This window comes from Columba livia, chromosome 1, assembly GCF_036013475.1.
Source record: "Columba livia isolate bColLiv1 breed racing homer chromosome 1, bColLiv1.pat.W.v2, whole genome shotgun sequence".
Lineage (NCBI taxonomy): Eukaryota > Metazoa > Chordata > Aves > Columbiformes > Columbidae > Columba > Columba livia.
The window spans coordinates 66,313,618-66,457,796 of NC_088602.1; the positions used below are offsets into that span (position 1 = coordinate 66,313,618).

At 42.3% G+C, this 144,179-nt stretch overlaps 2 protein-coding genes and 1 long non-coding RNA gene across 8 annotated transcripts; 2 read left to right on the forward strand and 1 right to left on the reverse strand.

Annotated features, from left to right (window-relative positions):
* Window positions 1-13,544: 13,544 nt before the first annotated feature.
* Window positions 13,545-82,134, forward strand: UXS1 (UDP-glucuronate decarboxylase 1). 2 transcript variants are annotated; one of them, XM_005505838.4, is made up of 15 exons: window positions 13,545-13,792; window positions 27,313-27,340; window positions 30,124-30,172; window positions 32,241-32,284; window positions 36,194-36,254; window positions 42,352-42,532; window positions 54,798-54,902; window positions 56,163-56,222; window positions 58,603-58,724; window positions 72,104-72,223; window positions 73,623-73,666; window positions 74,875-74,935; window positions 76,348-76,405; window positions 79,127-79,230; window positions 81,304-82,134. In XM_005505838.4, exons 1-15 carry the CDS (start codon window positions 13,699-13,701, stop codon window positions 81,433-81,435), a joined length of 1,263 nt encoding a protein of 420 aa, XP_005505895.2. In that variant the 5' UTR covers window positions 13,545-13,698; the 3' UTR covers window positions 81,436-82,134. The 2 variants fall into 2 exon arrangements, with proteins under 2 accessions (XP_005505895.2, XP_064916216.1); XM_065060144.1 differs by lacking the exons at window positions 13,545-13,792; window positions 27,313-27,340; window positions 30,124-30,172; window positions 32,241-32,284 and having other exon boundaries at window positions 36,201-36,254; window positions 42,450-42,532.
* Window positions 82,135-87,739: 5,605 nt separating this feature from the next.
* On the reverse strand, window positions 87,740-135,293 carry ECRG4 (ECRG4 augurin precursor). 5 transcript variants are annotated; one of them, XM_065060193.1, is made up of 6 exons: window positions 135,122-135,175; window positions 134,746-134,833; window positions 93,642-93,758; window positions 92,852-92,899; window positions 90,404-90,561; window positions 87,740-88,149 (listed from the first exon to the last, which is right to left on the reverse strand). In XM_065060193.1, the coding sequence occupies exons 1-6, from the start codon at window positions 135,158-135,160 to the stop codon at window positions 87,988-87,990; spliced, it is 612 nt and encodes a 203-aa protein (XP_064916265.1). In that variant the 5' UTR covers window positions 135,161-135,175; the 3' UTR covers window positions 87,740-87,987. The 5 variants fall into 5 exon arrangements, with proteins under 5 accessions (XP_064916265.1, XP_064916258.1, XP_064916286.1 ...); XM_065060186.1 differs by lacking the exon at window positions 134,746-134,833 and having other exon boundaries at window positions 135,122-135,293; XM_065060214.1 differs by lacking the exons at window positions 134,746-134,833; window positions 135,122-135,175 and adding an exon at window positions 114,600-114,618.
* LOC135579308 (uncharacterized) lies at window positions 114,817-128,065 on the forward strand. The gene is made up of 3 exons (XR_010472018.1): window positions 114,817-115,271; window positions 115,540-115,687; window positions 126,280-128,065. It is a non-coding gene; the product is annotated as an uncharacterized LOC135579308 (long non-coding RNA).
* Window positions 135,294-144,179: the final 8,886 nt, after the last annotated feature.

Sequence of the window (144,179 nt, forward strand, 5' to 3'; positions counted from 1 at the left end):
TCATGGAGTCAAGCCAGCAAGTCAGGATCAGGATCAAGTGTCCATGGCTGGGGATGGGCATGACTGTGGCACAACTGCAAGATAGCTCAGGTGGGGACAGGGGCAAGAGGCTCAACTCAAAAGCAACTTTGAAAGGAAGGAGTGTGGATCCCAAGGCATCTTACAGCTCTTTCTTCACAAGAGCTCTTCTCACTGAGCTGACCTTGACTGCAGGCAGCTAAGCTCTTGTCCCTAAGCCCAGGAAGGCAAACTCCCAGGAGAGGAGGAGGGATGTGGGGATGTGCTGATTCCCTCTGTACTTCCAACATCAGCACTCAGCATGATGATGGTGGTGATGAGCTTTTGCAAGAAATGAGAAAGGCCCTGGAATTATATATTATAACCCCCACGGGGGCTAATCCTTAGATGTCTCACCCCAACGTTGAAGCTATACCCCCGTGCCTTGAGTTCTTTACGTAATATATGAGGAGAATCAGCTAACTCAGGGTAAAATCCATTTGAACAATGAACTATACAGTGTCTTCTGTGGTCCTGGCATTGGGTAAGTCATGTTTCCAGTAGATTCAGGACTTTCAAGGGGTCCTCCTACATCATACTAACTGTTTTGGTATAATGCTGTAGGGTGGATGAAGATTCCACTCACATTTTTCAATTTATTAGATGCCACTTGATCCTGCAACACGAACAGTTATATCTAAAGTGGGGTCACAACTAATATAACAGCTTTGATACATAACATGCAGATACAGCTTTTGGAAAATAGGATACAACTTGCATTCTGCAAATGAATTTTTCAGTGGGAAGTGCAGAAGACAAGGGCTTTTCAGAATTCGTGTTTGGTCGTGGGATTACTGTCTGGAATTCGTGTTTTAATGTTTAAACAACCAGAAAAAAATTTCACAAAAGATATGCAGCTTCCCTTAAAACAGCCAAACAAATTCTACTTCAGCGTTCATCGACCCTTTGTTATCAACGCCCAATCCGTAGTTTAGTTTGGGACCTACACCGGCTCATCTGATCATTAAACACGTGGCTTAACACTGTGATTATAACAAATCACTCTTATAGGTTCACTCTTTTGAAATTTATTTTCCTTAGTTTCCTTGCTTTTAACTTGTACCTCAAGAAATTCGCCTGATTATTTCTATCAGGCTCTTTACTTGGCAGTGACCCACATTCATAAAAAACATGTTTTGTATGTGCAGCTCCCATCAAATTCACAGGGAGTAGTACAAAGATTGTTAAAAAGTGTATTCTGGAAGAGGGGCAACATATTAAATATCGGTGTGTCTGACTGAATAGCAGCCCCTTAGCCTCTGTCTTCCCTCTCCCTGGGTTTGCTTGATCCTGCAGGACTGGAAGGAGACAATGCTAACATAAATTAAAAAATATTTCTCTATCCAAACCAAACATTGAGAAGGTAGATTATAAATAAAACCTTTCTTAATTTTATCAGATTGAAGTCAAAATATATAAACTACATGATCACTTCTGTTGATGAAGGAGATTTTACATAACATTTCTCCAGGTCTTCTCTGGAAAACTGGATAGCCAGATGCTAATTACCCTATTTCCATTTCTAAGTTATTGCCAAAGAAGGCTCACCTATTGCAATCTAGCAGAGATCAACACCTCATCAGGCACAAGAGGCAATTAAACTACTGAAGTCTAAAAAAATGTAGACATGAACACTTTTGCAGTGACTTGTATTCAAGGTTCTAAAGGCTATACTTACGTTCTTGAAATTGTCTGATCTGTAAACTGGGAAGATCCTCTCCTGCATGATGTTAATGGAAGTCCTGTATACATCAAAAGGATGAAAAAATTCCCCTAACACCCTCACTTCTAGTGATTGATTACAAATAATACACCTGAGAAGGTTCAAGGCAAAGTATTTCAATAGGTAAATCAACAATTTGAGTTGTAGAGCAAGTGTATGCCCTGGCTTTACTGCAGGGATGTATAAATTCTGCACTGGTTACTTCACTATATTCAGAGCTCTACCTTTCCACACTGTCCAGAGGCATAAAAAGGAAATGCATCTGAAGAAGAGAGTGTCAATGTGTTTGGGGGAAAATGAGCTTCTGAAAAGACAAAGAGTGAAAAAATAAAAATCATCTCAAGCATACCCAAGGACAGGCTCAGTAATGAAAGTAGCATTTTGCAGACAAAGTCATTGAAAATACAAATTAGAGAGTATAGATAGCCATTACACCAGAAGACCTCCTAGCACTTTCTCCCTCTCCTTTCAGCCTGAATTTTTTCTATTTGATTAATGAATACGAATGGCCTTCTGAGTTTCCAAGACAAGTGGATCAACAGATGGGAAGGAAACATTCGCAAGAGCAGAGAGCCATTTCACCCAATTGTACAGAAAGCCTGACCAGACCCCTACCTCTAGCCAGACGTTGTATCCACGTCTGCAATGCATGTCCTCATACAAGCTCCAGCTGGAAAGCCCCATTCAAGACCACAACACGTGCTTTTTTGCAGCTCCTTTCTCTCAGTGATCTAGTCACATCTACACACAGCGTGGAACATGCTGGGCTATGATGCCTACACTAAAAAAACATTCAACATCCCAGACCCATACAGGGCCCTTCTCCCCTCACTTGTTTGCACACATGTACTGGTTATGTCTGGGGCTGAGTCAGTTTTCTTCATAGTAGCTTGTATGGTGCTGTGTTTCAGATTTGTGACCAAAACAGTGTTGATAACACAAGGATGTTTTAGTTATTGCTGAGCAGGGCATGCACAGCATCTAGGGCTTTTCTATTTCTCACGCTGCCCCACCAGTGAGTAGGCTGGGGGTCCACAAGAAGCTCAGAGGGGACACAGATGGGACAGTTGACCCGAACTGATGAAAGGAATGCTCCAAACCATATGGCATTATGCTCAGCAATAAAAGCTGCAGGAAGAAGGAGAAAGGGAGTATAATTGGAGTGATGGCATTTGTCTTCCCAAGTAACTGTTATGTGTGTTGGAGGCCAGCTTTGCTAGAGATGGTTGAATAACTCCCTGCTGATGGGAAGCAGTGAATGAGTTCCTTATTTCTATTTGCTTATGTGCAACTTTTGTTTTATCTATTAAAGTGTCTTTATCTCAACCTATTAGTTTTCTCATTCTTACCTTTCTGATTCTCTTCCCTGTCCCACAGGAGGGAGTGTGAGAGAATGGCCGCATGGGGCTGATCTGCCTGACAGGGTTAATATACAACAATACACCAGCTCTACATTGCTCTCTTACATAAACAGCCTTCCTTTTTACTCAGTTCACCCAACATCAGCTTAGTTGTATGTGAGGAAGATGAAAATTTAGGCCAAGTGTCCAAATCTCCTGACTACTGCCATTCCCTACTACGTGACCGCGGTGTACCCAGACCTGAACTTTGCAGTCTGCAGCTGGAGCTATGAATGTTTGAACCCATAGGAGACATCAAGACTGGCAGTGGGACATACTAGATGGCATGTGAAAGACAGGAAATACAAAGATTTTTGTGCTGTTGTATCAGCTGTTGCACTCTAAAGGTGCTTTTATGTGTGGCCTGAGATCAAAACAGGAATTTTGTATTAGCATGTCCTTCAGCTCCCAGTGAATGACATTGGTCCTAGAGATAGCATCTTAACTAATTGCAAGATGCAATATAGATAGCAACTACTGCTAAAAAGAGAGGTTTATTTGTCCCTGGTAATAAACTGTGACCACCTCCCAGAGTGCATGGCCATGTTGAAGGGCATCAGAGGTCCTTAATAGCTGGGATTTTAATGCAGTTCTTGTTCAAGCATAGCTATTTCTGTTCAGCGACCACACAGAGTACCTCAGCCTTTCCTAAAGCTAGACGAATACGAAGGTTGCTCCCTATAAGAGTATTACAGATTTTATAGCCTCAGAAGATTAATTTAGGTGCTATAAACCATAAGCCTATATGGCTGTAAACGTTGAAATAAATAATAAAGCTAGTCAGGAATGTGTTGTTGCAAGTTCTGTAGAAGTGCACACTAATCTCTAGCGAAAGCTTGCTGATGTAGTCTTTCAGTATGGTCATTTTCTTTAAAAAAAAAAAAAAACAACAAACACATAAAAACACTTAGTCAAGCAAACAAACAAAACCAGAAAACAATGCCTTTCAAACACTTTTTTTTGAAACGTCCATTGACATGTGAGAAAACCATACAAAAGACAGAGAATGGCCTGACAGATGGAGTACAGAACTGTTTTCACTTGCACTCCCTCTCCAGTTGGCTGGATTTGGCAGATGAAGGCTGCATGAAATGCATAAGTAATCAGTCTCTACAGCCAAGTTCATTTTGGGTGAGAGTGGGTGGGCTGAGCCAAGGCAAACTGCTCAAGTGCCATTCACATGGAAGACACCCTTCCTTCTCTCCTCATACAGCCAACCTCTTCTTTTTGTTAATACCATAGAGTACTGGATGAGGGGAGAAAAAGGGATCAGAAATCTACTTTATCTACTTTTTTGTCATCACCTGGCATTGTTCTCAAACTTCTTGAGAGACACACGGATAATTACAGCTTCTGCTTTAAGATATTTGAGCACAGCTTAGTTTCAACAGACGATTTTGTTTTCCTTTCTCCTTTCCATACTACCTTCCATCTTCTCCTGCAGATTTCTCTGCTCCTGGGGCCCCATTCATTTCTCCCAGGCAGCTGGCACTGAAGGCTTTGCTGTTAAGTTTTACTACAACAATTAGTAACTCCAGGAACAAGAGCTAATTAAGCCTGGTTTCCAAAGAATTTTTGTCTTGTGATATCTAATATATCTAATATATCTAATATATATATATCTCGTATATTGTGAGCTCTGATTGAAATTCCCAAGGTCACAATGTTCATGTGTCTTCCTCCTGCATGGACTCTGCTGCTTAATAACACTTATGAATTTTCCATCAGCCTACCACTAATAAATGTATAGGGGAATTAACATCTCTATGCTATTTCAAATGAAACAAGCAAGTGATTAAAAAATTACTGAAGGACCAGAGAGACAGCAGCGCAGGGAGAGACACAGAGAGATACAGGAATGTACACACACATTTATACAGTTATGTACTCCAGCTAAAAAAATCACAGCCATCCCCAGCACAGACATTAGGACAAAATATCCAGCAACAACTCATCTTACTGATATTGCTTGATTCTTTTCAGGGTACTAGTTTAAGCTACCTTGGCATGAGACTAATTTTTCCATATCATCTATGTGGGCACATTTGCACTATTTGGAAGTGAATCCAGTACAAAAAGGTTGGGAAATGCTCTGTATGTACTGTAGACAAGCTCCTGAGCAATATATATTTGTTGAAATTACCAATAACTTAAATCAACATAGTTATTTTCCTTTTGACGGGCATTAGAGTTGGAGAGCCTGTTCCTACCTAGTCAGCCTATAACATCTGCATAAAAGGTTTCCAAACCTTTCTGATCTACAGCCTTCCTCAGACTTCAGATATAAGTTTCCTGATAATAGGATTACTTTTTTTTTTTTTTTTTCCCAGAACCTTTTGCAGAATGCTTCAAAGCAGTCCACGTATTGAAATGTCAGCATCTAGGAATACTTCCCAGATGTAACTCAGGTGAATGTTCCAGCTTTATCTTCATTGCATTCCTTCCTCAATTCAGCATTCGCTTTGAAGTATTGTTTCTGTAACTGAAAAACTACCAGTTACCAGCAAAAAAACTGGTCGCCTGATCCAGTAAGGTCACACAGTGTTGTCCAGGCTTGGCCTAATCAACTTAGCTTAACTGCCTAGTTTGAAGCCTGTGATAAATGCAAATTTGCTCATTTGTAAAACCTTCCAATAGAAGCATTGGCATAACATGAAAAGATAAATTTCCAATAATTATTTTTGATCTAATAGTGCAAATGCTGTTCACATTAGACCTTCCTTCTCTTTTGTTGGTTGCTTTTAATAAGCACTGCAGCAATAAATTTTCAGTGCCAGTGAGGGGCACAAGGTAAAAGTGTGCACGTAAGAAATGTCATGATTTTTTCTATAAATAAGTTTCATTCTCAAAAGTTCACATTGCTTTTATATGATTTGGAAATCTACAAAGTACGGGTTTTACCAGTAGTGAATTTATACTCTATATAACAAGAATATTCAAGGGTTATTTTGCAAGGTTTGGTTGGTTGGTTGTTGGGCTGCAACACAATTTCCAAACTCATTTAACTGGTATTCATCAGGGGAATTTACAGTTTATGTAAGACCATAATTTAACTTTGGAAGGCAGCAATGAAAGTTTATTTGGTTAAATCTCATTAGCTACTGGGAAACTTATCTGGAAATCCCTAATCCTCCTTACTTCAAAACAGAAATTTGATACTGTAAATTACCTTGACCATAGGCTATAATTCTGAAGTCTGTAATCGCAAAAGAGAGTAAGGTTACATAGAAGGCTGTTCATTAGTGTCTTTACTCACATAAATATTTCTATTGAGATAACTAAAGGCAATTTATACAAAGGCAAGCACTCGCCTGGTTTTGAATCTATTCAGCTGTATCCAGGAAAAGAACAAAAGCTCACAGCTAAGTAAAATATGTGGAAGTGTGCTTTTGTTTGCCTTGTAAACACCAAATCACAGAAAGTCTGAGGTTGGCAGGCACCGCTGGAGGTCATCTGGTCCTAACCTCCTGCTGAAGCTGGGCCACCTTGAGCCGGTTGCCTGGCACCATGTCCACACAGTTTTTGAATATCTCCAAAGCTGGTGACTCCACAGCCTCCCCAGACAACCTGTGCCAGTGCTGTCACTCTCACATTTAAAAAAAAAAAAAAAAAAGTGTTTCCTGATGTTCAGAGGGAACCTCCTGTGTTTTACTTTGTGCCCACTATCTCTGGTCCTCTCACTGGGCACCACTGGAAAGAGCCTGGCTCCATCCTCTTTATACACTTCCTTTAGGTATTTACAAAAATGCATGAGATCCCTCCCGAGCCTTCTCTTCTCCAGGCTGGACAGTCCCAGCTCTTTCTCTTTTTCCTCATAGGACAGATGCTCCCTTAATCATCTTAGCTGCCATTTACCGTACTCCCTCCAGTATGTCCATGTCTCTCTTGTACTGGTGAGCCCAGAATGGAACCCAACACTTACCAGTGCTGAGTTGACAGGAAAGATCATTTTCCTCAGCCTGCTGGCCACACTCCTAATGCAGTCCAAGATACCATCAGCCTTCTTCACCACAGGGGAACATGGCTTGGTTTTGTTCAGCTTGGTGTCCAGGACCTCCAAGCCCTTTCCAGCTGGTTGGCCCCCAGCATGTACTGGTGCCTGGGTTGTTCCTCCCCAGGTGCAGGACTTTGCACTACTCCTTGTTGAATTTAATGGGGCTCCTGTCAGGCCATTCCTCCAGCTTATTGAGAGCTGGATGGCAGTACAATGCTCTGGCATATCAGCCACTCCTTCCACTTTGGTGTCATCTGCAAACTTGCAGAGGGTACACTCCAGCCCATCATTCGGATGAGCCTACTACACGAGGCTCTTCTGTTTTTAGATGCCCTAGATCCCTCTTCATAAGGCCGTGGGCCATCACAGCTATGGACCACATAAATTTAATACTGCTTCTGTGTTAGATTTCCAGAAATGTGTGAGTGTACGTGTTGCCTCTGTCATCCATCTAACTTTTTGACACTGCAGCTAGGGAAATTTGTGGAAGAGGAACAACATCAAAGATCAGTAGGAATTTGTCCACTCTAAATACATTTCAACTGGGCTGTGATACAGACACTCCTCAGTAGTATCTTTCTACAAATTCAACTGTACAAGTTCTCTAACACCTTTAATGACTTTGTTTACTTTCTCCTTTATTGACAGCAGTAGAATAGCTGAAGAGCACTAAGTCTTTTCTGTCTCAGAGGACAAATACACCGATAGATATATCTAGACTGCAGAGCAGATGTGCTCTCCAGCACCTTGCAGTCCTGCTTGTCAAGTTACTCAGCATCAGCCCCTTATTTGCCATTAGGTTGATAATCCTCACATTGGTGTAACAGAGAGACATTACCACTGAAGTGGCTTGTAAACCATCTGCCTGGGTATTTCATGGGGAAAGGAGAAGAAAACCTTTTATGCAGCATACTGCTAAAATGGCTGAAGTCACATCTAGCAAGCATTACTGCAACTAAAGACATAAATGAAAAAAAGCTTTCCTGTTCCTAGTGCTGCAGTGGCCAGCACAGACTTCCAGCATAAGCCCCAAGTGCTTTACTTTTTTCAACAAAGCGCAGTCCTCAGCCACTAATCACATGCATATTACATGCATATGCATCCCTGACCCACCTCAAGATAGGTTTATTCCTTTTCACTTTCTGGGCCAATGATATACAGGGAAACAGAAGCAGATAGCTACAACTTCTTTTTACCATAATACGAAGAAGCCATGGGCTTCTTTGGTACTAATTCCAGCACAATCCAGACTGAATCCGACACAAATTAGATCCGTTCAAAGTCACTACTTTCTGAGTGCTCTAGGGCAGAATGATGCCAGTTGAAACCTCCAAAGGGTTTGGGCAAATTATGAAATGTAAAACAGAAGTGAAAGAATAATTTACTTGCTGACTTAGCCTAATAAACTAGCTTCTTTGATGGATAGTAAAAAAAGTTTGAGGAACAGTGGCTTTAACTGCTCACAAGTTTTTATAATCTGTCATTTACCCACTATCTCTGCTATTTAGACTATAAACTAGCTTCTTTGATGGATGGTAAAAAATGTTTGAGGAACAGTGGTTTTAACTGCTCACAAGTTTTTATAATCTGTCATTTACCCACTATCTCTGCTATTTCATTCTCACACTGTTACCAGAGAATCTTGCCTTCTGCAAGATGGCCTTCTGCACTTCTGGAATAGATATGGCATCTTAATGTCTTTTTCCAACTTTGAAAATGTACAGGGTTGTACTCAGTTATCTCAGAGGAATAATGCATCACAAAAGACAAGTACTTTATATAGGTAATGCTACCAGTCAATTTAGAAATATTGTTTGACTTTTTTTTTTTAATCTAGTCAGCATATCAGTTTCAAGTCTGGAGCCTGAAGCAACTTTTCTGAGTGGCATTGTGTCTTGAGTTTCTACATGCTTGATGTTAAAAGGAGCCTCAGCTTTTACATAATGAAATCTTGACACTGCTCCCATATGATACCTGCTGAAACTGGTTAACAAATTAAATGGACTGCACTGTAGTTTGAAATACAATTATTTCCTTATATATTGCAATTTATTCTTTGCAAATAGCTGCCTATATCATTAAATGATTCACTGAATTTCTGCAAATCCGTATTTAAGTAGTCATTTTCATATTATGCTTTGACACTTACTTGTTTGTTTGTTCACATTCACTGGATAATTTGTCTCTTAATTTGTATGTTTTCAAGGTCTGGGATTGTCTCAATTCTTCATTCATGTAATACGTAGTATAGTCATGACCCAGTCATATTTGAAACTTTTTATTGACATCACCATCCAAATAATATATAATAACTGACTGAAGAACTTAGCAGCTTTCTTTTTCATTTGAGATGTTAATATTAAGAGATTTGACTCTGCTCCCAGAACTGCATGTTCTCTTTTGTCTTATAAAAACACACTCAAACCCTCAAACTTATAACTTTCCCTGAAAAGAAAGGCTGCTAGTTTTCACTTTGTGTGTGTGTGTTCCCTTGCCCACTCTAATGTACTATAGAGTGCACCAAAGAAAAAGATTCACATTCTGATATTAAAAAAAAACAAAACCAAAAAACACAACCCACAACTATTTTCACACACATGAACGGTATTAGTTTTTCAAGATGACCTAGGGCTTTTTATGACTGGATAGTTGTGCTTATGCAGTACAAGAGTGTTACTCAACAGACTCAACTGTAGATTTACTAGAGGAGGATCAAGGGACAAGAACAATTCCTCCCAGGTAAATATCACCAGCTGTAGGATGCAGCTGAACAGCGAGGAAGGGCACACATAGTTATACAACTCTGTGTTCCTTTCTTGGCCACATTCAGCATTAACTAACTTAGACACCAAAGTTACAAGAGATTATATTAGTGTGGTGGTAATGAGGTTTTTTAAAATTATTTCCACATTTTTTCAGTGCTTTGCAACTCATTTCCTTATACATCAGTTCTCTCTGCTCAGGTCTCAGTGCCTGAGGTCTGCTTCAGTCTCACAACTCATATGGTGGAATGTCATCTCTTGCAGAAAAATGACCTGGACAGAAAGACAAGATATTCCCTATGTTTCCGTATAGCAGAAGAGCCTCTCTCATGTGGCATCATGTGGAAACAGTGCACATTATGGCAGTTTTTATTTTTCTTGATTCTGGAACTACAGCTGGGTAATCGCATGGTTCTGATCTGCTATCAGGGAAACATACATCATGGGGGTGCTGTGAGTTCTAACTTCATGCTGGTAATTCGGACAGATGAACCTGCACATTCACATTTTTAATTATTAAAAAGTAATATTTTAAAAGTACATCTCTTAAAACCCACCATTGTTTTACAGGTTGTGGTTTAATAAAAAAAAAAAATCAAAATGCTCTCATACTCTCATAAAGCACTTTGAGAACGGAAGCTGAAAACTGCAGTACAGAGGACAAGGTATATTGCCTGCAAACCAGCTCAGAGAGCATTGCCATTAGCTGAGGTCATGCTCTCAGCCTGGCTAAAATAATGATCTGAAGGCAGATGGATGCCTGTTTCCTGATATGTAGAGCATCCCTAAGAGTCAGCACTCAAAACTGTATCATCCCTCAGTCTTTCTGTTGGCACACTTAGCAGCCACTATGCACAAGAACCTCTGCTATTGGTGCCAGTCCTTGTCACAAGGTTGTGAATGTGACCAGCTGTAGCCTGAATCACAGAATCATAGAATGTCCTGAGTTGGAAGGTACCCACAAGGATTATTGAGTCCCACTCTGCTCTGCACTGGTTTGGCTTCACCTGGAGCACTGAGTGCAGTTCTGGCTGCCACAGTATAAAAAAACATATTAAGCTAATAGACAGTGTCTGGAAGAGGGCTACAAAGTTGGTGAAGGGTTTGGAGGGGAAGCCAATATGAGGAGTGGCTAAAGTCACTTGTTTTGTTCAGCTCGGAGGAGACTAAGAGGAGACCTCATTGTGGTCTACAGCTTCTTCACAAAGGGAGGAGGAGGGGCGCCAAACACTTGTCTTTAGCGACCAATGACAGAACCCAATGGAATGTCAGGAAGGGGAGGTTTAAGTTGGACATTAAGAAAAGTTTCTTCACCCAGAGAGTGGTAGAGCACTGGAACAGGCTACCCAGGGAGGTGTCATGGCCCCAAGCCAGACAGTGTTCAAGAAGAGACTGGGCAATGCCCTCAAGACACACGGTGTGAAATAAATGTCCCTGCTGTTGGCCATCATGTGCCGGGAGAACTTTGTAGAACTTACAAGGTACATGCCTGTACTTATAGTTGAGGTATGAGGAACTTACACTCACCCCCCTGCAGTTAAGTTGGGTGTATTCTGGCTCACCTGGTGAGCAACATGGTCACAGTTGGCCCTGATGTCATCCATAACAAACAGCTGGCCCTGTAGAGAGCACAGTTGTGCATGGGGCTTGAGACTCCTCCACCATGAAGCTCCATAAAGCATCCTGCTCCCTTGCCCTCCTTTTCCCACCTTCACGGATTGCAGTCTGTCTCAACATGTTTCTGCAGCAAAATTAGCCTGAAGAGTGATCGTGGTGCCAAGTGAGATGCCTTACACAGGCAGCTTGATCAAGTCACGGGTTGTGCAGCCTTGCTTAGGGCAGGGCAACTGTTAAGAATGCCTTGCCTGCCCCTAAAGGCTTGTGGAATCGGAATTGTGTATATGGATACCATTATGAAAAATCCTGACTGAAAACAATGGGAGTTTGAGGTGCAGGGAGGGAGTGTGCTCCTGTAATATTCTATAGCTTTCATGTAGCTCTGTTCAGCTATAGCTTTTTGATTGCCAAATTTACTTCAAGTATAAAACTGTTACTATTTGAATGATTACTCTGGAGTTGTATTTGGTACTAGATTATGTTTTAAATGGTGATGTTTTTATTCCATTTTCTCCACATAGCTAAAAGTAGCAGAATAAACAGGCAAGTAAGGCATATCAAATACAAATCAAAGGAAGCAGAAGTCAAGAGGAAAGGAGTGGCCTTAGAATCAAAGCACAGGGTTAGGAGTTAGGAAATTTCAATTGTCAAGCCTTCCTGAATAAAGTCACTTTGCCTCACTTGGCCACAAAAGGATATTCTTAATGACTCTGAACAGCATCTTACTGCACTTATCCTTCCTAGACTCACACATTTGACTGACTTTAGTCCTTGTAATAAGGAGGAGTTGACTCTCATTAACTGTGTGGGTGTCTGTGTGACGGAGGTCCTTACTTCTTCAGTGTAAACAAGCTGTATTTCTCTACTGAACTTAAATAACCAAATCTCATAATTTAATTCAAGAACACTTGTTCTCAAAGTCTGTTGTGGGAGACGAGTGTGAGAAAGAATATCCCTTAGCAACTGTGTGAACGCCATGCTACTCAGAGAGAAGGTTGGGCTGTAGAGGGAGATTTCACATTCAGTGAGTGGATTTTAACGGTAGGAGAACATGTTTTGACACGTGAGGAAGGTGCCTACCATTCCAAGCAAATATGTATCTGCAGTTTGCAGCAGCTGTCAAGGACTTCAGATGGAAGTTGCAGTAGAAATGTAAACCATTTTAAAACAGCTGTGAACTTGTTACCCTGAACAGAGACAGATTCATAAACTATTACTTTGGACAGAAAAAAAAAAATCCTCAAATTTTTTATTTACTATAGCAAAGGGTTGTAGGCAGACATGGAAAGCACATTTGGGATGAGGCAAACACACCATTCAAAATAGCAGACGCTGAAGCACACAGCATGACATGCATTTTGTCTGTGCGTGTGCCCACATCCACCCGTCCATCTCACCAGGTCACCACCTGTGGGGGATTCCCTGACGGAGAGTATGGGAACAGAGTTTGGCCCTGAAGATATTAAGGTGTACCCGTAAGAAAGAAGGGAGTAAAAGAGTAACACTGATGATAGCAAAATTAGCCAATGATATGTTACTATTGCAGCCTGTAACCAATAGCAAAAAGACACTTGAACTGGTAAAGACACTACAAAAAAGTGTTTGTGGCAATAAATGGAGACTGCTATTTGTACTTAAGAACTTGGTCTATGTTGTTTGTCCGTCTCAACTGCGACAACCACCACAATGGGAGATGGCAGGCGGCCACCGATACTGAAGCACCCTGACAGACCAGCCCAGGGGCACGGCGAGGCTGCGGGCGGGCTCTGCGGAGCGCAGGCACCCTCCAGCCACCAGCCCTTCGCTTGTCGCGGACGGAGGACGGACAGACCGACCCCGCAGCAACACCTCCGCGCCTCGCCCCACCACCCGGCCCGGGCGCGGGGAGAGGATCCAGCCGCCAGGGGGCGGGCGCCAGGAGACAGCGGCCCGCGCATGCGCCGCCCTCGGCCGCCCGCTGTCCGGCCTCATCCGCGGCGGGAGAAGGGGAGGGAGGGAGAGCGGGCGCTGCTGCGCCTGCGCGGGCGGTTCCCGGGCAGCCCGGGCGGGGGTAGCTGAGCTGATTCGAGCGGCGGGTGCCCGGTGGCGTGGCCGTGCAGGCGCCTGGCGCTGCGTGCCGCTCCGTGCCGCTCCGTGCCGCTGGGCATGGTGAGCAAGGGGCCGCTGCGCCTGCTGACCGCCATCAACCGGAGGAGGATGAAGCTGCTCATGGGGCTCGCCTTCGTCGCCTATGTCGCCTGTAAGTGAGCGGGGGTGTCTGGCCCGGCCATTCATTGCCCGCTGACCGGGCGCCCCCGGCTCCCGTGCCCTCCGCCGGAGGGGGGAGGACGGGGTGGCGGCTCCTCCCGCGCCCCGTTGTGCTGCCCGTTTGCGAGGCGCCGCAGCACGGCAGCTCCCGCGCCGGCGGGGAAGGGGACTCCCCGCGTCTCTGGGCGGCGGGGCCGAAGGGGTTCCCTCCTTTCCCCGCCTCCCCGAAACTTTCCCAAGTCCAGCGGGCAGCCGGCTAGGCCGTGGCGGAGGGCGCCAGCGGGGCCGCCGGTCGGGCCGTGCCGGGGGCGCCTGTCAGGCGGTTTTCCCCTGCCCGCCGTGAGGGCTGCGCGGTGCGCCCCCCCCGTGCCTCCTCGATGGCCCGTGTTCTCACTGCGGGCGGCTTCCCCTCGGTGCCCCGCGGGAAGGGGCTCTGGGGGGCTCTGCTGGCAGGCGGCCTCCGGGCCGAGCCCCGGGCGTGCGGTGGGGCGTGCGGGCTGCGGAGGCGGCCGGGCCGAGGGGCTGAGGGGGAGCGGTGAGAGCCAGACGTGGCTGAAGGAGTCAAGTATTTCCGCAGCCGCTCCTCAGGACGCTCTCGGTGTTGACCTGGGAGCTGCGTGAGCCGAGCCTGCGGGGAAGTTTTCCAGGGCAGGCCTCGTGTTTGGGTTTTGTAAAATCCCCTGCTGTCCTTTTAGGGGCTAAATAAAGGTTTGTTTGTTTGTTAGCTCAGCACGTAGCTGGAGTCTTAAGAGCCTGAAGAGAGGCACAGAGGTATTTGGGAAAATTGTAGAATAACCACTGACAGGGATGTTTATGACTTCATTTATTTAGGCGTGAGCCAGATAGAGTCTCAGATTTATAACGTTGTGCTGTCAGCTCTCTTGCATTTCTTGTCCAGATTTTTCTGTTGCATTTTCCATATTAATTTTACTTTATACTAGCCTTTTCTGTTATTAGACATAAGTTGATTTTATGTCGACAGTACATCATGAGGATCTTTGATGCCTTGTCAGCCTAGCTAGGGACAAGTGATTCTCATGAGGCTTCAAAACATGTAGAGGTGAGCTAGGTTTGGGGATAAGTGTGCACATCAGATTTAGGATCCTTGCTTTGCATTTGAGAGGATGGAGAGGTACAACTCAAGTAATTTGACAGGAGTGGTGTTTCCTACTCCAGAAACACAACACAGGAATTCCCTTTATTGCCATATGTTACTCTATTTGCAGGACCTCATTTAGATACTGCTGTTATCAGTGAAGTTACGTGTCGTCTCTGACTCCTAGCAGAGTTTGTTTGTCCAAGTGATTTCAGGTTCCATGTGTGCTGAAGCAGGGACAGCTTAATGTCTGTTCTTATTTTGGAAGAGTTTAATGTTTTGCCAGGAGTGATACTTAATTTTGAAAATGAAGTTAATAGGCTGCTATGAAAATACTGGAATTGAGTGGCAATTGACCTGCCCATTGGGACCTGGCTGTTGATTAGATTCTATGGACAGTACTTGGTGTTTGCTGCCTAGCTTTGTGGGTAAAAGTTAGCCTTAAGGAAGGGAAAACCTGCCATATGTTTTTTTCTGCTGCCTGGCCTGAAAGTCACAGAATTCTTCTTAATGTTTGTTTCTGCTTATTCTTTGAGTTTCAGAAAAAAATGGAGGTGGAGAGGGACTGCAGATCAATGTGGCGAAAAGTAGCTTGAAAACGGAATAGCTTGGTGTCTGGTGGGAGTATTTTTTTGCAAATCTAATATGTGCTTTTCAATCTTTTGACTCATGGTAAAAAGTAGTGGACTCATTAGTTATGGCTCTGGTGTCTTCGATATGGTATGATCTGCTAGTGGTCTAATAGATTCTAGAGAGGCTATTTTTTGTGTTCTTTTCTGTGGAAGTGATTATGATCCCATCCCCCTGTCCTAAAAGTGTACTCCTTGCAATATTACTGAATCATCACTGTGCTCTGGTTGCAGCCAGATAATGCCAGGCTAAAATAGCATAGAATCTGAGAAAACTGAGCTGCTGGTGTAGGTGTAATGTGCTGGCACTTCTTACATTACTTCTTTCTCAAGTACTCTCCAAATGACTAAGTGTTTTCAGGCTGTGCACCTCCCTTCCATGGATTTCAGTTCAGTGCTAGTACACGGGGAATCGGATTTGAAGCATGTTATGTTACAGGGAATGAAATATTTGGCACGTACTTTATTTTTTTATGAACTAGGAGATAGGACTTCCTTGATAGTGCCATTTTGTCAGTGTGTGAAACCCTGAGAGAATGTGTAGAGGAGTATCTTTTCTAAAAATGTCTTGTTTCATAAAAGCCTTCTGCCTTTGAATACAAATTTGTTACAAATGTGCCTGAAGAACTTCTCTACAAGAGTTTGCAAACTAAAGGAAGAGCTTATTAGAGGTTGGTTGAATGGTTCTCAGCTATCTCGCTCTCAAGAGTCATTGAGTGACTCTCTTGGTTGTTTTCATAGCACAAGGTGATGGCCAGGCTGGATTAGGTCTCCCTGCTTCACACTTCCCATCAGCATCCACAAGGACGTAACGTTTCCGTGCTGTGCACCAGGTAAAGAAACTGGTCTGGATTCCGTTTTCAGTTTATAACCATTTGGCAGTGTGGGTATGCAGACAGCTGTTTCAGCCCAGGTGAGGAGGAGGCGCACTGAAGCGGACATCTGGGAGTGCTGTTGGCAGTGTTGCCATCACGAGCTTTGCAGGTCTGCAGTTAGTGTTTCACCTAAGGAATCTTGTTGACTTTGGTTAAACTACCACCATGACATGAGGTGCACAGTCAGGCTTATGTTAAAGATACCTGGAACTCTTTTTTCGGACTTCACTGATTTCCATAATGGCACTTGGAGTAAGAAGTATTTTTGCTTTACATCTGGATTGGAATTAAATTAGTATTTGATGTCTCATTTCTGTAAATCTAATTTCTATTAGTTTTGTAAAAATTGTTATTCTCTTGGAAACAAGTGTGTTATGCATAGCTTGTATATGTAAAAATAGAACCTCAAAGGAGTATTTCTATGCAGCAGGCAGTTAAAAGCTGTTGTAACTTAAGCAACTGTTTCTCTGCAAAACTGAAGTGAACAGAGGTTAAGTAACAGGTAAATGTATGTTATCTGTAGGCTTTAGGTGAAAGGGGTGATTTTGTTCCCCATCACTCAAGTGATGAATCTGGAGATAGTGCAGCTAGTGGGCTGTCAAAATATCCCTGTAATCTGGTAGAAAGCCACTCTTTTTTTTTAGTATATATTTTTCAGAATTATCTTAGTTGACTTGCAGTGCTGTGTCCCGTGAACATTGCATGGCCATATTATGCTACATGTAATGGGAAGTCTTGCTCAAATATTTAATTTTCATTACCATTTTAAAGAGACAAAACCTTCTGCTTCATCTTTTCTCTGATTTACTCCCCAGCAAGATACTGCAGCAGTGCTAGTGCTAACCAAAGGAGAGAGGGGGCACGTGGAGATGGACTGAAAGGAATCCTTTCAGTCACGGGCTGCACTTACATCATCTCGAAGCCATTGTTCTTAAGTTGTGGTTTCACATGAGGTGATTATTAACACAAGTGAAATGGATTTAACCTATTTTTGTTGTCTATAATGAGAAATGTAGACAGATCGTAAAACAGCAACCAATTAAATAGATATTGTAAAAAAAAAAAATCACAACATTAGTAATTTATGTGCAGGCTTAGACTTATATTGGTTTTGTTTGTGTGTGTTTGTTTGTTGTTTTTTTTTTTCCTCAAGCCCACCTGTTTGTGGGTTGGTATGTCAGTACATAGACACCTTAAGCTCATTCCCTTTGAAGTTTTAAATGTTTATCCAGCTTTATAAAGGCATACTGCAGTGCTTTAGTGAGGCTATCTTTGTAGAATCAAGACCTTATTTAAGTTGTTGGAATTAACACTCTAAAATCTTGCTGCCGGGATTTAAAGACCAGAGTTTGTCAATCTGCATTGTTTGCTTTAATCTTGGTGCTACTGTAAATAATCTACTGATGTCTTTGTATAATAAGGGAGTTGCGTGTTCTCAATAAAAAAAAAGTAGGAGCTCTATTTCTAGTGAAGTAGAACAATTCTCTTTGCTCAGTCATAGATCAGATAGTTCTCAAGAAGTATGTCAGTAGCCTTGTTTCTTTTCCAAGGGAAAAAAGGATTAATAGCAGGGTGCTGTACTGAGATCTGAGATTAAGACCTCATAACCTTTATAAGATAAATTATAGCACAGCTACTAAAACAACCTAAAACCAAAATGTCAAAATAATGTGGGGGAAGTACATCCTGCAGCGTAGAGGCTTGAGTTCTCCCAGGATTTTGAGTTTCCATGGTTGTTGTCCCTTGTTTTACAAGGTTAGCCATTTGTTTTTGTCAGACTTCTGTCAGCAACGAAGAATGTGCTCTTCTCAGAATATCGAGGTATGAGTAAGGTTTTTGGTTTGAATCTTACCAGTCCCTTCCTTGTTGCTTGTCTTGCCTGTGTTCAAAATGTAACGTATAAACTTTTACTTTCACTTTTCATGATAGAAAAGTAGCTGTGAGTTTGGTCCTGTCTTATTGCTTCAGGCTGACTGTCTGAAAGTTATTCAGCACTGCTGTGGGAGAATACTAGAAGTCTTCCTTCCCTAGCTATTTTACAACTAGACAGCTGGATTGACTGGCCACGGAAGAGTTGGAAATGGTTTGGTATGACACCAGGCTTGCCTGCTTTTTGTGTCAGCGTGTCATGGATTCTCCACCAAAAAAAACAACCAACCAACCAAAAAACAATAACAACCAAAACAACAAATGAAATTTGATTGCTGGCTTTGTCCTGCAGAGCTGCCTTTCATCTGCAGGTTTATGCAAATAAGTTTACTGTCTTCAGCAGCTTCCAGTTCCCTGCTCATCAGGCTTCCAACTAGCCATAGCCATGGAGCTTATGACAATTTGTTCACGCTTCAGTTGAGTTTGTCAAAAGTAGAGACTCCAACTCTGCTTTGCTAGCCATGATGTTTTAAAACAATTCTTTGGCATCCTAGAGAAATTCACCCTTACAGTTCCCAGGTTATCTCCATTTAATATTTGTCTTTAATATTTGTCTTTAATATTTTATCTCCACTTAGTATTTGTCTTACCTGTGGCATGTGCAGGAGGTGGTGCTATAATCATTCTCTTCAAGGACAAATACTCAGAGCTTTCCTCTTCTTGCCCCCATATTTTTTTTTGCAGTGCGGAAATCTTTCCCTGTAATTTATATTGCTTGTTTCTTTTCTGCAAGGTGGGTCGACCAAAGCAGAGTTTAGTTGGAACTGGTAGTTTTCAACTTTTATGGACCGTAGGGAGGGAGAGGTGGGGATTACTGCACCAACTTACCTTTTTAAAAGGTAACTGGGGAAAATGAGTTTGTTTTGGTCGCAGTGCTGACCCTTGGAGCATGCTGTGAGTCTCCTGAAAACAATCTTAGCAGTCAACAAACTTTAAATGAAATACAGAAAATAACCAATTTGAGCCATGACCTCTCATTTCATTACCACCTTAATTTAAGTCATGTTACCTTGAGTGGCTGCTCAGTTTCTGGTGTTTGACATGCATGCTGGTGTGTCATCCTTACCTTGAGAGTGCAGAATATTCTCCACCTCTTTGAATTTCTTCAGAAGTGTCCTGCAGTTCTGCCAGCCATGTCTGGGAAACAAAGGGAAGGTCAAGGGCTAATTTAAAGAAGACAGTACCCTTCCCCCTCTCCCTTTTTTTTTAATTGGAGTTTTTTTGTTGTTTATTTGTTCGGTGTTTTTTGTGTGTGTCATTTTGTTTTGGGTTTGTTTGATTTTTATTTTTTTTTTAAGATATTTTAAAAATCATGGCTGCTGTCTAGATCAGGAAGAGCACGGTTTGTGTAAAACTGCATATGATGTATTGCAGTTTTTGAGAGAATAGTTCTGCTGCTTTCTCTATCCTTCACTTGAAATAGGGAGATGCGTGGCCCTAACAGCAACATGTGCAGTTCTGTTGGTTTCTTTAACCTGCTGTGTTTCTTTAAAGCAAAGGGAGAAAATGCTTTTCTCAACAAATTTTCTGCATTTGAATTAGTAGATCATGTTTATCTTGAGGTAGATATCATTACATAGTTTTTCTCGTAATCTGCTATTGTTTAAGGAAAAACAGGGTTTTTAGTTTTTTATTATTAAGTGAAAAGAGGACAGATACAGGGATGTTAGCAAGTTAGATTGCTTAGCCTTCAGATTGCCAGAGTAATTTTGACCCTATTCAGAATGTAATTATTACATAGTACTCGAGTAAAAGTCCTTCTGTTGTCTCCCATGGGAACTCAAACCTTTTGTAGGCAGTCAATATATTTGCAAACCACTTTGTTGTTTCAGGCTAGTAAATTTAAAGCTAGAAAGTTTTATGATGTCTAGGCCCACTCAAGCATATGTGGTGATGGAAATAGAAGATCCTGTTTGGAACTTCATAATTGTGATGAGTTATATGCATTCCATTTTCTTGTAAACGTTGGATGTTTTTTCTGTTTGTAGTAACTAGTAACTGTACTTATGGCAAAATACAATGGATAGACAAAAGTGGATGAATAGTGGTAAAGAATGTTAAGCTAAAGATGCGAGATAGGAAGGAGTACAAACACTGAACACAGAACTTTAAGAAAGGACTTAACAGAAGAGTTGTTAAGAATATGCCGTCTGGGAAACGAAGAACAGAGTTCAGTCATAAGCTGATGGTGCTAACTGAAATGTCAGAATAAGTATTCATGTTTGGCTTCCCATCAGTATGAAGCTCCATTAACTCTTGTGAAGAAAGAAAATTTGCATGATGTTGTATCTTACAGCTGTAGGAGCATATACGTTTGCCAAAGTTTAGGTGTACTCATTTTTATGAGAAGGTACGAAAATGTTGTCCTGGTGAGTATGTTGCCTTTGTTTGCTAGGTGATGACTAGCTGATGATGACAGCACCTAGAGTGGTGCTGTTATCCAAGATGAAGAGAGAGCATCTTCCCCTTTAGAAAACCTTGTATCCTGGTGTCTGGGGTACTTCCCATGTGGGAAAAGTTATACTTCTTATATGCTGCCTTTGATTGGGGGCAGGAACTTTACTCTTGAACAAGATGTCATTTCAGGAAATAAAACAGGAAGAACTACTTGCCATACAGAAATCTGTATAGACATACCAGAGGAGTAGATTTTTTTTTTTAAATATTTAAATTATTGTACATTCCCCAAAGGCATAATCATAAACTTCACCAAGGAAGGTGATATTCTCCACTAATACTGCAGCATACTCTTGTCAGTATAATAATTTTCTTAAGCAAATTAACAAACTACTGGAATTACAGATAGGACACAATTGAGGGGTTTTTATTGTAGAATATAGGCTATAAAATTCAGTTTGAAATATGTTGGCCAAATCTTAGAATGGTTTGGGTTGGAAGGGACTGCAGTAAAGTCTCCCCAGAGTGTTCTCCAGGCTGAGCAACCCCAATTCTCTCAGCCTGTCCTCACAGCAGAGCTATTCCAGCCCTTTGATCATTTTTGTGGCCTCCTGTGGACCGGGTCCAGCAGGTCCATGTCTTTCCTGTACTGAGGGTCCCAGTGCTGGACACAGAACTCCAGGTGGGGTCTCACCAGGGTGGAGCAGAGGGGCAGAATCACCTCCCTCAGCCCGCTGGCCACGCTCCTTTTGATGCAGCCCAGGATATGGTTGCCTTTCTGGGCTGCAAGTGCACATTGACAGCTCATGTCCAAACTTGCATGCATTTCAACTTGGGGGTACTCCCCCAAGTCCTCCTCTGCAGGGCTGCTCTCAGTTCTTTCATAACCCAGTCTGTACTGATACCGATGATTGCTCCAACCCATGTGTAGGACCTCGCACTTGGCCTTATCGAGCTTCATGAGGTTCATATTTATCCACTCCTTAAGCCTGTTGGGGTCCCGCTGTGTGGCATCTCTTCCCTCAATGCCACACACTGAGCTTGGTATCATCCGCTAACTTGCTGAGGGTGCACTCGATCCCACTATCTAGGTCATTACTAAAGATACTGAACAGTACTGGTCGCAATAGAGACCTCTAAGGGACACCACTTGTCACTGATCACCCTTCAGACATTGAGCCATTGACGGCAACTCTTTGAATGTGGCCACCCAACCAGTTCCTTATCCATTGAGTAGTCCATCTGTCAAACCCACCTCTCTCCAATTTAGCAACAAGAATGTTGTGTGGGAAATGAGTTTCCTTTATATTATTAGATATCTAATTGAGATCTGCAAAATAATTAAATTAGGACTTTAATGCATCTGTAATAATCAACATTTTATGAGCTCTCTTTGACTGCTTTTCATTTTTGTCAAGCTTTCCTCTGGAGACAAAAAGCTTATTTTTACCAGGAGACTGAAGCTGCTGAGTGACAATGGAGAGTCAGATTTAAGAGGAAAACCTCTCATTTTGAATGACATTGTATCTCTGAAATAGGAGGTTTGGCTGAAGCAGTTCATTCTGGACATTCAAAGCTTAAGGTTTTGATCTAGAAATTCAAGTTGCAGTCATTTATCAGTTCATATTGTTTCTGCATGCTGTTTCTGTTGATAGTGAGATCTGTTTGAAACCAACATTATCTCATACTCTTTTTATACTAAGGAGCAGAGGTGGTAGGGAGGGTGATTTAGGGGAGAATGTTTAAGTCCCTTAGACAAAAGTTTGTGTAAAAGTTTCTTTAACTGAGTGTCTTGAAAATGCAAACAAAAGAAAATGGGAAAGAAAAATATTTTAAGAGAAATTACATCCATTTTGGTTGTAGTACAGTTGAATCTCTATGAGCATCACAGTCTCACTTTTAAAAACATCTGTTCAAAAATGTATGTGATGCTGAAACTAATATTGTCACTAATTATTTCAGATTGAGTGTTTATTACCATTGTGCCTTGTGATAATCTATGACTTCATTTTAATGTCATTTGAAGAGAGCCAGAAAAGACAGATCATCCAGGGTAAAGGCACAGGCTTCCTCTGAGGTTCTGTTTTTCCCAGCTTCAGATAGTCATAGGGTTATTTTTCTGGTTCCCCAGCATGTTGTGGATGAGTTACTTAAGGCATGCAAGGTTCTCAGAGTAGTAATCTGTGTTTTATAGAAACCTCCGCAGTAAGTATTATTGCAGAGAGACTCAAAGGATGTTCAGGTGAAAACATACATTCTGTTCCTATATTGTGAGGATCTAGACGAATAACTTGCCTGCTATGATGTGCAGCCAAAGTCTGACTCTGATAGATAGGGAAGTGTCCATTTAATGGTGGGTGCTCAACAACAAATTGCTTGGGATTCCTGTTGTACTTTTTTGTGTGTGACTTAACCGATTTGTTGGTGGTATGTATTTTGTTTTGTTGTTGTTTTACCAAGCCAATCTTGCCTGTAGGAGGTATCCAAAGGATGGCTCTTGGAATGCTGCTTTGCTGGAAGTAGCCCAGTCATCATACTGCTCTGCATGCAGCATAATTTCAGATACAATCTTCTCTAGGAAAACTGAGCAAAACTTTAAATTGCCAGGAATATAAATGTATTCAGTAGGAAGAAAACCATTCTTTACTTGGCTGTGACTGATTTGTTTTAAGGTAGTTTTGAGAAGCCTTGAAAAATCTCTGATTTTACCATGAGGCTGTGCTTGCCAAGTACATGTAGCTTTATCTGTCAAACGCTGGAGGGGGAAGAAACAACAACAAACCAAACAACAAAAAAAGGATTGGTGTTTTCTGAAAACCATGAGTGATTAATGTTTAGTTGCCAAAATGTAAATACCTCCTTAATAACAATACTGTGATTAAGACTTTAAGAAACAAATCTTATTTTTCTGAAAGTACAGCACTTTATCGCTTCATCCAAGGCACGACACTCTTCTCTGGAAGCTGTCATTTTAAAGTGTAATGTCTGTGGGAGTGATTAATGCCCCTGATGTATTTTTAATCTTCATGATATTTGCAATTAATCCTTGCAAAAACCCTACGATAAAAACAATTGTTGTCATTATTTTATGGAAGGGATGCAGAGGGGAGAAAACATCCCAGAGCAGATAGAGTCAAAATAGGACTATATCTTTCTCCTACAGGGCATTAAATCAGGCTTTCATGTGTCTCAGAACAATCTGGATATTCTGATCTCTTCCCTAATGGCAATTTATTATTACTCTAATCATTGAGTGAGGTTTGCAAATAGTTTTTTGAGAGAACAAGCAGAACCTCTACTTCTCTCTTGTAGGTGAGCGTCTTAATTGTTTGGTTACAAGTCATGCCTCTGTCTGTCTAGTCCAATTAATCATGAATTCTTCACTTGCACGGAGTTTCAGGAGATGGTGGGAAAACTCTGTCCATTAATATTATCCAGTTGGATGAATAGGAAGTTCTTCACAGAGTATGTGGCTCGGGGTGGGGAGGATGGTCAGGCTATTAAATCTCTGAGGTTTGAGAATTCACGTAAGGCTATTATCCTAGATAAATACATTTTTACTTTAAAAATCTGGCTTTAGAGTTGGAATTTTTTTAATTGTGAGGTGCTCAGTTATGTTAGTGTTTGGTTAAATTGGCTCCATTAGGAGTCTGATCCTTTTGAAAACTCTGTTTGTGTAGTGCCTGATTCACGACCTTGCTGGTGTGGAAGCTTTTTTAACCGTACAGGTCTGCAGCTTTTGGTGCATGAACTTGGTGGGCCTGTCAAAGGGCTTTATAGTGCCTGTGAGGGTTTTCATCCTGGATTTAGACTTGTAATTCTACATTGTTCTGCTTGTGGATATGGGCCAACTTGCCTTAATATGTTTCTGTCATTCAGAATAACTTTCCTGTCTGAATGTCAAACTGGCCTTGGCATAACCTTTAGGGCAAGGAAGTGGTAAGTCAAGGAAATCCTCCCTAAGCTGTAGTCATACTGCTGGTTCTGCAGGTGTGTCAGCCTGTTATATAAACAATTGTGTGATGTACATTTAGAAAAACAAACAAAAAACCCACAAAAACATTAGTTCCACTGTAGTGCGAAACCTTACCTCTGATTCCTTCAACCTTGATGTAAGCTGTATGTGAACACAGAGATGCCAAAGATCCTCCTTAGAATTGTGCTTTCTGAATTCTTTGTGACGGCAATTTGATCAAGAGAGTTTCTGCGGCACCTCTCTGTGTATGAAAGAGACTTTGGGGTTCTTCAAATCTGTCCATATGGTATTTTCTGTCTGGTTCCTTTTGCAGTTCCATTCTTTTTTGCAGTGTAACAAAATCACTCTTCCTAGAAGTTTGATGGAAGGTTGCTTACTCCTGCAGAACCAGGATATCAATCATGGTGTTTCTGGAAATACACAAATGCCTTTCTGAGCTCCCCTTTCCCTGCTGTGGATATTGAGCACACACAATTAACACGTTTTCTGTTGGAAGCCGGTTTCCTGTGTGCGATGTAGCTGCACTGTCTTCACTGCAGCAAAACTGGCAGAGTGGTATTTGTGGTGCAGCTGGCGACTCATTTTTTCATCAATTCCTCCTTCACCAACTAAGCCAGATGTTTCCTGCCACTGCGTAAACAATATGTTACATTATTTGTATGGGTTTCTGTAGTCCAGAAAAATAACTGATTGTAAGTGTAGCTGAGTAATGTATAACTTGACAATTCTGTACCTGTAGTTGCCAGATTGCCATCATTCACTGGGGAAAAAAAAATGGAGTTTTTCCATTAATGTTATAAAAAATAATTCTAAATCCTAGCCTGAGGGTAAATAACTTTAATTCAGCTTAGACTTCAACACTGTATCCCTTTTTTGCACTGAGAATTTACTTTACCTAATTAACATAAAATCCAGTGGTTTTTAAATTCAGTTGGATTATACTGAATATCTGTTCTGGTATAAACCTTCCTTACCTTTTCCCCAGAAGACGACAGAGTTTTTATGATACCACCATGATATCACAGTGTCCCCCTGCAGTTTGCTTGGTAGTCTGTTGTGGGTTCTTTTGGGTTACTGTTTGAAGTACTCAGCTATACTTGGTAGTTACATACAACTCAGTAGCAGTGCCATCCCCTGAAGGGTGGAACAGCAGCTGCATTACTGCATCCTCGCTCCTGTCCTTGAGGTCCCCTTTCCTGGGTACCTGTCCTTTCTTCTCCTCTCAGGGAGGTGCCTGTGACTGTAGCAGCTTTTTTTGTTTTCATGCTTCTGAGGCACCTTGTTGTCTGCTTAAGATCAATAAGTAATAACCATGAAAATGTATGTGCAAAGCCTGAATCTAGGCAAAGTACTTCATTAGCTGCTTGAGATCCAAAGCACAGGTTACAGAAACTGAGGGCACTTTAGAAGCTTTCTGCATGTATGTTAACACTGCATATAACCTACTCCTCCTTCTGAACATCCAGTGTAATTTGGATCCTTAGGTTGAGCCTTGTCTCTTAAAGAGTAATGGCAGAATGATTTCTGTGGTGATATTCTGGGTATGTTTCCTGTGGTGCTTATTGTTGCAGAGTCCCTTACGTAACTGTTCCCTATTAACCTTGTTTGTCTTGACGATCTGAAGTTGTCAGCTCTGTAGTGTAGCCTGGTTTATGGCTGCTTGTTTTTCTTCACTTTAAACTACATTTTGTGGCCCAGTTGAAAGTTAAAAGGAAAATCAGTGTTCTGATAGTCTTTGTGTAATCACTTAAACGCTTAACAGTTTCAAAAGGTTTTTTTTAATAGAAAATAAATTGAGCAGATGAATCTTTTTGTGAACACAGAGAAACAGCTGATACATGTTTGCTGTGCTATTTTATACTGCAGTTTGTCTTCCTTAAAACTTTTTTCCATATAAACTGTGTAATCAATGAGCCTTGTTTGCTTAGTAAGGCATTTGGTTATATTAGGTACCTTCTGTGTCTGCATAACAATGTATACATATTTAGAGAGAGAACACGTGTCCACAAGCACTTGGCTACCTTTAATGCAGGACTCTTTTGGCTTCTCTTTGGACTGATGCAGCTATCGCCTGCAATGGCCAGTCTTTTTACTCTTGTCAGTCTGCAGTTTCCAATTTGTGTGGTTCAGGTCTACAGGATTCTTTTCTTGCTCTTGCCATTTTTTTCAATATCCTTAATAAACAAGTCCAGAGCTCTGGTTTGTTTAATCTGGGTGCAATAACAAATTATAGTACAGAGAATTCTTGTATGTTTTGTTTATGTGATATCTTGTGGGGCTAATGACAGATAAGCATATCTGCTGATTTAGTCATCAGATAATTCCAGATGTGGAGTGGAATAGTCCAGTCCTTTTTTATTGAATTACTGTATTTTCTGATTTTTTTTATAGTCTCATGTAATTTCATCAGAATTCCTCCCATATTCTTGCACTGTGTTCTAGTCACTTGGTATGTGTGTGTATATATATCACGTATGTAACTTATTTAAATAATTTGTGATGATTAACGTACTTAATATTGTTTTAAATTCCTTCTGATGATAATAGAAAAAAATGACCTCATGTACTATTATATGGCACTGTAATGTTCTCTCTCTTCTTATTTTCCAGCTGTATGGGGAAATTTCGTCAATATGAGGTAATGTATATAATTTTTGTATAGAATATCCTTATCTGAAATAAAATTAACTTACCTTTCCCATCAACATGTATCACTGTATATAAAGTGGGTAGAAAACAGGATAGCAGCTCACTGTGTTGTTTGGATGGTTGCTAAGCAGCTGATAGCATTTTTTACACACAAGATGTTCGGTCTCAGAAAAGGTTGTATGTCTGCTGCAAATCTCGCCCAGGATCTTAGTCACACTTCAGCATCTGCCTTTCTTTACACAAGTTCATATTCTGATTTTGTTTTTTTCAGGCTAGTTGGTTGGCATAGCTGGACACATAGGCTTGGATTCTGTTTCTCTTCAGCACAGATCTGACTGTATCTCACTGGCAATACAGGCTTAAATATTGAAGAGCAGCAGATCCTGGCTTGCCATAATTATGTTTCTGTACCTAAAATAGGAAATGTGGATTTGAGGGATTTTTCCTCCTCCACTGTTAATTGGGAGAGAATCTGATGGTTCAACTACTGAAAAGCAAAGAAATCCTACGTTGTCCTAGAATTTTTGCCCTTAGAAATAGGAAGGCATACTATCCACATGCAAAACATGCAGATTTTCACAGCATTCCTGCTTGCATGTGTGTGTTTGTCCTCTGGGAAAATTCACCAGGAAGACACAACTGAAAAAGAAAGGGAAGAGGATCTGGGGACAGTGTGTTCCTACAACAAAGTCTTTGTGCACAGAAGACAAAATATTTTGCCATGTTCTTCTGTTAGTCAAGGGTTTTGGTACTCTGTTACCATTCTTAGGAGCACAGAGTAAAGAAAGTTTGAGGCATAGTAAGATAAATAATGAATTTTCTGTGGGCTTTGATTCACCCAGGACAGCTTACCCTGGGATCTGTTCCTGCCCCAAGCTGTCCACTTCTCCTGGAGTTTCCCACTCTTGCTACAAAGAGTGTTCAGCTGTCAGGCAAACAGCTGCTGAGCTGCTGCAGCTTCCAGATGGAGATATCATTTAGATGACCATGTTACCATGACCAGCAAACTGTGGCAGCTGTCACATGAGCAGCTGAGCATTTCCAAAGGAAGCACAAGAACCTCAGAGAGCGGTTTGAGGAGGGCAAGCAGGCATGGGATCCAGTGTATTTGTTCCCTGATAAGCCATACTTAAAAATTATGTGATCAGCTGCATCTGACTTATTTGAAGTGCCCATTACAGAGCTATCAAGGGGGAAGACTTTATGAAGGTCTGATGTTTGTCCTCAACCAATAAGGTTGTCGTTGTTAGGAGGAAGAACCCATTAAAAACTAAACTGCAGAATGCCAGTCCTTAAGTTCTAAGATTTGTAAATATACAATTAGAGGAACCTTTTTTGAGGGGATGTTTTAATATTCTGAGAGGTTTTCCAGATTTTCCTTGCTCGTTTAGTAGAGAGGAAAGGCTATGCATTTCACAGATTTTTCACACAGCTTTTTGTAAATTTCCATTATTTGGGAAAACACTTAAGTAATTCATGTGAATTTTTCAATATTGCTTCCTTATAGTTAATTCATACTGTGTTAACTAGAGGGTTTTTATTTGCCACTGTTACAATAAATTACAATTTGTTTTGAAAAAATTGTTCGGGTTGTGTGTCTTCATGTAGGAATTTACTGCACTGTTTACTGCTACAACAAAACAGATCTGGTCAATAAGATTTTTTCCTCAGTAATAGACTAAACTGACTCTTTAGTACAAGTTTTACAGAGGGATATGAAGGGAACCATTGCTCTAACAGTGTGGTATATGTACATCTGCTTAATAAAGGATCTTCTGTTTCCCTAGGTGTAATGACTTCAGGTCCCAAGTAAAGGAGCTCTGTTTTATTTGAAAGAACTCGATTTTATGTTGGCTACCCATGAATCCTCTAGTATGCAAAAACTTACTACTGTAAGATAAATAATTCCCCTTTCAGAAAGTTTAAGTGAAAAAAGAAATTAGGCAAACTTAAGGGAAATCGTTTAGACTAGATGCAGGAGGTGAAATTTAAAAATACATATTCTAAACTTGTAGAAGTGTACTGAAAGAACAAACACAACTAACTGAGATGCTTTACACAATTAGATGCTAAATGAGACCTCTCAGATTTGTGCAACGTCTTGGAGAATATGATGTTTTCACAAGTTACCTTTACATACTTCATTCTTCAGCATATAAGCTTGACTTAATTTCAAACAAGCAGCATTTGTGTGTTGAGTCAGTATTGCCCATCAGATAGTCACTTAAGTTTTGGTATAAGATTTTTTTTCCCTTGATTTTGTAGAAGTTCAAAGTCAAAGCTAGACACATTTGCCCTTCTCTCTTTTTGATTGAAATTACGGTTACAGTTATGGCATTTATGGCATCAAGGGAAAACACTTTTTTTTTTTAGCATGTTTGTAGCGTATAGTGAATGGAGACCCTAAAAAGACATCTTAGGCATTTGTATAGTAAAGCTACACTCAAAACTATTTCTGCTGACCCTACTGTAGTGCAGCGATTAGACACTTTTCTAGGATGAACTTTGTTTTCTCTGTACAATGAGTGTTGTTTTTATCATCATCACTCTTTCCTATGGGCTTGTTTCAGTTTCTGCCAAACTTGGTGACAAGACTAGCTAATTTCAATGGGAATTGGGCCATCTGCTTTCATTTGCTCTGAGTATGTCTTTGAAGTAATACTAACTTGAGATACTTTGAAGATAGTGTTTTAACAGGAGGTGCATGATGCACGTGCAGTGGACCAGCTGTTGCTTAGGTATGAATTATGTTTTTTCTTTTCTTGCCAACAGGTCTCTTCAAGAAAATGGGGATCAGAAGGTGGAAAGTAAAATAGAGGAGGTCAGTTTGCTAATAGTTGCATTCTGTTTTGTTTTGAGGATTCATTTCACTCGTTTCATATTGAAAGGGTGTATCTAGCTCTGTCTCATTACTCTCCATTCCACTAAAACCATTCAAAGCGTTGGATTTCTGTCTGTACATAAGTTTTTGAACTGTTTCTCATTACGGTGGAGTTCCTAACATAGATCTGTGACTCTTTTTTTTTTTTTTTTTTTTCCTCCAAAACTTTCTTGAAAGCAATAGTTCTACTGCCTCATTTCTTGCAGAGACTGTGGTAGACTCCTAGACTTCTCCTGAGCACTGTTTTTTTGTATCTAGATGGGCATAAATTCTTTCCTCTGTCGCTCTTACAAAATGTTAAGTATATATGTTTCATTAGAAACTTGAAACCTTCCCATGATGCTTTGCTTTGTTCTGAACTAATGAACAAAAATAACTGTTTGTGGTTGGGGATAGTGTGCTCTACCAGTGCACAAGTCTTGGCAATTTCTGGAGTAGACATATGGGTATTGAACACACTGGTGGTTCGGAACTTCTGTACCAATATCTCAGTTTATTGTGAAATATTGAGAATGTGTGCAACAGATCTTTCTCCAGGTGCTTTAGGCTTCCAGCCTAGTAACAATAAACCAAATAATTTAATAGATAACTAAAACCATTAAGGTCAATACCCCTTGTGTGGGTGTGTGAGACCATACTGGTCTAGTCTGGTGCACCCAGTGTCTTGTGTTCCAGCAGGTTTATATAGCAATAGTCCCTCTGGACACAGCAAGAAGCCTTCTGAAATTGCTTAAAATAAATTGAAAGATTGTGTTCTTAGTTGATGTCTTTTTCATACCTTTTTATTTTTTTTTCTTTCCCTAAAAATCTTGTAAACATTGAAACAAGCATTCTGAAAATCCCAGTTGTTTAACAATAGTCAAATGCATGAAAATCAGTGGGTAGATAGAATTGCTATAAGGTGTGAAAAGTTGCACATGTTGTTTTTAAAGCTTTAGTTGTACAGGATCTTGAGCCATCAGAATTAAGTAAACCGTTTCAAGAACTAGTTGCTGCTTCATAGAGCTAAATGTTTAATGCATATAAATTACATTGCTGTATTTCTTCTTAACATGAATATGCACCTTATTTCAGTTCATGAAGTTCCTGAATTTTCTAGCTCTAACTAGCAGTATTTGTACAAAACTAATTAATGGTGGTTGGTGATGTATTGCTATATAGTACAAGTTCAAGTGATAATTCTCTGGTAGCTTTCAACTTATGTATGACCCTAGATGGTATATTTTGTGACAAGGATTTTTGTAAACTTAAAAACAAGAGTTCAGGGACGTGCTGAAATTTGGCAGGACTGTTAGAAATTTGTGTCCTGTGATAACCTGAAACGGATGCTGACTGAAATTATTCTCTCCTTCAAAACACTGAAAATGCAAACAGAAGCCATAGTAGGAACACTACATTTTCTAACAAGTTTATTTTTATTAATATTTTTTGAAGCCTAGATATACTCTCAAATCATGATGTAAACCTTATCTTAGATTTTTAAACATGATGTTTCTTTAAATTCATATACCATGTTCTGAGAGAATTACAGCCTGTGCGCTGGAGCCAGTGCCTCTGTTTCTGTGTAGTCTTAAGTATGTGTATCTGCTGTCCATTTAAATAGTTGAGGTCTACTGACTGTCCTATTTTGCTGTTGGTCAATAGAGATTGCTTTTGACAACCTCAGGCAAGCCACCTGTGACTTCACTTTGCCAAACATGAATCATAACATTGGATGTTCTTATTGACAAGGCTGTGGTACTCATAACCTTGTGGTGTTTTGTTTTCAGTGGTAAGCAAGGGGATTTCACACTGTACTAGGTAACTTGATTTTTGGTGAAAAATATTCAAGGACTTTTTGACAGAAAGGATTCTTTAAGAGACAAGTTTATTGGAATTTCTTCAGTGAAGCTCTTAATAGGAGACTGTTTGCCATGATTTTTGCTGTGAAGTAACTTCCTATATGCATGTTTTGTGATGTGAATCTTGTTCTGTTCTTCAAAGTTTAAATGTTATTCCTTTAATTTAGGCTGTTGCGCCTCTAAGGGAGAAAATCAAAGATCTAGAAAAAAGGTACGTCTTTTTCGCTAAATTTCGGAAGCATTTAAAAAGCAGTTTCTGTTTGTATTGATCAATTCTGTCCTTGTAGACTTGAGATAAATGTTTTGTGTATACAGTCAGTGCTTTAGGATTTTTATTGTATCTAAGTGAGGATGAGACCTTGAATGCTGGAAGACATTAATGCTTAAGGTATCCAGGTTGACTAATCCCACTAAAGTAAACTGAGAGGGCTGGATTTCTGTGAAGTTCAAGTCCTGTGGAGGAATTTGCAGTTCTGAGTCCAGCTGGTGAATGGATTACCATGGTTTACTAAATCCAACTGAGATGTGTGCTAAAACATATTAGTTTCAACTTCAAGATACTGAAAATATGTTTTACCTCACATTTCCCACAGTTACCATGATTCAGCTAATGTACAGTGACTTGCTTATAAATCTTAGTCTGTGCATGTGCTTTGGATGAGCCCAAGTGATTCACTCCTCTCAGGATTTATAAGGGAATGCAATATCTTGGATTAAACTGGATGATGCAATTGAGCAAAAGCAGACAAGTTTTTTGATGGCCTGCAGTTATTAAATGTCTGCTGTACTTCCGCAAGCACCTTAAATTATCAACGTTGGTAAAAGAAAAAAAATCTGAGCTTGGTCTACTTATCCCTGGCTGCTTGTGTCCACCCTGCCACAATATTTCCTCTCTCTTGTGCCAGCAGAACCACTTGAGTGCTGATAGCGGGTAAGCTGCGTGGGGAAACCAGGCATTTCAGTCTCCTTGCAACTAACTCCCTCGCTCCCCAGCCTGGTTTCCCCTCTGCCAGATCAGTTCTCCCATCTGAGTGTCCACACGGGCAGATGCTTTTCATCACAAAATAAGGTCTGGAATAGGGGTGGGAACTGGCACCTCTGACAAGGATACTGCTGCTTTTGACAGTGATACTGTTTCACAGTTCACACTGTCGATATCCCAAACAACAGATAAATGAGAATGCTGCATTGCAAAGGGCCATGTCTGGACTTAGCCAAGCAGTGCCAGTGAGCCTGGATGGTTACGTGTGGCATACTGGTGGTTGTGTGCTATTCCTCTGGAGAGAGGGGCAGGATTCTGTTGCTTTTGGCCAGAGGTACACTCGATACCCACAGTGTTTGGTGTTCCAAGTTTTGGCTTGCCAGTGAGCCGTTGCCCCTTCTGCTCCCACGTCTTCTATGCCATTTAAAAAAAAAATTATCAGTTCTGGTTTTTTATAATCAATTTGAAAAATTCAGGGACCTGCCACATGCAATGTGTTTCAGTGACAATACTGGTCTTATTGCTCACCTCTTAATATACACATGAACTTTGTGGATCCAATAAGGTGATGTATTTTCAATATGAAACAAATTGTGGATTGTGCATGTGATACTGCCATCATACCAGTTATAATGGTCAAATTACAGAGTAAGGATTTTATGTTCAGATGAAATGATGCCCTGCCTCTGTTCATGTTACTTATTTAATCTTTATTGATAGCCTAGTATATCTTCAGCTGCAGTTGTTGGTAATTCAGGTATTTCCTTCTGCCATTCACAGAGGACCTTTCTGTAAGCATATCCTGATTGGCTCTTTTTTATAATTGTTATATTTTTCCAAATGAGCAATGAGTTGTTGGTTGGAACTGTTAAGTTAAAACTTCTTCCAGGAGCCATCTAAATGCTCTTTTCTTTTTGAGCAGAGTTTGCAGTGTATTGATGAGTCTTGCTTCAAATGCCTAGCAATGAGAAGAAATAATCAAAGTGGTTTTTTATTTTCACAAAATGTGAGCTAATGGGACCTTACAGCCCATATCAAAATATGGGCTCTTATTGCTGTTGGGTTTTTCAAATAATGTAGCAATTTACCTCTTCTGATTCAACTGCATGTGGATCATCGCAATTAGTAAATTTTGAATTTTGTATCTGTGTAAAATGACAGTAAATTACTACTCACTGTCAGCTACCTGAAGGCTGCTCCTGTTTGCAAAGCTTACTCTCTGGTGTCAAATGGTTTTTTTTTTTACCTCATAAGCTGATAAAACCTGAATGCAAGCCATCGTCATGCTTTTGGGGAAGCAGGAAAGACAAGAATTCCTTAATGCTAGTCTCATGACAAGAGATTGTTTAGCTGAAACTAAAGCTGGAAAGCTTTTATTAATAATTTGCACAGCAAAGTCATTGTGTATTAATCCACACAAACATTAGGTCAAGATAAACTTGCTGTTGTTGCCAAAAGATGAGCATTCAGCTGGATCAGTTCCAGACTCCTGCCCATTGCCTCTAAGCCAACAGTGGTGCAATGGAAGGACCAAAACTGGTTGTGAGGTCCCTTTGGCAGCAGTAGACTCCATGCTGGATTAATGTGACCTTAAAATAGTGGTCTTAAAAATGAAGGAGACTGACCTTTACCTTGCATCAAGTTATTTGGCACTTCTGGTTTTTTTTCTTAACTCTGTGAACCTCTTGCTGTTTTTGGTGGACTTGCCCTTCTCTCACAGGAAGGTTGTTTTACATGTCTGTGTTATACTTACACACTGCTGTTTCCCATTGCTTCAGCTTAAATCAAAGAAATAGGGTTACTGTTAGTGTCTCATGTGGTGATACAAAGCGAGTGTAGGTAGCTTCTTATTTCAGTCATCCTGTGTGCATAACATTGGAAGATTCTGCTGCTCTATTTCCCCTCTTCGGGAAACTGAAAACAGCTTTCACTCAGGGACAGAAAGTTAACACAAGTACAGAAGCATCTGTGCTTTGCCTCTGAATAATTTGTGTTGAGCCAGTACTGCAGGTTAGAAGCAGTGGAGGTGCTTCCAGATCAGAGGTGTAGAGTCAGTTCAATCAGAGTCTGTTTGTGAGTAGATGAAAATGTCTATGTGAACTCTTAGCACACACATACCCTGCGTGCTACATCCAATTGTATGTCTAGTGTGTGGACTTACTGGAGGAGAAGAGCAACCTCAGTTTGATTTCTGTCCAGTGTCACATTCATATTTAGTTAGGAAAAACCTGAGCTTTTAAAATATTGCCAAGACTACAGTGGTGCTTATGGGAATAAATAAAATAAAATTCACACCACCTTTCACACCTTCCTTTGAAGGAGTTTGTTGCTAAACGCAGAATGCATGCCGGTAGGGAGAAAAAGAAGTGATGTAAGTCTATGTCCATTAAATTGTTTGAAGCTCTAAGCATCAGTTTTAAGCTTGAAAGAGCACCTGAGGTTTGTATATCATGTAATTTTATTTTAGGATGTTTTAGTTTAAGTTCCTGTGAAGAAGAAGGTGCAAAAGATATAAGTGAAAGTAGCTTGAAGACCATCAAAACAATAGCATTCTAGCTGAAGAAAATCAAGATTAGCTTTTGTACTGAATAAACTCTCTGGTAAAAAATGTTGACGTATCTTAAGAAGAGTTTCTTCAACATTGATTGTAAACTTTACATTGATTATTGTGAAACTTTAAGGACTTTAAACTTCACATTGAAACTTTAAGGAGAATTGCTTGAAGTCAGTGTGGTAAGTCAAGATAAGTTGCTTTCTTTTCCAGAACTTGTTTGCTTTTTAAAGCTTTAAAACACAAACTTTTTTTTCTTTTGTGATGTCATGTCTGGCACCAGCAGAAGCTCCCAAAAGATAGAAGCCAGGTGATTCATTTGAGAAAGTCAATTAAGCGGAAATTTTAAAAGCACTTTTTGCAGATCAATTTTGCTATTTTTCACAGTGCTTTTACAATGCATAGGCATGTTCTTATGTTGGCCAAAATCCTTCTATAGAAAAAAGGAGTAAACATACCGTTAGTAGAACTTCAAAAATGGGAGGTTGCCAGAGTAGGTTTTCATATTTCAAAGACAGATATGTGAAAGAAGCAGCAAAGCTGAAACTTAACATGTTTTTTCTTCTTTGTTTTGAAATGTTCTGTAGTTTCACCCAGAAATATCCACCAGTGAAATTTTTGTCAGAAAAGGATCGTAAAAGAATCCTGGTAAGTTGGCATTTGCTCGGGGGTTATTTTAGGGAAATAAAAAATGTTCTGTGGATTGTAATCAGTCTTGTAGTATTAACTAAAGACATGAGCAGGAGTCAAATGAATTACCTTGGATGTCGTATGTGTTGCATGGTGGTTAGAGTAGTGCTTCACTTACTCTGATGTTCTCAGATTCATATTGATAGTAGACTTGGGCTCTGGTTTGGAGGTTTGATTTGCTAATTAAGCTACTGTTCCCTGCTTGCAGCATCTCAGGAGTGCATTGCCAAAGGGTCTTTGTGTCTGCTCCCAGGTGGATTAGACTTGCAGAGACTGGGAAATGTTTTAGGCACATCTTGACAGAAAGCTTGTGTGACAGAATTAGACAAAAAGTAGTAATAAGGCTAGAAAAGTAGCTGCTCTGCAGCACTATTCAGAAGGACCAGTGAATGAGGCTGAGAGAATATTCATCTCTCTGCTATCTTGTGTGTTGTTTCTGACATTTTGAAGCATGACAGGTGATTTAGGGTGGAAGAGGAAGGCAGGGTAAGTCAGGACAAGGAGTCATCCAAGGCATTCTTAAATGTCAGCTTTCCAGTTTTGTCTACACTTGAAGTTAGATATGTCCTTATCTTTTTTTTTCTGTTTCTCTCTGTCCTAGGGGGAAAAAAATGTCCATGCATTTTGAAGAGGCAGAGAAACTATAGCTACTTAAGATCTGTAAATACAGAATTTCTGCCTCTGTAGTAGAGAGCAAAGTCTGGGACAAATTCTTGCTAAAGTGCCTAACTTATCTGCTGTTTTGCTTTGCTTCGACTCTTCAAAATTTAGAAGAAAAACATTGAAAAGATGCAATAAAAAAACAAGTTTTGTTTTTACTGCATTATTAGACAGTAGTCTTCACTGCTATTGCAAAACTTTATAAAGAATCTGATGAAATCAGCTTAGTTCTTCAGTGTTATACCATCATTTTTGTGACAGTCTGAAGGAGATAGACCTATAGGCTTTCTGTTCCCTTGTTGAATATGGAAGGTACACTGAGGAAAATATCAGAGAGAGGCTGAATTCTGAAAATTCTTAGATCATGTGCTCATGTGTCCATATGTAAAGTTACCTCATATTTTTTGTGTCAGCAAGAAGAAACTTTCAAAAAAAAAATATTGGTGCAAGCTGTTAATAGGTTATGAAACTCTTAATACTAACTTTGAAACTTTGCTTCTTAAAGATACTGGAAATTTTCATGAAGTCTGTTTCTTCCACAGTGATGTCAAATAGTTGGAATATGGGTGTTTTCTGGTGACCTGGAGGTGAATAGCTGTTTGGTGACTGCATATTTTGCAGAGTTTAAATAAGTGAAGAAAAAGCTGGCCAAAAGAATCAGAGAGTGTTTCAGTTGTTTCTTCTCCCTCGTGGCTGGGAACTAGTTCAGTGGGAACTCAGATGGGCTTCCACAAGCCTCATGAGCAGTTTCATTCTGTTGTAATTGAACATTGCTGCCATAGTCCTTCAGGGAAAATTCTGAATGGCTGGAGTCAGCATATTGAGGACTTGTGTAGATTTAGCATGACACTTAGAAATTTCTTGGCAGTAAACACGAGACTTAGACTTCAGTAAAGCCTTTGACACCATATCCCACAGCATTCTTCTGGAGAAGCTGGCAGCTCATGGCCTGGGTGGGTGTACTCTGCGATGGATAAAGAACTGCCTGGCTGGCTGGGCCCACAGAGTTGTGGTAAATGGAGCCAAATCCAGTTGGTGGCTGGTTGCAAGTGGTGTTCCCCAGGGTTTGGTATTGGGGCCAGTTCTGTTTAATCTCTTCATCAATGATCTGGATGAAGGGGTTGAGTGCACCCTTAGTAAGTTTGCAGATGACACCAAATTGGGTGGGAGTGTTGATCTGCTGGAGGGTAGGAAGGCTCTACAGAGGGATCTGGACCTGCTGGATTATTGGGCTGAGGTCAGTTGTATGAGGTTTAACAAGGCCAAGTGCCGGGTCCTGCACTTGGGTCACAACAACCCCAGGCAGCACTACACGCTCGGGGAAGAGTGGCTGGAAAGCTGTCTGGGGTAAAAGGATCTGGGGGTGTTGATTGACAGCTGGCTGAACATGAGCCAGCAGTGTGCCCAGGTGGCCAAGAAGGCCAACAGCATCCTGGTTTGTAACAGGAATAGTGTGGCAAGCAGGACTAGGGAAGGGATTATGCCATTGTACTCACCACTGGTGAGACCCTACTTTGAATCTTGTGTTCAGTTTTGGGCCCCTTATCATAAAAAGGACATTGAGGTACTAGAGAGAGTGCAGAGAAGGGCAATGAAGCTGGTGAGGGATCTGGAGCATAAGTCGGATGAGGAGCGGCTGAGGGAACTGGGGCTGTTTAGCCTGGAGAAAAGGAGGCTGAGGGGAGACGTTATCACAGAATGTCAGGGATTGGAAGGGACCTTGAAAGATCATCTAGTCCAATCCCCTGCCAGAGAAGAAACACTTAGATGAGGTTACACAGGAAGGCGTCCAGGCGGGTTTTGAATGTCTCCAGAGTAGGAGACTCCACACCCTCCCTGGGCAGCCTGTTCCACTGTTCAGTTACCCTTACTTGCTCTCTGCAACTACATGAGAGGAGGTTGTAGCATGGAGGGGCTTGGTCTCTTCTCCCAAGTAACAAGTGGTAGGACAAGAAGAAATGACCTCAAGTTGCACCAGGGGAGGTTTAGATTGGATATTAGGAAAAAAATCTTCTTGGAAGGGGTTGTCAGGCATTGGAACGGGCTGCCCGGGGAAGTGGTGGAGTCACTGTCCCTGAGGTGTTTAGAAGGTGCTTAGATGCGTTTCTTAGGGATATGGTTTAGTGCTACAGGTAGGTTATGGTTGAACTCGATGATCCTGAAGGTCTCTTCTAACTGAAATGATTCTATGATTCTAAAAATTGGCAAGCCAAGTGAGCTTTGGTAGCTGATTTGCTTCATGTTCTATTGATACTGCTTCTTTTCCTGGAATCCTTTCTAAATAGTGGTTTTTCTCTGAATGCCGTCTGCAGCTGCAACCTGGAGATACCTACAGTGCTGACCTGATCAGACCACAGTTCTAGCAGTTACTTTATATTACACTGTGTCTGTTTGGAGACAGTTGCTAGTAGGGGCGGTATTTCAGCTGAGACAAGATACTCTGGCACTTGCATTCAAAAGAGCTCAAGTCTTCATCCTGTTGGTTGATCTACTTGCTCAGTTCTCTGAAGTGACTTCGCCACAGGCTTTTGTATACAAGAGGAGGAATTCTGTTAATATTATGTATTATAGTGTTAGCATGGGTTCAATCTGTTCTGTGTTTTGGGGGTTTGTTTTTTTCTGAATAGAATATGATAGACTAATTAAACATAAAATAATTATTAAAGGAATTCCATATGGGACATTAGATGTTTTGAGTCTGACTTCAGATAGCAGTGGAGGAAATTACCAGTTATAGTTGTGCCTTATAGTAGATGCTGAAGTTACCAAGCACTACTAAGTAATTAATTATTTTTATTAATGATGCCTTATTAAAGAATGTGTATTTAAGCTTCAGGTGCTCATGCTTCAATTCAGATATGGAAATAATTCACATACAGTATATGATTTTGTAGATTAATATGTCATTGTGATTTGCAGGAAGTCATTTTTAGAAATCAAGTATATCGACCTTGTTTTTGTGAAGGATTACAGGAAGACTGTACAGAGAGCTTCAGTGATAAATCTTCTGTTTTAATGTAGCCTCAAGTAATGATAAAACAATTAATTTACATAGTTGTTTGCTTTTCATGGGGAAATTCAGCTCCTTTTCCAAGTAGTTCTTCATCTAGTACCCGGGGAAGTGATATGTTAATAAAGCTAACATAAGTTTGTTGTAAAACAGAGATTTAAAATAATTGGAAACTTCTTCCTAGACAAAATTGGAAAATTGGTTTGTGCATTTTTTAATTTCTTTAGAAGAGTGCCTGTAAGCAGTGCTTGGTTTGGTTATGTTTTTTTCCAAAAGGGAGATGGGGAAAAAGACACCTTCTCTTAACTGCCCCAAAGGCATATTGCAAATGTCGAGTTTGTCATCTCTGGAATCCTGGAAATAGAAGTAGCTACAGGGCATTTCCTTGGGCCTCAGTTGGAGGAATAGGTTCAGATCATCTACAGAAAATTTTTGTCCTGGTCACCACAAAAAGGCAAAACCCTTGGAACATTTAGCAAGACTGCAGCTCAGTTCAAGTCAGGATAAATTTATGGCAGTAGGTTTTCCATGCAAATTATTCTTCCCTTGGTGAGTGGCAGCACCTGGCAAAGGGCTGTTCTCCCTCAGTTACTACCCTTCTTTCCTTGTTCACAGCATTTTGCCAGAAACCTCCTCTTCTTTCTGTTACGGAGTAGTGAAAGCCCTGAGAATTTTTTTATTTTTTGTTGAAAAAGTATTCTCCTAAATCCTCCTTGTTCTTTAGGTTTGTCAAGGAACTGAATCACATATTGAATTTGCTACAGGGAAGCCTTGACAAACCCAAAAGAATACTAAATAGACCAACTAAATGATTCTTTTATTAACTGGTACTTACAGTGTCTTTGACACACTAATGGCTGTGAATTTTTAAGAAGAAAAACAAGTATGAGAATGCAAGAAGTGGGCAGTAGACATTCAAGTTTTTACAGAAGAAAACAGATGTCATTATATTTTTTTCCTTTTCAGTTTTTGATAGCTCTCTATTTGCCTTTGTGATTTCCCTGTTTTTTTGGTTTTTATGTGTGGTTTGTCTGTTTGGGTTTTTTTTGGATGGTTTGGGGAGGGGGGGGGGGATGGTGTTTGTTCGTTTTTAATATTTCTGCTCATCTGGCTTTTTTCAGTAGTGGATGGAGGGAGAACAGGACAAAAGGCTTTGACTAGTCCAAAGGAACTCAGGCATCTACATTCTTCTCCACACAGCACTTTGCCATTGTAGCACATCATCCATTCATTAGATTTCTGCTTGACAATTTCACCATGTCCTTTTGTTGTTTGGTTAGTTGTCACTGCAGCTGAAGAATGGACATCAACACCTGAATCACTTTCAAACTGTGAATTTGATCATGTACTCACAGAACGTAGCTGATGCCACACGGGGTTTCTGCAAGTCCTTTAATTCTTTGAGTGATGATCTGTCATGTCTTTGTGTGTTCTTGAAAATAGCTTATGAAGTGCAGGGAAAATAGTTGCTTCCTAGATATGTCTGTCTGGATGTGTCACACAACTTGCACTTCTACTGCTTACTGTGTTGACTGCTTCAATACTGAGTTAGTGATTTTTTTGTTTGTTTGTCTACTGTTAAAGACTGAGGTCCAGAAAGGGAAAAAATGAGGAACTTCATTACTTCTACACCTGCAACGGAACAAAAGTTAATATTTTATTTCTGCTTATTTCTTTGCAGTAAGACAGCATAAAGTTCCAAGACAGGCAACTGCTGGATGTTGGAGCTAATGGTATAAGAGGCTGAAAACAGAATGGCAGGATGTGGGCTGTAGACGCATTAAAACACAAAAGGAATAACTTCAGTTTTAGCAGTTATTTCAGATGAGAGGTCTTGAAGACTTGCTTTTATTTAAGAGTACCCTTCCTTCTTTTTCTGAAGAGGGGAAGAATTTGTAGTACTTAGAATACCCAACAAGTCTCTCATTTAAACCAGACAAAAGCTGGATTTGACATTTCTGATACTACAAAACTTACACAAAAACAACCTGGCATTCTGTTGTCTTTTTTTTCTCAGAAATGGGAATCATAGACAATTCTTCTCTTACCTTTTTGGGTCTTTTTAGGCTTTGCTGTCACATAAAAGGGCACAATCCAATTTGAAGGAAAAAAGAAAAATTATCTAATCTGAAAAAGAAATTTTGTTGATGTGAATGGTTAGCTGAACTTCTAGGCTGACAGTGATGAAATATATCAAGCATCTCTCTTTAAATTTTAAATGCTGTAAATATTGCATTAAAAAAAAATGAAGCCTGGAAATGGAGTTGTTTCCCCTGGGGTAAGCAAAGATCTGAAAGCTACTGTTCTTCTGTCTTCATGTTTGTAGCCTTTGTCTGGTGTTTCTGTAAAAAGAAAAAGAAATTTATACCAACTGTCCTAACGCAGATAACTGGAGGAGCAGGGTTTGTGGGTTCTCATCTTACTGACAAACTAATGATGGATGGCCATGAGGTTACAGTTGTGGACAACTTCTTTACGGGCAGGAAAAGAAATGTGGAGCACTGGATTGGTCATGAGAACTTCGAACTGATAAATCACGATGTCGTTGAGCCCCTGTACATTGAAGGTGAGTAGTCTCTTTGTTGGTATATGCACTTTGTTGTGTTTTACCCTTATAAAGATGTATATCTGTAAAGAAATAAAATTTGTGCACTGACTTCTTGATTGGTCTGTCTAATACCTGTATTCTTTGCTTATTATTAGCCTAATTTCTGTGACCAGTGTGGGGTGAGAGCTTCAGAGCATTTTGAGCTCTTCCTTTTGGAGTGTACGGGAGAAAGGAAATCTTAGAAACTTCCTAATGTGACTGATTTTGTGAGAAGGCAAGGTGGCAATGTGTCAGTCTTTCTGTCCCATCCATTGTCCCACATCCCTATGCCTGCTTAGTCTTATACAGACAGAGTCTGTGGTCTAGATATGTAATGAACTGAGAAGTTTAATTCAGGGGTACAGTTACCCTAGGTGGCTTATATCCTGCAACTGTGTACAGTCAGTTGAGAGGAGCATAAGCCCTTCCAGGGGGCAGCTCAGCTCATTTTCTTTAGTTGCCTTGTGTGTCCTCTGTGGATAATATTGTTCCTACTTTAGGTACAAGCATTCCACAGCCTGTAGGATAGGAAAATGGCAGCACTGAATTTCCCCAGTTTAAAAAAAGAAGCCAACAACAACGAAAACTAAGCAAACAAACAAAAACAATTGTGCTTTGAAGAAAGAGAAGTAACTCAACGTCTAAACTATTATAAACCCCAAACTATTATGCCAAATTGTAAGACAGCATTGAAGCAGCTGTATTTGAGAGATATATGCATTTGTAGACTGTTTTGGGAGTATGTAAGCAATATAGCGAATCAATGAAAATGTTACTCAAATTACACTACAGTGCTGGTGGTCTTGGTCCATCCCCTTAAAACTGTGTAGCAATGTAGCCGTATCTGAAGTTGTATTTTTTTAATCCTTGATGAATTCTAATGAGTGGAATTTCACAGGGAAAATCTCTAGCAATCACATCTCTTGTATTGTTACTTACGATGAATTTCTGACAACATGACTGGAACAGTCCTGCAAACACTTGCTCCTCCTCTGCTCAGACGATGCCCTGGTTCAGTTGCTGCCTGTTGTTTTACTTCAAACTTTTCCCTTCACTGACAGGATAATGGGACTAGAATCTTATTAATTGCCTCCAGGTGCTGGTAGCTCATATCTCAGCCAGTTCAGTTTGTCAGCTTTTCTCATCTTTCCCCTGTGTTACCTTCTTTCTGACTGATTATGCCTGAGACCTTCTCGGAGAGTTATTGTTGCTAATACTGTGGAGCAGTTACTAGGGACTAATTAATGGGAATTCTGAGATCCTTCGACTATCTCTCCCATGTTTTATGTAATTAAGTCAGCAGTTTCCCATTTTGTACTGACAACAAATTATGCCATGTTATTTAGTGGGCAGTTTATTGAATGTCTCCTTATCTTCCAACAGCATAAATTAAAGCTGGCATGGCTAAATAATAAAACTAAATTAACTTCAATGTGCTAGTAGAGGAACACGCTAAAATTTCATATCAGTCCAGAGTTTATATTCCAATGTAGGAAAGGGGGGCTGAGGAGGGAAGATGAAGCAATGAGAGATAGTTATAACAGATTAACAAGTTAGGCATATGGATTGATACTTCTTAGTTCCAGTTTCTTCTTTTTACTTTTAAATAGAAATCGGAATGACTATGAAGCCTTGACAAAAGTTTGTATGTAAAGAACTACAGTTTATTTGCTGTCCTGTTTAAACAAGGTCATATAAGGATGTTTGGCACTTAAATTCCAGTGAGAGTGATCTCTGCTTTATTTCTGATCTAGAAAGAACAATGTTTGCGCTTCTGATACAGAAAGTGAGTTTGGGCTTAAGATTTATAGCTTTCACTAAATTTCTTGATGCATTTCTTTTTCTTCCTAGCTTCACAGTGATGCTTTCACACAACCTGCCTTGTTTGAGTCATTATCTTTGATCCATGATGTGAAGTGGCACTCAGCATTCTTGGATTGTGATCTAGATTGGCCAGAGACAGTAATAAATTGCCTAAACACACATTTTATTGATTAGCCCTGAGATAACTGTAGTTAACTGTAGTGCTGAATGACTTTCTTCTCCTCCACTAGAATTTTCTTTGCTTTAGCATTTGGAGATGTCAGTAGAAAACTGACAAGAACATAGCTTTCACTTAGGCTTTTTCAAGCAGAAGAACAAAGGTCCTGAATTTAATGGAAACTACTTCAGAAATCTTGAAAGGCAGAAAATAGTAAAAAAAAAAAAAAATTTAAAACTTTGCATAGTAGTTTTATTAAATGTGAAGTTGTACTTGAGTTCTGTGTTTTTTAAAGTATTTGGAATTTTTAAAGATATTTTCATTTCAGCCTAATGCTTATGTTGAGGTTTAATCCACTATTAAATGGTGGGTTTTGATACAGTATCACAGTATGTTTGGGATGAGAAGGGACCTCAAAAGATCATCTAGTCCAATCCCCCTGCTGGAGCAGGAACGCCTAGGTGAGGTCGCACAGGAACATGTCCAGGCGGGTTTTGAATGTCTCTAGAGAAGGAGACTCCACAACCTCCCTGGGCAGCCTGTTCCAGCTTGATCCCATTACTCCTTGTCCTATCATTGTTTGCCACTGAGAAGAGCCTGGCTCCATCCTCATGGCACTCACCCTTTATATATTTATAAACATTAATGAGGTCACCCCTCAGTCTCCTCCAAACTAAAGAGACCCAGCTCCCTCAGCCTTTCTTCATAAGGGAGGTGCTCCACTCCCTTAATCATCTTGGTTGCCCTACACTGGACCCTCTCCAGCAGTTCCCTGTCCTTCTTGAACTGAGGGGCCCAGAACTGGACACAATATTCCAGATGTGGTCTCACCAGGGTGGTGTAGAGGGGAAGGAGGACCTCTCTCGATTTACTAACCACCCCCCTTGTAATACACCCCAGGATGCCATTGGTCTTCCTGGCCACAAGGGCACAGTGCTGGCTCATGGTCATCCTGTTGTCCACCAGGACCCCCAGGTCCCTTTCCCCTACACTGCTCTCTAATATGTAATTTCCCAACCCATACTGGAACCTGGGGTTGTTCCTGCCCAGATGCAGGACTCTATACTTTCCCTTGTTAAATTTCATTAGGTTATTCCCCGCCCAACTCTCCAGCCTGTCCAGGTCCCGCTGGATGGCAGCACAGCCTTCTGGTGTGTCAGCCACCCCTCCCAGCTTAGTGTCATCAGCAAACTTGCTGATAGTACACTCTATTCCCTCGTCTAAATCGTTAATGAATATATTGAATAATATTGGCCCCAGTACTGACCCCTGAGGCACTCCACTAGATACTGGCCTCCAACTAGACTCCGCACCATTGACTACCACTCTCTGGCTTCTCTCCTTAAGCCAGTTTGCAACCCACCTCACTAGTCTATTGTCTAGACCACACCTCCTCAACTTAGCTGTGAGGATGCTGTGGGAGACTGCGTCAAAGGCTTTACTGAAGTCAAGGTAGACCACATCCACCGCTCTGCCATCATCCATCCACCTTGTTACATTCTCATAAAAGGCTATGAGGTTGGTCAAGCATGACTTACCCTTGGTGAAGCCATGCTGACTGCCCCTAATAACCCTCTTATCCTTGAGATGGCACCAAGGATAAGCTGTTCCATTACTTTCCCAGGGACAGAGGTGAAGCTGACCGGTCTATAATTACCCGGGTCCTCCTTCTTGCCCTTTTTGAAGACTGGAGTGACATTTGCTTTCCTCCAATCCTCGGGCACCTCACCCGTTTCCCAAGACTTGGCAAAGATGATGGAGAGCGGTCCACCAATGACTTCAGCCAGCTCCCTCAGCACCCGCGGATGCATCCCATCTGGACCCATGGATTTATGGATATCCAGACTATTTAATTGTTCCCTAACCCAGTCCTCCTCAATTAAAGCAAGCTCCTCCATTGACCTGGCTTCATCCGGGGTCTCAGGGGTACAGGGCTCCCCAGGACAGCCTCCGGCAGAGTAGACAGAGACAAAGAAGGCATTCAGTAATTCTGCCTTCTCTGTATCCTCTGCCACCAGGGCACCCACCCCGTTCATCAGTGGGCCTACATTGCCTCTGGTATTAGTTTTATCTGCTATGTATTTGAAAAAGTTCTTTTTGCTGTCCTTGACCCCTCTCGCCAGCTGTAATTCTAAGGAGGCCTTGGCTATCCTAGCTGCCTTCCTACATCCTCTAACAGCAGCCTTATATTCTTCCCAAGTGGCCAGCCCCTGCTTCCATGACCTGTAAACTCTCCTCTTCTGCTTGAGCATACCCAACAGATCCCTATTCAACCACGCAGGCCTCCTGGCTCCCTTCCTTGACTTCTTACGTGTGGGGATGCTCTGATCCTGAGCGTGGAAGAAGCAATCTCTGAATGCAATCCAGCTATCCTGGGCCCCTTTTCCTTCAAGCAGTCTTGCCCATGGGATTTCCCCCAGCAATTGCTTGAAAAGGCCAAAGTTAGCCCTGCTAAAGTCCAGGGTTGCAATTCTACTTGCTATTCTGTTCCTGCCACCCAAGATGCTGAACTCCACCATCTCGTGGTCACTGCAACACAGGCAGCCCTCAACCTTTACTGCTTCGACCAGACCCTCCTTGTTAGTGAGGATGAGATCCAGCAGTGCACCTCTCCTAGTCGGCTCCTCCACCATCTGCATGAGGAAGTTATCATCAATGCACTGGAGGAACCTCCTGGACTGTGGCTGGCTGGCTGAATGGTCCTTCCAGCAAACATCAGGGAAGTTAAAATCCCCCACAACAACCAGGGCCTGTGACTGTGAGGCCACTCTCAACTGCCCATAGAAGGCCTCATCAACTTCCTCAGCCTGATCTGGTGGCCTATAACAGACGCCCACAACAGTGTCACCCCTGCCAGCCTGCCCCTTGATCCTGAGCCATACACTCTCAACTCGTTCGTCATCTGCTCCTGGGCAGAATATAAAGAAAAGACTCTCATATTGCTCTTTTCTCTATTTTCAGAAAAAAGTATTGAAATCTACCTTTGCTTATTTTTTGCCTCTCATTCTCTATATTCTTTAAGATTACAAGCTCCTTAAGATGGTTACTTGAGAGCTCTGTGGCTCATGTTCCTGCAAACCATAGTGTTATGTCACACAGATATTAGTTGGAGAACAGATGAGAAGAATGATAGTATTTTACTAAATGCTTTTCTACAGTATCCCAGAATTTCTTAGTCTCCAAGTCATTTCACAGGGAACTTACAGCGCATACAAATAGAGCTTCTAATTTTTTATCTGAGTGCCTTCAATATATTGTTTTTTTTGGTTTGTTTTTTTTTTGTTGTTGTTTGTTTGTTTGTTTGGGGTTTTTTTTGCTTCATTACTTCCATCCCAGATTTTTCTCCCCTTAGTCTTCACTCCCTCTGCCAGATACTTCATACGTTCAACTGGATGGTTTTAAATTGTATGATTAGGGAAGGTCATGGCAAGGCAGAAGATAACACATGCTGCTTAATTTTGTTTGTCCAGAGCCAAGTGCAGTGGTGCCTGGGTCTCCAGTAAAGCTCTCCAAAAATGCTCCAGCATGAGCAATGTGGTAAATCTTTATAAAGTTATGCTCGTTTGCCTTAAGTTACAGGCAACATTTTAAACATCAGGAAAATGAATTTGTATTTGTAGTCCTTTTTAGTTCAGTGCAATAGAAATGTTTCACTTCACTGTGTCAGCCTCTCAGGCCTGACCTACACTAATGGAATTGGCATAGCTGTTCTTTACAAGAGAAGTTCATACTTTTAAGCCGTAGAAACCTGTTTGCACGCTTCTGATCAAAGCTTTTCTGTGTAGAACTTCCTAATTACCAAGTACAGTGATGGATGCAAGTGCTTAGTGGACTTACTGACCCGTTTAGTCCTTCCTGGTACTGTGACACAGGTTGAAGACAGAAATTGAAGGTGCAGGTCTTTGCTTTATAGGAAGGAATGTAATTTCCTGTCATGGGAAAGGTGGTAGATTCTACCCTTACTATTCACTTAAGAAGCGCACAGAACATGTGCGGTGATATGGCTGGAAAATAGAGATGTTATGAAGGAAGGTAGATTTATTGCAATATTTTGTAGAAGTGAGTGGTTATATTGATCATACTTGTTTAGCATTAAGAAAAACACAAGACCAAACATTTATGTCTGGATTTAGGTGTTACAGATTACATGTATACTAAATTATAGTGGGTTTTTTAGCTTTTCATGTAGGAAAGGACACAACTGACGAATGTTAGATGCTGTTGACCTTGCAATATGTTACTAAAACTTTTTTTATGTTGATCATAGATTTCTGTATTTGTCAGTGTGTGCCCAATGGCTTGAATGTTTATGCCAGTGTCTATGTCTGGCCTGTTTTGTAATGGATTTAAGTTTTTGCTCTTTTCCAGCAAAACTGTAATAAGAAGAGTTTTTTTAATGTTTCTTTATTTTACGACTGGTCTACTATCCTGTGCTGGGTAGACTACTCACTGCTGTGTTCACAGTGACTTACAGAGTTCTGGCCCCTGATGTGAGTTACCTACAAAACTTGCAGAATTTTATTATTACCATTTGTTCTTCTTTTAGGGTCCATACCTATCTACAAAAAGCTTTCCGCAACCTTTCTCAAGGTTATTTTCAATTAATTGCACTATGGCTTAATTACAAAGCTAAGCTCATGGCATCTTAGTGGGCATAATAAAATGTTGTAAAACTTTTTTTTCTTTAGGGGTGGAGGTCAATCGCAAGATGCATAATTTTTTTTCCTATCCTCCAGTAGATGCTGTCCCAAGCACCCAAAGAGCTAATCCTCTGAAGAGCTGTAGCTAGGATAGCTTTCCACAGCTCTGGCTTGAGGAGAGTTTAAGTTGCACGCTGTCTTCAGTAACTGCCAGCTTTGTGTTAGGGCACACGTGGTTGTCAGCCAAGCTGGGCAGATGGCTTTGTGTGGCATGTCTGACTGGCCCGCTGAAATTCTGAGACAAAAAAAAAGTATGCGTTTCTTAGACCTGACAGTTGAAAGAGGGAAGGTGGATGGAGAAATAATTGGACTTGTCACAACATCCTTAGTTTGATGGCTCACATGTGACCAGTTTGGGGTAAAAGCTTGCCTTGCCACCCTTTTGAAATGTCCAACATTCTCTCTAAACATTATGAAAAACCAATGATGTTTATACCTGGTCTAAAGCTCAATATTCTAAAGAACCCTTCCTAAGCAAGCGGTGGAAGTCCTGGAGCTGCCTCACTGCATGTCCCTTTGATCAAGAAGATGGCCATCTGACACTTGGCAAATGCCCCATCTTCCATCCTCTGTTAGTTCAGCTCTTGCTGAACCTTTTTATCACAGGGATCTATTTTTCTCTATGCATATGGGAGGAAGTATGCCGTGGCAAACCAGCCTTAGACACGCAAGACCATGTCTGGCAAGGAAAATCTTTTTGTCTCAGCTCCTTCTGTGTTTCATTTGAAGAAGCTGCCAGCTGGGAAACAAAATTATGTAGAAGGACTAGGAGGAGGAGAGTGCTTTATCTTTTTCTTTTTTTTTTTTTCTTTTTTTTTTGACCACTGTCCGTTACATGTAGCTTCTTGTATATAAATTAATAAATTTGAAGATTTTAAGGAACCTTTGGGATTTTCTATTTTGTTTGTGTGTGTTTCTAGCTAACAATTATACAGCCACTTGGATAATCACAGGCCTACCTGTATCCTGATGCAGAGAAAGGAAAGGTAGTTTTTGGCCCTGCTCATCTGAATTGCCACGTGTAATTTAAGGAAGTGTTCCTGTAGTACCTTCTATGTGTCAAAAATCCAGCAGGTATCTAAGAAACAGCAAAAATGAAGTGAATGGAGGTAGGAAGACAGGAAGGTGTTCACTTCTGCTTTGACAGACTAGTACCAAGCAGTAAGTTACTGACTGACCACAGCACTTTTGAACTGATGTTTTCACTCTGCAAAAATATCACCCACAGCTTGATGAAAAATAGATTTTGAAAGGGTTGTGAAGGAATAGATAGAAAGAAACAGCATAAAACTCAGGTCAGAGTTCAGCTCTGCACTGGCTGCAGGCAGCTTTAGCTGTTGCATTGCTCATTTCTGTGAGCTGCTGTGCTTGAATTACCTGCTGCAGCCATCAGCAGCTTCTCTGAACATGATTTCCATCAGCTTCTAGTCTACCCCTTTTCTTTGGTTTTGTGACAGTACCACCCTGTGGGAAGGCATTGCTCACATTCAGAGGCATAAGTTGAGGCAGTCATATATTTCATTCCTATTCATGGCTTCTCTGTAGGAGACAAGTCAAAGTTCAACATGCCAATTAAACTTTAGCTCACACTACTTCCGTGCATTATTGCCCCAACACAAGAAACCCTGCAGAACAATTTGATTACATTTTATTCACTGCTGAAGCTTGCAATGTCAACAGTGACCAAAACAAGAAGAAATTATCCTGTGCCATGCTTTGTCATACAGCTCAATTAACTGTTTTTATGTTGCAGATGGAATCCTAAAAGTTCTGTTTGCATTAGCAATGTGGGCAGGGCTTTGAGCCAAGCCTGAGCTGGGCACTCGCTTCCAGCCCTCGCTGTGTCAGCTTGTCTTTGGATACCAATTGCACTGCTACTTTAGGTTGCCTTCTGTGAAAAGCTCTTTTTTGATGCTGCACTGGAGTTGAGAGTGAATGGAAATAACAATTTCTGTTGATAAGAGAGCAGATAGCAGCACAACCTGCTACATGAAATTGTATTTCTCTGCACTTTTTAATGTGAGAGTAAGTCCTCACCTGTGTGACGCATCTGCCAAAATTTTATCTCTAGCTTTCTGGGCTGTTTTGGCACCTTGTAGGCAGCTGGTCATCTCTGCTCTAGAGATTAGCAGCTGTAGACCAAAGAGAAGCATGGCAACCTATAAGAAGTAGATATATTTTGTGGCATTTGCTTGAGCATGCTGACTGTCAAATATCATTACTCTGTCAAGGTGGTAAAACCGGGGGTGATGGAGTCACACAGGCCTTAGAAGCTGTTCCTGCGTTTATGCCAATAGCTAGTTGTTCTATGTGATGAGGTTTGACTGGCAAGAATTTCTCCTTGTTTTGGTCACTCTCGACAGTGTAAGTGTAAGCAGTGAATAAAATTTCATTATAAATTGTTTTGCACTATTTTTTGCATTGGGCAATAATGCAAAGATGCAGATCGGGGTACACTTTCACATGGCTCCTATGGAAGAGCCAGTGTGCACTCACAGGAGCCATGAGCTTGCCCTATGGATGTGTTTCTAGAGAAACATCACATGGCTATATATGCAAGTGCACTTCACTAAGGATTCAGAAAAATGTTAAATATTTTATCTTGCCAACTTTGCCAGTATTTTAAAAGCTTTATGATCAGAATGCATACTTATCTTAAAAAAAGATGTTGTGTTTTGGTTTTTTTTTTTCATTTTAAGGAGATGCTTGTGTTTTGAAGGCTTTTAACTATTTTAAAAATTTGGGTTGCCTAAAGGATTGTTGAAAATAGGTACTTTCCACATGGGTAAATTAAGCCACTTATATCTGCTGTCACCCTAACCCAGGGGCGTCAGACTCATTTTCCCCAGGGCCACATCAGCCTCGCAGTTGCTTTCAAAGGGCCAAATGTAATTTTAGGACTGTATAAATGTAACTACTCCTACATTTATATTATATACTCCTAAAATCATATTCGGCCCTTTGAAAGCAACTGCGAGGCTGATGTGGCCCCGGGGAAAATGAGTCTGACACCCACGCCCTAACCACTCTGCTTTTTTATATTAGAGAGCAGTCAGGAAGCAAAGGATTCTGTCACTGCTGTGCCAAATGAAGTTTGTGAACCAGAGAAGAAGGGAAGTCTTAACAGGAAACACAATCCTATAACATTTCATTGTTCTCAGCTAGTAAGGAGCAGGTGATAACTTCATACTTGATTGTTTTGTTCTGTTTTGTTTTGTTTTTCCAGGAAAATCTGGGCATGTTTGTGTGGGGGTTTTTTTTGTTTTGTTTTGTTTTTTAATTTAAATCCCTGGTTTTGGCAGAAGAATTAATTTAAAACTGGGAAAAATGTTTATTGTCACAGGTACTGTGAAAGTTGAACTTAACTGAGGGCTAACAATAATCAGTACAATGTCAAAATACCGTTTCATATTGTTCTTATTTGCTGCTGTTTGTTAATTATTAACCACCTGAGAAAATGGTTTAAAGAAACATATGTTTGAGTGTAGCATTTGACCAGTACTGTTCTGTTCTAGGGCAAGACAGCCCTTGTGCCACACGATATTGTCTTCTGGTGGAACAACAGCTGGCCTCTACTTTTCCAAACTCTTTCAAGTTTCAGTGCTGAGTCATCTTAAAAAAATCAAGCTTTCCTTTTGTAACACAGAAGGAATTACTTTCTCTTCTTCCATCCTGCCATTCTAATTCTTACATCACCTTTTGACTACTTTTCTTGGATGACCTTGGTAGGGGATTTTTTCTTTCTTCAGCATCACTGTGTCTCATTTGATCTTATGTTTAAATTTTTTTGGCATTCGCTTATCTGGGTTCTTTTTTTTAAGCAGTTCTGGCTAACTGTGTTTCATGTTATACAGAAGACAGAAAAGCATTTTTATTTTTACAATAGTTGTGTTCTGAAAGGTTTGCAGGTTGAGGTTTGTTGAACATCAGATGCTGCTTGTGAAAATGAGTGTAGTTTTTATTGGTTTGTTTTTATTATAATTTAATAACTTTTCCCCCTCTAACCTTTGAATTATCTTATGCAATGTACTTTGTAACCTTGATATGCTGAAGCTGATCTCAAATTAGGATTTGCCTAAGTTTTCCGTTATTATCAGTGTTAATCAACTAGGCTTGAGATTCTTTTAGGTATCATATTTAAGACTGATTCTGGTGTACTGTACAGTTTACTGATGTGTTTTTTTTTCAGTTATTTAAATTTGCTGGGTTGAGCTGAGCTCTTTGAAGTTCTGAAGTATGGGGAAAGCAACTTTTCCCCCGTGCTTGTTTTCTTCCTATCAAATACCATTTGTGATACCTGTTTGTGTCTTCTGAACTACCTTGGTACAAGTGATTGCCATAGTTGTTCTGGAAATAGACTATTTTATGAAAATGGATAAATAGCTGAAAATAATTGTCTGACTGCTGGATGAATAGACAGCAAACCACAGTTAATTTAGCTTAATATAGAAATAAACTGAAGTAGAAGAAGGTGGAGAAAAAAGCTTTGACTGATGATACATTTGGCCTTTGAACTTAAAATTTTTTACAACCCTTGTTCTATTTTCTTTATCTGTGCTCTCGTGCTAGGAATAATTGTTAAATTAAGAATCATGGGTTTTGATCTAACCTGTGCTCGTGACAGTGGTGTAACTGCTTAATTTTGTTGTAGTCATCTCTGTTTTGCTGTCGTGTTGATCATGTCTTTCCTTTGGGTCTGTTTATACTCCAGTTACAGAAATGCAGCAAATATAATTAGTTAAGACTGGGACTTATGCTACCTAGGCAGTCTGTTGCCAATACCCAAGCTACCTTATTTTAAATTAGGTTAGGCATCAGTGCACCTTCATTGACTGTAAGGTACTGTCTAGTGTGTTGGCTAATTGTATTTCATAATTGGGGGAGGTGGGGTTTGGGGGAGCACTGGGATTTCTATATTGGAGTTGTTTGGGTTTTCTTCTTTAAGCTAAAATGCTGTATTATCCAAAGTACAGCACAGAACAAAGGTAATAGGTAGGAGAAAAAGGACAAAAGTTGCATGCCCTTATCTTGGCATGTATGTATTTAAAATATAAATATGATACTAGTCCTATTAATATTTCGTTGTCAAGTGGCTTACAAATAAAAATACCCAAGATATTACTCCCGGTATTAAAAAATGTTTCTATCATCTTTGCTTAGGGTTCCATTTGAGAAGAATATTCTGAAGCTGGTAGTCACTTAAAAACTTGAGGGTAATAAAATGTTGCATATATTTTTGCAGCTTGTAAACATCTCTGAAATACTCATAACTAACATTTTTACAAGTGGAAAGTGTCAACACCTACACAGACTTCTGTGTCAACAGCGTTGATATATATATTATGCTTTAGTTTTTTTATTGTACTAAAAATTAAGTCTTTCTTGGGGTTACAGCAGGTTTGCATACATATCATCTGTAGGCAGCAATGTGGGAAGTGCTGATTTCCAGTGCTAAGAAATGTAAAAAGAAGCACTTGTTTCTTGACTCTAATGCTTTCTCATTTAATGTATTGCATGGGAAAATAATAATGCTTTCTTTCCCCCCTACTCTGGTTTTCTGTAGTGGACCAGATCTATCATCTGGCATCTCCTGCTTCTCCTCCAAATTACATGTATAATCCTATAAAAACGTTGAAGACAAACACTATTGGGACATTAAACATGCTAGGTAAGTGGAAATCTTTTCTCTTACTTAACTTTGTTAGACATAATGTAACCTGGACAGAGTTATTGGTGGGGTAACAAAGCAGATGAGTTGAACATTTTTAAAAGTTAATTTTTTAAGAAAAATAAGGGGTTTTTTTAAATCTTAGAAGACTTTTGTACTTTTCCTTTAAATATATCTGCAGATGAACTCTGAGGATGTGCAATCTCAGCTATCAAAGCGCAAGAACTTCGTGCCTGTAACTTGGCTATGGAGTAATAACTGTGTGGTAATTATGGAAGTCATAGAAACAATTAAGATCATGGGAGTCTGATAGCAAACTTGTGTCTGTGACCACACTTCCCACCTTGGTGACTGCACCCTCTTGTGCACACCTTGGCTAGCAAATTCCACAAAAACGTGTAATGTTTAGCTTCATGCTAGGTAATTACAAGGCAACATTTGTAGCTTTGTCTGTTGGTTTCGATGCCTGGACTAGGCTTGTGAAAAGGCAGCCTCAAGCCTTCCCTGCTTTTTCCTCTCGTCTTTGATCCATTTGGTATATGCTGCAGCTTGAACTGGGTGTCAGTGCTCATAAGAGTTATTATGAGGCAAAAAAACCCCACTAGGCATTAGCTCAGCTGAGTTTCTCATTTGAGTGGTACTCCAATGAGTAGAATTCAGAGAATTAAGTGATTTAGAAGCTATTGAGGTACCAGGCAGTTGTGTGACATAGATGACAGATTTCTTTGATTAGCCATGCCAACTGGAAGGCAAGAAAGTCATTGAAATAGAGTGCAAAATAGTTTTGAGTGATGAGTAGGATCATCAAGGCTGTTTAAAGGAACTTAATAAAGGGAAAATGATGCATTTATTTTGTCCTACAGCATGTTATTCTGTATGAGTTTATGCAGCTTATCTTTTAAGTTTTGGTGATCATGACATCTTGTTTCAAGATCCAGATTTCATAACTGGAATGGTTTGTGCTTCCTTGGTCTTCATTTACAGTTCAATATATTGAGTTCTTGGATCTCATTTCAGTGTAACTTTCAGTCCCAGAAGCAAACATGTCACACATGTGGGTGCTACTCTGCTGTTTCTCAAGTCTTCTAGCTTGAGAGTGGGAGCTATGGATGTGATTTACAACTAGATTTATCTAGTGAGAGAAATGGAATTCTCTTTAAAAACATGGAAAATGGGATCACTCTAAAGCAGTTAATGTCACTGACAGATTCTTGAACTTCATTTAATTATGTTCTGCTTTCCTTCTTGCCCAAAATTTAGGGTTAGCCAAGCGTGTTGGAGCACGGCTGTTGCTGGCCTCTACATCAGAGGTATATGGAGGTAAGAAAGAAAAAACAGTCTTTAGAACTCTTGAGATCTGTGTAAAAGGTTAATGACAAACCTTATTTTGGATGATTGATAGATTTTCATCACTGTCTTATCTCTGTTTCTTTATCTGATGTACTTCTCACAGCTTAAGATTTGGGCATTAGTACGTGCTCTAAATCTCTAGTCAGAGCGGTGGACGGAGGCTCAGACTTTAACTTTCCTATATTGTAGTTTATGATTCTTCTTCATAAGGCCTTGTGGGGTAATTTTCAGTGTTGAACTCTGATTAAAATCCAGATGCCATAATAAAACCTGTGAAGAAAGATCATTTCAGTAGCAGATCTGCTTCTCTCTTCCTGGTGTTCTTATGAATTGTATTGTTAAAATTTAGCAGTCGCCCCCATGTGTGCAGCACAGTGCAAGAGGCAAAGACACAGCCTCCAAGCTGAGAAAACAGTGATCATGCATGCATGCCATTGCAGTATCACTTAAAACAGAATATTGAGATATGGTGCTATGTATCTCCTTCCTTTTGCTGTTACTAAGAAGTGAAGTAGCAAGGACATGACTGATAGAATGGCTAGCTGGATGAAATTAGAATCTTCACTATCCTCCTTCCTTGGGATATGTGACAGACTGTGTGCCTAGTAGAGAAACTTTCTGCTGTGTGAACTCTTCCCTAATTGATAGTAACACTATTGGTAGGTTCATGGAGATCTGCAGGCACAGTCACTGCTCAACGTTACTAGTTGTGAGAGCCTAGGCTTTAGAAAACAAACAAGCAAACAAAAAATACCTCTGTAGCAAGATACAAAGCTTTGTGAAGGAAACATGAGGAAGGGCAAAGAACATACCTGAAGGAGCACACTTCTGGTGGAATAACTTCAGTCAAGGAGATTCAAAGCACATACACAAGCAAGAGATCCACTAAGATGACCAGGCCACCAGATAAGCAGCTTGAGTATCCCTTGCCTTTGATTATCCATGGTCAGGCTCCACAGATAAAAATGGTAGCCCCAAGGAGTCTACTGTAACTGAACAAACATTCTGAACACTCTTCTGGAACAGGGGACCAACAGGCAAGAAAATAAAGTTCTGGAGCCTCATAGCTCTGCTGCAGTCTGCTTGCTGAAGTGAAAACTTGAAACTCCCTCTATCAGGCTTTATTGTGACAGTAAAAGACAGTGGAGAGCAGCTGTTCATGTCATACTCTGACTAACCAGACAAGGTCATTTTGCTGAGAAATAAAGGACAGAAAGTAAAGTCAGAAAATAGCTGTTTCCTTGGGAGTTCTCAAAGCAGTGTTGTACAGAAAGTTTCCAGGTGCTTCTTAGGGCTTCCTCTGCCAGAAGGGAGACAAACTGAAGTGGCCTTCCAGATCACAGCATCTTCTGGGGCCCTTTTAAGAATACTACAAGCTTCTATAATAATGTAAAACCTCTCTGTATTTACCGTTGCTCTGTGGCTCTCATATGGCAGGAATTCATCTGTAGTCATGTCTGTGAGCAGCATGAAAACTGGAAGGGTTAGTCAGAACTGTCAGAGTTGTTTCAAAAATTAGCCTGTAACAGCTTGAAAGTTTAGTAGTAACTTACGCAAACTTCAAACCTGGTGAGAAGGATGGGGCAGCACAGATAGCAAAGTGGGGAAATGTAACAAAGTGTTTGTGTTGATTCAGGCAAATAAAGTGCACACAGAGCTTCCTAGGAGATATTTGGTTGTTTTTTGTTGGTGGTGATGGTTTGTGGGGGTGTTTTTTGTGGGCTTTTTTGTAATCAAGAACTTCTGTATTGGATCAGACAAAAGGATTGTCTAACCTGATTGTCTGTGTCCAGTTATAGCTAGTAAAAATGGTTAGGATAAAGCAGAAGGAACATAGCAAGTACATTGTGGCACATGACTCTACTCTTCTTTAAGAAATGCAGTACTTCTCCATTTTGTCCATTTTTCTTTCCTTGTTTCTTGTTTTGTAAAACTTGAAGATGCTTTATTTTTTTTTCCAAATACAGTAAAAAGTCCTGCCTTACATAATCGATTTCTTCTGAATTACTTTAGATAATAGTCCTAGTTGTGCCCTTGAGGTAGTCTTGTCTTTGCAGAGAAGACTTGAATTTAACCTTCAGTTCTCACGTATTTATAGGGGAAAGCAGATGATGGCAGCTGTTTGCTTGCACTCAGTTATCTTGCCTCACATCTTCTGTAACTGTCATTTTCATGGTTCCATTGAATACACTTTTAAGGAATGGTGTTGAAACTTAATATTTTCAAGTGTATAGTTCAGAGGGAAGCTGTTAAACTTTGTAACACCAATGATCTACTGAAATATTCATTAAATATAGTCACCTTTTTGACAGAAAAGCATGTAAGGTGTTTTGTTTTGTTTCCCACATAGATCCTGAAGTTCACCCTCAAAATGAGGATTACTGGGGCCATGTGAATCCAATAGGTCCAAGAGCCTGCTATGATGAAGGAAAGCGGGTTGCAGAAACCATGTGCTATGCATACATGAAGCAGGTATTAAACTTGTATCAGATTCAATGGATTTTATGTAATTATGAAGGCCAAATGTATGGCAAAAATGGAATATGTGTATTTAGGGTTAGGAGGGCAAAAGAGATTGTCTTTAGTAGGAGAGTTCATGCTGTAGTTTCAAAATCTGTGTTCTTTAGTGCAAAATTTTTATTGCTTCCATCTGCTGTGTTTTTCAGACCATGAGCAATATTCCTCAAGAAAATGTGCTTTAGTCTCCTCGATAGACATATTATGTCTTTCAGTATCATAAATTATGTTTAGATTAAACTGGGGTGACTTTACTAATTTGGGATCTAGATAACAGAGTTGTTTTAAGTTGGTCCTGTGCTGAATAGGGCCTTTGCTGAATAGGGCCTTTGCTGATAAATGTGGAGTGTTTAATGATCATAATTGAAATCGGAATATACAGGTAAAAATGAGGAAGTTCTTTAATGAGTACCCATATAGGACCAATGTATTTTAAATCACTTTAGAAGTGTCTTAAAATATGTAGGTGTAAATACAGCCCTTAACAATACATGTGAATACTCAGCTATGTAGTGCACTTTTTCATGCAAACACAGCATCAGAAGGATAAAAATGCAATTTAAAATATGTTTGTGAAATTATACATGCCAGTTTCTGTGGGTTCTGTAATCATCAAGAAGAAGCTCATCATTAACTAGCCCAGCATCAACTCTTTACCTGTGTGTGAATCTTATTTAGTTACTGTTCAGCTAGTCTCTGGGAGACCATTCAATTAGAAGAAATGTGGCATACTGAAGAAAATCATGCCACTATTTCTTGTTGCTTGCAGCCTTAATATATAAAGGTATAAATCTGTATATTGTGTATCAGTATATTCTGTAGACTTTTAGACCTTGAAATTATAAAATACCAAGTGCTTTCAAAAACCTGGAAAACAGAATTAAACTTAAGTGGTAAGTCTTTAGGGATGGTATTTTATAGTACAGAGGTTGTAGTAATCTTCTCATCTCTTCAGCCAGACAGTCAGAGGTCTCTGTCTCCTTTGTTCTCTTTTAAATAATTTAAGGTCAAATATGGTGGTACTGCACTTTTACATCATGATCGCTTCTGTACTTTACTGTAGCAAAGTATTCCTTGTGGGTCAGAAAATCCATTGACAGTTGAATATTGTAGTTTTATTGATCAGTTCTTGTGTAGGATATTGCATTTTTTTGTTTTTGCAAGGTTGCAGTACATATTGCAGTATTCTTTTAGAAGGGCAAGACAGTAGGTCATTTGAAAATAACAGGCTGTATCTTAAAGCCCCAGGAAGAGTCCTGATACTATCCCATAAATTTTATGCAGGATTTGCAAAGGATAGCAAAGGTTTGTAAGGTAGAACTGCAGGTGCACACATACGTTAAGTGAAAACTCATTATGTAAATGAGCTCTCTGTCCCAGGCACAAATCTGAGAGATATTTCTTGTACTGTATTATGGGCCAGTGAAGTCTGCGCAGGCTTGTCCCACATTCGGGTATTTTCTGAAACACTAAGCTGTTTTTTTTCTTCAGAGGTTAGATGATATGCTATTAGTGGAGGAAGCATTATCATTTGCTAGTGCAAAGGTCTGACTTCTGCTATGAAAATAAGTATGGTGCTTTTAAGAGGGTTTTCAGACAGGGGTGACCTAGCCCAAAGCAACTTGATTTACAGGATTTCAGAATAAAATATTTCCAAAATCTTCTCAGCTTCAATGAAAAGAAGAAACAACCAAACTTATTTCTGCATATTTTTTGTTATTTCTTATGAAGATTTCCATCAACATGCACATTATGAGATACCTTAAATACCTAATCATGATTCCAAAATATATAAAATAAAAATTAACTTCTACATTATACTTCCAGACAGGCTATTTGAATCAGAACAGTTCTTGAATCTAGTCAAAATTCATCGAATCATATAACGGTTTGGGTCATTTAGTTCCAACTCCCCTGTCCTGGGCAGGGACTACTGAGAATCCCATCCAGCCTGGCCATGAACTTTTCCAGGGGTTGGGGCATTTGCAGTTTGTCTGGGCAACCTGTTCCAGTTCCTCACCACTCCAATGGTGAAGAATTTCTTCCTTCTATCTAATCTAAATCCACCCTCTTTCAGTTTAAAGCCATTATCCCTTGTCCTGTTACTACATGCCTGTCGAGGGTTAAGATTGTGGGGTGACAATAAAACCCTGGCAGATGTATTGTTAACCCCCTCTCCCCCCCACACTTCCCCCTCCCTCTCCCCCCTTTTCACTAAGGAGAGGCGATTGGGAGGAAAAGAAGCACAGAGTGAAGAGAGTTGGAAAAAATTAAAGATGTTTTACTAATGCTACTAATAAGAATAGAGAAAATAATACAAAATATACAAAACCAATCTTGAAAGTCTCAGCAACTGCAGAGCCGGCAACCAAAGTCCTGGATTAGACTCTGCAGCCAACCAGAGCTGGATTCAGTCTCTCACTAGGCCTCAGTTTGCAGGGACGACTAGCAAGGTCCTCTTCTAATGTCGGCCATAAGCAGCAGGGAAAAGGGCAAAAGGGACGAGATCCTCGTGATCTCCCACGTTTATATGAAGTATTCACGTGAATGGGATGTTATACACAGTTGGTCAGTTTCTTGCTCTCTTGTTTCTCGTCGCCCCTCTCGCGAGATGTCCATCCGTGCTTATCAATAAGTTTGCATTCCATTGCTAGGTTTACCAAAACATGTGTCTGGTTCTCCAGGAAAATGCAGTTAATATGAAGGCTTTAGCTGACAGGCAAATTCACTAAAAGAGAAACTTGTTTTTAGCAAAACCAGGACAATGCCTTTGTAAAAAGTCCCTCTCCCGCTTTCTTGTAGGGCCCTTTTATGTACTGGAAGGCTGCTGCAAGGTCTCCCAGGAGCCTTTTCTTCTCCAGGCTGAACAACCCCAACTCTCTCAGCCTGTCCTCACAGCAGAGCTGTTCCAGCCCTCTGGTCATTTTTATGGCCTCTTCTGGACCCTCTCCAACAGGTCCATGTCTTTCCTGTACTGGGGGCTCCAGAGCTGGACACAGGACTTCAGGCCTCACCAGAGCAGAGTAGAAGGGCAGAATCACCTCCCTTGCTGTCCAGGTCACGCTTCTTTTGATGCATCCCAGGACACAATTGGCTTTCTGAGCTGCAAGTGCACATTGCTGGGTTATGTTGAGCTTCTTATCAACCAACTTACCAAATCCTTCTCCTCAAGGCTCTCTCAATCCTTTCTTCACCCAGCCTGTAGTTGTGTTTGAGATTGCCTTAACCCATGTGCAGGACCTTGCACTTGGCCTTGTTCAACTTCCTGAGATTCACACAGGCCCACCTCTCAAGCTTGTCAAGGTCCCTCTTTGTTCAGAGCTGTCAGAATTCCTCAGCAGCCTGTCCTGACCAAGACTTGTTTGATACAGTCTTTTGCTGGCAATTATATTTTGTTCAATTATTTTGACCCTATGATTAAGCATTTCACAGAATCACACAGAATCACTGAATGTTAGGGATTAGAAGGGGCCTCAAAAGATCATCTAGTCCAATCCCCCTGCCGGAACAGGAACACCTAGATGAGTTTACACAGGAATGTGTCCAGGTGGGTTTTGAATGTCTCCAAAGGAGTCTCCACAACCCCCCTGGGCAGCCTGTTCCAGTGCTCTGTTACCCTCACTGAGAAGTTTCTTCTCAAATTTAAGTGGAACCTCTTGTGTTCCAGTTTGAACACATTACCCCTTGTCCTACCATTGGTTGTCACTGAGAAGAGCCTGGCTCCATCCTTGTGACACTCACCCTTTATATATTTGTAAACATTAATAAGGTCCCCCCTTAGTCTCCTCTTCTCCAAACTAAAGAAACCCAGCTCCCTCAGCCTTTCCTTATAAGGGAGGTGCTCCACTCCCTTGATGATCTTTGTTGCCCTGCGCTGGACCCTCTCCAGCAGTTCCCTGTCCTTCTGGAACTGGTGGGCCCGGAACTGGACACAATATTCCAGACGTGCTCTCACCAGGGCAGAGTAGAGGGGAAGGAGAACCTCTGTGGACCTACTAACCACCCCCCTTCTAATACACCCCAGGATGCCATTGGCCTTCCTGGCCACAAGGGCACAGTGCTGGTTCATGCTCATCCTGCTGTCCACCAGGACCCCCAGGTCCCTTCCCCCTATTTCTTGACTTTATCTCCTCTTTACAAGTGCTGTCTTTAAACAAGCCCAGCAGTACATGCATATCAAAGAGTCCAAGGGCAGTAGTAGCATTCAGAAATATATAAGCATCTTCCTGAAAGGAGAGATGGGGAGTGAAATATTTACTGGAGAGATGCAGGGCTCAAATTCAAAGCACGTACACGAGTTCGTCTCAGCACATGTGAGGCACCTGAGTGTGCAGTTTGGGAAGATATTTGCTGTAGGCTTTTGGGAGCAGCTCTCCCTCTGTAAATTCGTGTGAGAACATAGGTCAGTCTTAGTGTGAGTAGAAGTACCACCTTCTGGAACTTTCCTCAAGCCATGGGAAGCTTTAGTTCCTTGACCTGTTCAACTGGAAACTAAATTGCGTCCTCTGATTCAGATTCTTCTCCAGAATTCCATTCTCTTCATCTCTTTTTCAGTGCTTGCTAGCATTCCTTACTGGAAAGACTTTTCCACTTCACTTAATTGCCTTAAAAAGATCACAGAATGGTTGGGGCTGGAAGGGACTTCTGGAGATCATCTAGTCCAACCGACCTGCTAAAGCTGGTTCACCGAGAGGCAAGGCTTAGTTTTGAAAACTCTCTGATTATAACAGCTTATTGATCTGTTTGGTTTCTCCATTCTCTGCTCTTATCTTTGTTACTGTTCTGCCCTTCCATCGCTGTCCTTCCAAAGTGTTTTTTTTGCATGAACTTCGTGTGCAGGTGTGTGACTTGCTATAGAGGTGATAAGATTGCATAGGAAGGTGGAGAAAACATCCAGTTGCGGGAGATGTAAAGAGGTGGGATGGGAGTTTCAGCACATAGCACTGCTTTGCAGATTTTGTGCTTTGTTCAGGAGTTGCCATTCAGTATGCATTTATTTCTTTGAAAAATTGTGGTTAGAATCATGAAGCTACCTGGAAATCCAAATATTCGCCTATACTCCAGCTCTGGCTTAAATTAAGTACTGGCCAGAATCTGACACTGCCTTCATGGCAGGTATCTGGTGTGTTTGCATAGGCATGTAATAAATACAAATACACAGCATTTTAAATGCTGAGTATATTAAGGGTGTTTTGTGAGTTAAATTTAATTCTCTTATACCATTGATCTGTAAGGAAGTTCTCCAGAGCTAAAGCAATGGTTCAGGTCAGCATGGAATGTTGCAGGGAAGTTTCTCATGTCCTTCCACTTTCTTCATCCTTTTTTTCATAACAACTTTGTGGCTCTGCAAGCTTCAGTGACAGCAAATGGGCTTAGCTGTGCATGGTGTGATGTGATAGTTTTCAAATTGTTTCAGAATAGCTTAGATCTTCCAATTAAGAATTCTATTGGGTGCCTTTCTAAGCACATAGGAGTGAATGGAGTTATCATAATCAAATATTAACTATAACCTTATTGAAGTGGACAAATGTTATGCTCTACATTAAAAAATATTCTATAACCAGGACTGTGAAGACTCAAGGTGCCTAAAAATCTTACCAGGTAACAGAAGAAAGGGAAGACCTGCTATAGGTGAAGTTTATTGTAAAAATATGAGAGAATAACACATGCACAATGATGCTGAAATTTGTTAAAAATAGAAGTGCGCTGCAGTTGCAACATGAGAATGATTTTCTATTTTATGTTGAGTTGTACTTTCCCCCTAATCTTTAATTCACAAATTGAATTGGTTTCAGTAATCATAAAAAGCTTTGATGTAAAATGTAGGGGTAATGAAAACTGTTGATTGAATTGCAACTGAAAAGGCATTGAATATTGAATAACGAGGTAGTTATTGAGTAATTAGATAGGAAACAAATAGCTGTGTTGAATTAAAGCAGTTTGCTTTAATGTCTTTTGGGAGTTTATCCTATATTCACTGATTATTGCTCGTTGTTTTCTTTCCTTGGTATTCAACATAGATTATATTTAAGCATGCCTCATTCTTTTTTGGTGTTGTCACGTGAAGATTTCTAGCAGTTCACTTAAGAAAATATGCAGAATTGATGCTTTTAGTGGAAGAATGGAATTGACTTGTTTGTGGTTTTCACACCAGAGGAGGGAAAGGGGAAGCAAAAGCATTGCGTCTCCTCAGGACAGTTGTCTAAAGCCCAGGCAACAGTCCTTTAATGACACAGGTGGTGGTTACTGTTGGATGTACACCAAAGCTAAACTGTAGTGATAACAGCTACCATGGATCCCTTTAGCTTTCTAGGAGCCATGCAGAGGAGTTTCCCATCCAGGAATATTAGTGGGGCGAGGGTTGGAGAGGGGAGTCTGTGAGGTGGTACAGACAGTCACCCCAGGCACTGCCTGGGAGGTCCAGCTGAGGTGCTGCAGCCGCTCTCGCTGCTGACTGGGAGGGCATTGGCAACTGAAGTACGGATGTCATCATCACAACTAGTGTTGAGCTATGATATACCAAGTCAGTGAAATAAGGAAAGGAAATTGTCCACAATTCCTTTCCTATGTAAAGTGTAAGAGGTAACACACTTGAAGTTATATTAATATTCTCAATAAATGTGGCAGTTCCATTGAAAATTTCAAGTACTATTTGTTTTTAGTCACTTTTATCTTCTTGATTAACTGGCTTCATTCAGAAGATGAGACAGCTACTTTCAACTTTGTTGTATGTTGGACCTTCGGGTCTCACAAACAGGCTTTTATACTTTGGAAAAGAGAAACCACAGATAAAATCCTTCCCCGTGGTTCCATAAAGTCCTGCAAACTGTAATCATTTAGAGATTAAAAAATGCTTAACTTTTGAAACTGACTTGTCCCGGTTATCCTCGTACAGTCCTTCTGATAGCCCTGCTGTTTTCTAAAACCTGCTGGTATGTATTCTCTGTGCTGTTGGATTAAAGGATCTGCACTGATCTGAGGCAGTATTATAAAAATGTAACCTGTTGTTTCACTGGGTTATTAGTAACAGGAGCCCTCCCGTAAGTGGAGAGTTTCATTATTTAAGTATCTGTTTCTAAATTGTGTTGCTTTATCTGAGTTGTCAGAATTTCCTAATACAAACACAGTGAGAATAAAATAGGAGGCTTTTTTCTATCAGTGGAGGAACACTTTTTCCAAGTTATATGGAAATAAAGCAAGAAAGAACTGTCACATCTTCTGGGCCGTGTTCAGATATAATGGTTTTGCTAATGCTCTAGTACCTACTGTTTCTACATGCTCTGTGCTGTTAACAACTGCAAAATAACTGCGTACCATAGACAAGGTCAGAAGACTGGATGGTAGTGATTGTCAAAGCCACGGAATAAACATAGGCAGTTTCCCAGGAGAAGTCTGAATACTTTCCATAGTTTCTGTGCTCTATTTTTTTGTGGGTTTTTTTGGTGGCGGTGGTTGGTTTTGTTGGGTTTTTTTGGTTGTCAGTTTTGGGGGTTTGTTTTTGTTTAGTTTGTTTTTTTCTTGTGCCGTAAGAAATCCCATCTTCTGATTTCCCTCAGGTAACTGGAGAACTTAGTTCTTTGTTCTTGATATTGCTACATGGTTGTGCATATTGAATTTTGAAGTTAGGAAGACTTTAAACTCTTTTTGAAGATTGATTCACTTCACTAAGTTTATCTGATGTTTGAGTAAGAATATACCCATGGCAGCATTCATCTCTTGATGCAAAGTGTGTGTTGTTTCTTGTGTTGTTTTCAATTTGGTACACCTCTTATCCTTGTCTGTAAGATGAACCGTCCTCATGCATCCACCTCATACAGTAGTGGTAAGGCATTTTCTTTCACCTGCATCTGTCATTGTTACACTAATTCATTATCATAATTCTGCAGAACTCTCCATTATGCAGACGACTAAAATTAAATTGTTCGGAGTATATATTGTCGTTCATTTGTTTGTGTTCCTGACCCTTATTGGAACCTTACTGGAAGCTGTGATACGGTTCTCCTTCAGTGGATATCACAGCACTGGTTCTATTATCTGCCACCTCTTGTTCAGAAGCCATATTGTGTGGTAAAATACTGAGGTTAAAATCTCTGTCTGAAGGGAATATCCTTGTAATTTGGGTACACATTGCTTCTCAATAGCAACGTCTTCTGTCAGAGTGCTGGTGGAAAAGAGCTGCGTCTGATTGCATTGGCCACATACAGTATATACAAGAGGTATGCAAAAGGTAGAAATAGAACGTAGTTTTAGCAGAGAGGTATAAATAACGCTATGAAGAGACCTCAGAGAGATGCTTTAGCTTCTCTAGTCTGGGAAGTGTTGAACTATAAGCACGGTAGTATTTCAGCCGTAAGAGAAGAGTAGTGCCTTGGTTGTGTTTGAGTACCTGCACTGTGTCAGGTGATTGTGACTGTCCTTCCTAGCTTGTTCAGGAGCTTTACTGTTTGTGAAATTCGTATCTTGGCATCAGTATTTTTGCAAAACAGTTTTAAAAAGCTGTTAATAACCAAGAATTTATCTCATATATATATATAGCCAGTACATATATATATATAATACCTTGGACCAAGCCTCAGTGTAGGATATTGTAGCTTAAACACAGGTGGATCCTGGTGAACACTGCTATAATTCTGCTGTGATTACAAATCGGGGTTTAGGGAATAATTTTGAGAGTTAGTTAATGATCTCTGAAATACATGGGAAAGAATGACTCAGTAAGGAAGCGACTCATAAAGCAAGAGATGCAGGCAACAATCATAGTAATTTTAGCTGAAATATTGATAAGGATTTGTATCAGGTCACAGTGATAACCATGCCTGGGCTTTCCCTGGCAGATTTTTTGTTTTGTTGGTGAATCCAGTTGTCTGCTGCAGAGCAGACAGTGGCAGGCTTCACCTTCTTGATTTTCTGTGCAGGAAGGTCTCATTCAAGCTTGGTGTTCTGGTACATCCGCAGACTTTACAAAGAAGGAAACACTGTTGATTAGTAAAACAAGCTTGCCTGATACCCTCGTGAATTACAGGTACAGCGTATGTTCAAGCTGTTTTGGTTAAAAGAACCTCTTGACATTTGAGTTGTATTCTGTATTGATCTGTTTTCTGAGACAGTCAACACAAGGAGATATGTTCTCTTAAAAGGCTTAAAATATGTCTTTTTAAATTCAGATGTTATCATAGTATCATTGATACTTTGATACTTTCTGGAGCAGGGATCTCTAGAACTAAGTGGCAAAGACTCGTGTACAATACCTTGGACAAGTCTGTTTTGCAGGGAAGACTGGATAACTAATGCTGCTTTTTGATGGAGAGCTATAGAATAGTCTGACTGTTTATTCAGAGGAGGTATCTCTAGAAGTCATAACAATTTTTCTTGCATCTTTTCTGTCTTCCCTCTCTGTCTGTACAGGCACAGTTTCTGTGTATGTGTCCATACTGGTAAATAATAGAGTGAGCTGAAGTGTTTTGATAGCCCACAATGCTGCATTTTGTTAGCTTGCTCCCAGGCTCTGTTTTGCATTGCTCAAGGAACTTTCTCTCTGAATAATCTGCTATAGGAAGGCATAGTCTTAAACTATGAGGACAGAAGCCAGTTGATGATATTTGATCTTAGTGTCAGGGATGAGTCTCAAGCTCTCTTTTCTTCAGCAGTATAAATGTGAGCCAAAGACATTTTTCTCCCTTCTCTAGGGATAGTAAAATATTGTACATGACTTACTGCCACAAATCTGGGGAAATAACTGCCTTTGCTAGTGGGAATATGGTGGAGATAGTCGTTGATGTTGATATTTAGAGTAACAGAACATAGGTAAGAGTATACCATAAGTTGGGGATGTCAAACTCATTTTCACCAGAGGCCACATCAGCCTTGTGGTTGCCTTCAAAGGGCCAAGTGTAATTTTAGGATTCAGCCCACAGGCCTTGTGTTTGTCACTCGGTTATATGCATTGTACTTCTTTATCACCCACACTGTCTCATAACACACAAGACATACTGTTCTTCCTCCTTGAAACACAAACATGTATTTACTTTCCCATCCATCATTAAATTGCCTTCCTCCTGCATCAGTCTTTCTCTTACTGGACATTTTGGGATTCAGATTGTTCCACCGAAGATGGTATGGTGTGCTACCTAAGTAGAAGACCAAGATGTCCGTTAGGACCAAGTTAAATAATACTCAGACCTTCTCACACAGGCTCACCTTTCCTTCAAACCCCCTTCCCCATGAACAGCAGTCACTCTTTCTTCATCAATTCTCCACCTCCATCTATCCCAGTAACAATCTCCTTATTCCCCCATCACCAGTTCCTTGGACAGCAACATTATCCTTAATGCTGTTCCCCAGCATGAACATTCTCCTCATTCTTCCATGGTGGAATAAAGAGAATGTTCTTGTGAGGGTGGACATGCCTAGTGATATTCTCCTTTTATCACCCCCCATGAGGAGCATTCTCCTTATTCCACCATCCTTCTCCTGGTAATTCTTGTCTGTCTTGTCTTTCAGTGCCCAAGGCAGTTACTAGTGTCGCCCATCAGTGTCACCCATTATTCTTCTCACACAGATTCACCGCTCTCTTGTAGCTACGGTCACAGCTCCCACTATTCTCCTGCTCCTGCAGTGCAACACGAGTCACACGCGCTGCACAGTGACCAGTGCTGGCAGGAGCCCGGGGACAAGGAGCTCAGTGCTGCCACCATGTAGAAACAAAGTGCCAGGCCAGATAAAACAAGGTGGAGGGCTGATTTCAGCCCATGGGCCATACGTTTGCCACCCATGCCATAAGTATTCATAAACAGTACAAAAAGGAGTAGGGAGTTATTCAACATGCAAAAAGGATCACTTCAAAGGAGATGCTCTTGAAATGACAAAGGGGACCGTAGGACAATTTTGAAGTTTACTGGTTCCAAAATCTCTTTTCTTTGTCTGTGGAAGAGTTTATTTTCAGAATATAGCTCCCAGTTTTATGGGCACAAATGAAAATTCAGCTAAAGAGAAAACAGATTTTCAAAGCAGCAGGCTGCAGAGGAAAGCTCTTCTAGATGATACTATGAATAAAAAATTACTCATTTTAAAAGACATCATTACACTGGGGGGCAGGGAATAAATAGAAGAGAGAAGAAATACTGGATTCACTGTGGCTATGAGTAAGTGCCTGGAGTGAATGTGTTTTTCTTTTCTAGATCTCTTGCTAGTTTCCTGGCAATACTAGAAAACAAGGCGGCTGCTGTAGCTAATGCAGTACAAGAGAGGCTTTTTGGTCAGCATTGTTTAATGAGTTATTTTAGTATCTTGAGTACTAGCTTCCAAGTGCCTCGTTTTCTGTGCTTGTTTTTAATGGCAGTGTCTGGAAAGCCCGCATGAAATACAATCCTTCCCTGAAGGAGTCAGTGTCCTTTTTAAGATAGAGTGCTGGGCAAGATGAAAGAATGAGAAACTGTATCAGAGTATATATTTCCAGATACAGTGAAGGCATTGAGAATGGCTCTGTAATGTAAATATGCTGCTGGAAGTATATGTTTGACATGTTACTCTGCTGTGCTTTTTTAGCTAGCAGGAAAAAAAGAATATGTTCCTGTCTGATGCATTTTGCTTGGGAAGGGACTTCTGCTCTTTCCAGGGCCTCTCATCAGGGGCAAGGGGATGTTGTGAGGTTATTTTGGCTCTGTTGTGGTTGCACGCTTGTTGTGTAAGAAGAACCCAAGACTATAGCTTTTTCTAACATCCCTGGTTAATGCTAGCTGACAGTTTAGTTGCAAATTAAAACAACATTTTAATCATGATGGCTAAAACCTTACCTGCAGTTAAACACAACTGGATGTTGTTTGGCCTTCTCCATACCAGAAAGTGTTTGGCTTTATGTGTACTACTTGGTGTTTCCCATTTCTCAACACCAAGGAATAGTTAGTGTTAAATGTTCCTTTTGCCTTTCATTTTCTCATCTGTAAAAAGCTAATGCTATTGTTTTCCCGTAACTTCTTTGAGGATTCATTCGTTTATGAATCCATTGGAGATCCGAGAGAGATCAGGTATTCCTGCAAGTCTCTGTTGGACACAAAGCTACATTTATTTCCAAGAAAAATGTGTTTTCAGATCTCTGCTGAGTCAAGTGTGTGTGAGCTGCAGCCTTCAGCCACAGATGTACCAGCAACACACTTCTTCCACGCACACCCTTGTCTTCCAACAAAATGGCAAACATTGGTCTAGTCCTTAGGAAAAGGCACTGAAAGTACGAGATGTTCTGTGTAAACTCTGACAGAAAGTGTGCAACTCCAGAACCTTGTGCTTGTTGCTTCAGGTGAATCAGCAGCACGAAGTTTGCTTCATACAAAGTGTGTTTGCTGTGGCTGATACAAGGATGGCTTTTTCTATAAGCGGGGAGTTATGAGGAGGATGCACAGGCCTGGGCTGAAGTTGACACCTTCCTCCCTGCCTTGTGGCTATCGCTCTTGTGGCTATCGCTCTCATGTGGTAGCATCTATCTTTTTACAGCATACTGTGCTGTTCTGAACTCATCAGGAGCCAAGTGCATGCTTCAGCTTACAAAGGCCAAATATCCTTCTTGTAGGGTTTGTCATTAACTGTGGTTTGTCCAGATGAGTAAGTATCAATAAACAGAAAATACCTAGAGAGAGGTTACTTGAGTTTGCAGTTTCCCAGTGTTAAAATGTTTTATCCAGACATTTTCTAATTTCACATGTTTGTTGCATTTTGCTTTGAAGATTTGTGAAATATCCTGCAGGAAAGACTTTTGGGAATGACAGAATAATTTGTTGCAAAAAACTAAGCCATTGAAGAGACCTGGATTGTAATGCATACGTTTACACAGCCTAATAAGTAGCAGGGAGCTGAGAAACCTTGTGACTGTGGTTTCAAAGGCACTTTATAGTATAGGTAAAGATACTTATCTGAAGTGCTCAGTTTTTCTAATCTTTGGAAATGCTACCTTGGTATTATATCTGATGATGTGAGACTTCACGTGTGTGCAAAAAATGTAGATAAGTCCCAGGTGAAATAAGTTGTTGTTGGAAGTACTATTGGTTGGTACTATTGAAAAACCTTAACGTTCTTGTCTGAAGAAAATGTGTGTGTGGAAATCATCAGCTGTTGTAGCTCTGATTTAGAATTTGCGTTACAAATACTGCCAACTAGTATAAATTACCTTGCTGTATGTTCTACAGTTTCCGGTGGCGTTGATTAGAGCTTAGAAGTGTTTCATGCTGAGAAAACAATGAAGGATTCTTAAGAAAGCTTTTGGACAGGGTAGAGTTAATTTGCCCTTTTAGGAAGAAAAACACTCTTATTAAGGTAAGAACAATTCTTTTTTTCTTTGCCTACAGGAAGGAGTTGAAGTCAGGGTTGCCAGAATATTCAATACCTTTGGTCCTCGAATGCATATGAATGATGGTAGAGTTGTCAGTAATTTTATCCTACAAGCCCTCCAAGGAGAACCATTAACAGTAAGTAGTGACCTCTCAGTGATGCAAAGAGTCATTTGCCTTCATATCCTATCCTCATGTGCTATGAAGGAAGCTAAATTTCAGAAAACACTGAGGTTTCCCTCCTTCTGAAAAATCAACTTTTTCAATATATAAAGCTCAAGTCTATAGAATTATGTGTGCAAAGATACACTCTGTCGGTGGTATTGGAGTTGTTCAGCCTGGAGAAGTGAAGGCTCTGGAGAGACCTAATTGTGGCCTTTCAGTACTTAAAAGGGCCCTATAAGAAAGATGGGGCCAGACTTTTTAGCAGGGCCTGTTCTGACAGGATAAGGGGTAATATTTTTAAACTAGAAGAGGGGAGATTCAGGCCAGACACAAGGAAGAAGGTTTTTACACTGAGGGTGGTGAAACTCTGGCCCAGGTTGCCCAGAGAGGTGGGAGATGCCCCATCCCTGGAGACATTCCAGGCCAGGCCAGACAGGGCTCTGAGCAACCTGATCCAGTTGCAGATGTCCCTGCTCATTGCAGGGGGTTGGACTAGATGACCTTTGAAGGTCCCTTCCAACCCAAACTATTACATGATTTCATGTATACCAGTTGTATTGTCTTTCCTGTTCCCTGGGAAAACAAGCATGTGGTAAGATATGTGTTTATCTGCTTAAATATGCCTACTGATAACTTCCAGAATTTAGGTATTTGTAGTGTAGAGATTTTAGTACTGCACACAATTATAATGTGAAAAAATAATAAATCTGATACCATTAATGTACACTGTAGGTATGTCTTAATATCTGTTTTGAACTGCAACAACTAGCTTACTCCAAAGTTCTAGCCACTAGAAATTATTTTACTTCCAATTTGCCCATATAGTAATATTTAGACAGTCATATGATTTTTTTTTGTTCTGATTCCTTTAAACGCTTACAGTGCTGTTTTTCTTGACAGTTTTTTGAGAGACCACTAAGATTTGGTGGTCTCTTTGAAGTCAGTTATCTGATGTTAATGAGCAAATAAAAATTGCTCATCATAACCACATCTTAGTATTCTGAGGTTTGCTTTAAATATTTGGCTGTCTTTTCTGGCTGAGTGAATGCTGCAGCCTCTTTCAGTACTCCAGGAGAGGACAAAGTGTCACTCTGTCCTACATCCCTGAGAATGTTTCCTACACTCAGAGTTCTAGTTAACAAAATGCTTCAGGTTATGTTTCCTGGAGACACGTCCAAGAGCAAAGAGACTTTCAAAGCACTGGTTCTTTGCCAAAGGCTCTGCATGCACATCTTTTTCTGTTCCTGCAACACTGAGCTTGTGTCTCAGGTGTTTCTTCTTGGGACATTTTTCTAGAAGAGTGAGGAGAAGATAATTAGGCTGAAGAGGACTTTTATATTTATGTAATTCTTCTATTTTCATCTGGTTTTAGGTCTATGGACCTGGAACTCAGACAAGAGCTTTCCAGTATGTCAGGTAAGTGTCGTTTGTACTGTCTGATATTTATTTTACTTGCTGGTTCTTTGAGCTTGACCAGCTTTGTATGCATTTTAGTCAAAGAAATTATGTTCATTCTTAGGCCAGCTTTACTTTCAGAAGAAAGACAATGAAGTTTTTTAAAATACCAAGAAACAAAACATTAGTTGATTTAGAACTTTTAATTAAAATATGAATGTGTTCTTCCCTTCAAAGGACAGCAAGTAACGGGTAGGGAAGTTTCTCATGCTGCTTTCAGTCTGAGCAGTGCGTCAGCCCTTACATTTCAATGCAGTACTGCCACCTCGTGTCTTCGGGGTGCTGTGGTCGGTGTGGGAGCTCTTCAGGCATGTGCCTCCTTTTGGGGAGAAGGAACCAGTTGAGAGGGAATTGCTGGAGCTAATATTTGCAGTGTAAGCAAAGGCAGAATGTGCTTTCACTGTGAAAAATTGGTCTGTACCTCAGAATCTTTTGTTCTGTCGTGCTGGCTGCACTTCCGTGCCAGGATTCTGCTTTGTTTTAATCATCCGCTGCTTGGAAATGTTCTCTCCCTCTGCTTAAAGTAATGACAGCAGTGATAGACATTAAGGAAACCCCATCAGTTCAAAGTAGCCACTCCTTTCCTGACTGTGAGTCATAATGAAAGGAATCTGGATTTCTATGTCCGGGGCAAAATGCTGAGTTTGCTAATAATCCAAAATAACTTTGGGTTATTTTGCTAGGAGGAGGTAGCACCAAAATGCTGTGTTTTAACAAATGTGGTTTAAGAATAGAAAGCGAGAAGACAATTCAAACAACAAACTGCAAAGCAGGCGGTGGTGTCATGTGCATCTGTATTACAACCTAACTACTTTATTTGAAATGTGTTACAAATGGGCCTCTAAATATACTTGGATACTGGAGAGAAGAAGAAGTATTAATTTTTTAGTAACTTTATTTTTTTTTTATGTTATTTCAAATGCTCACATGAACTATAGTCAGTATGTCCCAAAGATAATTGCCCTTTCAAACTAACCTTTAATTCAGTATGTTACATTACAACAAGCAGCCATTGCACCCATTGCAATATACACTGTAAATCTAATTTCAGTATTGCTCAGCTGCTTGATCTGCTTTACTAGGGCTGAGGAGGTAGCTCTCTTTTTAGACAAGAATATTATTTATAGGCAAGTAGAAATTACCTCAATCTGTTCTTCCCTTTTATATAGTGATCTTGTGAATGGGTTGGTGGCGTTGATGAACAGCAATGTCAGCAGTCCTGTCAACTTGGTGAGTACGACAGCTCTGCTCTACTGTTTACTGTGTAGTGGCCAACGTTACCTCTGTTTTATTCCTCATCACTGATGCTGATTTGTAGAAGAATTAAATGGAGTAGAAAAGCTCTTTCCATTATGAATAATATATTCTTCCATGTTTTTTTTTTTTTTAAGAAGGAGATTAATCCCCTAGATACTGAGATCTTGTAGTTCCAAGAACAAGATAAATTTACTAGAGTTTTTCATTTGTTTTAGTGAAAAGATTTGTGCAACTAGAATATGAAAAAAAAAAAAAAATCAGCAGAGAGGGGCACATGCAAAATACACCCAGGAAATTATGGTTAAAGCCTGGTTTTAATGAAAAAAATATTGAAGGAATACTTAGCTCTAAATAATTAGAGATCACTTCATACTAGCCTTGATTAGAGGAAAATGGGGAAGTATTTGATTGTGTAATTTTCTGGTATTGATTAAAGCTGCTTAGAACTTTTCTCAGCAGTGGATATAAGAATAGAAAAAGGATGCATATGCCAGCTCATTTCTGTGTATGTGAACTTTTGCCAAATCATATATACAACACTTCAGGGAATTGTTCACTAGATTTTCAGTTTTTACTGTGCCATGAATTAATTTCTATGTTTTTTACTGTGGCCATGAATTAATTTCTGTGCTTGTCTTTTTAAACCCCATCACGTTTCGTCTCCAGAAAACTCAGTGTTTAGATCTCTGTGTACCTAAATGTTCAGCTTTAGATCAAGCAAAATATAGTAAAAAAGAGTTTTGCAATGAGGAAAGCTAGGGTGGAAGGAATTGGGTCTGATGATGGTGAGCAAATGCTAACAGGAAGCTTTCTGAATTTTATTTTGAGATGTTGATCCAGAGTTCATGTGCAAGCTGGTTAAAAAATAGTTAAAAAAGGCACTACTGTATAGAGAGCAAGTAACTTCATACATATTGATATGTAAGGTGTAGTAAATGTGGAAGCAATTGATTACAGCCAAATTATTTTGATTTCCCAACTTTAGATGAACAGAGAATTTAGCATACTTCTTTGTTATATTGTCTGTCCTCAACTCAGCAAAGTCCCTGGATCCAGATTTCGAACTGATGATGTGGTTGTGCGGGCTGCTGAGTAACATATGCCTTCACTGTGAGTGAGGTGCATTTGCCCATTCTTTACAGACTGATTTATTTGGGCACCCCCCTATATACATTGAATTAGCAAGGCAAATGTAATGGAGGGCAACTTTTCCAGTGGGTATGAATCTTATCCAAGTTACATTTTTTCATCGAAGTAGGACTAAGACATAATGTTTAGCTTTTTCAGAGTTTAACATGACCGTGTTAGAAGTGTCTCATGTCAGAAAGCTAACCTGTCGTAAGGTTTTCAATTGTTGTCGTAATGAATACCTCTTTTATTTCTAGGGAAACCCAGAAGAGCACACTATCCTAGAATTTGCCCAGTTAATTAAAAAACTTGTTGGTGAGTATGATAACTAATTCTTCCTAAAGCTTATGAAGTACTTATTGTCATTAGCTGATTATTACTTGATTAATGTGTGTAATATATGGATAATTTAGTAGGTCTTTGGATTTCTTAATAACTTTATCAAAGCCATTTAACTGTATCCTGATCATATAATTAAATATTCTTGAGATAATCCAAATCCTCTCAATTGTATGCAAAATATTGCATGAATTGTAGAAAGAATACATTCTTTCTGTGTATCTGCAGTCTGTACCCATTATTTTATATAGTGATTTTTGAACTTTTTTAGCTTTGTTTTGGCACAGGGGCTTGGAGGACCTGGGACCTCAAGTCCTGGGACATGAGGGAATGTCAGGAAGATGTGCCAGGTGAGGTTTAGGTTGGACATTAGGAAAAGGTTCTTCCCCCAGAGGGTGGTGGAGCACTGGAACAGGCTCCCCAGGGAGGTGTCACGGCCCCAAGCCTGACAGTGTTCAAGAAGAGACTGGACAACACTCTGAGACACATGGTGTGAACTGTGGGGTTGTCCTGTGCAGGGACAGGAGTTGGACTCGATGATCCTTGTGGATCCTTTCCAACTCAGGAGATTCTATTAAATGTAAAATACATGAATGAAAATGCCTTGCCTAACATCTTAGCTGAAATACAGATATTTCAGCAACGTGGTTCCTCACAATCATGCGGGCTGTTCTCCCTCAACTACCGTTAAAAAGCTCATGCTGTGGTGACAGTCTGTCTCTATTTTTCATGGATCCACCAGTGACTCTTGCAAGGGCTGTCAGCACCTCCCAGCTATGTGGCCAGGAAGAAAGCACTGTGACTTTCTCTTTGTTCTTGCTCTTGATACGTGTAGCAAATCAGAGCTCTCAAGAATGGAAGCGCGTGGCTGTGCTTAGTCTTGTAGTGCAGCTTCCTAATGAGAGGAAACATCCTGGTGCCATTAGCCAAGGGTTTTTAGTCAGTAGATTCCAAAAGTGCTTCTGAGGGATCTGGAAAAGGCAAGTTCAAACATACAGTATGGATGGAAGCTGATGCATGTGATGTTTCTAATAGAGGGCTATCCTCTCTGGAAAACATTTGTGAATCCACAGGTCAGTGAAGGCAATTGAAAATCACAGCACCAAACCCATCAGGCACATAGAATAATTGTTAGCTCCATTTATCTGTTCACAAACAATTGGATCTGTTTCAGTCCACCCAGAAAGGTGGTTTAGGTCTACAGCCATAAAATCTCACAGTAACATAGCATGTAAACTATTAGCTACCTTTGGTTAGAGAAATTGTCCTGTTTCTGCTTATTGTCATGAGGAAAGGCAAGTACCATGTTGGCTATTGACATGAGACTGCAGAGTATGGACAAAGAGGAGTTGAAGTCCTTTTACAATGCAGAAGTGCTAACAGAATGACAGAATGGTTGAGGATAGAAGGGACCTCTGGAGGTCATTTGGTCCAACCCTCCTGCTCAAGCAGGGTCACCTACAGCCAGCAGTGGCCCAGGACCACGTCCAGACAGCTTTTGAGTGTCTTCAAGGGTGGAGACTCCACAGCCTCCTTGGGCAACCTGTGCCAGCGCTGGGTCACCCTCACAGTAACAATGTAACAATGTGTTTCCTGATGTTCAGATGAAACCACCTGTGGTTCATTTTGTGCCCATTGCCTCTGGTCCTGTCACATGGCACCACTGAAAAGATCCTGGCTGCCTCTTCTTTACCCTCCCCATCAGGTATTTATACACGTGGATAAAATCTCCCTGAGCCTTCTCTTCTCCAGGCTGAAAAGTCCCGGCTCTCTCAGCTTCAGTCCCTTCATCATCTCTGTGGCCTTTTGTTGGATGCTCTTCAGTATGTCCATGTCTCTCTTGTACTGGGAAGCCCAGGACTGAACCCAGCACTCCAGATGTATCTCACCATTGCTGAGGAGAGGGGAAAGATCATCTCCCTCAACTTGCTGAGAGCACTTCTCCCACTGGAGCCCAGGATACCATTTTCCTTCTTTGTGGCAAGGGCACATTGCTGGCTCATATTCAACTTGGTGTCCACTAGGACATCCAGGTCCATTGCTGCCAAGCTGTTTTCCAGCTGTTTGGCCCCCAGCCTGTATTGGTCCATGCAGCTGTTCCTCCCCAGGTATGGGACTTTGCATTTCTCCTTGTTGAACTTCTTAAGTTCCTATCAGCCCATTTCTCCAGCCTTCTTTGTCGAGGTCCCTCTGGATGGCAGCACAATCTTCTGGTGTATCATCAACTCCGAACTGACTTCCTGGGGTACACCACTAGTTACCAGCCTCCAGCTAGACTTTGTGTCACTGATCACCATGCTCTGGGCCTGGCCGTGCAGCCAGTTTTCAACCCACTGTCTGCTCAGCCCTCAATAAGGATGTTATGGGAGACTGAGGTCAAGGTAGATGGTCTCCACTCCCTTTGGCCACTGAGACAGTCATTTCATTGTAGAAGGTTATTAGACTAGTCAAACATAGCTTCCTTTTTGTGAAGCCATGCTGAAATCTTATGAAATGCTTTGTGAATCCATCTTGCTGTGGGACAGCTGCTTCATCCAGCTGTTGCCAGCAGTGCAGATGTGTCTGTGGAAAGCATTTCAATGTTAGGATTGTGAAGCAGAAAGCTGCAAAAAGACCTGGTGCTACAATAGATAGGAAAGGTATAAATGCGAAGCATAGTGAATTGCAGATGATAATGCACCCTCTCTTGTTTAACAGGCAGTGGGAGTGAAATCCAGTTTCTCTCAGAAGCACAGGATGACCCTCAGAAACGAAAACCTGACATCAGAAAAGCCAAGTTATTGCTTGGCTGGGAACCTGTGGTGCGTACAGCTGTGTTAATGTTGGTGTGTGCAAAAACACAGGGCGGCTGAGGGGGGCAGAGGAGGACCACATGATAAAGATACATTCCAGTTAACAGAATTTCTGCTTAATATAGTCTCAAGGGCAGTTTAAAAGCCTGACACTCGTGTGTTGCCCTAGCTTACAATTCAAGAACTGCTGGGTAAGATTGTATGGCCTATGCAATGCAGAAGAGCAGATTAGCATTTGTAATAGACTTGAGTAGAAAAAAGTGTTGTTAGGATAGGCTTTTTAACTGTTTCACATGCATACTATGAAGTGTCTGCCTTTCTGTAAGCCTGATGAATCCTTTGAAATATATGGTACGTAGTTATGGGAGCTAACGAGTTTGCTGTTGTTGCTGCAGTTCTTCCTATTTTGCAGTGATAGCGTGCATTATGGAAGGAAAAAATTGCTTTTATTTAATAAAATATTTTTTAGAAAATCTTTGGAGTAAGATTGTTGTTAAGACTATCTTGTTACATCATTGTAACCAAAAATTTTTTGTTTGGATTAATAAGGAGAAATATAAGCATCAGAAAAAATCTGGTTTTTAGAGTTTGTTTAAACAGAAATAGGTGAAACTCAGGCAAAACAGAAGCTACCCAGAGAGAGATTACACTTTTATTATTATCGTTATTATTATTAGGAGCAGTAGTATTATGGTGTGGACCGAAGTAAACCAGAATAAGAAGCCCTCATTTTAGAGTAGAAGTATCATATGGAAAAGATGTTCAGGGCTTGTTCTGTGTGTTGATAAGCTTGAAACATGCTCAGGGTTAATCTAATGTCTCACCACCCACAATAATATGTCTGTCCATCTGTAAAGCTTTGTTACCAGCCACCTGGGGCGACGTCAGGATTGTTCTGCACAGCTAATAAGCAAGAAATACAAAATGCCCATGGTTGCTGTTTTTTCTGTTCCCAACCTTTTTGGTGAAGTTTACCACAAGTGTATAACCAGACGTAGCTGATGATAAAATCTGGTTTGTTTGGGGAGGTAAAGTCTACTTAATCCCCAGAAAGGGTGTGACTTTTCGTAGTCAACTCCCCATTCTAGCTAGCACAGTGACTTTTGTTTTTTTAAGATTTACAGACAAAAATCTTTCCAGGAAGCATGTGAACCTATCAAGTAAATGTAACAGGAAAAGGTAGCTCTGAACCCCTTCTGAAAGGATTCATGGAGGCACCAGATATTAACAAACTGTGCCTGAAAGTATGAGGACGATGGCAAGTGGTGGAGTCACAAAAGGTTTAAAACAGTTGACTTTTATACTTCGGAACTTCTGTGTTTGGCACAGTCAGTGCCAAATATTACTCTGAAGTAGCAGTTCAGTGTGGGTATATCAAGGCAAATAGTTTTTGTGCTGCTGTTTTATCCTCCTGTATTGATGATGGGGTCAGCAAGCATGTCAGAGGATGTGGCTCCTGCGAAAAGTGGGTAGTATTTCTGTTGTTCCTGTCTACCAATCATAGTCCTTAAATACAGACATAGAATATAAAGAATTACAATTATTTGTATAGGATTTGAGAATATAAAATGAAATACTGGATGACAATTTGTATCCCTTTTTCTGTATATCAGTGGAGCATTGAAGAAATAAAAACTGAAAAAGCCCCACCACCTTCATACCTTTCTGTGGTATATACCATTGTCATGGTTTATGTGAGATTGTGTGAAAGAGGATTTTTAATCATTAGAAACAGAAAGGGGCTTAAATTGTGTGCTTATCTCTTTCAGTGTATTATGAATTGAAAGTGGAATTACGTGAGTCTGTTTTGACACTAAACAGACCAGTCATAACCATCTGATGAGATTTAAATTTGTTGGGTTTTTTACTTAGTGTGTCAGAAAATGTATCTGATGTTTTAAAGCTAAGACACACATTAGCAGTGCAGAGATGTAACCAGTATGTGGTGCTGTTAATACTTATATTGGCTAAGAATTAGATTTCCTAGCAGTCTTCTGATAGCTGTATTAAAAAAGATGCTGTTGTGAAAAGAGCTGATGTGAACTTAGAGTGATATGATTCTCTCCTCGCTTTTGGGAACAGGTCCCCTTGGAAGAAGGTTTGAATAAAGCAATTCATTACTTCCGTAAAGAACTTGAGTATCAGGCGAACAATCAGTACATCCCCAAACCAAAACCTGCAAGGATGAAAAAAGGAAGAACAAGACATAACTGAAGACTGTTAGTTGGACAGGAGATTCCCTGCTTGACATTTGACAGATGTAATTTTTTTTTCTTCTTGTTTATTTTGAGAGAGACTTTGAAACAGGTATCATGAAGAATAAACTGGAATTTCATTCTGAAGCTTGCTTTAAAGAAGTGGATGTGCCTAAAAATAACAAATATTCCCCTTCCCCTGCAAATCTTGCCTTGCACTTTTTAAATCTGTCTTTTTATGTAAAATAGAGTAGAAGCATCTTTTAGTATCTTCAAGTTTTATATCTTGCTGTGAGATCATTTTGTTGTGACTGTCCTTGACAGTTTTATTTACTGGTTTCTTTGTGAAGCTGAAGATAAACACAAATGGAATGGAAGATGCCAATTTATTTATAAAATGGGTACTATAAAATATGAGATGTTCTACTATGCATAAGAAAAAAGCTAGTGGTATTGTCAGGTGAGAGACACTGATATCTAAGTAAAGAGGAGTTTAAAAGAATTCTGTATGAGAGCTTTATGTATTGTTTAAAGGAGAGATTTTTTTCAAAAGCTTAGTTTTAGTTGTACACTTGAATTTGAGATATTTTCATTGACTACCATGGATAAGGATATTTTGAATCACTACTACTGTGTTGTGCATACTCTGGGAAAAAAAGTTAATGTATTATTGGTTACAGTGGTTGAATATGCTATTTTAATAAAATATTGAAACTTCTGCTTATTAGTTTCAGGGTTTTACTGTAGGCACCTCTCTGGCACTACACATCTATGCATTTATTGTATATTAATTAGAAAGTAACAGTCTGTAAATAATTGGCTCAAAGTTAATAAGTTTGGTCTTTCTTTGCTTGTCTCTTGATAGATACATAAGAAGGGCTGCAGAATGCCTGTTGAAATAGATCAGACAAAAACAACATGAATTGTTCCAGTTCAGGACCGTAACATTTGTTTTTTCAAACCGTAGAGTCTAACTTCAGCCTCCCTAACAGAGGAAATGTTTCTGTTTTAAACAGTTAATGAATTGCCAGTAAATGCTTTCAACTTTGATAACTATGCATGTCATCTTAACAAAAAAAACAACAACATAAACATATAAAATATCCAGGTCCCCTTATTTTTAATAGCTCCCCTTTATTTTTAATACCAAAGACTGGATAGCTAGGAGGGGAGACCGGTAGAGGTTTTTAAAAGCTATTTGGGCTTAGTGCCACTCAAAACTGAAAATCCTAAATCTCATCAAGCAAAGTGACTTGACTTTGTCTCATTAAAATTTGAGGTTTCATGAGCTTCGACCGTCTTCATGTTGACGGTCAACGCGGGAATTACCTGTGGCAATGACCTGATGCCTGGACCCTGGGAGGACCCTGCGAGCAGGGTGGTATTTAGGCCCCCTGGTCCACCAGAGCCTTCTGGTGATAACAGGGCTTGGGGTCCTATCCAGCCTGTCTAGTCAAGTTCCCTCAGACCCCAGCAGTGATGGTGCTGCTGTCTTTGCTGTGTGCCCTGTCTGGGCTGGGTTTGCAGTCATCCTTTTAAGACAAAACAGTTTCTTCCCTGCTCACGTGTGTAGGTCTTGTTCCAGTGGAAATCCGCTATGCAGCGAAGATGGGGAGCCAGGACTCATCTCCCTGTCTGGACTCCGAGGTGGAATTTAGGTATTAAACATTGCCTCCATCTTTTCACAGCTGAGCAGCTTGTTGTCTGCTTTCTGTTTGAAGCCTTTTTCTAGGTGCTTGATCTGAGCATTTATTCCATGTTAAGTTGCCTGAAAAGTACACCGTGGTGTGCATGCTACAAATGTGCCTGTAACCTGTTATTACTGATACAGTCACAAAGCGCAGCCTGTCCCTGTGCTCAAAACCACGGGATGGATGTGAAAGTAGCACCCACGTTTTTAGTAGTTCTGTGTGAGAACTGTTAAGCAGCTCCCAGAACAGTGTTTTCAACCCTTAAACTCTAGATTATATTTGAGGGAAGATGTTACTTCTCCTTATATTTTTACTCCTCATGCAAATTGGGCATTGGGGTATGCCAGAGCATCTCTGAAGAGGTGGTGCGTGAGGGTGTCTTTAGAGCAGGCACTGAGAATAAATGGGAGCTGTGAGTGCCAGCTGTTGCTTCCAGGGCTGTTTTCCATTTAATTCAGTGACTTTGAGGCAAAACACATAAACCATACTGGAACAAGCATGCTTCTGGAGACTAGCACAAAATGTACATTTTCAAAAAAAAGAAAAAAAATCCCTCAGGAAGGAAGTCTGAACATTTGGATACTACAGATATGAATTTAAAAGTGTTATAAGTTACTTCACAGCCTGACCTCCTTCATAAAAGGGGCGAATCAGAGAGAACGCAAATGTCTGGTACCGATTCAGCCCATCTGTGAGTGTGTGACATGCCTCCCGTTGGGCCTGAGTGACAGACTGTATTGATTTCCTACTTTCCTTGGACTGTTTCTGGCTTTTATTTCAGAGGTTCCTGGTTTGGTCTCCATATTTTTTCTAAATAGCTTCTTCCAGAAACAGCAGCCGAGGCAGCTGTTGCCTTTTGTGTCTGGAGCCAGTGCTACCTGACTGGAAAGACATGAATCGTGGATGTTAAAATAGTCTGCTGACACTTAAGATTGAAGGTCTGGGGTAATTATAAGTTTGATCTGGTTTGAACTGAGTTTTCGAGAAGGCAAATGCGGGTTTGCATGTTGGTGCTCTCTGCTCCCACCTGGGGTTACACATCTTGGAATGAGAAAGAAGACGTCAGGTTTGCAGGGAACCACAGGTGAGAAACTGCTTCCTCTCCAGAAGAGGCACTTTGGATGGCAGGTGGTGGAACACAACACTGAAAGCTTGGAAATGTAGGACTTGGGCATAAATGATGCCAAGCCATGTTCTCAGTACCATGCCTGAACAGAACATATTGTAGGGGTTTTTTTTCTCAGGAAATTTGAGAATTGGGATGCTCTGCTGTTACCTGGTCAGGCAGACAAGGTAAAACAGACATGACCAGGCTTGAGATGCCTCTTTAGTCACAGTGATCTGCATGAGGTGTGCAAGGCATCTATTGCTGTGGGTGGATTTCTTGGACCTAACAAGGAGGACCACTCTTGCTGCTGGAAGTTATCACTGTGTGAGGTCCACAGTTGGATATTTTTTTTTTAATCGGTTGTACTTTTATTTAATTTCTATATGTGGGCTGTTCAGAACCTTTGTAAACCACATGGCTGATCTACAGACAAGCTACAGTGATGCTTTCAGATGTAATTTATTTTAAGTAGCTCCATGGATGCATAGTCTAGAGAAACCTCATGTCTAGGTTTGAATTTTTGCTATGTGGGAAAATTACGATCTGACAGTCTTCTTAACCCATGTTAATGGGTTGTTTAGTAGCCAGTGAGCCAGATACCCTCTGGGCATTTATGAATATCTCCTGGTCATCTGTTTTTTTTCAAGAAACTTTTATAAATGTAATATATTTGAAAAAACTTTGTCAGATACTGTTGGAATTGAGTTTCAAAGTTGAGAGAAAGAAGCAAGGGAGGAGGTGGATGACACAAACACAATTGCATGAATTTGTTAGCCTTGGAGAACAGGTTACAGAGGGCAGAACAGGGCTTTGATTAGTGTGATCGATTGAGGTAGTGCCCAGGCTTTTATTAGTATTGAGTTTAATCCTGTTTGAGGCCAATCCATTCTTGAAGGTTGTTAGATGCTGATCAGAGACCTGTCCTTCCACAGGAAGATGGTTTCTTAATAGCAAGGGAAGTGTGTTCTCAACATTGCTGGCTCTAGCATCCATACATAGAATCATAGAATAGTTTGGGTTGGAAGGGACCTTCGAAGGTCATCTAGTTCAACCCCCCTGCAATGAGCAGGGACATCTGCAACTGGATCAGGTTGCTCAGAGCCCCATCCAGCCTGGCCTGGAATGTCTCCAGGGATGGGGCATCTCCCACCTCTCTGGGAAACCTGGGCCAGTGTTTCACCACCCTTATTGTAAAAAGTTTCTTCCTCACATCTAGCCTGAATCCCCCCTCCTTTACAGTATCACAGTATGTTTGGGATTGGAAGGGACCTCAAAAGATCATCTAGTCCAATCCCCCTGCTGGAATACCAAACCCCTTGTTCCTCTTCCCAGCTTTTATTGCTGAGCAAGATGCTATATGGGATGGAACTGGTCAGTTTGGGTCAGCTGTCCCACCCGTGTCCACTCACAACCTCTCACCCACCCCTCACCTACCTGCTGGGGGGACAGTGTGGGAGACAGAGGTGGCCTTGATGCTGTTCAAGCTCTGTTCAGCAATAACTAAAACATTGTTATCAACACTGGTTTAGGCACAAATGTAAAACACGGCACCATGCGTGTATTATGAAGATAGTCAACTTTATCCCAGGCAGACCCAGTACATGGTGGAAAACTTCAGCGCGCAGCACAAAGTAGTGGAAAAGATTTCTGCTTTTTCCTGTTAAGCCAATCCAGAAGAGAGAGATCGTAATCTTTGTTGTGAGCCCGTAGGGCACAGAAAGCTGTTGGACTGAATGAGCCTGCAGGAATGGACACAGCTTACCTTAGCCTAAAGAAGGATGGTATTTATTTACAGAACTTTATAAAATTATTCTTCCTAATTCAGGACATCTGAACTCCCAGTTGTTGTAAATTCTGGGAAAGAATGAAAATTATCAGCATGGTTCAAATGTTTCCAAATTCTGTTCACTTTTTTGATAGAACACAAAATGGAAGTATTCTTCTAGGAACAGGTGTTTTGCAAGTGTGCAAAAGAGTGTGTGCTTGACTCAGAATATGATTATTCTGTATTTGGAATAAAGGCTCTTCTACTGAGGCAACACACCAGTTTAAACTGATTAAACTGGCAAGGATTTTGAGAAGAGCAAGCACTCAAAACCTAGGGGAAAGCTGACTTTTTGGAGCATGTTAGGCGGGCACGTATCTGTGCGTGCAGAGAAGTGACTGACACGTTTGTTCAATTTGGCTCCCTCGGTAAAAAGCTGTACCCTTGGAAGCGTTCCCGCAGGGGCTGGGATCGTGCTGGGCTGCCTCTCCTGGACACGCAATGAGGGGTTTAAGTGAAAGATTAGGAAATACATTTAGAGTTAAGGATGAAGTGAGTGAAGTGTAAAAAACAGTGTTACCATGATCCATGTTTTGGAAATTTCTCGTAAGCTTTAGGTGACAGGCAGCTGAAGCACCCATGCTGCCTCCTCTGGTTGCTGTAGTTTGCATCTCTCTTTATCCTGATTCTCCAGCTCCAAAGTCATGGAGCCAGCCAGCCTTCCTCACCTGCCCCTTCCCAGTCCTCTGTGCTGGTCCAGCAGCACTTATCCCCAAAAGCTCCTCCTGGAGCCCCTGACAGCTGAAAGCTCCCTCCTAGGCTCAGGTCTGTGTCAGGACTTTCTCTACAGTAACGAGAGAGAAGCGGCAATGTGGCCAATGTTGCTGTAGTAGAAAAGTTGGTTGTATTTTGGCGTTCTTAACACAAACAGCCCCACCAACCGACCTCCCATTTACCCATGACATTAACAAGTGCCCAGTCTCTGATGTGTTTTGATGCTCAGCCCAATGTGTATGGATGCCAGTTTGAACTGGGGAGAGAGGAAACTTCACGGTTGGAAATTATGTCTGGGCACTGTGCTGGATGCTGTCAGCTACTAACTCCATATGAAATAGCTTATTTTATTATTTTTATTCCCTGCTTTGAGCTAGACTGCAAGTTTGCAGCTAAGTGGAAAGGACCCAAAGGGGAGTACTCATCAAAGACAACCTTTGGGTTATCATGCCTGGGAGGGGTAGGGGCCACTCAGGTTTGATGCTCTGAATCTCAGCAATTACTTCTGAAGTCAGGTTCCTGCACTGAGCCCTTTCCCTGGAGAATCCTTGCCTTTCACAGGCTGTGCAGGTAGGCCAGCTCCTCTGCACTGAATTTAGCTTTTCTGAACATCTGTGTCCCTGCCCCAACAGGACCTGTGGAACCTGTAGACATGCCAGGTCACACAAGTTTGGAGGGCTGTGCACAGTAGGTATGGGAACAGCAGAAGAGGCAACGAGGCGGCATTTGACTTGAGAGGAATGTGTCTGTTGGGTTTTTATTTTATTTTATTTTTCCCCCCAAGAATAATTTGATTTCTTAGTTGACACAAATCTGAATGAGCTGGCACATCTGAAATATATTGGCTTATATCATGTATTCTACATGCCAAACTGGATGATATATTGTAATTTTGCAATTAATGGTAGGCAAGCAAATGAAAAAAAAACCTTTAAAAAGGAGTCTGTAGTAATATAGTTGGAATGAAACTTGCTGTGACACAGTCTACTAAATAATGGCAACCTGTTTATTTTATCAAAAAAGCTTTTATTTCTATTACACTTTATATATAGTGTACTACTAAGTGATGATAATTCGTTTAAAAAGTCATGTTGCTTTCTTCAAAGTCTGGCCGTTCCTTTACTCTTGCTGTTTTACATTAATAGAAGGAAAGCAGGGTCATTCTACCTAAGGGAGGACTCAGCCTTGCCCGGTGCAGCTCTATAGGCAGCAGCTATAGGAAGATAAATGGCATTAGTAATCATCATAGTTGACACCTGCTCCGTGCCTGAAGGTGTGTGGATTTTGTGGGCCAATTGGTGAATCTTCATCATAGTGGTGTTGGTAGTATCCACCATAGTATTCATTACGAGCACGCCCTAAGCTTGTCCAGTAGGAGATGTCATCTTCAAATTTCTGCCAGGAAATATAAAAAAGAAAAAAGATAAAATACTTGTTTTCCAAGCTCGAAACTTTACACCAAAGAGAGTGAAATGGAAGTTGTGAAAGAGGTTCCTTTTGTTTCTTTCTGATATTCACATCCTTTGAGGATTTGTCAAAACAAAATCTTTGGATCTGAGAGGTTTTGTGACTTGTGCTATGGAATTATCAGGGTCCCAAGGGCAGGAATTGTCCTGCCCAGCCTCACCTGGGACCCCCATTCACACCTTCTGCCCACAGTAAAGTGCTTAAACCAAAAGCACTTTCAACTGAAAGATGCACTGAGCACATTCAATATTTCTATTACCTTTTTAGTGGTGGACTATAAAAACATTTCAATGTTTTGTACTTAAAAATATGAAGGTTTGGGTTTTTGTTGCCCCATTCCTTTAGTCATTATGTCCCTGGTTGCGAAGTGGGTGCAAGAGGCTTTGCTTTATGTCTGTGATCTTTTGTTCCCATTTTGCATGGATGAAAACAAACGTACAGTGCAGCCTTCTAGCTATGGAAATGTAATAAGCAATTCAATTCTGCTCACAACAGCAGAGGAAAAGCAGCATGCAAGGATATCAAATACTTGCCAAGCCAAAGCCTTTCTATCTGAATGACTCTTTGGAAATATTTTTGGCTGAGATTTGAAAAAAAAAAGTTTTGCAAAATACACAATGGGTAAGTATGGCCCAAGTCCTTTGCCGGTACAAACAGTTATTTCATTGTTAAAACTGTGTCTTAATACTCAAGAAAACCTACTAAGTGGATTCATTGTATCCCACAACAGGCATAATTTCAGTTTTTGAAATGCACACAGGAACTCAGAGAGGAATTCGTCTTATCTGCATGTTTGGTCCTTGTTACCTCCTAGTATTTTCCCCCAGTCTTCAGTTTCTGATGCATAAACCCAGTTTCTCTGTTTTTCCTATTCCTATTGGGGGAAGGGGAGATAGCCATGCTATTAAAAAGTCACTTTTATCTGCATAAGGTCCAGGAGCAACAAAAAATGTATCCTTTGTTATTCAGTCCAAGAAAAGGATTATATTTCTAATTGTTCCAGCTTTGAAAATGAGTGCATTCATCTTTAAAACAATCCACATAGCATGAAGGTCCAAAATGTGCTCCAGCTTGCCTGTGCCAATGCAATCTCATTAAACGTATTCATGCAGCTGACACAAGCCAAGAATTCAACATCTACTACTATTTTTACCTCTTATTAACGCAGAAATTATTCTACATGTGGGACTGCAGCTAAAGCCACATTTTTCGCCCTATTTCAACATCTGTTTAGTAGAGCTTTGTGCAGAGCTGGGAACTCCTGATTCCACTCCAGTATTTTCAAAAACTAACTGTTTTTCAAAAAAAGTATCCTTCTGATTTGAAGGGGGGTGGGCTGCACACTCTGACTGAGTTTCACCTTCACATTTAGAGTCGAGGCACAGCTGCCAGTGCTCGCAATGTTCGGGAGCTGCCTGCCCCACGGAGCCACAGGCCTGTATTAGGTACCTGCCGTCAATGCGGTTTCATTGAGGAATGCCAATCACACCCAGCTTGGCGTGGATTTCTCAGCGTGTTTAAAAGCAGATTGATTAGGCTGAGGCTGCCAAATTAATTTGCTGAAATACAACTGGTTGCTGTGGGTCTGGCCACCTATTTCTTGAAGCAGACTTTGTTTTTAAGTCTGGTTGCAATTTATTAAGCTTAAAGTTCAGTAGCAGACAAGAACTCCATGCAAGAATTTAATGTAATTATTCTCTATTAAGAAATTAATGCAGAAATCTCTAGTAAATACAGAGCTTACATTTCTGTGCAATATTTGCTACTTTAAAATAATGAAATCACAGTGTCTGTGAAGAAAAACAGTGCAGCTTAGAAGCATAGAATATCCTGAGTTGGAAGGGACCCACAAGGATCATTGATCCTCCTGTCCCTGTATGTGACAACCCCACAGTTCACACCATGTGTGCCGTCCAGTCTCTTCTTGAACACTGTCAGGCTTGGGGCTGTGACATCTCCCTGGGGAGCCTGTTCCAGTGCTCCACCACCCTCTGGGGGAAGAACCTTCTCCTAATGTCCAACCTAAACCTCCCCTGGCACATCTTCCTGACACTCCCTCTTGTCCCAGGACTTGAGGTCCTACGCCCTCCAGGTTTCTCCCTGGGTGCCCCTGTGGCTGTGCATCCGCACTCACAGCCCCTCAGGCTGAAGCCCTCCCAGCCCTTGGAAGCCCAACACTCACCGCCTCATCGAACCCCAGGTAGAGGAACTGCTGGTACCACTGCTGGACGTCAGGCTGGCTCCGGTCCCACAGCTGGCGCCTGTGGCGTCTCAGGCTACTCAGGAACTCTTTGGCCACCGTTTCTTTCACTGATACCTCAGGCTTCACGGCAACAGGGGCTGAAATTAATTTCCCCCCAAAAAACACAGCAGAAAATTTTTAGGCAGTCAGCCTGAAGCACACTGTATGGAAAAACGCTTCTTGCATCGTGCCACCACCTTTGTGCTTGGCGGCGCAATGTGTGCCGCAGCAGTAATAAACTCAGGGATCAGCAATGTAATAGGGTTTCTCAGTTACCCTCATACTCTTGGATTTTATAAAAGCTGTTCTGAGCTCAAAGGCACAAGCTAAGTAAGGAATTTAAATAAATAAACCCAAAGCAAAAGAGAATAAACACGCTGTGTTTGTGCTTTCAGGAGAGAACAGGAGACTGGCCTCTGTGTGCTGCTGCGGCAGGAATGGGAATGAAGATGAGACATGAAATTAAAAAGCCCAAAGCAGCTGGAGAAACACTGATAGCTCATTAGGATAAAGAAAGGCACACATAAAGAGATAGATCTTCGAATCTGTTGTGTAGAAGCGTAGCTTTTGAACAATCAGTGCTACAAAATGACATGTATGCATGAAAACAAAAGCCCATCAGGCTTCCATAGCACACAGCTTGGTGGATGCAGAACGCCCTTGACCTGCCAGACCTAGATGTGCCACCCAGCCTGCCCCATGCCGAAGAGACAGGCTGTTTGCTGCGGCTCCTAGAGGAATTTATTATAGTGCCTCTGAAAGGTACGGCTGTGAGAACTGGCAAGCCCCGTGCTAGGCACATAAATGATTTTCTCTTGCATGATATAACATGGTATGATGTTTGGTCTTCCTGTGGAACAAGAAGCATGTATAGGAGTAGGAGGAATGTCTTGGCTTCAGAGGGTTCATTGCATTGAGGGTGAGACCAGGAACATGGGCGTGGATGGTGATTTTTGGAGGACGTGAAGGAAGCAGAAGGGGAATTCAGGCGGAGATTTGAAAATGACTGAGATAGTAGCCGGGCAGCCTCACAGGGGGAGGCAAAGGACTGCAGTGGGAAGGAGAGTCAAGAGGCAAAAGTGATCGATGAGTTGTTGCAGGTAGAGTGGGAAACAGCAGGCTACCCTGCAGTGATGAGCTGGAAACTGATAACTCAGCGTGCACTGGAGCTGGGTGTTATTACCGGCAGGTGGGACAGCTGAACAAATGTCATGTGAACGAACCTTGTAACAGGGAGGCTGCCAGCAAGGGAACCAGGGCCATGTACTTACTGCTTGCTTTAGCGCACAAATGGAAAAGGGGAGTGAGGCTGGAATAAAGAGGCTGTATATGGCCTCCCTCATCACAACAAGGCTTTGCAGTTCTTCCTGGTCTAGGCCACGGTGTCTGCACCCTCAAGAAGCCTCCCCCAGGTGGTCCATCTCATCAGGGGACACGAACAAACAAGCCAGCTGCCGGTGGGGTGCAGGGAAGGTGGCTGATGCAAGTGGGCTCTTCTAGCTGCATGCAAGTATTGCAGAATGGTGAGACAGGGAACCTGCATGCCAGGAAAACAGCCGTGGATGTGGCATATGTTTTTAGGGCTGACAAGAGCTGATGGGTGATGGCAGGGAAAACCCAGGGAGAAATCAGGCAGGCTTGCAGAAAGAGGAAGTCCGCTCTGTTGGGGTTCAGATTATTTGCCTCAGCTACAAAGCAGGCTGAGGGGAGGCAACCCAAACTCATGGGGTGTTTTAGACTGACCCCCATCTACTGCAGTGCTGCTTGTCTCTGGCCAGCTCCATTTCCATCCCTTTCCCTCAAAGAGCGAGCCATTCGGTGCATCTGCCCGCTGGCCCCTCAGCCATCATCTCTCCCAGAGAGAGAGCAATCTTCCAAGAAGGAAGCATACGTGGGGCCAAGAGGACAAAAAGAACAAGTCAAAGCATCACAAGCAAGCCTGGTTTGCACATTTTCTCCTCTGCATCTGAGCCAGCAGTATTTCCATGCATTAGAATTCCTTGGAAAAGCTTGTGACTTCCCAGAATAAACCAGATAAATGCCACGTCTGCCATGCACACAGTGGAAAAGGTAGGTGCTATACACTGCATGGAGAAAAACACAGGCTGGGAACCCTGATTTTCAGTGGGAGGTGTGATAAGCAGAGCCTCCAGCATTGCCAGTACTGAGTCCCAAATGGACAGGCAGGCACAGGCTCCGTATGTGCAGGAGGTTTTGGTGCAGTACATAGTGAGAGCTCTACCAGCTTTGAACCAGGTGCTTATGTCCTGCTCCTCTGACTGCCGTCTTGGAGCTGAAGGTTGAGTGACAGTGCATTGGCAGCTCTGACCGATAGCAACTAACTCGAAGGCAAAATAAGGGAAAGAACTTTGCTGTCTCTTTACTTACCTTCTCGTTTTTGAAGCATCAGTTTAAGCTTGTTTGCCCTTGAAACATCTAGAGAAGTAAAATTAAACCATACACATTTACTAAGAAGGAAATAACGAAAAGATCATATCTTCAGAAACCCTCTAAGTGTTTTTGTCATAGCTCCGGACCACAAGGCAAAAACCCTGCAGCAAGTTTCTCCCAGTGCCTCCCTTCACTCCTGGTCCATGCTCGAGTGCAACATGCACTGCAAAGAAGCTTCTGATGCTCTGACATCCTCTCCCTGGCTTTCCTTGGTAAGAGAACCCCAATACTGGTCATCTTTGCCAATTACATTATATTTTTCATCAGAAGACCACAGCCAGTGCGTTGACACGTTGTCCAGGGTGGCACAATAACCCTGGAAAACCTTTGTCACTGACTGATGGGCATGTTAATAACCGGACTGCTTCAGGTTTCTTCCCAAAGCCCACCAAGGCTGTCGTCCTGCTGAAGCCCTTTCCCAGAAGGGATCCGAGGCTTTAGCCCAGGGCCGGGCAGTGCAACAGGAGACACGCAAGCGCTCGGCTGCTCCGAAATGCTTTATTCAGTCGGGAAAAAGAAAAAAAAAAAAGGCGCTTTTAAAAGAAGATGCTTTACTTGCAGAAGTTTTGGAGTGACCGAAAGCGTGGGGCTGCGGGGGATGCCAGGGGAAGGCTTTTGCCCACGGTCGCGGGTGATGCCAGGGGAAAGCTGTTGGTTCTTTTCCCGGGACGTGCCAGGTTATGTTTTCCCTCCCCGCACCCCGGCCCGTGCGCGGGCGCTCACTCACCGGGGGCCGCGCAGAGCAGCGGGAGGAGGAGGAAGAGGAGGGCGGCCCCGGGCAGGGCCCCGCGGGGGCACGGCGCTGGCATGGCGGCGGGGGGCGGCGGGCGGCGCGGAGACCCACCTGGGCGGGAGGAGACGGAGAGGATGAGCATACAGACGGAGCCGGAGCGCAGGGAAGGGGCGCGCACGCCCGCCCCACGCCGCGCCCCTGCCCGGCCCCACGCCGCGCCCCCGCCCGGCCCCCCGGGTGAGGGGGCCGGGGCAGCCGTGGCGCGATGCGGATCTGCGAACCACCGGCGTGGGAGGTGGGACAGCGCTCCCGGCCCCCACCCCGTGCCGCCCTGGCCTCGGCATCCGTGGGCGTCCGTGGGCTCGTGCCCTTTGCGCCCAACCACGGAGCGAGATGCGTTTCGGCAGGAGAAGGCGACACTCCGGGCAGAGCTTTGGTTTTGTGGTTACACATCATCCAGCGCGACTGGTAAAGAGCTTTCAGCAAATCACGCAGGCTTTTCTTACGGAGAAATGTGAAAAAATAAATAGATATAGCATGTCGTTGAACATTTTTCTACACATTAAGCCAGTTTGTCAGTGGCCTGTGACAGCAGATGAAAATTGGGTGCTTGTCTTGGTGGGAAAACAAAACCAGAATCAACCAAAGGTGGCTTAGTTCACGGGTATTTTCCTCCCTCTTCTTCCCTCCCTCCCATCTCTCAAGTCCACAGAAAATCAGAATGCATTGTAACTCATCAGCCTTTAAAAATAATTTGAATTTCTTTTTCTAAATATAGACAGATTTAGCTTATAGTAAGAACTCAGGGACCAAAAGCCAAACCCACAAACTAAAAGAAGTCCTTGCTCAGCAGGATCGTAACTGTAGTGGTGCCTAAACTTGTGCTGCCTTTTCCTAATTAGAGTTTAAGCTCCAGTCAGTGAACTCACCTTCTCTCAGCTCCTTCCCCTGCAAATGCCAGAAACAGCCCAGATGAAGCCAAATTAAACCTCTATCCTGGGACACAAACCTCTCCCCTCACAGCAGAGACCCACGACGCTCAGGAGACCATTCTGGCATCTCACATCCTGCTGAAGCTGTGCCAGGGTACAGCAAGGAGCGCAGGAGGGATTTAGGGGGAGGTGAGGATGAGCCAGGAAGGCTCTCTGTAACCTACTTGTGAGAAATCTGGCAAATGCCACTGCCCTGGCTCCCTGATTCAAGGATTATTTCCAGATTGGTTGCAGCTGAAACATGAATATGTATATATATTCATGTGTATATATATATATATACATATATATACACACACTGTATACACTGTATATCAGGAGTGTCAAATTCCTTTTCAGCAGGGGCTGCATCAGCCACACAGTTGCCTTCAAAGGGCTGAATGTAATTTTAGGACTGGTAAATGCAGGAGTAGTTACATTTATACAGCCCTACAATTACATTCAGCCCTTTGAAGGCAACCACGTGGCTGATGCAGGCTCTGCTGAAAATGAGTTTGACACCCCTGCTGTATATATTATAAATGTATATAAATATGTATATTGAATACATATGTTTGTATACAGATACACATGTGTAAGGCGAGGAAGTTGTAGAGCTGTACAGTGGTGTGACAGCTCCCTGAGATGTGGAGTCTGTTAGTGCTATTTCAGGCACAGCTAATTGTGGGTGTGGGACAAGATCCTACGGCCAGCTTTACCATTCACTATAAAATGCAGCAGCAGCACCAGCACAGGCTGGTCCCTCAGTGGTTCCCCAGTCCCAGCCTGAATGTTGCTTCAGGTGACCACCCCTGGTTGACCCGCACGTCTTTCCTCTGGTGAAAAAAGTACCTGGAACTGCACCCAAAGCCATTTCCCACCTCCCTCTGTCCCCAGCCACCCTCAAGCTGATGCTCAGGCCTCTCTGCTCATCCCAGTTAAAGTGACAGTGGCAAGAGCTTGAAAAAGTGATGTGGTCACTCCAGCCAAATTGTTTCTTGTTCTCTGCAGCCTTTGTGGGGGCAGAATGGGAGGGAGCAGCACCTTCCAGACCCCTGTGATGGAAGCACTCCTGTAGCAGACCAGTGTCCCAGCTCAATTCCCACGCAACTTTCTGTCACTGCTTTTGGGTGTTCTTTCCCTATAGCCCTATGTTTCAACAGTCAGCAGACTTGGCACCATGTGTTGGAGCAAATGCCCCTTTTTCTGAATCAATGCACTCTTTCATCAACTTAACGTTGACAGCCTCTTTACTAAAACCACCAGAGGTTTTTGGAAAGCTAGTTGTAGAATATAGCTGGAAGGGACAGAATTGAAGAGCACATATGGAATGCTACAAGAAAGAGTCATAACAGTTTATAAAAACAAGGCAATAACTAGTGACTATTTATTGTCTATTGGTATACTGGCAAAGGCAAAAGGTGTTTTGTTCAGCTGGTCAGTTTGTAACAAGCCTTGCATGGGAGTTAAGGCTCTGCAGAACTTCAGGTGCTTGGTGCCTCTGGGCCAAAGGAATGCAAAGCACAAAACCTCTTCTGGATACCACATGTGTCACAGTAACTCAAGAAACTGCTGAGATAAAGTGCTATCTGGTGAAACCCAGAGATGGATTGACTCAAGTGAAAAGTTATTGTAGAAAATCATTGCTCTGGTGGTGGAAGAAATGATTGACAGAAGAATATAATGCTCAGGGTTAAGCTGAGAGCAGCATCTTCCCAGAAGAGGTCACTTGCTCAGTTCAGGGGACAGAAGTTTATGACATAAAGTAAAAAAGTTGTGTGAAAATATAACACCAATTATTTTCAAAGGCAGTGGTGAAAGGTGGCTGGTGTTTTTCCAGTAGCAATCTTTATTTCTGCTCCAGGTTGTTGTAAGGACTAAGTCAGTGTTGTGCTGGTGTTGTAGTAAGACACTTTTTTTTTTTTCTGCTGAGCTTGTGATTACTACATTGTTGTTAGAAGTGTTCACCTTCAAGTGAGTATCCATGTTTATTGACATGCTTGCAGTATCTGCTATTTGCCATGTAAAACCACAGCCACTCATGTGCCACTTGGCTATAGCAGTGTTTTCCTGGGCTCTCTCCATCAGCGGTGATATCAGTCTCTTTAAAACATCCCTTTCTCCAGCATGGAGGAGTTTAAGCCTTATTTTAGGGCTTGGTTTGCCTCTGCTGGGAGTCCTTGGCTGCCCAGCACCCACCGGGACTTCAGGTAAGCAAGTCTGTGCTAATGATGTCATTTGGCTAAATGTCTTTCATCACCACTGCTGACAATGGTAGACTCTTGGTGTCAAAATTTTGTTGAAATATGTTAATTAATGTTATCAGCAGGACTGCTCCCCAAACAGCTCTGGGATGAAAGATGGTGAGCAGGGCCCATTCCATGCATGGTGTAAAATCCAATTGAGCCCCTTAGCATATTGGGGACCACTAATTTAGGAGTTGCCCACAGAAGGATAGCAGGATGGAGCTGGCAGGTTTTGTTGCTTCACCAGCATGGGGCTGGACTATGGTCTTCAAGCCTGAGACAGAAATTTGGGATCAATCCAACAGAAAACCACTCTGAGCCTGTCTGAGCAACAACAGGCAGCAGCCAGGCAAGGAGCTCACTTGAGCTGGAGCAATCCTAATCGCTGAACCTACTGCCAGCCACTGTTGCCTTTGGAGCCTGTAGGAATCAAAGAATCATAGAATCAAGTCCTGAGTTGGAAAGGAACCACAAGGATCATCGAGTCCAACTCCTGTCCCTGCATAAAACAACCACCAAATCCACACCAAGTGTCTGAGGACATTGTGTGTGTTTTTTGAGGTGAGTAAAGAAGATCCTAGTTGATTGTTAAATAGTTTTGCAAGTCATTGCATATTTGGTGACTGCTTGGGCAACCCTGTTTCAACTGCGTGATCTCTGAGTTTACACATAGTAGTTTTAAGCCCAGTGACTTCTACAGCTACTCAAAGTGTCTTGGGCATGTGTGGCTGTCTAACTGATATGAACTAAACAGGGGAAAAAAAATCTCTGCCTCAAGGCATTACTGAATTTTTAAGTGTTTGAATTTTTATTGCTATTCTACATTTCGCCTAAAATTTAGTACAGAGAGGTTCCTCAATAGCAGAGAGACACCCCTGGTTTTGCCTCTTATCACAGTAGCTGCTCAGAGCACTGTGTTGTATTCATTAAAATGTAAGAGATAGTGTCAGTAATGGCCATTCAAAGATAATCAGTAAATCAAAGTACAAAAAATAGGGGTAAAAATATTGGTCTTGGTTTCTTCCCTTCTTCCTTTATTAGGCTTCATGTTTCTAAGTGTTTCAACAAAATAATATTCTCGAATATAGTGTAGATTAAATGCTTATGTAATCATAGGACTCCCAAAGCTGAATTTTCAAGGAAAAAAATGTACCAAATATAATGAGACTTATGATAAAATAGTGAGACCTGGCATCAGCATAAGTTAGTAGGTAAATAGATAAATTGGACATCAGCCAGGGGTTGCAGGAGATGTCTTTTGCAATGAAGCACCATGAAGATTTTAATGATCCACTAAAACAACCCATTTGGTCAAGAACATGGCAGCATTGAACAGTGGTCTCAACACCCAGGAAATGGTTACTTCCTGTTAACGAGATTTTTACAAAATCTCACAACCATATTGCCCTGGCCACCAGCCTCAGGACAGAGGCACTTGGAACTTCAGATTGTTTTCTGCAGCCTGTTCCAAGAAAACCACAGGAGTCATGTTTTTCTTCCAAGCAGAAGGAAGAACATTCAAGTCATCAGACAGTTTCTTCCAAAACATTTTGAGTTTCACGCTACTTCTTCCACTGCTCCAGGGTCCTCCTGATAGTGACAGGACCAGCCCCAAATCCCAGGTCAAATACCTTTGTGTTAGGATAAGCTTATTAGTTGCTGGCTGTGAGTCTCATTGGCCTCAGTGCATGAGTTGGGAAACATTTGATCCATTATGTCTCACTTGGAAGTATTATGACTTTGGTCCACGTTATTAATAAATATTAGTGTTTATATTTTCCATGTAAAATAGCTTAAAGTACCCCTGGTGCTGTGGTGTGGTTAGTTTGGTTCAGGTTGATTTTTTTTCTTCTTGTGCTTGGATACTGCTGGTATTTTTCTGCAGCTTCTGGCTGATCCTGTCAGATAAGAAATGGTGTCTGTTGGTCTGTCTGTCCTCCTCCCTTCACTAAATGACAGTACTTTGCTGCTCTCAATACAGAATTGACCTTATTGCTCTCATGATAAGCTCAATGAGAAGCAGTTTTGTTCAGCAGCATTATCTGAACATGGCTTCTTCCTTTCAATAGCGGGATATGTAATTTCTCTAAGAAATCCTTATCCCTTTTCTCTTCCACTGCCTCCAGTATATTTTTAGGATAAGCCTAGAAGTGTATGGCAAGTCTGCGAGTCAGGTCTAAGAGGAAGGGAGATGGAGAGGGACCGTAGTACACTAAAACATCTCTTTTTACCACAGCCTGATTTCATTTGACTCATCTTTCTTTCACCACTGTCTCCCAGGACTCTTCCTTCTATGCTTCAAAACATTTTTTTCTGAACTCTTATTTCTGAGCTATTTTTGACTTGTTTTCATTCCCTTATTTTATTATTCACATCCAGAAAGCATGCGCACTTAAACAAAACAAAACAAAACCCCATGCACCAAAAAATCCCAACAAATGAGCTGTGATTACTCAAAGATTAGTAAATGCAAAGTCTTAAAAATCTTAATATTAGCAACCTGATTTTAACATCCCTCTTCCTATACATTATTGCTGTCTTAATGGTTTGTACACATTTTTGTTCTTTCCTCAAAACTCTGGACTTATTGGGTGGATGGTGCTCATTTAATGAAAAAAATCTACTCAACCCTGTGGCACATGGTGTTGCCAGTGACCACATGCTGTTCATGGTGATAGAGCCTTTCCCTGAAGAGTGTCCCACCAGCTGCCTTGTCCCACCTGCCACAGTCTTCCCAACTTCTCAGGCCCCCAACCAAAGCCTGACCACAATATCATTATTTCCTCCCTCATTCTTCACCAGAAGGCTGGTTTGGGGACACATCATCATCATGTCAGCAACAGCAAGACCAGGGGAAGCTGTGAGGAGTTTCTAGCAAGCCCAGCCACTTTCAGACACTTAGGCACTGGAGGAGTACGCCTCCCCTTGCCACCCACAGCCCTAAATCCCTTTGCAGAGCAGCATGCATGAGTCTCTTCCTTTGTAAAGAGCACCACTGGAGGAGCCAACCTTTCCAATGCACAGCTCAATGCCTTGTGGTGAAGCCAGCACAAACTGGATGACTGCTGGCAACCAGGTTGTGCTTCCCAAGACAGCTGCCTTACCCTGAGGAGCTGAAGTCAATGTGGTGTATTGCTACCAACAAGATGGGGAAACCTCTCTGCCTCCTGCTACCTGGTCCTTCCCTTGCTTACCAGCTCTGGCTCCAGTGTTTTTAGGAGCTGATTTAGCACGCTGAAACAGCAGAGTTGTAGTTAGGCTTATTCTTACTGGGTTAGTTTTCTTTGGGACTAGTGAGCTGTGACGGCTCAGGTAGCTGTTTTGCAGGAGTTGGGGCCAAATAAGAAGGCGATGGGAGAATATGGCCAGAAGTGGGAATGGGGTGAAAATGATAAAACAGAACTTCTTCACCTTTTTTCTGGAAGTGGGTACTACATCAAACCCACTCTGAGGAATAGCTGGGGGTCAGGCCCATGTCATGCTCGGTAAGCACTATCCCCTGAGCAGGTCACTGCAGAGAGAGGAGTGATCTGATCCCATGCACTGCCATCATATCACTTCCTCCTCCTGTGTTTGAGGCTTTAGTAATGCCTAAAACTGGTCCCTGCAGTCCAAATTGGAGTCTTTATGACCCCTTAGCTATGACTTGGATGCCTGTTAAATTTAGGCATTCTCTAGAGTGGATTTCTGCCTGCAGATGGTTACTAGCACACCAAGTGTCCTTGCTGAGGTGCTGGAGACAGTGATGGGTTAGCTCTAACCAAAGTTTCCTTCCCTGTGCTTCAGTCCCCTCAGTCCCAGCAGCCTGCAGCGATGTAGGACAGCCTGGGTGACAGGGCAAGCCCTGCACATCTCCACTGCAGCCTCACCAGCAGGGACACAAGCCTCAGGGACCTGCAGGGACACAGCACATGCTTACTGAGCCTGTGCTTTTAAACTTTTTATTTTAAATTGAAATGAGGCAAAGTGCGTGCATTTTCACACAGAAGGAAAGGGGTTGCATCTCAGACAGCTGCTGCCCCTCCTTGCTCAGTCTGAAGCCCCTGTTTCCAAGCAGGGGAGCTGGACCATCTCCTCAAGCCTGCCAGCTGCTTTTAGCATAAACAAAACAACTTGCTTTTCTCAGGCAGCTAAGAATCGCATGGCTTGAAATTTTCAGCATCACCACCAGCCTGCCTGAGGCAGGCCCCCGGCACAGGAAAAGTCTGCCCGAACGGTCAGAACATGGCAAAGTCATCATCAGCAGACAGCAGGTGATTGCTGTATCCTCGGGTCAAACACGAGCCTTTTGGAGCCTTAATAACGGGCAGCATGTCCCAGCTCGAAGGATGGTTCTAAGGTTATCAGAGCAGAAACCTCACTTGGATTCCTGACATTATCATGTGTGACCTTATACCTCTCTTGATACTCTTTGTGGCCGCTTTCGCTGGCTCTGTTTTATAAGTCTGCTTTCCAATTTCACCAATGCCCTACCTGAGCCCTTCCTGTGAACAAGCCCTTGGCTCTGTTCATTTGATGTTGGATTACCTTTCTGATTCACAGTTCAGTTTGTTTCCAGGAGAGCACACTTTCTGTAGTCTCTCCGTGCTGCTGCTGAGTAAAAGATCGTGACATCTTTAATCTCCCCACGTGAAACCCACTGCACCCGCCTGTGCTCGGATGCCAGCAACTTCAAAGGACGTGTGTGCCAACCTGGCAGTGCAACAGCTGTGGGTAATGGAAATTTGAGTGGAGATTTTTTTTGCCTGCTGTGATCATTTAGGCATCTGTCCTGCAAGTTCTTAATGTATTTTTATTTTTAAGAGCCCTACGGAATCCCATTTATCACAAAAAGATTGAATCCCAGTCTCCTGCTGCTACATCTGGATCTCACAAAATGCCATTGTACAGAAACGTGGCTCTCCTGGAAAGGCAGGCATATCATCCTCAGACCTTTGCTCTCTTGTGGTTGTGATCGGTGAGTGTTGGAGGGCAACATCCCAGGGCTCTGACCCCAAAGACTGCACAAGGCCTGACCCAGCTCACAGCAGTGCCCAGTAGCTCTGCCTGTGCTAATAGGGCTGCAGGACTTCTGAAATGAAGCTGGTTCTCCTTCACTCAAGCAGAAGAACCTGCCCACATTTATTCATGTAGACAGGTCTCTGAGGTCCCTGCTAGATCCTCTAGGCATTGGCATAATTGCTCTCATGCCCTGGAGCTCCTGCCATTGGGGATGGCTGAAACACAGAGGAGCTAATACGCTGTCATCCATCTCCAGCATGTTGTTTCCTCACCATCAAAAATGTCCCGTTGAGCAAGACAGTAAGATAATTCAGGTTTAGGCCTGACAAAATATACAGTTTAACCAGAAAGATAATCTGCTTCTGAAACAGGAATTCTGAAGCTGTAATTTTTGAAGGTGTGGTGAGCAATTTAATCTCTTGCTGCTACCAAAACCAACACAAAAGTATTTCACCTCCTCCTTTCTCAAGATCTGCCACCATAAACCTTTGTGTCTGACTTTTTTTTATGAAGACTGCAGTGATTTTTGCTTCAAAGAACAATTCCCTGGTTTAACATCTATTCACAACCTGTGCTGCAGACCTAAGCGAAGGACGGTGACTGCCTTTGTGTAATGTTACCACCTAATGGCCACAATGGAAAGATGCTTTCTCCTGGTAATTATTAGTAACGATGCAATGGCTGTAAGTCTAATACATCTTAGCTGAACATTGCTGAGAGCTGAGGAGGACTTGAGCAGGGTAATTGTACAGGGATGCTCTGGTGACACGGATCTCTCTCTTTCCCATGTGTGTTGGGATTAGCAGTGTTTAGCTATACAGGAGTGAGTAAATATGCAGACAAACCTCTGAGGAATCCTTGTATCCTACAGAAACAACAGGAGCATGGTAATGGCTATATGATAGAGGCGGAGAGGTTGCACAGTAACATAAAATTAGTCATTTTCACTCAAGTAGTAACTGGCTTAGGAATATCTTCTTAAAGATGGTCATTTAAACTTTCATTTTTCATGCTGATTAATAGAGATGCAGGGACAGCATGTGACATGTGATATAACTTTGCTGTTGGTAATCACTTGTTAATCAGAGACAGTAAGATTTGGGTTTGCTGCCCTTTTTACAATGAAGAGAAAACTGGAGGAGCACAAACCGGGCACACTTTGAAGTATGTGCTAGCCGACCTGGAAACACATTTTTCAGAGACTTGGCCTGTCCCACTGCTGAGCAAATGTTTGGGATGTGGACAAGAAGAATCCTTGTCCTGCTGATTCAAATGCAACACCTGTTTTTGGGTTCAGCAACATCAACATTTTGTCCTTGATCATTTCATATGAAAGTTTTGAAGCTTTGTCGTGTGGGTACTTTGGGTTGCCCCTTTAATGAGAAACAGTGTTACACTGAAGAAAAAAACAAAACATAACAAAAAAACCCAACACCCCAATACCAATATAACCAAATCTCTGAGTCATCACAAAGCCACTAAATATGCCTATAGAAAAGCTTTTCCATAGTACTGAACTTGCATGACTTATTAATTTATTTTGCACTGAAAACAAGCCATACTGAAATGTTTGGAGGGGAAGGAGAGAACTGCACAGCAGAGAGAGGAGAGAAAGACACAGCAGAGGGGGGCGGCTTTTTCTTTTTATCTGAACAAGGAGCACATATTGTAACGTATACTTACAAATCTCCACTACTGACACCATTCCTATACAGTTCCCATAAAACCTACAGTCTCAATATGTGAAACAATCAATCAGCCTCCCCCAGCCAGGGAGAGACCCTGCTGCCCAAGGCACTGATTGATTTCCCTGCAAACCCACAGCCAGCTCCAGGCTGCTAGGCTAAAAAAGAAACAAAGTAAAACAAAGGCTGACAAGAATACCTTCATTTTGGTTTCATTATGGACGAATTCCGCCTCCTCTTATTTCAGCAGAGGTTTCTATCCCGTAATCATCTCTGGTTTCTGCTTAAACATCATATATTTTGACTTAAAATAAGCTCTCACACACAGAGAAGTAAACTCTTTTATGTAAACAAACAATACAAACCAGAAACACTGTTCAAAGATCTGAGCACATTCTCTGCATAGCAGTACATTGGAAAATGTATCTGCCTTTTCCCTTCCCAGACTATGTGAGCAGCTTCAGGAATGAACTATCCACAATGGTCTGAGGCTGAGTTTGTGATAAGAATAATTACAGTTATGAAATGTGTATATTTTGTTTACTAATACCTGAATTCTATGCAGGGCTGATGCATGTGCAGCTAGTGAAGGAGTCTCCCTTCGGGAGTGCTTAGAACCTAATAGGATGTGTAATGGGCTCAGAGCATAACTCCGGAGGAAAAATCTCAGATGGGTGTTAAAAAGCACGTGAAAAGTATAAGGCATTTTTCTTGGAATAACTTAAGAAGGACTGTCTTTGACTATGTGGATCTCTCTTAATTAAAGGTAGAATTTTTTTTTTTCTTACTAAAAGACGGTCTCTGCCACAAGTACTTTTTTTGATCCTGAAACATGAGTTTATACAGGGATGTCAGAGGATCTGAATTATGCAGGTGGTCAGCCCAGAGTGATGTCTTCTAGCCTTAAAATCAATGCATCTCTCTTGGATGTGAAAGGAAGGAAAAGACAGGTGGTAGCACAGACTCTGTACGTTTACAAATCCCCTCTGAAATTGATTGCTCCAGTTTTATACAAAAATGTCAGCTGAAGCCAACTTTCCTTCAACCTAACCGTTACCTTTTTACCATCAATCGCACAGCAGTGGCTTCAGGCAATATCTGAAAAGGACGAGGGCTGATGACAGAGCTGCAAGGAGCAGAGGGGCTGCAGGTAAGCAGCAGGGCAGGCAAAGGGTGGTAGCAGAACAGATCAGAAAGACCCAGGGGCAAGAGCAAGACCAGATTCTGCAAGGCCTTGACAAATTACATTCATTCCCTGAAGTCAAAGACTTGTGCCTCCTGCTGAGGATGAGAGCTGCATGGTAAGAACAATTTCTGTAAGCACAGCATTCACAAAGCAAAGTAACAAAGACATGCATTTTCTCATTGCGACATTGAGACCCAACCATCAGACTGGCTGACTGCCACAGGGATGGACTGACACAAGGGCTTATCCTTCCTATAACTGAAAATCCAGGTTTGATCCACGCTCTGCTAACTGTTCAGTTCCAAACGCTTCAGCATCTTTTCTCCCTAACCACACTAGGCGATCAATATTTTCAGGGGCCGTTGACAGAGCTTTAAAGGCATCTCATCTGTGTCTATCATTGGGGAGTTTCTCATCTCCTTATACCAACGCATTAGCATTCACAGGGAATGAAACTGTATTGAAAAAAAAAAGACATTGAGTATGAGACCTCTAAATAATACCCAAATGGATTTATTACAGAGTGTCAGTGTGTTGCAACATCCAAATGAACATTTAGGAGACAAGCCCCAGAAAATATTAGATCCCGCACAGTTTCTTTCAGACAGGCCTTTTGTACATCATTAAGTCTTGCCTGTAGTAAGTCAAACCAAACACAGCATGCAAACATTTCTGTATTTCAGCCTGTGTTAAATAAATGTGTTGTTCCTGTTGGTTTTTAATGATAGATGTTTCCCTTTGAATCTTCGTGCACCAGCATAACTCATTCTACTGTCAGCTTGAATGCAGATGAATAAACTGCAATGTTCAAACATGCATACAAGTGAGCAGACGCCCTGCATGCCAAGCTTTTTTAAAATCATGTCTGTCCATCACCATCCCCTGCACTTGTTAAGGGACAGACAATGTTCTTCCACCCTACTCTTACATTAAGAACTTCCCTAAGACAGCTAGAGTTCTGAAAGTGCCTGCAGTCAGGCTTATCCAGGTGAGCTTTCCTCTCCATTGGGCATTTGTTTGAGGCCAAGAATAGAGTTTGGCCAAAAATAAGACCTTGGCAGGTCTTGGTGGGAGTTAAGTTCAAAGAACCGAGAAGAGATCCGAGCCTGATTTAACTGTGTGCTTCCAAACAGCAAACCCCAAGCAGGCTGCCTTGCCCCAAGTCCCCCCCACAGCCTGCCAGCACAGCATTTTCCTGCACCGCTGTGTCAGTGAGGGATGTGTCAAGTTGTCACTTCTGACCATTTTTATCAGTCCAGCCAGGGGGACGCTGCGGCTGGGCTGGGACATGCGTGCCCTGGGGGCACCACGGCTACAACTGCATCACTGCACAGGCAAAGCACCAAAGTACCTTCTGCAGACCTGGCATAAGTCCTCAGGCTATCTGGACTATGAGCCAGTAAAAAACACTTTTAGAAGGGATGGCAGCCTAGCCTTTGCAAATATATTAACTGATGAATAGATTTGAGCATTAAAAGGATACTGCGGCTGCTGCCTTCAGCGGGCTTTCAGGAATCACAGTGAAGCTGAGCTACTCAACATCAAGCTTGCTTTTGTTAAAAATATTTTCCCTTTATTGTACAAACATGGCATTCTTAATTGCATCTATAAATTATTTTCTTTAGTCCTCTGGTATAGGAGCATGAAAGGCAAGTTTTGAAATGTAATCTGACAAATCAACGAAAGCACGTACACCATAAAACATCTGTGCTACAAACTGCAGCTTTGATTAAAGTAGTGATTTTTAGTTGTTTCTTCATTAGATGGCTGCAATAAAGAAAATATTAAGAAACAAACAATAGCATTACCAGGGACTCTCCTAATTTTCCTCTGTGTCCACTCGCTGTCCTTTACTTTTAATATTTTTAGCCATTTCCTTTGCTACGGAGTGTGTATTCACACCCTTGTGCACACACACACATGCGTGCACAGACGGACAAAGAGTATCCTTCCAGCAAGAAATATACCCTGCATGAGGCTACAGACTGCTGAAGACCAAAACATTTCTTTATGACACCCCACAGCCATTGTCAGGGCAGGAGTAAGATGCCACAGTAATTTTTTCTAGAGAACGCTAACATGTTTTTTGACATTCCTCCCCTTCCTCCAGCAAACAAATATTTTCAGTTTACCTTTAAAATAATATGCTTCCTGTCTCCTTTCCAAATTCCTGGCCAGAAGAAATGACCTTTCCTGCCACAGAACAAGTTTCTCTTTATTTCAGCATGTCTTGCCTCCTGCAAGCCAGGGCAAGAAGCGACCAAGGCTGCGAGCGCGGGAGCCGCGGGACTGCCAGGGATGCTGGGCGTGAAAGGCGCATTTATTCTGCCTCCCCCAAATCCCAGCCCCTCGGCTTCAGGCGTCTGCCCAGCGCTCCCCAGACCAAGTGTGGAGAATCACATTTCTGCTTCATCAGGCTGGCTGCCTGAAGAAAGATGATTAAAAGCAGATGTACCCATGTTCTCATGTGAAAGGAATTTGGGCTTTTGTGTCAGCTGTACGGTGAGTGACCAGCACGGGGGAGTATTTCAGCGCTCTTTAATTTGTTGCAGGTGCTGGGATCCAATATCCAATGGTGCAGCAGAGCTGAGAATCAGCACGTAGGTGTGTGGAGGGATGTCACACCTTGGGTCAGCAGGAGGGCCAGAAGGAGAAGGTATGACCTGCAGGTTCACCCAACTGCAGGAAACAAGGCTCCATCTTGTAAAGACCTACACCCCTGGTAAATGCCAACTATGTTCAAAACCTCTCACGGCTGCAGCAGCAAAACTTGGAGGAGGGGGAATGTCAGGAAGATGTGCCGCGGGAGGTTTAGGCTGGACATTAAGAAAAGGTTCTTCCCCCAGAGGGTGGTGGAGCACTGGAACAGGCTCCCCAGGGAGGTGTCACGGCCCCAAGCCTGACAGTGTTCAAGAAGAGACTGGACAGCACCCTCAGACACATGGTGTGAACTGTGAGGTTGTCACATACAGGGACAGGGGTTGGACTTGATCCTTGCAGGTCCATTCCAGCTCAGGACATTCTATGATTTTATGTTTTACTCCTGGTGCAATGTTTCTTACCTCTTGTGATAGAGAATCCAGGAGGAATAAATGGGATTGCCATCAGCAATATCAAAATAATTTATCTGAATCTGTAACTAGTCAGGGACAGACAACAATTGTGGCATCTGGTTACAGAAAAACTCTGTTTTTTAATGGGACATCCAAGTAACATGGCAAATGGCCCAGGGGGATCAAAATCAGTTTAAATAAACTTCTGATGCACTTTGGAGGCACATGATGTATTTCTAGTGCCAGAACAGCTAAGACAAGATGCATATCCAGGTGTGCAGTGGAAATGGATGTACGCATTGGATCATACCCCAGGATGTCTGGCCACATGGGGGTCAATATTCGTGACCATAGCATGTATCTGGACATAGAGTGGTGAAGCAGCCACATGCATTCCTTAAGAGCCCAGATACTCCACACAAGCCTCACGTAAAGGCAACCAGCCACACATTCACATGCACGTAGGAGTACTGAAAGGCGAGACTGTATTTACTGCCACTGCTTGGAAGTAACATGATCATGCAGACCTCAAAAATACCACTACTGTTTACTGTGCAAAACCCCATTCTCCTAGTCTAGGGATGTAAACCAAATGGAACAGGATGTGGAAGCCTCCAAAAGCTTTTTTTGTTCTTCATTGACACAACAGGAAACATCAGTGATTACTTGAAGAGATCTGCCCTCTTGGAAGACTAAAATTTAGGTTCAAGTCTGGTCCCTGGGGCTCTAGTGTGGTGAATGCTTTTCAGCAGCAGGGATGGGTTAAGCAATCCCTGTCCTGCCTCTTCCCACACTGTTGTGTTTTCTCACAGTGATCCAGATGAGGGAAGTGGCCTTGGCTGCAAGTACCCCAAGGGAAAAAAAGAAAAACAATCTCCCCATCACTTGAGCTGACATTCTGATGTGCCCTGTTGCTGAGTGAGACACAGCACAACGGACTGGAGGACACCAGGCAGGGATGAGGATCAAACTATATGAGACTGAGCCACCCAGATGACTTATGACCATGACCACCCTCTCTTCTCCCTGTGTTGTCAAGGTGCCACAGAGCAGGGGATGCCGAGGGCACCCAGCCTTTTGCTGTGTAAGATAACTGGTTACACTGATGTGGCTGAAAGCCATTCATGGTGGAGCTTCACTGCTCCCTCCTCCTGGCTGCCATGTCCCACAGTACTGTCCCCTGGTCAGGAGAGCCTGATGGCACCTCAGCGTGCCACAGCCATGGGGTTAGTGAGAGAGTTTGAGGGGGTTAGCTACCTCAGGAAGACATTGCAGCAAAGCTCATGAGTGAGAAAAATCCCAGCGTATGGCCTGATCCAGGGTCCTTCTGTGGGCTGAGTTTCCTAGACTGGACATCTGGGACATAGATGATTCAGCAAGTCACCTGTCACCCTGGAGACATTCCAGGCCAGGCTGGATGGGTCTCTCAGCAACCTGATCTAGTTGATGTCCCTGCTCATTGCAGGGTAGGGTGGACTAGATGAAGTGTAAAGGTCCCTTACAGCCCAAACTATTCTGTGAGTCTAAGAAACATTGATAGGTAGCAACTTGAGGAGAAACCTTCCATCATACAGAAACTGAAATATCAGCTAAGTGAAAACTCTGCATAAAAAGATTTTGTACACAGCCACCATTTCATATAGTCTGTGACTATAATTCTGCATTTGTCATAATCGAAACTTTCTTGCATATGTCAAGTATGCAGGAGAACAGCTCTTAAGCCATCCCCCAGCTCAGAGGTACAAATCTTTAAACTCTACAACCAGTTGCTCAGATTCTTCCTTTTTAATAACCAACAAAATAATGATTATGAAAAAAGTCATGAGACAAATCAATAAAGCCTCAGTGAGACTTTTGCCTCGGTAGAGAGCCGTGTGTAAAAGCAGTAACTGGAGCAAAAAGCTACTTCTAGACAGATGCAAAGGGAAGAAAAAAAAAACAAACTGAGGAGTTTGACAAGTCATTAGTCTGAATTACTGGAAAATGCACAGCAAAATGACAGGTAGCTTCCAGCAAATTTCTACATAAAGGTTTAGCAGAAACTTCGCCACCAAAGCTCTGAGAGGAATTAGGAATTTCATTCCTGATCACTAAGAAAGCTTCAGACATTAGCCTGAGGAAGCTTCAATATTCAGAAATCTGATGATGCAACTGTGATGGGGAAATGTCAGCAGAAGGTGGCTGCTTTTAGCACCAGGGGAGACAGACAAGAAGAGAAAGAACACAAATCCTGTTAATGGAGATATTTTATTTCAGATTTCTTGACCCATATTATTTAAATAGCACGTCAGCCCAAGTCAGAAAGAGACACAGTTTCTTTTTTTTCACATTTGTGATTTTCCTTCTTGTTGACAATAATAGCAGTAAACAAATCCTTCAGTTACTGAGCCACACAGTAACTAAACCAGCTATTTTGAATAAATTCTTCCTGTTCTCCTGCAGACTCTGCCTCTTTTGGCTGTTGCCCCTGCCTCCTCACATTCCAGCCATGGCTCTGCTTATACATCTGTGTTTCACAGTACGAGTAACTCAGGCTGGAACATATTTATACTTGTCTCCCTTACGCTAATGGACCACACTATGAATGGCCCCTTCTGTAAGTACACGAGCGAGCTCTCAGAGCCAAGCAGTGTTTTGCTGAAGGTGTCAGCACACAGGTAACCTGCTGCTAGCTTTATTCCGTAAATAACTACAGCAGTATTTGGGGGGGGGGAAGGGCAAAAGCCCACAGCACCCCCTGTCCCAGTTAAATGAGTGAATTCCATCAAAATCCTCCTCCCCTTCAGACTTCAATACTTGTCTAAAGCAGATGGCCCCATAAATAATACATCCTAGGAAACCCGATCAGCTACCTCTGGGATATGCTTGAGCTCCTGTCTCTCATAATATCATCGCTCAATTAGCTCTGGGAATTCTTTTAATTTAATCCTTTTAACAGGTCATGTGCACAAGAAGCTGTGACAGAAAAATTAGATGCATTTGGTTGGGCTAAACCCTTGGTAGCCTGGAGCTAGCATGTCCCTGCTTGCTGTTTTCAGGGACTTGCACGCCCACATGCAGTTCCTGACCCCTCACTCCCCGAGCCTGAGGCAAGGGAGACCAGAACTGATGTGGATAAACATGGGGAGGATGGGAAAGAGGGACCAGGGGACAGTGTATCTGAGCAGCATCGTCCCATGTAGCCAGAGGGCTCAGCAGGAAAAACCATCCTTGAGACGGCAAGTGCTTGCTGCCTTGTCTGGGAGTGGAATATGTCATCTTCATTTTAGGATGTAAGACACAAATGCATAAATTCCCTTTTCTTTGTCTTTAGTACCTACTGCTTTTTCAAATTACTGCATTTTAACAGGTGTGCAGGGAGGTCCCATAGGTTTTGTTCTCACCCTCACCCAACCCCACTCCAGGTATCTGGGCAGAAATACCAAGTATAATACCACAGATGAGGTGGATCCTTCTTACAGTTACCCCTGTAGTGATGCCAGCCTCAGGGCTTCCTGTTCTCCTCCTCCTCCTCTCCCTCCCCTGCTACAGGCTGAGCTCCACATAAATTGGCAAAATTGGCATCACGGCAGTCCCTGCTTGGCTGATCAGGTCCTTTGCAAGTTGAATTTCATGTCCCCAGTATCCAGTCTGCTGCAAAACATGTTTATAGCACTGCTCTGTGAACAACTTCAACAAAATGACCCCAAGTATTCAAAAAAAGAAAATAAGCAACTTTCTGTTTTCTATTGTTAAGCTGTATGTTCCCAAGGCCTGGGTGCACAGAGGTGCCGCCCAGTTTTATCTGCACAATTCAGGCAGCAGCGAACTGTGATGGAGAGTGTGGAGAAATGTGACTTTTCCGAATGATTTGCTTGACAAGAAAATTTCATTGCAGACCCACACCCTGACACTGCACTCTAGGCATGAATCTGATGCTCTTAGCATGGGTACCGCAAAACCCCCTCTCCTCAACTTCCCCTGCCACTCATCCCCTCTCCTGGTTGCTCCAGGGAATGGGCACAGCTGAAGCCATGGCCAGGTTTGTGCTACCTTTGTTGCAGACATTTGCAAGGATGGATGTGCAGGATGAAGCTGGGGGAGGAAGCACGTCCATAGGTACAGGGGAGAGGGGCAAGTGCAGAGACTGCTTTTCACGTCTGTGGAGCCACCGTCTGGTCCCTGCGGTCACACGGGCTGCAGTGGGAAAGCCCAAAGACCCGTTTAAGGGTTTGGGAACTACTCTGCTGCTTTAAAAAAATGGGACCGGAAAAGAAAAGCTGGTCTTGAGTTCTTATCTGGAAATGCCTGCAGGGTGCAAATATTTTAAAGTAGCACTGCTGAGACTGCATGCCTTTTAAATCATAACAAATCATATCTTGCATTTCTGTAATGCCTTTCATCCTATGTTATCTTCACAAACATAAACACATGAAGTTCAACAAGGCATCTGAGGAAGTATTTTGCTGTGTGGGAGCTTTCACATCCCAGTTTGGCAGATGAGCAGACATGTGGGGTCAGTAGTGGCCTGCCACCCCATGTCAGACAGGATATCTGAGGTACCAGTTGGAACATGATCAAGATCTCCTGACCACCAGCTTTATGCTCAAGTTAGGAGACATCTTTCCCTGGTAGCCCTGCAACTTTATTTGTCAAGAGACTGGCTCACGGATCCAGAAAATAAAGTTTTGAGGGGGGGGAGACTGCAGGGGACAAAGCAAAGTCAACTTGTCTAGCTGTTTTCTTTTGAGTATTCAGTGTCTATTCAATGCACTGGAAATGCAGAGATGTCACCCCATTTAGGTTTCTATCTTCTGCATGCCTGGTTGGTATCCTACTGGAAACCGATTACCAAGAGACACATTTACTGTGTGGCGAATCAGAATTTGTTATTATCACCACCCCATTAATTTCCACACACATCTGCTGGAGTACTTGTTTCTGCCTGTGTCTCACATTTATCTTCATCTAATCCACTTTTTACTGCCCTTGTCTTAGTGCCAGCAACTATCATGAGGCACTGTTAACACTTGTTAGTTAACCATTTGCAATCGTCAGCTCTTCAGACTCCACATTACACTAGTCGTTGGAGTTTAGCGAGTTTAAGTTCTGCGATATGGCAATTATTTAACTACATAATGAAATAAGTCCAAGGAAGCACCCTGAGCCAGTCCCAGTCCCCCAGGGGTGGGAGGGGAGAGGAAATCTGGGATTTTCAAAGAGATCCAGGAACTGAGGAGCCCAGTTCCACCTGGATGTCAGTTGGACTGGGCTATGCTCAGCCCTGCCAGCTTCCTCTAGAAAGCTCAGCCTAAATCTTTTGATAAGCAAATAGTCAAGAGGTTTTGCATGGCCTAAGCCTTCTTCAGGTCCATCACCTGCCTGAACATGCCCCAGCAGCCCCCACCCTTCTGGCTGCTGCCGCCTCTCCGAGGCACCAGGAAGGTGGGATGCTGCTGGCTGATACGAAACCTCAGCCTCAGCAGCCTTTCATCTCCTGTCTTTCAGCCACTGTCCAAATAGAACATGTCCCTAGTGAAGGGGAAATGTTGCTGAAAAGACAACACATCCTGCTCTCAGACACACTGGCTTCCTATCTGCGCCTCCTGCCTACAGGACATCTCAGGTTAAAACGTTTTCTGCTGAATCAAAAATAATTTCTCCCATACTACCTGACAGCCTCTTTTCCTCTGTCAAATGTAATTAGCTTCCCCTAGTTAAAGGGCTGCAGCCAGGCTCAGCAGGAAGCTGGAGGAGCTCAGTCCTCAACAAGCAGCTTTTCATTTCTGCTCAGCATTCAGGCAGCTGAAAGGCAGGAAGGCCTCACCAGTCTCCTCTGGGGCACCCCATGGTGTTGGCCATCTTCTGTTTGGAGACATGAGCACAGCCCAGGCTCCAGTGGCCAAGGAGGCTGTGCTGCTGCCAGGCAGGGGTGGGCACCCATGGGACACCATGCTAGCAGGTGGTCTATGCTCAGCATGGCCAAGACCTGTAGATGTTAGCCAAAGGTTTCCTCTCGTCTAGTTCCATACCTGGTAATGTGCTAAATAAAATGTAAAAGAGGTCTCGATACCATCTTCCAGCAGCAAGTGATTGCCTGGTGCGCTGTGATCTGTCCTATTCAGATTTATTGTGCCCCGCTGGAGTTACACATCTTCTCTCTGCCTTCATCTGAAATACATACCTAGTAGTTGTACATTGACAGGAGAAAAATATCCCCCCAGAGTCCCCTGGGCAACTCCATGAACCCTGCATGTAGGGAGGTTTGTTGCACCAATGGCCTTAACAGCTCTACCCAGGTGCAGAGGGCTTCCCAGCCTCTCCATGGAGCAAGAAGGAGACAACAAATGGGAACCATCATATTTTCATCTGCACAGCCATCTGCAGTAGTTCAAATTATATGCATGTGTCCATGCTAGAATCTCCTCTGCTCCAATTTTCCCTTTGCACCTGATCTCTCTCTTGCTTACTTACCCCTCTGTGACTTTATACACATTGTGTGAAGTCAGTTTTGAAAGAGCATCATTTTGTAAGGGACATGCTATCATAAATTTACAGAGGTGCCTGGTGTAGTCATGAATAGCCCACCTCCTTTCCCATTCAGGTACTGTGACATCCCGTTAACTTTGAGAATAGCAAATCACATCTTGTGTCAAGGCTGAATTCATCTGACTTCAATTTCTACCTGCCTGATCTTGTTATCCCCTTGTCTGCAACTTTATACCACCTCACCATTCCCTTATCAGATTGATTTTTCTGTGTGTAAGAATATAAGCCACCACTCAGCTTCCTCCTTGGCAAGAAAGTCAGCCTGTCTACCTGAAGTCATACCTGGGGAGGCTTGGTCTCCTGGCTGAGGGTCACCCTGGCTGTCCTCCGCTGGACTCTCCCCAGTATTTCCTCATCCTCCGTGTGGTGTAGACCCCATAGTGGGCATCTTACTCCTGAAGTGGTCTCATTCGTGCTTCACAGAGGCACAGCAACGTGCCTGCTTCTGTTTGATCTCCCTCTTGTGCATCATTGCCCTGGGATGTTGTGTCAAGGAAGTTATTCATAAGCACTCACAGATTCCTGAGACAGACTCTCCTGTTTTACAGGTACTCCTTACATTTTCCAGGTGGCAATTTGCCTCTATTTTAGAAATATTTGAACATGTTTTGGATGCTGATTATTAACCAGACATTATTCTCTCTCAGTAACCTGTCATTATCTCTGTAGTTTCATCCACTAACTTTCCCACAGTGCATTTTATTTTACAGCACAGGCTGATTGTGACACTTAATGATTTGAGTATTAGATGAAATTTTGCTGGCTAAAACTCTTGAAGGGGGGGGCGTTTTGTTTTTGTTTTCCACAGGTCTTCTTGACTATAAATAAATACAGGTCTCTTCCTCTTCTAATCTGTTTCTGGTGGTGTCTTAGACTACAACGCTGGCTGTCATAACGATGCTCCAGGCTCTTGCAGTGTAGAAAACAAGAAGACTGTTGATCTCCATGCCAAAGGTAAATCCCAGTAGTTTATTTAGAAGCAATTACACTTCTAAAGTTAAAGTTTAATTACTAAAGTACCTGAACATTCACCAGGTTAATTAGACAGGATCAGCAAAATCTCATCCAGATGTGGTGGTTTCTTTATTTCCATTTAGATATGGATCTGTTTCAGTTTCAATGGACTCTTCTGTGAACCTTCGTATTCAAGTCAGCAAAAGTGCCTGCAGCCTTTTTTCTTTTCTCACGTGCTCTTTTATTTTTTTTTTTCAATTTTTGTCAGTGTTGATTACGAAGTGGCACCCTGCTTCACTCCAAATGCATAATCCTGTCTGAAGCTCACCGAAGCCGATGAAAGTCCTTCCATTGGTCTCAGAAGTCCCTACCTGAGGCTCATAATCTATGTATTACCTTGGCCGTAGGAATCTGAGGTATGTAAAGAACATAATCTCTTTCTATCATGTCTTCTTTTTGTTCCTTTTTTTTCAAACATACTATACAAGCTGTTAATGGAGCAAATGACATGGAAACATAATCTGTATTCCTGCAGGTTTTGTGGCTGTGCTTGCTGCTCGTTCCTTATCACCTAAAGTGATGAAGCCACGTTGGTGATACCGTAATTGAGTTTAGTGGAAGTGATTTATCAGGTTGCTAACAGAGAATGAAAACTTTTGGGCAGGGAGGGGCAACAAGCAGCAGGAGAACAGGAACTTTTCAGAAACAAGAGTCTTGTTTTTTTTATGCAAATGGTTGTATTAATGAAAATTAAGGGAACAAAACCACAGTAACAACAATTTTGCTTACGGAGCAGATGACATCTTATCTAAGGAAAAAGGATTTAAAAGTTCTTCCTGAAATGTCATCTGCATTTCATTATCTCCCTGGTAACACCTAGTGTGTAGGATCTGTTCTTCACTCCTTGCTGTTAACTGATTAGGAATAAGTCTATAATTCTTCATTATGCGGAAAAACGTGGAAGACACAGTTGAACACAGGAACAATAAACATACTTTTAGTGTTTCTTCATGGGAAAGAATAATTTTTTCCAAGAGTCAAACCGAAGTCCTAATGGGCTCGAAAGAAAGGCCTCACGGATTTCAATAGAGTTTGAACCGAGCTTTTGTTTAGTTTATTTTCCTGTCCTTACATTTATGAATTGTTATCTCATATTTGCAATGTGGTAGTACTCAAAAGCCCCAAACTCAGTGGTGCCATCATGCTGAGCTTCAGATAAGCATCCATGAAGACACCAGGTTCTAAAAGTGAACGTGCACCTTATGGCTGCTGGAGCTTGTGAAACTGCAAATTCCCACAACTGTCCTCAGTGGCCTTGGGCCTGGTGGCTTTCACTCTGCCAGGGCTGAGGAGAAAAGTCACTTCTCCTGGCAGGGGCTGCTGTGGGGACCATGACCACCAGCAACTCCTGAAGGTGACACCGACCTGCAGAGGGGAAGGTGGTCAGATGTCCAGTACCTGCAGCTACGTTTGGTGAAACTGCACTTCAGCAGTTAATCAGTGACCTGACAAGTTTAAAATTAAGCTGGTGATTCAAAGTGTTGCTGAATAGCTTAGGAGGATGTTCTGAGACCTGGCACCAATAATTTAGCAATGGTCTAGATTGAGAGATCATAGAGTTTCCGGGAACTGGTGTCTATGTACAGTGCCTATCTTCTGAGCCCACCAACTTCCTCACCAAGGACAAAATAAATCCATTATCATGATAGGCTCAACCTTATTTGGCTGGAGAGCCATGTTTTTGGAGAAATTCTGCTTTTCCTTTAATTGATTGTTTTGTTTTCTTCTCTAATGGTAGAGGAACTGTGAAACTGCCCTATCAAGAATTTCTAATTTTGATAAATTAATCGTTTCTGTGTAGAGCGATTGATCACAGGAGATGCTGGGAAACACACTTGCTTGTTTCAGAATGTCTCAAATTCATTAGCTATTCCACTTGAGCTACAAGTTAGTGAGCAAGATGAAAAAAACTCTAGAATAACTCTTTGCAGCTTCTGGTTTTTAAACAGGCAGCTAACAATTTATCATTCCCCTCTTTTCAGTTGTTTTATTTTTCATATGAAAGAGAATGGAATCAGCTTTTCTATTAAATAAAAAGATGAGGATAAAGTTCCCCTTGCTAAATCAGGTCTGCCAGCATCTCCTTATCTCCACGTAACAATTGTTATTTTCTAAATATTCTTTTCCCATTATCCTGTGAGTATTTAGTTGCTGTTTTTTCTATCAAGATTTCTCTAAGGCAGGCCTCTAAAATTGCTGTAGCAATGTTTTGCCTTATATTTTCTTCTCTTGTTTGGTAGGCAGGGTGGCTTCCATTCCAGAAAGCCAAAAAGGGCTTATCACCACAGGACCAGCATGGATTTTTCCTTTTCCCCTAGACCCTACATGGAGCTACCTTGAGAAGTCTGCACCATGGTCCCCTGTACTTGCAATTTCAGAAAAGCCACCAGGATGCTCAGAGGAGCTGGGGGTGTGGTACGTCTGGTCTGTCATGGTTAAATGCTGCATTCAGACCATTTGGCCACATTAAGCCATGTTGAAACCTTGAAGAGCTGTTTGGGTACCTCTGCCTCAGCCCCTGCATGTACTCTGAACCATTTGCTCTCCAGTTCCCATGCCAGGATAATGCATCCTGACCAAAACAGTCATGCAGTCTTGCAGCTTTATTAAATGTCCATGGGGTGAGGACACTACTCACAGAGCCTCTACACATCCACTGTCTGAGAGAGTGTGCAATCCCACCCAGTGAAACAGATGTGATGTACAAATGAGCAGGTCTGAGGTGGTGGAGATAAGAAAGAAGAAAAACCAGAAGAAAAACAGGTGTGAAGGAGTCATCCCACAACAAGTTCAGCCAAATTCTGCAGCAAACCAGTACACTGAATAAGGAGGGGACTTGGTCTGCAAAACTGCAGTGGCTGCCAAAAGTCTTTCCTGCTGGTTCTTGAACTTATGTTTCACAATTAAATCATCCAGAGGCCTCAGGCAAGTTTAGGACTGTGATATGCAAAGGGATGCCATTGCTGCATGGAGAATGAGAAAGACTTTCTATAAAAAATGCTTAAAAATATCTCAAGGGTAGGTTTTGAGAGGATGGGACCAGACTCTTTTCAACGGTGCCAAATGATAGGATGAGGGACAATAGGCACAGACAGGCACAGACTGAAGCATAGGAGGCTCCATCACATGAGGAGAAACTTCTATACCTTGAGGGTGCCAGAGCACTGGAACAGGCTGCCCAGAGAGGTTGTGAAGTCTCCTTCTCTGGAAACATTCAAAACCCGCCTGGACACATTCCTGTGTGATCTGCTCTGGGTGAACCTGCTTTAGCAGGTGGGTTGGACCAGATGATCTCCAGAGGTCCCTTCCAACTCCAACCATTCTGCAATTCTGTGAAAAAGGGCATTCGAGTATGGAATTCAAAGTCAAAGAGCTTCAAATAACTGAAGGCTGTAGACTTCAGACAGTAGGCTGCTTCCCTCATCATCTTCCTCTAAATAACTCACAACTTTCAGAGCCCATTCTACTCTTAACACCAGCCTGAATGCAAGTAAACATTGTCAGGACAATAGTCCAGACTGTCCTATGAGCTCAGCCTGAACAACTAGTAGCAGTAATGCAACTGGAAGATGCCTGTTGTGTCATTAAATCCAGTCTTTGGCAGTCACAGGCAAACATAGAATGGAAGGATCCACACCCCTTCTTTGTGTTGCCACAAAATGCTTCATCAATCCATGACAAACTTAAGATCTCTGGTGCAGAAATAAAACACAAGCAAGCCACCTCAAAGGATCACAGAAAGGTAGCAAAAAGGGTCCTAATGTCCTAGAACTATGCCAGAATAAGAAGTCTGTCAGAATAAAAAGCCCAGATGACCTTCCAGGGTGGACTTTGCCTTGTGTTACTTCAGGAGGCAAAACCCCCACTGGTTCTTGATTTTGATTCTTATTTCTGACCTGATGATCATCTGAGTTCTGAGTCTGAGGTCCAGAGAGGTGACCCAGCCACTCACAAGGTTGCTCGGTCCTACACAGAGAAGCTTTGCCTCCTGTCCACCTTCTCCCTTCCTGCTGTTGCCAGTCTCTGACCTCCAGAAGGAGGACAAACATCAGTCACTGCATCTTGTCCAAACTTTCCTGATTCCCCACAGACAAACTGTGCATCAAAAGAAGAAACAATGTGCCCGGGGTCCTACAAAGGACCATCAGAAGCATAGAATTAATTAATTTTTATCCCAACTTATCAGGAGTCATAATCAACAGAGCATTTTGCCAGAGAATCTGTGGCTGAGGATCTAGTTGCATTTTCATGATTAACCAGGATTTGGAAGTTGAAATCTTAAGCCGTTTCTGATCATCTCATATTGAAACATGAAAGCTCTGTGAAGTCATACATACTAGTGAGGAACATGGTAGGCAGAAGGCCTGTTACCTGCCAATTAATTTATTCAGGGAAACAGTTCTAATCAGAATTTCAGAATTAATAAAAAAACAAATCAGGGCACCTTTAAAAGTTCCTCATCTCCTACTGTTATTTTCCTGCATTATGTCATTTTCTTCTATTTTTGAGATGATAAACACTTCCACAGCAACAATTTTGATGTCACAAACAGAAAATAATGATTTCAAGAGAGAGATGAAGCAGGAGCAGATGACCTCTTTAAAATTAATAATAATCATCCTCTTGTCCTGGAAACACCTTTGGTTACAAAAAATTAGAAGACAAATAGAAAAACAAAGTGATATATAAGTCCCAGAACTGTCACTGAAGACCATAGTTTGTTTCGAAGCCTTCAAACGAGACACAAGTGGGTCTTTTACCCTGTAGCTACTGCTGCCCCCAAAAAAAGCAAAACCAAAATAAAAGTGCTCCTCTTTCTACTGTGAAATTATGACCAGGATATGGTATTAAGCACCACATCAGTGCTGTTCCCACAGAAGACGAGGTCAGAGTTTGACCTTTCACTTTATTTTTAAATGTTGGTTGTTTTTTTTTTTTTTTTTCATTTGAACACATAAGTAGTAGTAGTTTAAGGAAAGAAAGAAAAAAAAAAAAAGGTCCAGATGCTTGATGAAATGTCAGCAAGAAATCAGTTGATTCTGCTTCCACTTGATAAATTTAATATCCTTACTGCAGTGGTAGACCACCATAGTTCACTTCCAGAGGGATGAGCATACCCCAGTAAGATACATTATTTCCTTAGGGTGAAATAAATGTCTCAGAAAATAGCAGAACTGAAAGAAAATGAAAAACACCAGCTATGAAATTAGGGCAAACCTATGATCTGCCTCTAGTCTAGAGAATACATAAGATAAATCAGGGAGAGTAGAAGGATGCTACGTGCAGTTCTGAAGGTGGGCAAGAGAAGACTTTGCATTGAAGTGCCTTGAAAGAAAAGGAGACTTTGGAAAGAAAAGCTTCTTAAACATCAAAAGATAAAGGACACCAATCAGGCTTAGTGAGTTAGTCTTTGAAATGCAGTACCAACTTCCAAGTCAGCAAAACATGTATAGCTTTAAGTGGAACAGCTCTGTGTTCCCTTGTACTCCTGAAAAGCTACTTTCACGAACGAGACCACATGCCTCTATTAACGAAATTCCTTTTTCTGCAGTCTGTGTGTCCAAAAATAAACCATTAAAGCAGAAAATCCTCCTGTTGAGAGAAATCAAGAGGACTGCCTCAGCTGCCTATTTAAAGCCTTTCCCGAGGCTGGATGCACCCTTTTGCTTACACACACTAGTGCACATGGCTGCAGGTAACAATCCAATTGCAGCACCTAATTTAGACACTTCTGCAGCCCAAATTGAGTACATCAGGTTGGATGGGGAGCACCTTCCCATCACTGCTTTCAGTCCCCAGCTGGGAAGATATTTTAGCACCGAAATGGCCGTGCGCAGCTGGAGGAGCAGGGGTATGACAGCCATAGGGCTGGTTTTCTTGCTCAGCTGCTTGCTGGGTATAGAGCAACCAAACAGGCATCACATTTTAAACAAGCACACCCATCCAGACACCTCTGTATCATTTGCTTCCATGAGATAAAAGGAGAGATAGAAAGTACAGTTTCATTTCCAGCTTCCAAGAGATGATTGCAGACAACTTAAACAACAGGACCACTGATGGAAGCGCGTTTTCCAAAGGTGCTGCAATACAGCCAGCAGAAAGAACACCACACTGAACTTTGTAAGAGGAGCTGGACGTATATACTGTAACATAAGTGGATTATCACATCACATAAGTGCAATTTCTGAGGGACTTCTCCCCACTTCAGCAGGGAAGTTTGCCAGCAGCCCCGCGCTGCGTGCGAGGTGGTGAGGAGTGCTGCTTCCTCAAGCCAACCTGAGAGACGGGACAAACATGGCCACCTTCCCCTTCTGGGGAGACCTATCAAGGAACAAACTTCCACAAATCCAAAGCAGCAAGACAGGGAGGCCTTTTCTCTACTTTCTTTAAAAAAAAAAACAAGTTCCAGTCCTGCTAAGGAAGGCTGAATGAGAGAGAGACAGAAGGTATTAACCTATTAAAAATAAATGATTCAGACATGAATTTTTGAGACTTGCACCATATGGCTGGAAAACTTCTCAGGATTGAAAAAAAATCCTCCTGAGACTGAATTTCCTTTTGATAGGAACTTGAGTAAGGGTGTGCTCACTGGGGGCCTTTAAACACTCCTTGTTAAAGCAGATGCTTGGCTGCTTACCTGTGGCAATGACACATGGCTCTTCCTTTCATCAGCAATTTGGTTTACTTTTGAGCGGTCAGGTTTGTAGCTCTTTAAGAACTTTAAAAAAAGTCATGACTTGTTAGTTCTCTTCCTATACCTTGCTCTTTGAAAGACTAGACAGCATGCAAACCACATGCTAAATAATATTTAAATGCCTGTCTCCTTTAGCACCCCTGCTGTTGGAAGGCAGCTCTGTGCTGGGGTGACCTCCCTAAGGTGTCTGAGGAGCAAAGAGGGGAAGAAAGGCACCAGCACCACTCAGGTATGGAGCTGGGTGGCAGACAAGTGCAGTCACTTGTGCTGCCAAGCCCAAAACCTGCACCAGCTGCAAGCCTGAGTTACCTGTCTGGAAGAGCCATTGTCTCAGTTTGGACTCCAGTCTGAGACTGAACCAAAGGTTTTGGGCAGACTGGGAAGGGGTGGGGGGAAATTGGTCTTGGCGTAGAGAATCACAGAATCATAGAATCATAGGATAGTTTGGGTTGGAAGGGACCTTCAAAGGTCATCTAGTCCAACCCGTTTGCAATGAGCAGGGACATCAGCAACTAGATCAGGTTGCTCAGAGCCCCGTCCAGCCTGGCCTGGAATGTCTCCAGGGATGGGGCATCTACCACCTCTCTGGGAAACCTGGGCCAGTGTTTCACCACCCTCATTGCAAAAAATTTCTTCCTCGTGTCCAGCCTGAATCTCCCCTCCTTAGGTTTAAAACCATCACCCCTTGTCCTATCACAACAGGCCCTGCTAAAAAGTCTGTCCCATCTTTCTTATAGGCACATTTTAAGTACTGAAAGTCCTTACAGTGAGTATTTTAAGTACTTTTAGTGAGTTTGAGGCTAAAATTCTTACAGTAAAACACAGGCAGGCCAGGCAGGCTGCATCCCAGGATTCAGGATCAGACAGGGAGAGCCTCAGCCTTCTCTCTCACCTGCACGTTGCGAGTCAGGCAGTACATTGACTGCAGAGGGTCCCTTCTACTCCACCCTTGGGCTTGCATCTTGCATATGGAAGGCTGCAGCAGGATGCACTAGGGGAGCTGGGAGGAACAAAAACTCTGACTTGCATGGGGCTTTGGCTTGGATATCACACAAGTGTTTTATCAGCTCCACTGAGGGGAAGAAGGCAGGCTCTTGGGACACAACAGTAGAGATCTGTGGAGGAGAGACAGGTCCTGCCACTTGCTCCTTGCAAAGAATGGGTTAACAGCATGTGATGGACAAGGTCACGTCTGCTTTTTAATTAACATGTCATTTATTGATTGAATCTTGAAGTGTCAGGGTCTTGCTCAGGCAAAGGGACTGCAGAATGAGAGGGAAAAACATCTTTAGAAGGCTGTAGGACTGAGCTGTGACGAGTGCTGTGGAAGTGGCTATGGCCCCTGTATGTGAGTGATACACAGGGGGGTGCAGGAGCACCCCATCAGCTGTAATGCAGCTGATGCAGGTCTGGCAATTGATGGAGAGACCAGCTACCATGCAGCAGCTGCTTCAACATCTGGAGGGGCTGACCACCTCCCGCAGTACTCTGTGGCCTTCTGGCTGTCATGCCTAGAAAGGGTCACGGAGCTAGGAGCAAGCTCATGATTTTTCTAAGACAGCAAAGCTTGGGGTGAAGGAAGGTAACAAGAAACCCTTTGGCCACATGCTGTTGTTATGCCCCAATTCTTTAAAAAGCAAGATAAATGAGAGGTCCTAGCTCAGGTCAAACTATCCTAACACAGCCTCTTAGGGATGGTGATTAATCAGTAATTGGCACACACACAAAAAAAGGCCAGAGGAGCAGGGGAACAGGAGAGCATCCCTGCAGACTCAGATCTGTCCTTGTTTTGTGTTCCCTCTCCTCAGATACAGGACTTGCAGCCAAGCAGATCACCTGCCACTGTCCTGAAACCCACACAAGCTGGGGGCTGCACTCCCCTGCATTGGCCACACTTTCCAGCCTTTTTTCACAGGAGCAGCTCCCCACTGGACCCCTGCTCACTGCAGGAACCTGAAGAATTTTGGCACAGTGTTACATCTTTCAGCTGCTTTCCTTGCCTCTAGCCCATCGCTGCTTTTTTCAGGCAGTTTCTGAGAGGAGGGTCATCCCCCAGGATGGCTGAGGCATTCCCAGGAGACCAGGAGAACTGATCTGATGGCTTAGCTGGCTTGTTGCCACGTCCTGCGGGTATGGGCACAACTCCACAGTGCAAGGACATGCGGCAAGTTGTGGGGCCTGGATTTTTTTCTTTGTTTAGTATTTTTCCTTATCTTACATGAAGCTGTGCATACACCACTATGGCCCTTTCAAGGGTGGACATGTCCTGTTATGCCATGTTTAGGTCTGTCCTGCTGCCCCAAAAGCTTGATCTTGCCACTATTTCCAGCAACGGGACAACAATGCCTTTTGTCTGTGTTTGCTTTGGGCAGCTGTGCCTCTGAAATATGAATGCTATATTTTCTCTTCTTCCTTCTCCTTCCCTTCTCTGTAAGCTCAGCTGAAGTGCTCATGTAACAGATTGCCCCCCTGCAAGTTGGGTGTTTGTGCACCTTTCTTTGCTTTTAGGACAACTTCATTTCTCCCTCTGTATAGAGACACCCGTGCTTTGTCATCACAGAGCTGCAGGCAGAGCTAGACTCTCTGAGACAATGATTACAGGGTATGAAGTAATATCTGTATCACATCATTATTTTATTCGACACGTGGTGATCGAGTAGCTGTCAGCGTCTCTCTCACTTTCCCTGTGGCAGATGACAGAGGTATCTGTGTCCCCAGCACCATCAGGCCCTTCCAGTGCCTGCATCCACTACTGAGACTCCCTCAGGTGACACTTTCCATTTTCTTCTGCTTCTGTCAGCAAAAACATTAACGTCTCTTTTGCTGCTCCTTCCATTCACTTGGCTCTGCCTTTCTGCCAATGTATATTTGCTGCACAGGATTCCCTCCACTCCCCAAAATGACAAAGTACGTGTTAGTACAGATCCAGCTGCAAGCAAACCCAGGCACTGCAGAACCTGTAAAAGGGTCTTTTGCACTTACCCAGATTATTACAAGCTATTAGTCAAGTACCTGAATGCATTGGGCTATGCAGAAAGATCATTGCTTTGTTTTCTGTTTGCTTTTTGTCTTCTGAAAGCTTTCTGTCACAGCAAATGATGCCAAACTCCTACCCATGCACTTAATTTTCAGTACGGATGCCTAGCAAGTGAGAACCTAGATTGAAAACCCATCTTCACTGCCGCATATGGTAAACATCATCAGCTAGGGGTCTACGAGCTTTGATTCAGGTCAGCTGGCATCAAAGGAGACTCAGGAGTGTTTGCTTTCAATTCCAAGGGTGAGCAAAATAATCTGCTCTAAGGCTCAGGCCTCCTCCTGCCCTTCATCAGGGGTCACTTTGGGCAGGCGGAAACAGGAGAGAGGAGAAATGATCTGCTGAATCAGCCTCCGCTTTGTTCTTCTGTGTTACGGCTGCCATCAGCAGACCTCTGAACAAGAGAGGTAAACGCGCTACCACTTCTTCAAATATTTTGCATAAAAAAGGAGTTAGTTTAATAAATCTCCCAGAGGAGGAAGAGTTGCCCTAGTTCAGCCTTTTCCCCTTTGAGCCTGGAGTAGCTACAGCTGATAGTTAGTTATCATGAGATCAGGGATGAAGGGGAGATGGGGATCCAGATTTAGATTTTGTGGGAGCTTTCTTTTGGTTTTGGCTTTGGACATGACAGCTACTCCTGACAGTTCTTCTCCATCTGCTCCCTCCTTAAATCCAGAGTGGCGATGTGCAAAGCTGGAAAAACATTCACTTTCCCAGCTTAGCCTTTGCCTTGCACCAGCCATTTACCTTCCTGATTAGGCAAACACTGTATCTGCAAATACTTATCATTTTCAGTAACTTTGCATATTCTTTCCTTCTGGTAGTTTCCCTGTGTTTTAAATTTATTTTGTGCAAAAGGAATTATTCACCCTAATTTCTGAGCATCAGCCGTGTTCTCCCCCAGGCAGGGCTGAACAGGCTGCAGCCCTTCATTCCTGCATCTGATGGAGAGGAGAAAGAAGGGTCTTGCGGGGACAGTGACCTGCAACTCCGGTGATCCAGATTTGCTTCCTCAGTGTCCTTCTGCCTCACCTGTGGAGAGCAGGGCTGGCAAATTTCCTACCCTCAGTGGTGCAAGAGGAAAAAGTGGTCAGAAAAGCGGTCAGATCTCAATGCGATCCATGCAACTGTCAACAGTACATTATTATTGTTGTTGTTGTTATTATTATTATTGTTATTATTATTGCCTTCTGTTTGCTCTTTTTTTTTTTTTCCAGCCAAGTGATTACCAAAGTGAAGTGGAGCAGCATCAACAGGAAGGTGTGAGAGACATGTCCAAGGACCCCAAGGGAGAGAGGAGGAAGCTAACCCTTATCTACGACATCCTGCAATTAATGCCAGTGCTTTCTAAGGGACTCTCTTCTACCTCTCACTGTATTTTTTGAGGAAGGCTTAGTAAACACATTTCATCTAACGCATCCTCCTTGGGCATCTCAAAGGGACCCTGAGTTGGGGAACAGGATGTGCATCAAGGCACTGTCCTGATACCAAATGCAAACCCCACTCAGAGAACCCATGGGAAGTGATGGTCACTCCTGGAAGAATAAAATCTGCCTCCATGCAGCCAGTCATTTCCCAGGATCATGAGGCTTCCTTGGGCTTTCTGAATGTCACCCCAAATGCGTGACTAGAGAGGAGCATCACTTAAAAGCAGGTTTTCAGCTTGTTGGGTGAGTGGTCGTCATGTAAGTCCTTCATGCTTCCTGCTGAAAGTGTACTTCAGCTTCCTAACAATTACATGTAATGTAAAAGGACCACAGGACCTCTGGACATACACCTGATTTCTGGTACTGAGAATGGGCATGTTGCTCATGTGGGTATATAGTCCGATAAACTCAGCCTCTTTTCTATTCTGGAAAAAATGTTCCTCAGCTAATTAGGTCCTGTGAGCAGGTTGTGATCTTTTGTAAGTTTTTGCAAATGCTGTTAATGAAAATACATCACAACAACTACTGGCAAACTGGTATTACTGCTGCTTCCTCATCTGTTTCTCTCTGCTGTGCTTGATCGCTGACTCAAGTTTGACAATATCATGGCAAGACCAGCTGAAGCCCTCACTACAGCCTAGCCATTCACACCATCTCAATACTCACTTAAAAGAACCCCTCTTTTTAGCTTTCTTTACTTTTTATTTTTCCACCCAGTTGCTTGTTTCAAGCTCTGATCTGGTGGCACAGCCGCATCCCCAGGGACAGGGGAACTCCATCCTGTGGCACCACTGCAGAATTCACTGCTTCATCAGATCACAACCTACTTGTTAATTCACTTAAATCACATGAAAAAGTGTTCTGGCTGTGGTGAAAGAATTGGGAATAAATCTTGCTCCAAAGTGTTATTTCTGCTAAAATGCAGCACATTTCAGGATACAACAATCTGATGAATAAGCCTTTTGTTATCAACCTAGCAAGGAAATGAAATGGTCAGATACATGCCAGGGCTGAAAATTCAAGGCTTTCCAATACCTTGGCAATGGCTTTACCCATGTGCCTGCTCCACCATTCATTCCTCCCCTCAATGCCTTCCCCATCACTGTCTCCTGCAGCTGGAGACCTCTTTGGCATCTCCATCCTCTTCAAACCCTTCCTTAGACCCTGTTCCTTTTGCTCTGCCTATTAAACTCCACAACAGCTCCGTGGTGGGCACAGCACAGCTTTGGTGTGCTGTGCCAAGGGCAGCTCTGCCACCCTTAGCTCACCCTGCCTTTCCTCTCTTCTGCTACCTGCAGATCTATGTATCCCTCTGTCTCTTGGCTCCAAGGAACTGGAAAGATGAACACACACCAAAACAAAGCTTGTCCTTTCTTCTTTAAGTTATAACACATGGATTGGTTTTGTTTATTTCAGCCATTTACTTTTGGGTGCAGAGTTGTGGTTTACTGCTGGTGTCACCCCAACAGTACAAGCCTTTGTGCAGGGCTGTGGCTGTATCATCTTGGAGTTGCTCCTGTCCATGTAGCCATCTCTGTTAGACATGTGGGAATCAGGTCCCATCAGTGTAACTGCATCCATGCCAGAGGGCTGTCTTGGTTTAATTTTTACAGATGGAGTCAAAGCCCTACCAAAGCCATTTAGGTAAGCCCTCATGCATCAAGTAAAAGCACAGCAGGGCTCTCTTTCCCTGCTGAATGAGGATGCTTGATGTAGTGTATTACTTTCTACCTCAGAATAACCCATGAGTTACCACTCATCAACACTTGACCTGGTATCCACCTACGGAATTCCTTAATATGTTCATTTTTTTTTTTCATCCCAGTGACTTTTTCCACTTTTCTTCCAACTTTCACTCTCCCTTCCTGGCCTTACACTCTCAGGCTTTCTGAAAAAGTAATTGCACGTGCTGCCAGTTTACTGTGATTTCCATTGCAATAGTCTAGATTCAATCCTAAAGCTTTGTGTTGCGGCTCATAATAGGACTCCCAGACCTGGATGCAACTGGGCTGATCTCAAGAAGCAGGTTTCCTTGTTTTGTTAAGGATCTGAGAAGCTACAGGGGATAACCCTCATTCAGGGTTACCTGAAATGCTAATCACTAGAGGGCCACCACAGGGCAAGGATTTCTTAACGTTTGCTGTTCTGTTTTCCAGACACATGGCTCATTCCTTTTCCTGACAGAAAATATTTCCCTTAATGCTTGGTTTCTCCTTCTGGCTACCCAACACCATTTCCCTGGATCTCTTTATTCAGGATAATAAGTATTTCCTTACAGCCCCAGGGTTGGAGCCATGTGTATGATTTTGCAGTTTGCTTGCAGAGGAGAGAAGCCCTCTGGTTGCAGGGGACAGTGTGGAGGAAAGCAGCAGCCTCACTAGCTGGTGGGTAATCACAGCTCATATGTAAACATGCTGGGGCTGACAGAACCTATCTACCAGCATGCTCCACCTCAAAAAGGCCCAAACTCCTCCATGGCCCAGTTACATATGGACACAGGACTGATTTTTGTGTATGTTCAAGAATGAACATTGAATCATATAATAGTTTGGGTTGGAAGAGACCTTCAAAGGACATCCAGTTAAAGCCCCCTGCAATGAGCAGGGACATCTGCAACTAGATCACATTGTTCAGAGCCCCGTCCAGCCTGGCCTGGAATGTCTCCAGGGATGGGGCATCTACCACCTCTCTGGGCAACCTGGGACAGAGTTTCGCCACCCTCAGTGTAAAAAATTTCTTCCTCGTGTCTAACCTGTATCTCCCCTCTTCTACTTTAAAACTATTACCCCTTATTCTGTCATAACAGGCCCTGCTAAAACGTTTGTCCCCATCTTTCTTATAGGCTCTTTGTAAGTGCTGAAAGGCCACAAGAAGGTCTCCCCGGAGCCTTCTCTTCTCCGAGCTGAACAACCCCAGCTCAGCCTTTCCTCATCCACTAGTGTCAAGTGCTATCAGCTGTCCTACATGGACATGGTGGCTACTGTTCCAGAGCAGATGGGTGCTGAGGTTTCTGTGCATGTCCTGGGGATGGATGCCCCAGCATTCTCAGCATTATAGCACAATGAAGGAAATGGTGAGCTCAATCTAGGGCCCTCCAGCTGGACTCCTGTGCCTTGAACGTATTGGAACATGTTGTACCAGGAGCTACAGAAAACAATCGCTCATAACATGGGAAGCTTTTTATTTTATTATAATTATTACATTACTTTCCAGCATAGGCACACAGAGTTGAAGAAGGGGAAAAGGAAACTTTCAAGATTCAGATGGTGGGGATTCATCGCTTGCTCCAGCTGATGGGTGGGAGACACTATATGAAAATAAACACACTGTCTTCCTCTCAGCTCCGTTGACAGGAACAGCAAGAGCCGGATGCAAAAAGAACAGGGAGGTGGTTTGATCCTTCTGTTCTGCCCAGCTGGATGCCAGGGGAGGATCTTCGAGAAGGGGGAAAGTGTATGTGGCCTGCACCAGAACAGAGAGGATGACAGGTGGTGTCTGGAGCCCGTGCTATCATCACTTCATCACAGCCATACCAGTCCACATGCATTAGTGGACAAATGCACCCATTTCACAAGGATGTCATCTGGTCTTCCATCCTCCCCATAATTAAACACAGACACAACAGTGCTACCTGGCAGAGGAGTTTTTTTTTCATTAGAGAGGAAGAACCATACATAGTGGTCACAAACACACTAGCAACACATGGCTCTATTAATAATCTTTAATTGCATTGTGCATACCCATGATACTAAAAGACAGTGAAAAGGAACATATGCTTTAAAAAGTAAAAGTGAGTCACTTGATAGCTGGAAGGAAGGCTAGAAATTGTCAACATCTCAGCACTGGAATAAGCTGCTTATCCCTTGAATAGTCCAGTTCAGGATATGGTTAAAGTAAAAAATCAGGTTACAGTAACATTAATGATTGGGAACAAGACAAAACCTAAAACTCCAATTGATGTTGGACTGACAAAGCAATGTGTAGACTGAAAAAAACACATCCCCGACAACTTTTTCATGTGAGCCATGGATGCCGGCCCCTGGCTGTAGGTAAGCCAAGGTAAGAGTCTGGGGTAGGAACAGGACTGGGTTGGAACAGGAACAGGGAGCGGGTTGGGAGCAGAGCCCCAGTTGGCATTTGGCTGCCAAGGGGTTTCCATAGTAAGGAGTAGGCAGCAAAAATATTTCTTCCCAACAACTTTTTCACTGAAATGATGGCTGGGGGTCTTGGCCCAGGGCTCAATCCATGGCTAGTGTTATGGTTAAGGCATGTGTTAGGCTTCTGAAATATTGTTCCTCTGACATCATCAGGACCATGTCTGGCTGTTCCTAGCTATAGTTAACTCTAAGTCAGGCTTTTGCTTTAGGAAAGATATAAGCTTTAAAGCTTCAGTTGATGCTGCATTTCTCACAGGCTGCTAAAAGTAGTGTCAAACTTCTAAAAAAAAAAAGAAAAAAATTATTCCTTTGACAATTGCTTGATTTGGGCTTTGGGTACTCAGCAAAGTGTTCCTCTCCCTCACAGAGTTGGGTTTAAGGTTGGGAAAGAGAAAGCTTAAAGCTCCACTCAGCGTGGCACTGCTGAGAGGGTTTTGGAGGAAAGTGTAGGCTGCAGAAAGATTGCTTTTTTTTCCTCTGATCATTGCTCTGGATGCCTGGTTAAGGATCCACTGTGCTCAGGCTTATGACTAGGGATGGAAGAGGGACAAAGCCTAGAGCTCTTGCTGCCACAGGCCTGCAAAGGGTTTGGAATAGCAAAAAACTTACCCCCCTACTAAATTTCTTTTTGTCTCTGCTATGGCTGAGTACTCTTATGTATGGAGTAGCCCACACTTTGGCTTAGGGGACACTCACAAGTGCTGTAGCTCCAGCTGGCATGGGGTTGTCAATACATTGCTGAAGGAAGAGAGAGTCTGCAAAGAGTCTTCTCCCCTCACAACTTCTTTATCTTGGCCTTTGCTTGGTCTCTTTGGCAAAAGCTCAGCTCACACACAGGGTTTAGGGTTAGGTTCAGGAAGATGTCAAAGCCTAGAGCTCCGTGTGATGTGGAACTGTCAAGGAGCTGCCTCAGAGGGATGGACGAGCTTCATTAGGACTTTGCCCCTGGCAACTTCATTATTGGTGTGGCTTGTGCTACCTGATGATAGTCCAATCAAGGCCAGTGTGTATGATTAGGAGAGGGAAAATCCTCAAACTCGAGTTGGGTTGTGGCTGACAAGTCTGCAAAAATATTTCTCTCCTGATAGCTTCTTGATTTCTGCTTTGGCTTATGGTCCTTGTAAAAGGGCTTAGCCCATGCCCAGAGTTCGAGTTTGGATTGAGGAACAAAGCTTGGAGCTTAGCTCACCTTAGGGCTGCCAAAGAAAAGGACAGGCTGCAAAATAACTTCTCTGAGAGCTTATTCATCTGGGCCCATGACATAGTGCCCTTGTTTAAGCCTCAGTCAAGTTCATTTGTCAAGGGATGTCGCTAGATGTCTTCCTCTCCAACTCAGTGGGAGTTGGATCATGCCCATTTGTTGTATTTTCCTCCTCAGGGTTCAAATCAAACCTTATTTAGATGTTACATAAAAGCCCTTTGAAACAAAACTCCCACCCAATTCTCACAAACTTGACTGTACCCAATGACTGCTCACAGTGCTCCAAAGGAGGAAGATATCATTGATGTGAGGTAAACACCATAAATAACAACATGGGACTGATGCTTCTTGGCAGAGGCTATGATCTTCAGATAAATCCATAATTTTCTTAAGGTGGATAGAAGTCTACTAGATCTTCCTTATGAGTAGATTCTGGTCATAACGTCACAGCTGGAAGCCATGTTGACATTTACACCTGTGTATCACCAAATCCCTCCTGGAACAAGGCCAATTCAACACTGTACTGCCACAACAATTGAGCTCTTCAGTGGTCAATTACACGTGTAAGAGGTTCAGCCAAACAGGTCACAGTACATGTGTTTGGGCAGGTCAGGAATATTCCTGGCCTTCAATTTTTGTCTTTTGCTCAACAGAATCAGTGGAAAGGTTCACTAGCCCCCAAACCTGAAAAATAACTACTAAATCCATTCTTAAGCCAAGGAGTGAAAGGAAATAATGGTATACTCTTAGAGCTCAGGTCTGCTAAGAGGGTTGAGTGGAGGGGCAGGGCTCACTTTGAGGAGCTGCAATTTGACTACAGCAAGAAATCAAAGAAGCACTTGAAGCAAAATAAATTATTCCTGGCAGAAAAAAAATGGGATTAAGGAGAAATAGGGGAATAATAGCAAGGCTGAAACTATGAGGAAAGGAATCAGTAGTGAAAGTTGAGAGAGGAGAGAAGAGGGAGAAGCCAAGGGCTCCTGTTAAGGTGTGAGACAAAGGAGAGACCCTCAGAGCCACCGCTGCTTCTCACCCACATCTGCAGGAGCAAAGGGACCAAGGAGCAAGACTGTCAAGCTAATGGTCAACCTGTCAGGAGCATGAGTGGCCTAGTGGGACAAGAAAGGACACTCTTGGACTTGGCATCTCGCATAGGTTTGCAGGTATCGAAGGCATCAGGTAACAGGAGAAAAGTGATTCATAGGAAACCCTGTAGAAAATATTTATTCTCCTCTAGCATTTCATGGATGGCAATCTCCAGGACACCACCACCTATGCCTGCCACTGACAACCTGCCCAACATGGATCACCGATGGTGCAAATGTTGCTGGTGGCCTTGTGTGACCAGCCAACCTGTGCTCAGACAATCACATTAATGGAGCCACAAGGCCCAGGAGTGGCCCGATGAGCTGCCCAGCTGCTTCACCGAGCACCCAGCAAAACTGTTTGCGTGGATAAAGCCAAAGTGTTGCAGTGATTCCCAGTAGCTACACCCACATTCAGAAAGGGCAGTGCAGCGACTTGTACCTTAATTTGGTATTTGCTGCTTTGTCACCCTGAGCTCGGCGCTCTGGAGAGATGTTTGTACTCAGCACTAACAAAGGCTGGGGCTGGCAGGGGTGGGTGGGCACAGTTGTCTTGTAGCTTGTTTTCATTGAAAATACAGTTTAGCACACAGCAAGATGTGCTAGTAGGTCCCATTGTGTTCTTGCACCTGCCCACAGTTAAATGGCAACACCTTGTTGGATCAAGGCCACAAGGAAAACATTTTCTGGGATGGGAGAAAGACAAAGTATAAAATCAAAACAACACACTTGGCACTAGCACTGAGAACCTGTTTTGGTGCCACAAGGACCCCAGGTCTTCCCAAAAGCATACAGGGTTCAGGGCACAACTCACTTCAGGTCACGTTGCAATCTCAGCCACATTACAGATCTGCAAGCGCCAGACCAAGCATTAGTTTCTGAAACACAGATGCAAAGCTAACATGAGCTGAAAGTAAGTTGTTGACGACCTTGCTCAAAAACATGACATTCAAATCCCCTTCAGAATTAGCCCCTCAAAAATCAAGCAAACTTAATAGCTCACTCAGTTGTCCTCACTTCAGGAAAATTTCTGTTGCCTTTGTAAACACAGCTGACTCTCCATTTTACTCCTTCCTATTGGCAATGAACTTCACTTGCTAAATAAAGATATCTAAACAATCTCTCTTTGTGCAACAATTTTTGTGCTTTCCCCATCGGTCTCTTTCAGTCAGCTGCTCCTACTCTGTGCAGTACAGTGCAAGGCAGCATTCAGAGTATGCATTAAAAATATTTGGGGTTTTGGTCAAGATACTGACAGGAAAAAAAATATTTCTGGGTATAAATGCAGGGTGAGAGAAAGCCCTTATTTCATCATGTCTCTCTAGAAAACAATGTCCTGCTACTGTTTCCTTTGCAAAAATCTAGGTTTTCTAGACAGAACTAATGGTATAAATTTACCTTAGTGTAGTATTCAGAATCTACCAAAAATCATTTCCATGCATAAAATATTTCATTTCTCTATTTTATATGCTAAAATCACTATTGCTTAAAACCCATTAGTTACTTCTGCAAGATAAACACTGACTTTATAATGAAATTACTTTTATTTTTGCTTTCTCTTGTAACCCTATATAACCAATTTCCACTCATCCTCACCCCTAGAGAAGAGTTATCCTGAGCAGAAACATCTGCTCAAGGAGAACTGGAAACCAATAGCTTTTTCTGCCCAGTCATTTCAGACTTTATGCAAATGAGCAGAAACCACTGTTCAGCAGACTCCCACTGACTTTTGGATAGGATTTTCAGTCGAAGGCAATCCCAGCAGCAGTTACTCAAAAATACCCCATCCAGGTGGTTACCTGAAGTGACTTACCAGCTTCTCCAGAGACACAACAGCCAACGATGGAGCAACAAAGCAGCAAACCTCCCCCTGCACCTCCAGCTGCACCCAGCATGAATTTCTGCCAGATATTAATCCGAAAAAGCAAGAGCAGCATTAGCTTTGAATGCAGATGGGCTTAGCCAGACTCTCCATGCACTCCAGCCCTAGTCAAGTAATTTCCCATGTGTCAATCCAATCCCAGCTTTTTTTTTTTTTTCTAAATACCATCGTTAGATGAGGAGAAACCCCTGTGAAACAAATTGTTATGTTGCCAGTGTAGCTTGGTCCCTATTAAAATAAAAAAGGGGATGATGATAAGAGGACACACACATTACTAGGTCAAGAGGGAAGAAGACTGTGTACTTACCAGTACTGCACAACCGTGCGGGCTCTGCAACTGACACATGACATTTTAAGCATGCATGAGTCCTTCTGACACGCCGCAGGGAAAAAGCAACTCCTCTGAGACTTGGGAAGAAGGATTTACTTGCCTCACTATGCCTCAGCTTATGAGTGTGCTTCATTAATTTGGTTTTAAATGACTCTGAAGACACTGCAGAGTTACCATTTCATCTACTCAAGTAAATGATTTGGTTAGGGGAAAAAAAAAAGTTGTTGTTGTTTCCATCTGAGAGCAAGCGCTTCTCACTTCACCAGCTGCACAGACAGACCTTTGTTCAATAAATCCTACGTGCATTTCCAGCGGCCGGCACAGAAGGACAGATTGTGCCTGGCAGAGGGAGGATGGGTGTGAAAAGCATCCCAGCGGTGCTGGCTCAGTGGCTCACCGCTGTCAGGATGGGGGGACAGGGAAACTGTGCCAGTCTGTTCGAGCTGCTAGATTTCCTTAAAGGAGAAGGTTGTCCCTACCTCCCCCAGCCTAGACCAAGTTCTGGCCCCTCATCAATGTGTCCCGTTGCCAGTTATTACCCAAATGTTGCAGGGCTTGTAATTCAGCTCCATGCCTCAATCATCCTGAAAGAGGGAAGAGAGAAAAGCTGTGTACAAAGGAACATTGATTTTTAAATGCCATTTTGTTTTGGATTAATACATCTTCCTTTAGGTTTCATAGAATCACAGAGTAGTTTGGGTTGGAAGAGACCTTCAAAGGCCATCTAGTCCAACCCCCCTGCAATGAGCAGGGACATCTGTAACTAGATCACATTGTTCAGAGCCCCGTCCAGCCTGGCCTGGAATGTCTCCAGGGATGGGGCATCTACCACCTCTCTGGGAAACCTGGGCCAGAGTTTCACCACCCTCAGTGTAAAAAATTTCTTCTTCGTGTCTAACCTGTATCTCCCCTCTTCTACTTTAAAACTATTACCCCTTATTCTGTCATAACAGGCCCTGCTAAAAAGTCTCTCCCCATCTTTCTTACAGGCCTCTTTTAAGCACTGAAAGGTCACAATAAGGTCTCCCCAGAGCCTTCTCTTCTCCGAGCTGAACGACCCCAACTCTCTCAGCCTGTCCTCACAGCAGAGCTGTTCCAGCCCTCTGGTCATTTTTGTGGCCTCCTCTGGCCCCTCTCCAACAGGTCCATGTCTTTCCTGTACTGAGGGATCCAGAGCTGGACACAGGACTCTGGAAAAGAAACCTCCCCTGGGTTTTGATAGCAACAGGTGCAGACAAGGGACGGTGTGAGATGGGGATCCAGTGCTGCTGTGGGACTGGACACAGAACCTCATGGAAACTGCTCCACAGGCTGGGGCTGGGATGAGCCATTTCTCATGGTCCTGCAGGGAAGAGATGTCTGTGGTCTGGCTCCTGCCCTGCACACAGGGGTCTCGGTTCATATGCCAGATACATGTCACTGTCCCCATGTTTCAGAGAAAACGGTGAGCATCAGGACAGAGGAAGATGAAACGTCTGCCTGATTTTTGCGTCATACTCAGCTTCAAAAGGCCATAAAAAAAGACTCTTTTTCCCTCATGAGAAGATAGAAAGAGCCTAGAAATAAGCACCTATTATTGGTTCTGTCTGCACTCCTATTGCCAGAAATAATTTTGAACTGCAAACATACTTAGGGAACCTTGTGCTTGTACAGAAGATGCACCACCCATGGAGTGACTGAAAAGGAAAATATTCTGTTTAGCGTCCAGATTGCACTCCCCACTTAAATAGCCTCTCTGTCAGGATCCAAGATTCCCCCTCCACCTTTTTCTACTTTTTTTAATGCAAATTACAAGAAAATGCATAAAAATGCATGAGGCTTAATATTAGACAACAGGAATTTTTCTCAGCAAACATGTTACTGAAGCCCCACACATCCAGAAAGTAGGAAACCTGCTATGAGCAGAGGAAAAAGGCAGGATTTTATAACCAGTAATGAGAACAGGTTATATCAGCAATATCATCAGTCAGTGCACTTCAATTAGCTGCATAACTTCTGCATCATAGAAGTTCATGTTTGTACTGACAACACAATTGTTAACTTTCTCTGCAGGCATGAAGGTTTATTTGGATCAGATCAGAGGTGCTCAAGCTAATTTAAAGTGGTAGTTTAATTCTGCTACTGTACAGCACCTGCTCTATGAACAGACAGCATCTACATCTGGAACCATCTATCCAAAACCTTTAATTTACTTCAGAACTGAAAGAAAGAGGTTTTATAGAGATGGAAAATAAAAAAGAGGGTGTAAGAATGCCACACGGCAGTGTCTCATGTTACAAACACGTATCTGCAAAATTATAATAAGAATGCTGATTTTACACAAAAGTGGAATTTCTCTAGAAATGAAACAGAACAAGTTGGGTTTTTTTTGCCTTTTTTTTTTTTTTTTTTCCTCTTTTTAATCTGGTTCTTCTAGTTCTATTAGACATGCACATTACATATATTTGCTTTTTCAAATAAATACATGGGAGACCATGAAGTTATCTCACGCATGGCAGGTGCTGGGTTTTACTGAACTTCCCAGATCAGCCATTCAGCTCACCCAGAAGAGAGAATGTGGTATCCAGCCCAGGTTCATGAATGGCGGCGGATGCCACCTCACCAAGTGCTCGATGACACCAGAGCCTCAGTGCTCGCTGGTCACCTCTCAGCCAGAGCTGGGGCGATGCTGAGCACAGACAACTCCTTGGGTGGAAAGCCCAGGAAGAGGTGGGTCAGCTGCTGGCAAAGGCAGTTCCTCTGGGTCTTGCCAAGCCTCCAGTACAGAAACTTGGGCCATGCAGAGTGAGATGTATTAAAGGTTTAAAGACCTCAGAGCAGGGTGAGAAAGAGAGATCAAGGCTGAACCTGCATCCTGGGGAGGAGATAGAGTCAGGGAAGAGAGGGAGGAGGATCCCAGATGAAAGAAGACAAAAGCACTGAAAGGAAATTGATATTATACAAGCACATCTGCAATTTCTGCGTTAGACGGTATGTTTCGAGTGCTCAACAAGGAATATAAAAGGAGTTGTTTTTAGAAAACCTTTCCAAACAGCTGGTTAATAACACAACAAACAGCTCTCTGCCCGTGAGGTCACCCCTGCCTGTGCACGGAGCAGCCCCACGCTTTCGGCAAACACCCTCTCAAAGGGGATGCTCGCTCCCTTGCATCTCCAGAAATTTTTCTGAGACTTCCCATAGTCATCACACACCAGCCTGTTAAGGGACACCAAGCAAATTACACAAGTTTGTATTTCCAAAACGTGCTCACAGAATGACTTAATTCCTGTCATTAGCACTTGACATGACAGGCTGGTTTTCTCGACATGACTGCAGGTCCACTTAGTGCTCAGAGAATCACCTGAAGAGCAATCCCAAGATGTTCCTGTGGCTCCACCATACCTGGGCAAGCTGGATCCCACCTCTGGAAGGATGGATACCAGTAACTGAAAGATGTACGGTGCTTCTGGTTGCACAAGTGCCGTGTAGGATCCGTGACACAAGCCAGCTTCTATAATTGTTGGTGCTCATCTGCTCACCCATCACTTACATTAGCTTTCCCACGGTGGACTGCTGGGATGATTCAGTTCTAAAAGGCTCCACTGCTGCACTGTACATCTTAAATTATACATACAATGCTCTGCCATAGAAGACCAATCAAAGTGATTTATTTCTGGGTGAACAGAACGCATCCCCTTGGAATCAAAACAGTAATTACTGCAGGCCACATTGCAATGCTAGCCTTAGTCATAGCAGAAGTTACTAAAACAGAGATTATTTGTGGAGTACGACATTTCTCAGCAGGTATCAGGATGTTGGTTTGCAGCCCTAAAGCATCTACATTAAATACTACAGCTTTAATTATTTCAATTTATCTTTAATCCAAAGATGTGTAACTGCAGTGCCTCCCTTTCTCTTTGCTTATAGCTGGTCCCACAGATACACAGAAAAGCAATTAATTAGTGCAAATTTTAGAACAGAAATAGCTATGCAGTTGTCTGCAAAGGTGCTAAAAATGTCAGGAGAAAAGCAAGATAAATGTCAATGTTATTAAAAAATAAATATCTACTTAATGCCACATTTACCTGAATGTTTGCCAGGAAAACAGTAAATACAGAATTTAAATCCTGATGTAGCACAATTACATACTCAGGCCCAAAGGGTAAACTCCACCCCTGCACTGAAAGGTAGTCCGAGATGAAAATCTCATTCCAGCCCTTGATATCATCTGTGCTAGCCCTCTGCACAAAAGTGGATTTTATCCAATATACAGTGACTTTGTAAACAACCCACTTCCTTTTACCAATACCGAGTTCAGTTTTCTAATGTTTCCTCCCACACCCACAATGGTGCCTTATCAAATCCCCCACCCTGGCAGAGCCTTGGGATTTATACTCCCTTTTCCATCCGTCGGGTCTACTCAGTTGTTGCTCTGCAGGACCGAAGCCTTGTCCTCCCGCAAACCTGCTCTCCTGAGCTCTAAACACAAGCCCCTGGACCGGGCAAATAATGTGAGTGTTCCATACATTCTCCCAGTTTATCAAATAATGCAGATGGCTCTTCCAGTGAACTGACTTACTTCTTCCTCGCCTCAGCAGTTGCCAGTCTGCATGCACATCTGCAAACACTATCAATAATGATTTTATGTTTTCTAACAAGCTACTGGTACTGGTGTTAAACAGCAAGAGGCCAGAGAATGCTCCCCCAGGAACCCCACTCTGCACACAGCATCCGTCTCCATTTGGAGAATTGTCAGTGTCAAAACCGTTTTCTGTTGGACATTGTTCATTTTGTTTCTGGATCAAGACGTGAGAGAGGCCCACTCAGAAGACTACTGCATCTTTTATCAGGCAAGCTTGTAATCTTGGTAAAGTAAAATACATCAAGCTGATTTGACAAGATCCATTTTCCTTAGGCTCAGGTAGATAGACATTAACAAAGTGGTTGTTCCTTAATTCGTTATTAAAGGAGTCCTATTTCAGTTGTTCCATTATTTTGCTTTGGATCAATGTTAAGCTGACAGACCTATACTTACTACCAGCACTTGATTTTCATGGTGTGTTAACAATATCCTTTCTTCCACTCACTGACTAAAAAGCAAGATATAGAGGTCAATAGAGCTCCTCTCTCCAGCTCCTTAAAAAATTCTCGGATATGAATTTCTTGGATTTAATGATTCTAAAGTCAGCAGCTGTCCTGCATAACCTTCTCTGGTAGCTGCCTCAATGGCAAACACTTCAATTTCATCTTCTCTGTTAGAGGCACATCTATTATTTGCAAGGACATACAAGCCTCTGTGCATTGACACTGGCTTGAACACACATCTCAATAGAAACCATTAAAGCTGAGCCAGTGTCCAGGTTGAACCTCCAAAGTTTCCACCTGAAAAGATTCTGGATGCCAGAGCTCAATCTCTCAGCTGCATGAGAATAACTTCTCTTCTGGAATATCTTTGAAGCATTTCTGGCTGAGCTATAGCAATTTCTTTGACGCTTGTGACAAGGACAAGAAGGGACCATAGAGGGCTTAATGCCCCAGAGAGTTAAACCTCTTCTAAACTAGAATAAAATCAAAGCTTTGTTCTGCTTCATGTGGGTGATAAGCGAGACCTTGGATCACTTCCTAATTTGACCAGACTGATTTATTCCCCTCAAAAACCCATGGTGGGAAGCAATCACCCTAACACCAGGATAATGCTCAACTTCATCCACATCACAAGAACAGTGACAGAAACCATCAAATGTCCTCACATGCACTGGCAGCTCCTAAACCTGCAGGGGTTGGGCTGCCTGATGGGCAGAAAGCTGGGACCTCAGCAATGTTCAGACTAATAAGCACATGCTTGACTAAGAATTGAGCAGCAGTTGTAATAGCTATCTGCATTATTTACCTCTGCCACGTACACAGAGTGGCAGGCCCACATTTCTGGAATAGTCAAGGAGGAAATTCAAGATGTTGATACGTGCCTCCCCCTCACAGGCTGGGGGCCAGGGTACACAACTCCAGTTACCTGATTTTTTCACACACCGCCCCCCTACTCTGTTGCATCACTTCTGATAAAGTAACACTGCATCTTGATCTTCTGCGAAGCTTTGAGCAAACTGTAAGAACTTATCTTCCTAGCGGAGGGCAGGAGATATTTGCAGACCATAAAGACTGCATTTGCATAGCCTCGATACTATCAGCTAATATAGAAACATAATACCTCTACTTATTATCCCAGTAATATCTAACTCATCCTCATTTCCTGTTGTTTCTTTCAAGAGGTGGCACATCAGAACAGCTGTGGCAGCAAATAACACCTTCCAACAAGTGGGCGAAGTCACACGGAGTGCTCCTGCCCTCATATCACAGGAGTTTGCGTGGAATGGCCTCCATTAGATGCCTATTAGCAATCCTTCCCTTCCCACTGCTTCAGCTGCTCAATGCACAAGAACAGCAATGGCCTATAGCCAGACACTCCAGTGAGCAATGTAGTTCTGCTTCAGGAGAAGTTTGCATCAGAAATAAAGCTCTAAAACTCAGAGAAAAAACACAACCCTCCACAATAACATTCTAAAATCCATCACAGAATTTACTGGAACTGCTTCCAGTGACAGAAACCACACTGTCAGTATGAAAGATGAGGCTGCAACGTAAGGGAGAGTGAATGTCCGCTTCTGTGCAAAAATCGCAATCCTAGAAAGCTGCAAAAACATTGGGAAACAAGAGCTCTTTTATTTAGCTGTACCACTGCCCTTGTGTTCAATCCAGTTCACCAAATAAGACAAGCCCAGATCGCTAAAGATGATCTCATAAAAAAGCAGCTCGTAGGAAGTTTTCTTGCATAGGAGGCTTTAGCCGCCAGCCCTGATGCAGCCTGACTAGCAGCGGTGTTTGCTCAGCACATTCTGCTGGCTTCAGAGACAAAGCCAGCATTCCCGAGGCTCGAGATCATCAGGCAGATGAAGTCATGCACTCCGGATGCTCCAGAGAGAAAAATGGATTTGGGAGCGGGGGGAGATACGGAACTACATTTAGCATTACCACACAGAAAAGGAGGGAGGAAAAAAACTGTTCCCCTTTTGATAACTCTATACATGAACGACAAGCTGGCATTACCAATAAAACAGTATTTGAAGGGATGGACCTTTTACCCCCAGGAGAAGTCAGACTCATGCATAGCCCATCTAAACATGGACGCTACAATGGATCATCTAGGCCCATGTGCTCTTCACGAGGGACAAAGATCTTTGGTGGCCTGAAGCGAGTGGCTTCTTATTTTACGGATCTGAACTAAGTGTCACCTTGTTGCCATCCCCATGTCTTTGTAGGAAGGTTCGGCTAATATCAGATGACAACACATTGAAATAAAAGGAGAATCCCACGCTTACAACAAAGCTTTCCATTTTGGAGCCTGCTCAGGGAGCAGGCCGGGGCAGAGGAGAAGCGTGGAGCAGTTCTCGGTAGCGATACTTCAAAGGCAGCCCAATGTTGGGAAGCAGGCCAGGATTAGGTATTGATAACCACAAACACTTTTGAAAGCAACTGGAGTTTCAAAAGCCCTTGGATTTCTGAGTTCAACTCCAACTGCTTAAGGGAAATAGATTTTCAGCCCTTTCTATAAAATCCTGTGCTAGTTGTTTAAAAACTGAAATCATTGTATTGACCTACTCCTGAACTCTTGTGCCTTCTTTTTATATTCATCTCTGCCTGCAAGCCCTCCAGGGAGGGATCTGGCCTCATGCTGCAGCATATTTCTGGGGCTTACATTGCAATTATTATAATGGACGGCTTTCTTTTTGGATTGGGGGAGAGTTTGGTGAAAATTCTTTCCATTCGCATGTGTTTGCAATCATTTTTTCCTCCTTCTTACACACACACGTCTCTTTCCAACTCAAAAATACATCATTTCCCTGCAGATAGCACAGCTGGATGAGTACAGCTCATTACTTTCTTAGAAGCTTCTTTTCTTCCAAATTCCCTATTTCTATTTTAACTCTTGCTTTATGCTTTCTTCAACCTGGGTAGGGATTATGGGCATGGTCTCTGCTGCTGGATGGAAGTGTACATTCCAGTTATCTGCTGTATATTAGATACAGCCACCTCTTGATAAGCTGGAAAACTCCCGAGGGATCATTTTTGGAAGGAAAGCCCATGCCAGGTGCCATACTAAATGTGTCTCCCTATGAGACAGGCAGCTGTGTTCAGGCTCAGTTCACTCCTGTTGCCACTGAAATGGCAACATGAAACTTTAAGAGCGAAAATAGTTCACGCTTAGGCATTCCAGCCATGGATAAAACATAGCTGGCATCTCTGCTGTCAAACAACCCGCTGTCTCTTGCCACAGTGATTTCACTTCATGCTGAGCCTAGTGGCAAAATCCCAGCGCTAATGAAGTTAATGGGAGTTTCACCATTGGATTCTAGAGGGCTGGGATTTCACACAGACTCTTCAGTCATAAAATTCCTTCTGCTCACCTCTGAGCTTAAAGACTGTGCCTGTCACACCCAGCACGGAGGATCTGGGGCTGATCCAATATCCTTCTAAGTTAATGGAAAGGCTCCCACTAATGTTAATGAGGACTGAGATGGATGGTTAGTGGATGAGAGTATTTTATTTGAGAGAGGAATATGTTGTTCTACAGCCAATTACATTGTTTTTTTTTAACCCCTCATGTACTACTTCTGTGCTTTTCTTATCCTTCATGTTGAACTCAGTTGTTGTGGATAAAGATTTAGCAAGAGTGGGGGAAAGGAGCCTCCCCTCATAATCATTCAGGTTTTTACTCTTCCCTCCTCCTACAATTTAATGTGAAAAGTAACTGTTGAGGAAGTCTGAATATCAGCAGAAGAATTTAGGAGATAAACATATAAAGACATAAAAATACACTAGGAAAAAAAAAAATCTGCATAACCACAGTTGAGAATATGGCACAACCCCAGTTAAACCTCAGCTTACAGCAACCTCTCTGCACTAAGGTTGTGTCTTTTGTTAGGGGAGAAATTAGCAACCAAACAGCTGTGACAGCAGAGTTCTGCTTAAGGGAAAAGTATTACTTTTGTTCCGATGACAA

What these genes read in the sequence shown, in the direction of transcription:
- UXS1 (XM_005505838.4), top strand. Translation starts at nt 13,699, where the DNA reads ATGGTGAGCAAGGGGCCGCTGCGCCTGCTGACCGCCATCAACCGGAGG. An exon ending in ATCAAAGATCTAGAAAAAAG is followed by an intron (nt 32,285 to 36,193) that starts GTACGTCTTTTT and finishes AATGTTCTGTAG; the next exon opens with TTTCACCCAGAAATATCCAC. An exon ending in TGCTTGGCTGGGAACCTGTG is followed by an intron (nt 79,231 to 81,303) that starts GTGCGTACAGCT and finishes TTTTGGGAACAG; the next exon opens with GTCCCCTTGGAAGAAGGTTT.
- ECRG4 (XM_065060186.1), bottom strand. Translation starts at nt 135,278, where the DNA reads ATGAAGCACACTCATAAGCTGAGGCATAGTGAGGCAAGTAAATCCTTC. An exon ending in CGCACGGTTGTGCAGTACTG is followed by an intron (nt 93,759 to 135,121) that starts GTAAGTACACAG and finishes CCTCCCGCCCAG; the next exon opens with GTGGGTCTCCGCGCCGCCCG. An exon ending in GCTGCTCTGCGCGGCCCCCG is followed by an intron (nt 92,900 to 93,641) that starts GTGAGTGAGCGC and finishes TTACTTCTCTAG; the next exon opens with ATGTTTCAAGGGCAAACAAG.